Consider the following 113354-nt stretch of genomic DNA (forward strand, 5'->3'; position numbering starts at 1 on the left):
GACTGTAAAACGCAAACACAAAGATAAACTTATTTTCATTATTCTGTACTTTTTCAATAGTTTGCAAAAGCAATATTTCAATTAATTTTAAAAACATGATAATAAAAGTTTGATTGAAATTGTCCTATGCTTATTTTTTTTAAATGTTATATGAATTTTGCGTGAATCGCATTCACTTTTACACGGTGCTAGGTCTTGTATTTTGATTGATCTTTTGTACGTTGGACACCTTTTCGTATGTTGGAAATTTGCATGCATGTTTTGTAACCTGAAAATGTAAGTAGAAGCAATCCAAAGTAGTAGGTACCACTGTATACACTTTCTTCGTGTCTGAGTGTGTGTCCAAAGTTCAAAGCCAGCATTTAATAACTCACTAGTAAAGGGCGTCAGATGTCCATCCATCAAAGACGACAGTGTGTGTTTGTGTGCGCATTGTAGGAATGCATGGGTGTTGCCCAACTGTGCTTAGTTACTACCAAACATAAGACTACCTTTTGTTCGCATGTGGCAAAAGAAAAAGAAAAGTTATCTAGCCAGAGTTCAAGGCAAGCAACTAAAATCAGAGTTTAATTCTGAAAGAACAACAAAATAATTATTTTATAGTATTTTGGATGAGGGATTGTATATGAACATAGATCAATTTAACCCTCTGAATTTAAGTCTAACAAACATCTACATTGGTGGTTTCCAAAACATATTTCTATTAATGGTCACAAATTTTTAACTTTCTATTATAATCCATTCAACAGAGACGATTTCAACCTTTCTAGTATCAGTTTTGCTCACTCATCAAAATTATTTAGCGGAAAATTCCACCATTTTGTGTAACTATGCCTTTCCTGTTTCTGCATTCTCACCCTCTTGCTACTGTCACAATGAAATTTCCCAAATACGGGATGAATAAAGTTATCCAATCCAATCCAATTTGTATTGGCTCCACTAAAAAAGCCTTTTTTGTTCTGTGAAAATTTTTAAAAATTCCCATGAATATCTATTGAGATATCCAAATACGAGGTTTACATCATTCACATTTTATGTTTCTACTAAAGAACAAGACCAAATATTAATAAGTTTAAAAAAGCCCAATTCGCCTTTTATTTTATTACGGCCCAGAAGAATATGAATATATATATATAACCAATTTCAAATGTTCCAACTTAAACTTCTTTGTTCCACAATATAATTCTCCAATGTCGGTCATTATTTCAGAGGAAAAAGAATCCTTGAAATGCAACCAAATCAACAGGAAGTGACCAATGGGAATTTACTGACAACCACATCCTCACACAATTTTTTCATAAATTGCAACTTCTTATTACTTTTGATGCTTTTCTGAATGAAAACTTGTGTATTGGTTTAGATGTGCTTTTGTAAAGTAGATTCTTCATAATTTGTGTAATACTTCCTGACGTTAACAGCGAGTCCAATGACGTCAATAACAAGAGGACTTTGAAATGTAACAAAATTGAAACAACTATGCCAGCAATATAAAATGGTGAAACTATAACACATAACTTAAGTCATACCACTGGGAGAATGTGGTGTTAACAGTAAGCGAGTGAAAAAGACATGAATCACACTTGTATATGAAGAGAACACATTCCCCCAGATGTTTCTCAATGAGTCCTCCTTTGTGATGGTGCAATAAACAAGCAGAACTCCCCAATTTGGGATCACATTCCAATGCATCATTTACTGAAAATATTATTCAAGATAAAAAGATCACTAGAAAAAGGGCAATTGGGATCCTAAATGTAATTGATGCAAACTGTGGCCGGCTGTCTATTTTTTAATCGTTTCGCTGGAAATTTATAATCAAATATGACCTACAGAGAAAGTTAAAAGTCCGGTTACATTCTTTGACTCATCAAAGACAAATAAGTAAGGGGAAGAAAGTGTTATAGTGAATAATATTGTTTTAATTGTGTTTTGTGTGTGTCTGTCTGTTTTGGCAGATCACTCCATGGTGTGGCTCTTTGACTCTCAGTTTAAATTTTTTTGCGCTTTGTGTCTAACGCCTGCACTAGACAGAAGTAGAGAAGTAGCAGTAATAGTAGCCTCATCTCATCTCTCTCATCTCATTTTCTGAACCGCTTCGTCCTCACTAGGGTCGCGGGGGGTGCTGGAGCCGATCCCAGCTGACTTTGGCCAGATGCGGGGGACATCCTGAATCGTTGGCCAGCCGATCGCAGGGCACGAGGAGACGGACAACCATGCACGCAAACTCCACACAGGTGGACCGACCTGGGTTTGAACCCAAGTCCTCAACTGTCAATCCGACGCGCTAACCACTCCTCAGCCGGGCCGCCCGCTTCAAAAATAAAGATATAAAATTAAAACATTTTGTCATAAATCAACAAGTGGGACACAATCGTGAAGTGGAACAAAATGTATTGGATATTTTAAACTTTTTTAATATATAAAAACCTGAAAAGTGGGGCATGCGATATTATTCGGGACCCTTGCATTCGTACTTTGTAGCGCCACCTTTTACTACAATTACAGCTACAAGTCATTTGGGGTATGTCTCTATCAGTTTAATACATCGACTGAAATTCTTGCCAATTCTTCCTTGCAAAACAGCTCGAGCTCAGTGAGGTTGAATGGAGAGCATTTGTTTAGTCTTCTAGTCTGCCCAAAGGTTTCAATTGGATTCAGGTCTGGACTTGGGCTTGGCCATTCTAACACCTGGATACATCTATGTGTGAACCATTCCATTGTAGATTTGGCTTTGTTTTGGATCATTGTCCTGTTGGAAGATAAATGTTCATCCAAGTTTCAGCTATTTTGCGGACGGACTCCAACACAGCAGAATGCCAATTACAAGTCCGTAACTATCACTTATTTAGGTCTTTTGCCGAGTAAACGTAGCTTATGGAGAAGCACCACCAATTTTGTCATACGCAGTTTCTGGGTGTGATGACAAGTAGCTTTTTTTGTTGTTGATAATGACGACAGGGCCTATGGTCCTGTATTTGACTCCATTCATTTTCCCCTCAATTTTAACCATTTTCCCTGTCCCTGCTGAAGAAAAGCACTCAAACCATGAGCCTGCCACTGCCAAGTTTTCAGGGTGATGAGTTGTGTTGCTTTTATGCCAAACATGGTCCTATGGACAGACTCTACCACCTCAGCTGTAGATCTCTGAAGTTCGTCCAGAGTGAACATGGGCCTCTTGGCTGCCTCTCTAATCAATCCTCTCCTTGTTTGAGGTGAAAGTTTAGAGCGACGGCCAGGTCTTGGTAGATTTTCAGTGGTCTGATGCTACGTCCATTTCAATATGATTGCTTGCACAGTGCTCCTTGAGATGTTTAAAGCTTGGGAAATCTTTTTATATCCAAACCTGGCTTAATAACTTCTTCACAACTGCATCTCGGACTTACCCGGTGTTTTCCTTAGTCTCCATGATGCTCTCTGCACTTTAAACAGAACCCTGAGACTATCACAGAGCAAGTGCATTTGTACGGAGACATGATTACATACAGGTCGATTCTACTTATTATCAGTCAACATTGGATCATTCAGAATTCCTCACTGAACTTCTGGAGTGAGTTTGTCACACTGAAAGTAAAGGGGCCGAATAATATTTATATTTGTAAAAAAAAAGAAGTTTAAAATACCCCAAAAGGTTCGTTCCACCTCATGATTGTTTTTGATTCTTGACATTTTTTAAAAATTTTATAACTATGTTTGAAGCCTGAAATGTTGCGAAAGGTTGAAAACTTGAAGGGGGCGAACACTTTCACAAGGCACTGTATGGATGATTTTTTTTAAACACCTTTAATATAAATGTACAATAGAAAAGGTTTTTAGACATATATTGCAATATTACATTGCACAATTCTTTTATAGATTCAAAGTCTATCTGAAACTATTTTTACATGTGGGGTTTTATTTAAATAAATAATAGGTGGCCGCACTTCCACTGCCATTCACTAGTTGGCAGCACACAGCCGCTGTGCTTTGCAATCTGCCAAAGTAACTGCACAAGAGAGTATGCTGAAATCTGGACATTTTGACCAACTTGAGTTCCTTAAAAAAATCTCGCTCGACCGCATGAGGATACTGGTGGGAGGGTACTGGTTCCCACCTTAAGTCCCATATCAAATTTTCTAAATACAGGCATACCTCTACATACGAATGCCTCTAGGTACAAAATTTTCAGGTTACAATTTTTTTTTATATGCAAATGAGTGACTCGAGATACGAAAACGATCCAAGTTACAAAATCCCCCCCAAAATAAATACACTTCCAGATCTGCTAGTTTATTTTGAAAATATTGTCGCAAATGCATTGATTCTCACTTTAGAATATCACTACCCTATACTGGGCTCTCATTTCATTGCTCTCATCTATCTCATATAATGACACAAAATTATACAATTTAATTCAATTGGCTGTCTCACAACAACCACTATCCATGTTTCAAGATTCTCCCTTGCATACCTGTTCACCTCGACTAAATGCTCCCCTTATTAAGCAATTAAAAACCGTACAAATGCAACACTCACTCACTCACACACAGGGGCGGGGCAAAGGTAAAGGTCTAAAATTTAGTACAAAGTGGATGGCTTTCGGCCCTGGTAAAACGGGCTCTCGCCGCCATCTGTAGGACAAACAGGTATTACGTTTCCCATAATAACGGCCGAGGAGGAAACTATTTCAGCGGTGGAGGTCACATGCTTTATTTATTTTAAGACATCAATATATCATTTCCTTATCATTTTCTCTCATTTTTTGGTTTCCGCACATCTTTCACACAAAATTGGGACACTGACTAATTTTAAAGGGTTTAGTTGGTAGTTGTGTGAGGACCATGGAACGAATTAGAGAATTGACATATAATGTACAGCTCTACTTACGAAATTTTCAAGTTACGAAAAAAGTTCTGGAACAAATTAATTTCGTAAGTAGAAGTACAACTGTATATTTATTTTATAAAAGGACAGTAATGGCCAAACAAAAACAAGTGTTCCACATCAGTATTTTTGCTCCTAAGCTCTAACTTGAAAAACTTAATTTTGTCTTTTGGCCCTTTGGTGGTTAGTATAAATGGAATGCGCACAAACTATAATGAAATATAATGAGAAGCTGATAATAATATCTATATAATAAAAATATGAGCGTCATATGTTGTTCATACCTATTGTTCAACCAGCGTAGCCTGCATGTTCTTGGGATGTGGGAGGAAACCGGAGTACCCGGAGAAAACCCACACAAGCCTGGAGTACTTTTCACAAAAGGTCCGCCCCACTTGGGTACTGTTGCTACTCTGTCAAGGTTTGTGACATCAAATCATTTTCCCTGGGAGGCTGGCATTGAGTGATCATATTTTACTACCACTGATAATGATAGATGTCCAAAAATGTTGTACTGAGAGGAATTGCAGTGTTTGAACACTCCACCCACTGAGAGTAAATTGATGATGCTTAAGTGGCAGACAAACCATTACCATCTGAATGAATTTCAAGTGATCGCTCAGTGGTGCACCGACCAATAAATAGACGTTTTACCTGCAGGATGAGTATGAAGTAGTCAACGGATTTTCCCCTCTGGTAGACGTAGTGATGAGGTGAACATTTGTCATTCTCATTGAACTTTATCTCTTGGATGACATCAGGGTGGCGCAGGATTCGCAGGAGCACTTTGTCGGAGATCTGAGCTGGGCTAAACAGGGTCACCTCTGTACGCAAGGTGCACACCCAAAAAGTGGAAAAAGAGGTGTTTATTGTTGTTTTGGTTAGCAACAATTATGAGATGAAGTGTATGTTTTTAATATATCAGTACATTAAAGCAAATTATTATTTTTTTCTCCTCACTCATTGTGTTTCCCATATTACACACACCGTACGATAAGGACTTATTGCACAACGCCTAACTTATCACTTGCAATGCAAACAAGACAAAAAGGAGTGGAACAAGTTCCAGGGAGGGTATCTATGGCCGCACCCACGGCACAAACAAAGCGCAGCGGGCCCTGCTAACACTTATGTGAGGAGTCCATCACGGCCTCGGGCAAAAATACCTTTCTTGTTTAGGGTTTGCTGATATCAAAACATGGCAATAATTCATGCGATGCAGTAAACATTCATGTTCATTCATCTTCAATATTGCTTATTCTTGTCAGGGTTGCTGGAGCCTAACTAAGCTACTAAGTTCGGGAAGAGGCAACCTAAACTGGTCGCCAGTCACTCGCAGGGCACACAAGGAGAGAGACAAACCATTTGCACTCACACTCTCACCAGCGCACAAAGTTCACCATTCTCAAGTTGATTCATTTTTCAACACAGACCATGAAATATGCTGTCAAATCCCACCTGTGGCCAGAAAGCGATGCGCCGCAAGCAGCAACTGAGGTGAAACCTTCACCTTGGATTCGCTCTCATGCTTGAATGCCGAGAAGTCCCTTTTATTTTTGTTGGGTGCCACCTTCTTCCTGTTGCGGTTGTCGGCTGGGAAAACAAACGCCCCGAAACATTAGTGACACCGAATGAAGAAATGCCCAAAAAGTTAATAGGTAACTCACTGTACTGGTCTGACTCGTCCAGAATCTCTGATTTGATGATCTCCTCAATAACGTCCTCTAGCGTGACGAGGCCCAGAACCTCATAAAAGGGGTCACCCTCGCCCTCGTTGTTCACCTTCTGCACGATGGCCAGATGGGATTTGCCTAAAAAACACAACTTTTGCTCAAGCAAACACTTGAATTGGAATGTTCTGCAGCTCTTTGTTTAAAAGATGGCACGTTTCGTCAACAATAGCTCATAAATATATCACTTGTGGACAAAAGATGGTGTTGTGTTTCTAAAGAAATGAACAATGGCTGGCAATGACAGTGGTAGAACCGGAGTAAAATGAACAATTTTTACATTGAACACACAAACACCATACACATTACTGTAATCAGTTTACCAATTTCGTCATACGCAGTTTCTGGGTATGATGACAATTAGGCTTTTTGTCGAGTCAATGATGATGATGACAAAGCCTATGTCCGATTATATAATCCTTCACCACTTGACGGCTTCAGCACATGACTTTTTTTATTATCTTGAGTATTAAAAAACGTTAATAAAAAAGTCAAAATTCACGCTAAAACTCACAACTAGAAGACAGGAGATGAAAAATGACAGAAGTCAGGGCACAGCTTCTTCTTTGCCACTGAAATGAGTGGCACTCGGCGCAGAAGAAGCAAAATCTCACCATAGAAGAATAACGCTTCGAATTATACAAACAGCCGACAAGGACGTCGTCTTGCCTATTCTTTCATCTTCTTCAGATTATATTTCGCATCATGCAGAAAAAGACTACACCGAGCCTTTTTTCTGAATTGTTTGGATTTTGAAACGCCTCCTAAGATTCCTGCGTCATTCATCTAAGGCATCATAAATGAATCTGCCGTGTGTTAAATCAAGAAGGAAGAAGAGAACATTTGGAAGACGGCAACGATATCCTTTTCTAAGGACATCAAGCGAGTGGTAACCACGAGGAATAAAATCATCATTAAGATGGAGTATGCCCTATCGGTCTGGATTTCTTCTCCCGGGTTGGCTCTTTTTGCCCCGCCTCCACACTGACTTTCACATGCAACCTAGATGTTGGCTTTTGTATTCCTTCAAAATATTCCCAAAATGATGCACACAAATGTCCTCACAATAGCCTAACGCACGACCACTTGCCAACGAGTAGTATATATAAATTTCGTATTAGCGATCGCCTCGCCATTCGCAATGACGAACAGGAAAAAAAACACTGAAAAAATGCAACGCTCTGCCCAGTGCTCGCAGAGACATTACAAAGAGGGAGTTGCGACCAGAGACATTACACGAGGAAGTAACGGGGAGAGAGACAGTGCCCATGATGTTCTTATGAGCAGCATCTCGCGTCCGCTGTCGGCTCGTATATCGAAATTTGTCTCGTATCTCGAGATAATTATTTGCTCAAAATTTTACTCGTATCTCGAATTGCTCGTATGTCGGGGTACTTGTATGTTGAGGTACCACTGTACAGCTTTCTCAACTTGTGACTGCGAAACTATGTGCAGATAAAGAATGAGTTCTTTGGTGTTGAATGGCTTTGGTGGGTGATATTCTATCTGAGGGATGTAGTTAGGTGTCAGTTCTTTAACGGAGTCTATAAAATAATCATTTAAAGTTGTTGCTATGTCCCTTGGATCAGGGATCGTTTTCTCCTTCAACTGTACTTCCTTTATTTCTCTGTGCATTAAAGTATTTCCTGCCAGTTTTTAAATAATTTTCCAAATCTCTTTGGTGTTCCATTTCGCAGTACTAATTATGTTTATAAACAAATTAGATTTTGCAGCTCGCATTTCATTGACCTTTTTGTTTCAAGTGATATTTTGAGAGCATGGGCTGGTCTGTATGGATTCATTTAACCATGAGATGCGATTCTTTTTTGATGGTTTTGCTTTATTTTTTCTTGTGATTGCAGAGACTGTGTCTTGGATAACAGTCATGAAAATATTACAGCTCTCACTTGCATGATTTTGGTAGAGATAATCGTTCCAATTGAGATAGTTTAGGCGGCTGTGTCTGATTTGGGATCCCCTTTTTGGTACTCTCATCTACTCTGAAATGAGTATCTGTTTTTAGGAAGGTTTCTTGAGAAAAGGATGAGGTTAAGGCCTGATAGACCTCTGATCATATTGAATTATATATTTTGGATCCACTCACAGTTATTGCAAAATATCAGATCTATGTATGTTTCAGAAGACATACCGTATTTTCACGACTATAAGGCGCACTAAAAAGTCTTAAATCATCTCCAAAATAGACAGGGCGCCTTATAATGCGGAGCGCTGTGTGTAAGCTCTGAAGCCTGACTGAGAACACTTCTTGCCGACACGCTTCTTATATAGAGAGAAGGCGGACGTGGGTGAGGTCGGACGCTAAAGGCACGCCCCTACAAGGTACCCGTATATAGTGTGGGCATGTGTTTATTGCAAAACAATTTTGGTTTGGTTTCTAAGGCCCCGAAGCAGCGGTGAAAAACCAATTCACGAAAATGAACTCTGAGCTTGCCATCATACCCGGAGGCTTAACTAAAGCGCCGGGCTAGTTACGCCACTATTTGCGAATGGATTGTGGCCGCCTGGACGAACGTGGTTGCTTGCACTGTTGTTAAAGGCACTAACAACAGATGCTTGCAAACCGCTGGACATCGGCATCAACACAGCTTTACGAAGGGTGGCAGGCAGCGCCAGGCTAGTTATGCTAGCTAGTATTTGTGAATGGATTGTGGCCGCCTGGACGAACGTGTCTGCTTGCACGGTTGTTAAAGGCACTAACAAAAGATGCTTGAAAACCGCTGGACATCGGCATCAACACAACTTTATGTAGGGTGGAAGGCAGCGCCGGGCTAGTTATGCTAGCTACTATTTGCGAATGGATTGTGGCCGCCTGGACGAACGTATAAAACTCAGTGTTTTCGACGACTCATTTGGACAATTGTTCAATTCGGACACAGAAAATGAGGACTTTGATGGATTTGTGGGTGATGATGACGTGAGTACATTGTAAAATGGCTAAATAAAGTACAACTGAACTCAGTTTTGCTTCCGTTGCCTTTTTAAAAACGTGTTTAAGCTGGTGTATGTTTTGCCATGCCTGGCTGCGCCTTTAAAAGCGGTGTGTCCTGTGTGTGTCAAATACAGAAATAGCACTCGTTACTGTAATCAGAGTTATTGACATTTGTGGAGATACATTCAAGGTTGTGTACGCAAACCCATTCAATCTGTTTACACTTTAAGTGTTCCCTAACATAGAACATCACCCCCTGACCAGGATTTCTCACATGGTCCCTTCTAAAGATATTGTAGCCCGGTACTTGCACCCGAGCCATCGGTGAAATTACATTTAGCCAGGTCTCGGATAAGCGGTTCAGAAGATGAATGAATGAATAAATCACAATTCCTGCGATGTGAGCATTCCTCATCCGCACATCGCAGTACACGGGAGATATTGTTCAGGCTTAAAAGGGAACCTACAGACTGGATTACATTTTACGGTTATGCAACCTATCAATAGTACCTTGCCTTTCGGCAGCTAGATCGACATCGATGTTTTGAGCACCCCTGGCCTATTGCTTTGGTTGAGCTTTGCACTCTTCCAATGAATAATTCATGTACAATGCACAACTTATACAAAATAAGTGTTCCAGTAAAACATACAATCGAGAGACTAGCAATATATCAACAATATTGCTATTGTGTATGAGTGTCCGTGAGGTCTGAGTAAAATGGAGACAAGACCGTAAGTCCGATTTGAATGCGTTTTTCACCAAAAGTGTGCAAATTTACACCGTGGGCCGATTTTCGAATTTGGACTCCAGTTTTTCAGAAAATCGATATTTGTACCAGGAGGTCGTATTTTTGAGGTCGGAAATGTGCAACTTTGGGCCATTTTTTTCGGTACTTGCGAAACTTTCAGATCAAAACCACTCTGTTTTGTAAAAGCACCATGACGAGGAGAACATTGCACGTGCATCATCTTGCTAAAAATCGATAAAACCCCTCGATTTTGGACACTTCCAAAAACAGCCATTTCATATGGATTGGATGCCATTTCCACATTTTACGTCTGATTTTAATGCGGTTTTCGACTATGGTTAGCTTCAATAGTGAATTGTGTCATGACAGGGCCCGATTTTTGAATTTCGCCTTTGGTTCTTCAAAAAAATCGATTCAAATCGACCTTTGAACCAGTTTTATAACATATGCAATATGTTATCGCAGGAGCCTATCCCAGCTGACTCCGGGCCAAAGGCGGGGGACACCCTGAATTGGTGGCCAGCCGATCGCAGGACACCTAGGAGACGGACAATCATACACACTGACACCCATACCTAGGGGCAATTTAGAGTGAACTGAGTGTACTGATGCCAGTATAAACCCAAAGTAGTGTAGGCAGGTAGTAATCATGCGATGGCACTGTTTCCCCGCTCAAGTCCCATATCAAATTTGATTTGTTTTTATGCTTTGGCTTGATTTCATTTGAACTGCTGAATTGTTTCTCATATCATATCTGTACATTTTGCTTGATTGATTTGAAGTGCTGAACTTCTTCTGTATCATACCTGAACATAATTGTATACACGTTTGCTGTGCTATGCGTGTAACTGAAATTTTCCTAACCCATTTTTCAAAAGAGAATTTTTATAGAGCAACAACTGTCTTTTGGTTCTAAACAAGCAGGTGTGACCGGTGAAGTCGGGCCCCCTGCTTGTATCAACAATTCAGATGGCTTCTTTCCACATGACTCTCCAACAATAAGCATTCAGGTGAAGTTAATGTGTCCTTACATATCGACTTTGACCTCCACACTAAAACAAATATACATGTCTAATACACAATTACTCCTTTGTATAAATTTCCACTCAAGGTGGGACTTGGATATGATTCATAATTACAAAATGAAGACAAAGTAAACTAAAATTTAAACAGTCTAAATATGGGTACAAGTTTATTTAAATATATAGTATATAAACACGTAAATAAATTAATGAAATCCATTAAATTATTAATAATGGCGATAACGAAAACCCACCGTGACACCATCAATTTTTTTTTTTAAACGTGCAATAAATTATGGCCTTTCGCACATCCCATAGCTTTGGAACTCAAGACAACACGTGGGATGATCTCAGTTTCGTCCGATTTGCCTTTCTTTTGCTGGCCCCTAAAGCTCACAATTTACGACATTCACCAGACGAATTATTGAAAAAATAGTTAATTGTATGTTTCCATATTTAACTCTCAATTATTTTTCCCCCATTAGTCAGTAGAGAATGGTGTACACGTGGCAGAGCTTGCTCGCCAATACGAGAGGAGTACAGTGGTACCTCGAGATACGAACTTAATGCGTTCCGGGACTGAGCTTGTATGTCGATTTTCTCGTAATTCAAACGAACGTTTCCCATAGAAATGAACTAAAAACAAATTAATTCGTTCCAACCAATGTTCCCTCTAATTTTTTGTTTGTTTGGGCAGAAAGACAACCTCCCTGAGCACACTGAGTACCAGTGTGTGCAACATCATCATTGCTCGCTATGGGCACACACACGAGTATCACACCTGCCATTAGCAGGTGCATGTCTACTACACATAAATGATTTAATAATAATAAAATGTAATGATTAATATCTATGAATGGGCGGCCCGGCGGATGAGTGGTTCGCACGTCGGCCTCACAGCTCTCGGGTCCTGGGTTCAAAATTAGAATTATAAGTTTTGTGTAAGGTAAGATTAAACTTATTTTTTAGTGTGTCTGTATCATAATCCAAATAAATTGATATTTGTTCGTTATTTTACGAGCCGTGTAAAAAGTCTCTCTCACTTTGATGTTTTTCCATTCCAATATTCTGTTTTTTTTGTGTTGGAACGAATTAATTTGTTTTTAGTTCATTTCTATGGGAAATTGATTTGAGATACGAGTAAATCGACATACAAGCTCAGTTTTGGAACGCATTAAGCTCGCATCTCAAGTTACCACTGCACGTCAAAATATTTCCCCAAAATTAAAAAAATTTATATTTATTGACTTTTAAACCACTGCTTTGATCGTTCAAATGAATTGGACAACTGTCACCGTCAATGTCAGCCAATGAGTTAATACGGTAGATTCTCAAAATCTTCTGACTTGGGTATTATCTGTCAAGAGTTGAAACTAAACCGTGATATTTTAAATCATCCCAATGGCCAAAAAGTTAGATTTTTTAAACCCCATAATCACAAAGCACTACACAGGCACACCCCACCAATTTGGACACGCATTTTTGCCTTCACACAAAGACGTTGCTCCAAGAACAGGCCTGGAGTTGTGAGTGTGTGTCAGCTGAGTACACAAATAAAGACCCAAAGTCACCCTCCTGCAGCTGATGCTGCTACTGTCCACGTCGGCCTCACTTTTTGGCAGGCAGCCCAAGCGTTTGTCACCAAACAAGAGCTGCCGACGCCTGGGGCATCACACGCACACGCACAAGAACAAACATGCACAAGCATAGCAGTTGGTCTTGTATTTGGTAACATACGGGGCAATGTCTGATGGTTAGTTGGGATTTAGGACTTCATAGGGCACTGATTGAACTCATTGACAGCCCTACAAATTTAATCCATTTTGACTATCAGGGCTGACTTCCACTCACCCCTTCTAGTTGAAATTATTTGCATGTTTAGGACCATAAATGGCACTGAAATTTCAGCATTTGTAGCCAGTCTTTGGGTCTCAATGGTTGTCAATGCAGGCTGCTAGTAAAACTCATTCATTGGTTTATTCATTTTCTGAACCACTTTATTCTCACTAGGTCACGGGGGGTGCTCGAGCCAATCTCAGCTGACTCCGGGCTAGAGGTGGGACACCCCGAATTGGTACGAGGGTACGAGGAGACGGACAACCATTCACAACATGTAAACTCCACACAGGTGGACCGACCTGGATTCAAAACCAGCACACCAGAGCTGTAAGACCGACAGGCTTACCACTCAGCCACTTGCTAGTAAAATAATACAAATAATTATTCTATTTGCATTATTGATTTTACATCAGATGGCTGATATAAAATGTTGTATTTCTTGTCTAAGACAAGCAATTTTGTAGGATTGTTGTGTTTCAATGTCTTAATATTAACTCAGTTGAAACTATTTTCGTTGTTTAAATAGTCCTACTCTTAGACATAATATCTAAGGTTTTCTTATCCCGAATGGGAGGTTGTGAGTTTGGTTGTTTTTATTGATTTGTGCGGGTTTCACGGTGCGACTGGGCTGAGACTCCCTTAGCGGAGTTAACATGTATAAACACATTACTTAATTTCTTTGTAACCAGAGGGCAACTGGCACCAATAAGCAGTCTACACGCGCTATCACAAACTGCAGCCAAGATGTTTCCATGATATCATTTCTGTAGGTTTCATTGACCTTTTAGCCATATTGTGCAACATGGACCTTTAAGAAAACAGGTAAATGGAAAATCATACTTCTAATGTTCTGGAGTTTTACAGATTTCCCCCCCATATCCTTGATGTCCACAAAGGGCCAACTATTGAATGTTTAGCACATGAACACACCTTTTTGAAAAAGCAGTTCAATTTCAGGTGTGCCAGAGTAGGAAAGTATATTTTTTGTAGTTTCCTAGAGTGTCACAAAGGGCATCAAGTAATCAAGTAACAGAAGTAAGGGTGTGCGAGTGTCCGTTGGTGTCATAGTACAAAGTTGACAGAGGACAAGCTGTCAGGACGCATGACAAAGCAAGTGCCTTGGGAAATCATTTAACAAAAGAAAAAAAAAGTCCTACTACCAAACATACATACTCAACAAGCATTAGGTCAACAAAGACAACATGACCACAAGTATAAACCTGCTAAACTATTGTGTACTAAACGATATATATAAAAACATACACAAACAAACATGTACATATATACATTATCAGTGGCGGGCCGTCAGGGCCTTCAAGGCCTTCTCTGCTGGCCTAAGAAATATCTGAATCATGTATTACATTTTGTCCATCAATACTTATTAAATAATTCCAAATTGTCTGTTAGCTTCCTTTCATTGCTTTTCCCCCTGGTTGCACTGATTCCAGATGTGTGTTTTCATATTGAAGCATTTAACCAATCACATTTCAGCCAATATTTGTTGCCACGGTCAGAAATCTGCCTCAAGGCCTTCACAATCAGTTCTGCGGGCTCTGCCGCTTTAAACAAGCGTCGATAAGACTGTTGCTTTAACCAATCCGATTTCGTGTTGGCAACACCACAATGCATTGTCGCAGGCGGAGGGATACGTCATGGCCTTGTCGCAGGCGTAGGGATACATCATCGCTTCCACGAACTATGAGGCTAGTCATTAGCCAGAGCTACCAAACTGTATTTGGAGCGGGCTGCACAAGCAAATATATTGTTGGGTTAATTTAAAGCCATTTTCAAGACCGATTATGCCAGATATACGACAGGACAGGCTCGACTTTCAGCATTAGCTTCGATGGCGATATAAAAGAAGGAAGGAAGAAAGGAGGATGGATAATGTGTACAGTTAAATGATTTTTGGTGAGTAAAATATGGCTATATTCCTAAATAATATTTCAATTGTGGGCCAAGTTCTGACATCTGAAAAGCTCCAGTGTTTGTATTTAATCACTAAATGCAGCTAGGAAGTGGATTTTACCCCATTTTAGTGCAATTTTTGCCGTTTCGTGTAATGTCTGAAAAGCTCCAGTATTTGTATTTAATCATTAAATGCTGCTAGGAAGTGGATTTTACCCGTTGAAGGCGCTACGAGAAAATGCACAGACCGCCACTGATATACATACATATATTTACATATACATACAATTAACAGTGGAATAATATTTGGCGCGATATGATTGGTCCTCTACCATCGTAAAAAAATCAACTGCATACTTATCTTTGGTGAATACGATTTTTTTTATGAAGAGAAATTGTTAACCAAATGAGCCATTAACTATGCCTGGAAAAATATATTTTTATGTTTGCACGGGATCATAAAGTCAAACAGCTGAGGGATATCATGTGAAAGTCTGTTGGCGCTCTCTTTAAAAAGCTTTCTCTGGCTTTTGTGTCAGTGTTTTCACAACGACACCCGCTGACTTTAAGGTGCTTTATACCCACCACAAGCTGTTTCTGGGCTGAAATTACCCCCATTTTACTGTCAAAACCTACAGATTAGAACCACACTGAACTTGCATGATTGATTATATTTCAGTTTCATTGACAGCAATAGACAAGTCTTTTTCCTTTTTTATAAATAGCATGACCTTTCATTAAACTTCCACATCTCCCACTGGTACTTCCTACTAGCGCCATTAAGATTTCATTACAGCTAACAGTGGGATGTCACCATCTCAGAAGGTCACCTGGCTGTTCTCAACTCTTAAGCAAACACTTTTGTATTGGACAATGTCACCGTGGTAACTGATGCCAAGCGGCGGTGAGTGGAATTCAAGATTCCAGCAGGGAGACCAGGCCACTGTTCTGTGACGTGGCATTTTTACTGTATATTAACTCTTTCAAGGAGAGTGATTAGCACGTCTGCCTCACTGTTTGGAGTTTGCATGTTCTCCATGGGATTGCGTGTGTTTCTTTCGGTTACTCCGGTTTCCTCCCAGATCCCAAAAACATGCAGGGTAGGCTGGTTGAACACACTAAATTGCCCTTAGGTAGGAGTGTGGGCATGGATGGTTGTTGGTCTCCTTGTGGCCTGCGATTGGCTGGCCACCGATTTAGGGTGTCCCCTGCCTGGTGCCTATAGTTAGCTGGGATTAACTCCAGCACCGCCTGAGCCTTGTGAGGATAAGTGGTTCCGAAAAGGATCTTTCCGGGTCATTGACTGTGATAGACGTCCAATCATGTGGCATCCAACAATCTTGATACAGTCATACCTCGACAATGCCCCGACATACGAGCAATTTGAGATACGAGTAAAATTTCGGGCAAATATTTATCTTGAGATACGAGTCAAATTTTGATATACAAGCATACAGCGGATGCGAGAGGCTGCTCATAAGAACATCATGGGCACTGTCTTTCCCGTCGCAACTCCCTCGTGTAATGTCTGGGCGAGCATTGGGCGGAGCGTTGCATTTTTTTCAGTGTTTTTTTCCCCGTTAGTCAGTGTGAATGGCTACTTCTCGTTGGCAAGTGGTCATGTGTTATCCTATGGTGAGGACATGTGTGTGCATCATTTTGGGAATATTTTGAAGGGAAGACAAAAGTAAACATCTAGGTTGCATCTGAAAGTCAGGGTGGAGGCGGGGCAAATAGAGCAACCCGGCCGGGAGAAGAAAGGTATCAAAATTTAAAACAGAATTAGAATTAAGTTTAGTGTAAGGTAAGATTAAACTTATTTTTGAGTGTGTCTGCATTGTAATCCAAGTTCATTTCAATTTGTTTGTCATGTTACGAGCGCGTTGCCATGCAAAAAGTCTCTGTCTCTCCTCCCCGTCCCTCTCTCTCCCCTCCGCGATATCCGTCTAATCCCTCTAATTTCAGTACTATTAAACTACTAGTTATTTTTTACTTTGTTAATAGATGGCAAATTAGAACAAATAAAAATGTTTTTCCAATTCAATATCCTATTTTGGTGTTTTTCAGAGGGTTGGAACAAAAGTAATTTGTTTTTAGTTCATTTCTATGGGAAACGTTCATTTGAGTTACGACTAAATCGACATACGAGCTCAGTCCCTGAACGAATTAAGCTCGTATCTCGAGGTACCTTCGTACAATGAATTTAAATTAGTTTGTCAGGAAAAGATGTAGCACTACTGTGAATGGCAGGGAAAGATGGGCCTATAACAGTCTTATTTTCCAATATCAATGGGAACAATTGTTAACGCCACCCGCCTTGCCAGCCCAAGATTCGCCGAAGAGCTTTCTGTTGGCCCGCCACCACCTTACACTCAAAAGGAACAATAACGGCAGCAGCTAGTGGGACACACGACAAGAAGAAAGTCTTTCAAAGCCATTCGGCCCTTGCGACCGATTTTAAGGGAGATACAAGACAAGTTGTCCAACGGGGATGACAAAGAGGAAGTGCATATATGTGAACAGAGAAGTAAAAGAAGGAAGTGGCATGAGTGGCGAACAAGCTTTGATTTTTGTGTGCTTGTGTGTCCTCCTTGAGAATAAAACTTTTTGGCCTACTGTTTTTTACTTTACTTAACAGTAGTGTTGGGTGATTCAACGATGTGTATTGGTATAACGCTGTTATTCACCATCTATTTCTGCTATGCTCATTATCATCAATTTTAAATGCGGTTACACTTCTGTTTACGAATACCTTTAGGTACAAAATTTTCAGGTTACGATAGCTTTTTGTATGCTGGACCCCCATTGGCTGTCTCACAATAAATACTATCCATTTTTTCTCTCTTATGTACTTTTGACCGCCGTTCGTCGTCACGGAGTTCTGACGGTATTTTTTTGTTGATGTTTTTCCAAGTTTGGATAAAGCTAGATTCTTCTGTTTTTATCATCATGCTTCCCGAGACAATTACCAGTGCGAATGAAAAGAAGTGGCTAGCGAGGAGGACATTGACGAGTTGGCCGACGAGCACAAAAATGAACTCTTAACGGAAGAGCTGAATGAACTACAGTTAATGAATCACTCGGCAATACAGGGGGAGTATTACGAATAGTCAGACGAACAGAAAGCAGCAAGCATTGTAACAGCAAAAATCTAAGAAATGCTTAGAAATTTCACGAGATTTCTGTCTTGGTAGAAAAGAACACATCCAGAACGTGTTCGTGCGATCACCCACTAAGAGGACGTTTGTCTGTTGCATTATTCATAAAATGTTAATTTTTGTTGTTCATTAATGTTGTTGTTTGAATTATTTTTGTTTTTTTATGTTAATTAAATCTGTGTTTGTCGGCTCTCTCCCTGTTGCCTACCGATAGTTTCCCCTTGTTCACCTGCGTTTCAACACGAATAGATTTTGCATGCTTGTTATTAATTTTCTCTCATTTTTGTGTTTCTCAAATCTTTCATACAAAATTGGGACATTTTGAACAATTTTAAAGGGTTCAGTTGCTAGTTGAGTGAGAACCGTGGAACGAAGTAGGTGTTATCATGCTTCTGATGAAAAATAAGTTTATTTCTAGTAGATTTATATAGTGGTAGGATGGCAACGGACAAAAGTTCTGTTTATTTGCTGCCCACCCTCCGACCTTAAATGGATTTGACAACTACCTCAGTCAATGACAGCCAATGAGTTAAGTGCTTGATCAAGCAATGACCTTAATTTCAATTAAGCAAAATGTAATAAAAAAAAATTAAAAGATTTTTTTAAAAGACGCCATATTGGTACAATTCCGGCATCGGCCAATACCACAGAGCTGGGTATCAGAATTGGTATTTGAGACAAAACTATGGTATTGCAGAGCTGCCAACCTCTGACGACCCCATTTCAGGAGTACCCTTGCCCCATTTCCGGAGTTTATCCAGAGTGAATGCGATCCACACAAAATCAATATGCGCTGAAGTCGCACAAGATGAATCATTCGTCAGAATTTGTAACTCGGATGATTCACAATGCACTCGTCACCAAATTCTTCCGGTTTACTAAGCAGTTGAATCAAGATGGCGGAAGCTGTACTTTTGGTACTTTTCTGAAATGGTTGCTTAAAAACAAAAATTAAGTGACAACTTTTTGGGATTTCCGGAGTTTAGGGAGGTTGTCCGGCGTCCCGGAGTTTGCGTTGCATTTCCGAGTAAACTCCTGAAATTCCGGAGTAGTTAGCAGCTCTGGCATTGGCATAACACGGACCGTAATATGAATTTGAGTTCAGAGATGGACTGACCTTTCTTGAATTCCTCCAACATGGAATCCAGCTTGGTGTCATGGAAGACAAAATGCACGGGACGGTTGTAGAACTTAGTGATGATCTTGAGCGTGGTGCAGTCATCTGGGTCAACAAAGGCCAGGTCCTTGACGAAAAGCACGTCCACAATGTTGGAGCGCTCGCCCTCGTAGACAGGAATGCGCGTGTAGCCGCTCTCCATGATCTCCGACATTGTGTTGAAGTCCAGCACGGCGTCGCTGTGGATCATGAAACAGTTCCCCAAGGGCGTCATCACGTCCTCCACCGTCTTGGTGCGCAGCTCCAGCGCTCCCTGAATCATGTTGAGCTCTTCCTTCACCAGGTCGTTATACGGCTCAGTCACCTTCAACATCTCAACCAGCTTCTCGCGGTTGTAGACCGTGCCGATCTCCTGACCCAGCACGCAGTCTAAGAGCTTGCTGATAGGCCACGACAGCGGAAAGGTGAGAAGCATGAAGAGCTTGGTGACAAGGATTGTGTTGGCGCCCACCGCCAGGCCGTGGCGCGAGCACAGCGCCTGTGGCACAATCTCGCCAAAGATAACGATGCCAACCGTGGAGGCCACCACTGCGCCCACACCTGACTTGGTCAGGTCGTCCAGCAGGATGGTGAGTGTAGTGTTCACCAACACGTTGCCCAGCAGAAGCGAGCACAGGAGGTAGTTGCCCTTGCGGCGGATGGGTTCGATCTTGCGGGCGTACTTTTTCTCTTTTTCCGTGCCGCAGCTCTGCACGATGCGCAGCTCCATAGGGTCCAGGGCCATTAGGCCCAAGTTCAGCCCACTGAACATCCCCGACAGTACCAGGAGGAAGGAGATGAGGATCACCTAAAGTGGAGGTAAATCCACAAGGACAAATGCTTCAATAGACATTTTGAGTAGCATCGGAACTAGTAATGTGGCAATATGTACAGTGGTACCTCAACATACGAGTACCACGACATACGAACCATTTGAGATACGGGTACAATTTTGAGCAAATATTTATCTTGAAATACGAGACAAATTTTGATATATGAGCAGACAGCAGACGCGAGAGGCTGCTCATAAGAACATCATGGGCACTGTCTCTCTACCCACAACTCCCTCGTGCAATGTCTCTCTGGCCGCAATTCCCTCGTGTAATGTCTCTACGAGCATTGGGCGGAGCATTGCATTTTTTTCAGTGTATTTTTTCCCCGTTAGCTAGTGCGAATGGCGGAGCTTGTTCGCTACTAGTTCCCGGGTAAGTTGGCAAGTGGTCGTGTGTTATCTTATTGTGAGGACATTTGTGTGCATTATTTTTGGAATATTTTGAAGGGAATACAAAAGCAAACAACCTTCGATAGGTTGCATTTGAAAGTCAGGGTGGAGGCGGGGCAAATAGAGCCAAGAAGAAAGGTATAAAAATTTAAAACAAAATTAGAATTAAGTTTAGTGTAAAGTTAGATTAAACTTATTTTTGAGTGTCTGCATCGTAGTCCAAGTTCATTTAAATGTGTTTATGTTATGTTACGAGCGCGTTGCCGTGCAAAAAGTCTCTCCCCCTCTCTCTGTCCCTCTCTTTCCCCTCCGCGAACTCCGTCTAATTTTAGTAACGAAATGCTGCCATTAAAGTGAGTATCCTACCAAATGAAGATCTCAAAATTGTGCCCAAGCTGTCAATATTTTGTGTGGCCACCATTATTTTCTTGCACAGCCTTAACCCTTCAGGCATGTATTTCACAGGTCACCACCGGAATCCTCTTCCACAATGCCATCTCGGAGCTGTTAGATGTTGGAGATTTTGCGCTCCCCCACCTTCCGTTTGAGGATGCTCACTAGAGTGTAGGTCTGGGGACATGCTTGGCCAGTCCATCACCTTTACCCTCAGCTTCTTTAGAAAGGCAGTGGTCGTCTTGGAGGTGTGTTTGGAGTTGTCATGTTGGAATATTGCTCCATGGCCCAGTTTACAGAGGGAGGGGATTATGCTCTGCTTCAGTATGCCACAGTATATGTTGACATTCAATTTTCCCTCAATGAACTGCAGGTCCCCAGTGCCCACAGCAATCATACATCCCCAGACCATGACGCCCCCACCACCAAGCTTGACTGTAGGCAAGACACATTTGTCTTTGTAATCTTCACCTGGTTGTCTTCACATATGCTTGACACCATCTGGACCAATTAGGCTTATCTTGTTTTCATCAGATCACAGGATATGGTTCCAGTAATCTATTTTTCTTAGACTACTTGTCTTCAGGAAACCTTTTGCAGGCTTTCTTGTGCAGGGTTTCTTGAAGTGGCTTTTTCCTGGGACAACACCTACACAGACTCATTGAATGCAGTTTAAGGTGTGGTAGGGTCTGAGCACTGACAGATTGAGCACTTTGCCCCTTTAACCTCTGCAGCAATGTCAGCAGCAATCATATGCCTGTATTCCAAAAACATCTTCTGGATACGCTGCCAAGCGTGGGCACTCAAATTCTTTGGTGGACCATGGCGTAGCCTGTTTTGAGTGGAACTTGAACTCTTAAACAGTATCTTCTTAGACACCACGGTGCAGCTTAATTTCAGTGTGTTGCCATGTTGAGCTTCCAGTGACCAGTATGAGAGTGACAATGCTGAATTTAGTACATATGCTTCCAATCACACATGAAAACTTGTTACACCTACTAGTCACATTACACAGGAAGGGAAAATTGGTCCCAATTTTGGACAAAATGTTAGATTTTCACTTGGGGTATACTCACTTTTGTTGGCAGCATTTTACACATTTACTACTGTGATTTGAGTTATTTTGAAGATAGTAAAATGTTGTTATCTCTCCAGTGACTACATTCAATAACAGTGTAATTTATCCAGTGTTGTCCCATGTAAAGATATATTTATGGAAACCAAGGTTGCACTCACAGTCACAAAAATGTCGTTGACCAAGAGTGAAAAAAAATTGTCAAATTAGTCATGACAAATTCAGAAACAAAACAATATGTATTAGAGAGTCATTCGCCCAATGGAGAAAACTGAAAAGGGAGGAAAAACTGAATACAGATGCCAAACTTGCATGACGTCTCCTTGGCACGTGATATAATTTTGTGTTTTCTTATTTATCACTTTTATGTACAGTCAAACCTCTACTTAAGAATACGAATTCCTCTTAAAAAGTGATAAAAACCGTACAAATGCAAGGCGGTACATATTTACACATACACACATGTAGGGCACAAGTTCATTCATTCATTTTCTGAACCACTTCATCCCCACTATAAAAGTCATCTCAACTCATCTCATTCTCTAAACTGCTTTATCCTCAGACCCCAGAGCTCTGAGGCCAACACGCTAACCACTCGCGCCACTATAAAAGTCTAAAATGTAATACAAATTGGACGGGTCAAAGGGGAATGCGCATGTGCATATCATGCCCTGTCCACCTCGGCTAAATGCTCCCTTTTGGAGTTATTTTGGGTACTATTGTGTGCGGTAACAACGAAGAAATATTAATCATTATATGTATGTGTGGAATATTAATCATTATATGTATATGTGAAATATTAATCATTATAAGCTTGACAAACGCTTAGTATAATTGTTACCGAAGGACACTTCCCCATTCAGCTGGCTCCGAGGACTTATTAATGATTGCAATTCCCCTTATTAAGCAATAAAAACCGTACAAATGCAATGCAGCACATATTTTCACACACGTGGAAAAGTCTAAAATGTACTATAAAGTGGATGGCTTTCTGACGGCATCGGGTCATCCGCACATCATGTTCAACACGGATAGATTTGGTATGCTTGTTATTCATTTGAAGACATTAATAAATCATTTTCTTATTATTTTCTCCCATTTTTGTGTTTTTCACATCTTTCATACCAAATTGGGACACCTTGACCAATTTTAAAGGGTTTAGCTTTAGTTGGTCGTTGTGTGAGGACCGTGGAATGAATGAGAGAATTTACATATAAAGTACTGCTCTAATTACGAAATTTTCAAGTTAGGAATTTTTTTTAGAACCAATTAATTTCGTAAGTAGAGGTATGACTGAATATGTATAAATTGATATTTGGAAAATAAACAGTTGACATGATTGTGCTATGCAAAGATAGCCTCATTACGGGTATACATATGTTGATCAGTAATTGATATTAAAATGAAGAGGAATAAAATCTTTGCGGATGAACCCAATGCTTTACCTAACGAAATATTTACTTGCAAGTGCATACATGGTGTTGAGAAAAAAAGTCTCCTCTTGTTATCGAATAACAAATTAACCTTTGCTCACCACAACCTTTCTTTTTTTTTACTTAGTGTTAACTTGACGCTCTAAAGAAAATCATTGTGTACCAACTTAATCCAGATGCAAACTGTCGTGTGTACTCATTCAATTTTTGGTATGTAATAGACAGTTTGTAAACTACACATTCTGTATGCTCACAAGATCATTGCTAACGTAGATCTGTAATTTGTTAGCGTAGTATTTTTCTCTGATTGAAATACCAGCATTGGTATGATAACACAGTTTGGTTCCCCATTGGCGAGTCCTTATCTGGCAACCCAAAGTGATAAAGTACATAGCTGCTTCAATATTTTCATCTCGGTTGCAGTAGAATGTTTGCATGGCTCCTTTAATAAAGGAACCATCAGGTCGAAACTTTCCACTAGAATAATAATGTTAGCTCATTGGCAGCACTAGACGTCCAGTTCATTTTGACTAGGAGGGGCAACAGAAAAATCTACTTTTGAGTGTTAGTGGTATTTAGATTTTTGCCCCTATTGCTTCCTGCAGTTTTTTTTTTTTTAAATACAATTTCTTTTCATGGTTGAATTTGTCATCGGTTTTCCATGGTATTTAGATTGTGGTTCATCGCAGTTGAAAAGAATAGAAAATGCCTTTTCTAGATCAATTTCTCTACACATACGGTTAAAACTTACTACTTTTGGGGCATTATTGGGTCACTTCCTTGTTACCTGGCTGTTAAGTGGGAGGGTTGGCAGCAAATGACGGAAGTTCATTTGGTGCCACACTCCAAGTCCAAGTGAATTGGACATCTAAACTCATTAAAAGGGCGACCGGCAGCTGAGTGGTTAAAGCGTCTGCGTCACAGTGGGGAACCTGGGTTCAACTCCAGGTCGCTCCACCAGTGTGGAGTTTACATATTCTTCCCAGGCCTGCGTGGGTTTGCTCTGGGTACTCCAGTTTCCTCCGACATTCCAAGGACATGCATGGTAGGCTGATTGGACACTCTAAATTGCCCCTAGGTATGAGTGTGAGCGTGAATGGTTGTTTGTTTCCTTGTGACCTGCAATTGGCTGGCCACCAAATCAGGGTGTCCCCGGCCTCTGGCCCGAAGTCAGCTGGGATAGGCTCCAGCACCCCCTGCGATCATGGTGAGGATAAAGCGGTTCAGAAAGAGAGATGAGAGTACTCATTTAAATTCAGAGCAGAAGGAAGAAAAGACCCACACGATTAGACGTCAATGGCAGCCAATGAATTAAAGCGTGTATATTTTTTTCACTTTTAGGAACTAAAGGTATTAGTAACAAAGATTTTGGGGGAGGCAATGATCTGTACTTGTACCGGAGTACTTGTAGCAGCTGTCATTCACCTCGAGCCAGATGGGGAGCAGGGACTTCTGCACCTCCACCACCCGCACCCTTCCGTCCATCTCGTCCAGCAGGTACCAGGCATCCGGCGGGTCCAGGGGGTCCCGGATGCACAGAGCGAACACCTTGACCACCTCGCTTTTGCGGAGCTGCTTGACAACGACGCTGACCACCCCGGAGGTGTTGCCATTACTCACGTCCATGATGCCCTTCACCAGTAGGTCCTTGCTATGTTCCGGGCAAGTCCTATTAGGAGACACCTCCATGGGGCCGTCCGCATCGTCCTCCGATTCGCTGGAGTAGAGTTCCGTATAGCGGACCAACGCGGAGCTGTTGGGGAACAAGTGGAGCCCGTAGAACCGGACCAGGATGTCGCTGCCCTCGGTTACCTGGATCACCCCGCGCTCGGTGGTCGCGGCCGGCGCATCGCTGCGCTCCAGACGCATGCCTAGAATCCGCGTGGCGCTCCGCGGCTCGGCCAGCGCCGCTTGTGCACGGACGCCAATAGCGAGGTGGGTCAAAAGCAACAAAGTTCCCAGAAACCCGCGTCCGTACAACGACGTCGCCATGTTTGTTTCGCTCACTGTCAACCGTGACAGAGAAGGGAGGGGGTGTCGGGGGAACTGACGTCATCCCACTCCCTCTCACATTTAAATATAACAATGTCGGCCAATAAGATGCTGCGACGTCACTATGACAAGTTAGGTCCACCCACCTCTTGAATTTTTTTCAAACTCGTCGATTCGGTGCCTTTCAAATTAATCGCGGTAATTATTCATTCATTCATTTAGATGCCCCTAATCCTCATAAGGGTCGCTGGGGCTGCTGGAGCCTACATCAGGCAATTATGGGCTGCAGGCGGGGGACAACCTGCTTGGGTTGCCAGTCGATCGCAGTGCACATGGAGACGAACAACCTTTCATACTCTATGCCAGGGGTAGGGAACCTATGGCTCTCCACTAACCTGTGAGGTAAAATAGGTAAATCACTGGTGAGAAAGCTGAGTCCCGAACGCACTAATAGAGCGTCACTGTGGCGTCTACCACCACTTTAATCATAAATTTGTTTTTTTATTACTCTTCTGCATGCATGATATCATTGATACTGATTTATTAGCAGCATAACAATGTTGTCATGAGAATTTGGAGACTTTTTGTACTTCAAAAGTGGTGAAATGACCCAAAAAGAAATCACACATTTTCATGTATTTTTACTTTTCAATTCTGAGAATGGCTCTCAAAAAATAACATTAGAAAATAGGAATTGTTTATGGCTCTCTCTGTCAAAAAGGTTCCCGACCCCTGCTCTATGCCCACACTCATACCTATATAGGCAAAAAAATACTGTTCAATCAGGCTGGCTTGCATGTTTTAGGAATGTTGGTGGAAAACGGAGTACCGGGAGAAAACCCACGCAAGCCCGAGGAGAACATGCAAACTCCACACTGGGATCGAACCTTTGACACCAAAACTGAGGCTGTATGTATGGTGTATTTATATATATATATATATATATATATATATATATATATATATATATATATATATATATATATATATATATATATATATATATATATATATATATATATATATAATATGTGTATCCTAAATTTATTAACAATTTGCATTTTAATGGTTTGATTTAATATGTATGATTAGTAAACTTTTGTAAATAAAGTCAGTTGAGCTCTTCACGCCATTATATCCCGCGACCCTAATGAGGAGCCCTTTTAATACTATTTTAAATCCTAATTTCCTTTTTTTTAGAAGAAAACTAAGCATCATGTTTGTGTGCAAATAAAAATCTTTATTTTCATTGAATACGGAAATCTTTTTCAATCATTTTTACCGAAAACGACTTTCTAATAAAACGTAAAACTCATGCATAGACCACCTCGCCCTCTTGTGGTCAATTTATAGACTCACATTTTATTTCGTCGTATAAATGAAATGCAAACTCCATACAGGACGTTCCTGACCTGGAATCAAACCCTCGATCCCACAACTGTAAGGCCAACGCGCTAACCATTGATTGGACGTCTGTTAGCGTAAATGACAGGAACAACTTTGTTTTGAATGGTATTGATAAAAATATGTGTTGTCTCTTTCCCATAAATATATGAATTCAATCTTCATCAAAATCAGTCAGACAGTTTCATCAGAATCATATTTTCACGCTTATCTGAGATAAGCAGCCTGAGCAGGGAAATCCAGACTTTCCTCCCCACAGCCAGCATATTGTTTTGGGTCGACCCCGAGGGTTCCCTCTAGTGTCACGTGCCAGGACCTCACCAGAAAGATGTCCAGTAGCAATTCAAATCAGATGCCCGACTCAACTCACCTGGCTGGTTCAGTAATTTATTTTATTTTATTACATAAAGGATCATTTCGGTTAAAATGTCTCAATAAAACACTGACATGAATAAATGATATGACCAAAGAGGGGTGATAGATATCTGAAGGCAGAATCAGCTGCGTAAAAATAAAAACAATTGGTGGCCATCTTGCGTCAGACTGTATATATTCATTCATTCATTTTCTGAACCACATGGTCCTCACTAGGGTCGTGGGGGGTGCCGGAACCTATCCCAGCTGAAAAAATAAAAAATAATAATCATAATACTCATAATAATCATAACAATAATAATAACAATAATAGTAATAATAATAATGATAATAATATAATTTCTAAATTTATATAATATAATTTATATAACAATTTCAAAGTACAGGTTCTGTTTATAGTTTATTAACGAATATGTTAGCGTTATCGAAGGGTACCGATACTAAATGGCCGACAATGGCAACGCCCGTTCTCGTTGGCTCACACATTCATTTTCATTTACATATATGATATCTGTAACCCGCAGAACCTAAATCTCGCGAGATTTATTGACCTCTCTGCGCGATGATTGGATGTGAATGCGAACTCTTTGAATATATAGTTAGACTTTTTGGGGAGGTAATCGAGGGTGGGGTCGAGAGAGGAAACAGAGGAGGAGAAAGTGGAGAGGAGAAGCGAAAAAAGAAAGAGGGCGTAGGTTGCTCGACGCCACGCTTCGGCTGCCTAAAGAGTCGCACCGACACAAAGTGAGCCTTCTTCTCACAGTTATTTTCCTCCGAGCGGGACAACCTCATTTCATCCCCGAGAACAGCCCTGCGCCCCGGCTCGGAATTCAAGGTAAGTCGTTCCACTTCCCTGATGAGCGACCCGTGTTTTTTGGCTCTCAAAGTTTGACGATTTGATGAAAATGCTCCCATATGGTCACGGCTTACTGCAAAGTGAGTGTGTAAAATCCTCCTTGAACCATTTTCAAACTTTTTAGAAGTGTATTTTACTCAATTTGTCTTTGTCATATAGTATAGTACTGCCGTATTACACTATTATACTGATGACGCTGTAACGGTAAGTGCTCAGCCAAATAGACCGCTATTATTTAAGATCTCTTTGACCCTCCATATTAAAGTTTTCTATTTGTTTTTGGAAAAAGAAGAATTAAATGCTTATTTTTGGAGAGACAATGTTTCAATATTAAGGTGTTTAGTATCTATAATTATTATACTTACTAAACACCTTAATATTCCAACATAGTATATGCATAATCATATTATACTATCATATGATTAGGCATATACTCTGTTCGTTCAGTTAGAACACAGTTCATAAACACTGGAGAGTACGGTTGGTCTTCACACTTAGGCAAAGTTGGGTAGTGTAGCCCAATGTTTCCCAACCTTTTTTGAGCTGCGGCACACTTTTTGCATTGAAAAAAATCTCAAGGGACACCAACATCCGAAAATCTTTTAATTTAAAACTATGTCGCCTATATTAACAATAGTCCTTCTCATCAAAGTTGTATCAGCAGGAATCACATAAACCTCCAAAATTATTCCAAAATCTAATTTTTCACACTGACCTAATGTCACCAAAACTTGTTGTATTGCAGTCCCTGAACAACTCCCCGTTCAAGTGATGCAAAAATAAGTAATGTCATGTTTTTTATGGCATAATTTTATGACTTTTCCCTAAATATTACTTAAATCTTCTAATATTACACAAAAAAAATGTTGTGCTTACACAGACTTTAGGTTGCCAAAAGTTGATGCCCTGGGAACCAAACAACTTCCGGGTCATATTAGAGAAAAACAAGCAACAAAAGGACAGTTTCACAATTTGAATCTTTTAATAATATAATTTATAATTTAAAATTCATCATATTTTGATTTTAATCTTGTAATAGTTCAATTTACTCTCATTATATTCATATTAATTTTTCTTTCTGAATATTACATTGTATGTCTTCTTCTAATTTCCTATGGCACACCTGACCAATGCTCATGGCACAGTGGTTCGGAAACACTGGTGTTGCCAAAAGGAAAGTGTTAATTTAAAATAAAATATTAATACTCAAGAAGTATTCATCCCAAAAAACTACAAGTAAAATGTTATCAGTAAAAAGAATACTCAAGTAATGATTAACTCCTTACAATGTCTGTTTTTTTGTTTTGTTTTTTAACATCTGGATTTTTTTTTTGCGCAATGTCATCTATACAAAGTGTTAATATCATACCTGTCAAACTCGGCCAATTGCTCCCCTTATTAATGATTGCAATTCTCCTTATTAAAAAAAGGACAAATGCAACGCACCACGAATATTTACTCACATCAGGCGCACTTAAAAGTGTAGTTTTCTCCAAAGTAGTATGCACTGAATTCAAGATTCAGTAGATGTGGTTGTATGACGCTGACATCTTGACTGTCTGTGTACATTGCTTACTGACTGTTAAAAGGCGGACATGTGAAAGATGAATGCGCGTGTGCATATGATGCTTAAAGCATGAGTATTGGCACTCCACGATGACTTTTTCGTCTCCTACCAGTGTTCGAGATGATCCGGATAAGAGCCAAATGGGTAAAACGAGATCGATTTTACAAAAAACGTACTTAAAAAAATCCCGTACAAAAGTTGTTTTCCGGCAAACACAATTTGAAATGGTCAAAAAAATGGTAAAATATAGGAAAACGTATACGTTGACAGGTTTGTAATATTATACAGTACTCTCACATATTACATGGCCATATTACATCTACAAAACTCACAAAAATCATTTAATCCCCACTGGAACAATCTACAAAAAGGAAACCTGCCAAAAGAGCACAAGGGCCCTCTAGTGGAGAAACCACATTTCCTACCATGAAAATATATTGAGCATATTTCGTTGACTGTCAGTACAAAATAAAATATGTGAGAGAGGTTGAAATCCATGCTTTCTATTAATGTTTAAAGCAACGCTCTATGGTAATAATTATTTTGTACGGCTCTTTAAAGATGCAACGTGATTGAACGACTGCTAGCTAGCTTGTGGTCATGTGACTGTAGAGTTATGTCTCATTGGTATAATGGAGTCATGTGATTGTTGTTGCAAAATCACTTTTTCGATATTGGCAGAACCACTGTGGCCATCTCTCAAAATTAAAGTAAAATCAAACTGAGGAAACAGGAAAAAAATCACGACTCTAGTGTAGCCCAGAGTAAGAGTAGCTTTTCTTTGTCACAATTCTACTCAAGTAAAAGTAAAGCATGTTAAAACTACTTTTTCTCATACATTTATCAAGTATATGTAACACGGTAAGTGTGTGACTACCCACCTTACACTTTGGCCAATACAGCTCAGAACTACAGTACTGTCATCCTTCACCACTTTGCGACTTCAGTACATCGCGTTTTTTTAATATTCATTATAAAAAAAAGTTCATAAAAATATCAGACTACCACTCAACCCAGCACCAAAAAAGAAAAATAGCCGTCACTTTTATCTGAAAATAGAGCTTTCTCAGCAAATTTGACGGCCAGGATCCTCGGTGAGGGTGGATTTTTTTTTTAAATGTAAGCCGCGGGCGACCTTACAGCGGGCGTCGCCACCCTAAACCGAAAATAGAGCTCGCTCAGCGGACTGAATGGCCGGGAGCCTCGGGGCTCCACAGCTGATGGTGGAATTTTCCAGAAATGTTTCAAAGTGCAATGCGATGTTTCGGTGAAGGGTACTAATAATAGGGGTGATCCTATTTAGTGGTTTTTCAATTATCGCAGCCATATCTGGTCTACATTATCCATGATATTCGTTGGGTTACTGTATATCTACAATTCACTTGGTATAGGGATTGGGGTCGTTACTGCCTTAAATTGTCTCTGGATGTGGATTGTACACAAACTGAGAAATCGACGCCTGTGTGTCTCTTTCTAAAAGTAGCAAATATGCAGCATAATAGTGCAAATACTAAGCTCACTTAAATGGACAGCACAATAATACAAAAAATACACTTGGAGTGAGTCACACAGTCCGATGAATTTGGAAGGTGTGCAAAATGTGCGCACATCAGAGAGGTACACCTTATATATTTTTTTATTGTAGCATTAAGAAACATTCAAAAACAAGTAATGAAACTTTGATTTATACATGTGAACTCACAACTATCAGGCAGCGGTGATATGATGTTACAGACTTGCCTACCTTGAACGTGGACAACATAAACCTTTACAGAAAGTGCTATGTGGCTACACTCAGTCTGATAGTGACGACGAGGAAGCTGAGGTTGCATTGACAGGAAAAATGACTCTTTATATGTGAACTTAAAGTATACAGAAGTCAGAAAAGTTGACTCATCAGCTACCATTAACGGTGATAGACTTCAATGTCCATTTCACTTAGAAAGGCAGGGAGTGATCATTCATACCCAACAACTTTAAATGTTTCATTTTATCCGAGTAGAAAATACTTTATGCAAGGCTAAGCATTTTTTTCATTTAGTAGAATTCAACAAAGGTAATTCAAAGTGATTTACATCACATTGAAATAAAAAACCAGTTAATGAAGAAATCTACACAAATAAAAGCTTACATGAAAGTCACATTAAAATTAGCATTAATTCATTAATTAATTCATTTTCTGAACCGCTTTATCCTCACTAGGGTCGCGGGGGGTGCTGGAGCCTATTCCAGCTGACTTCGGGCCAGAGGCGGGGGACACCCTGAATTGGTGGCCAGCTAATCCCAAGGCACGAGGAGACGGTCAACCATTCACGCTCATACTCATACCTAGGGGGAATTTATTTATTTTTAAAAATTAATTAATGCATTATTTTTTTTAATCAATTGTATTAATTAATTTTATAAATTTATTATTAATAATTATTTCTTTATTTCTTTATTACCTATTTATTTATTTCTAAAATGTATTTTCCTGTGTCTGTATTCTCACCCTCTTGCTACTGTGACAATGAAATTTCCTGAATACGGGATGAAGTTATCTAATCTAATCTAATTTAGTGTCCAATCATCCTACCATGCATGTTTGTGGAATGTGGGAGGAAACCAGAGTACCCGGAGAAAACCCACACAGGCCTGGGGAGAACATGCAAACTCCACACAGGTGGACTGACCTGGATTTGAACCCAGGACCCCAGAGCTGTGAGGCCGACGTGCTAACCAGTCCACCCGCCAGGTCGCCTTAAAATCAGCAAAACAGTTAAATGTTTTTTGGGGGAAGGGGATTTGTACACGTTTGCGTTTTCCTTAGAAAAAATGAATAACTCATTCATCAATTCATTCATTTTCCGTACCATTTATCCTCACAAGGCTCGCGGGCGGTGCTGTATCCTATCCCAGCCAACTATGGGCACCAGGTGGGGGACACTGAATTAGTGGCGAGCGAATCATAAGGCACAAAGAGACAGACAACCATTTACGCACACACTAATATTAAGGGGCAACTTAGAGTGTCCAACCAGCCGACCATGCATGTTTTTAGTATGTGGGAGGAAACCGGAGTACCTGGAGAAAACCCGCGCAAGTCCTGGGAGAACATGCAAATTCCACCAGGAAGGTCTGACGGAACCTGTGATTGAACCCTCTTTTTTTAGAACTAAAAGTCAGATGTGCTAACCACTCAATCACCAGGCGGCCCTAGTTATTACATATAGTAGTTACATAACAATCATGGTCCACTATTTCTCCAGGTATTGAATTTTGATTTTTTTTATGATTTAGTGGAAAAGTCATCGAGGATTAGTTTCAAACCAAGATCTGAAACAATGTAAACATAACATTCTCTTTGAATATCTTAAAGTTCATTTTTAGAAAAAAATCAGATAATTCAATCTTTAATAACTTGACACTCTTTCACATTCCACAGCTTATAAATCTGTCACTGAAAATAAAAACCTGTAGGGGTTGTTCATTTGATCTCCAATCGAAAAATGAATGGGAGCATTTATCCTCAGAGGTCAATTAAATGGTCACAAGTTTAATCAGGTAAAATGAGACTTGGCCCTATGGCTCAGGTGAATTATTCAGATAGCTCAATTGTTCATGGCTGTTCATGTGCTGCATTCCCAGGTTTCCGTCCAAGAGTTGCCATTGTCGCTCTGGCGTCAGTCAAAAATCACAAAGCAAAAGTTAAGTCTGTCATAGTTGAACACTCACTTTGATGCTAACAAAAACATTGTTACTCAATTTTTTTCCAAGTCACTAATGATGTGCAATCCTATTGAGTTTGAGTTTGATTTATTTAATAAGGGACAGCACATATTAATGAACATATTCATATTCATGCTAATGAACATATATATGTAATTATGTAAGATGTAGCTGAGGGGTAATTTCCATCTTTATTTTTTAACGCTTTCAGTGCTATTGACGATGATAGATACCCAATCGTGTGGTTTCCAATCATTCTTTTGCTGTGAAATGTAAGAATGTTTTCACTAGTAGATGTCCAATCCATTTGAAATGAGACAATGGCAGTGAATCAACCTCAGTTGAAATGGATTGGATGACTGACTGCATCAATAATAGCCAAAAAGTTAACAAATTCATCAGTTTTAAGAGAAGTAGTCTGACCGTGCAGACGTTTGTCAGGTGAGTTGATTTAGAGCAGCCAAAAAACACAACATTGCTCAAAACACTAGTGTTTACTCGATCAGATCTGATCTTGTGACCAAATCCGATATCGTCCGATAGTCCAAAAATAGCCGCGTTGGGCCCCATTGCAGGCAGCCCGGCGTCTTGAGTGGTTAGCACATCGGCCTCACAGCTCTGGGGTCCTGGGTTGAAATCCAGTTCGGTCCACCTGTGTGGAGTTTGCATGTTCTCCCTGGGCCTGCGTGGAGCCAATGCTGGCAACGATGAACGTGAACTCACTCAGGTGATGTGAATGATGAGGACAACTACAACAGCGACTTGATTTTCACCAGTGAATTTGTAATTGTTTACCAGTAATCGCCTTCTGTTTGTGCCTTTTGTTAAATAAATATGTATGTAACCTGGTTTCTCTTTTCATCCATAAAATTTACCGCATCTTCTCAAAATTCTGACCAGCTAGTCGAAAACTAGAGCGGCACCCTCTAATTGAACTGCACTACGGTGAAAGTTTGAAAAATAGAATGGCATGCCGTTGAAATAGAGGTTTTACTGTGTGTATATCAGCGGCGGTCCGTGAATTTCCTACCGACGCCTTCAGCTGTCTGAATCAATCCAACCCTCAAAAACTATTTTATGGCTATGAAACCTCTACTGCAGCTACAGCTGCGACACATAAAAATGTATCAATAATAACCTCATACAATTGAAATATTATTTAGGAATATAGCCATATTTTACTCACCAAAAATCCTTTTTACCTGTACACAATATCCATCCTCCTTTCTTTCCTCCTTTTCTATCGCCATCGAAGCTAATGCTGAAAGTCGAGCCTGTCCTGTCGTATTTCTGGCAAACGTTTTTATTCGATTTAGTGCTGAAAATGTTCGTTCCCGGTTGTGACAGGCTTGCTTACTTCGGAGTTGTCCAACCTTTCTTAATGATGTCCAGCTTTTTTTCTTGAAAAGTCCGTCTTGAAAATGGCTTTGACAGTAAATCTGCAAACAAATCCATTTCTTCTCCTCCTTCAGCCATTGCTGGTTGACAAAACCGCTATTAAATCAACACAACAATATATTTGCTTGTGCAGCTCGCTCCAGATACAGCTTGGTAGCTCTGGCTAGTCCACTCTATCACTCAAGGCAATGACGTATCCCTACGCCTGCGAGAAGGCAAGGACGTATCCTTACGCCTGCGAGAAGACCTAGGTGTCGCCAAATCGAATTCTAATTGGTTAAAGCAACAGTTTTATCGACGCTTGTTTTATGCAGCAGAGCCTGCAGAACTGATTGTGAAGGCCTTTTATATATATATATATATATATATATATATATATATATATATAATCTGACAAATTTCACCTTCAGAAATGTCTACAATAAATAAATATACAGACGCTCCCCTACTTACGAACATTCAACTTACGAACAACGGTACATACGAACATGTCTGCAAATTGCGTTTAAGTCGAAAAATGTTCGTAAGTCCAATTTTGTATTCCGCGCCTTTTTCAGAGTAGTACTTCTTTCCGCCGCTAATACCGACGCCTGGCACTGTGAGAGCTCAGCTCACCCAGCATCTACCTTCTTCTTCGTTGCAATGCGGAAGTGCGTGAATGCATATCCAGTGTGCAAAGAACCTTTTTCATTTGTATCATTAAATATCTCATGCATCCATTATTGAATATGGTTGGTAAAAAGCAAAAGGCTTCTATTGAGGGAGTTGCAAGGAAGAGGCAAGCCATTTCATTTGAAACGAGTGGCAATAATAACGAAGCTTGATGCGCGTGAGAGTGGTGAGCGTTGCACATATATGTACAACTTGAATTGTTCGACAGTCAGTACCATTTATAAACAGAAAGATCGAGCAGCAGGACCCAAATATTGAACGTTGCACAAAGTTTGCAAATCAATTGAATGATGCCATACAGTGCTACCGCATCATTTATGATGAAAAAAAGAAGAAAACTGTGCAATCGTCGTTAGATCGCTTCTTTCGGCCAGTTTCTAATACATAAATCTCTCTCTCTCTCTCTATACAGTACTGTACATATTCTCTCCATTTTATTAAATGTTTTTTTTTTCAGTACAAACCAATGCGTGTTACTTATACAAGCCTTAAACATACAAATGCACTTATATCAACCTTCAATATACTTATATAGGCCTTAAACATCAATTATAATACAAAATATAGCACTGAATCAACTTACAAACAAATTCAACTTATGAACAATCGCTCGGAACCTAACTCGTTCGTAAGTAGGGGAGCGTCTGTACACACATTGTAATTTTTACTTTAGTGTTTGCCTGTTTAAGTTACGTGTTTAGACCATAAAAAGTATGTTAGGTCAATACCATTTTGTGGAAGTCAAAGGCTAAGAGTATATTTGCCTGTTGAAGTCATAAAAAAAAAGAATGCAACGTCAAGTAGTCTTTCTGTTTCCCTGAGGCAGCCTCAATGCCAAAGAGGCCCGCTTAAGTGTCCATATCTGGACAGAAACACCAAGTGAGCAGGTGGTATTGTTCCCAGGGGCTATTTGCTGATTTGTTGTTATTAATAGCTCACGGTTTTGATAAAACAAGAAGCTGGTTAAGTGTCCCAGTAGGATGGCGAGTCAGGGAAGACGCTGAAAAACTAAATCTTTTAATCTTTTTCTATTAGACACAACAAAGGAAATCGAGCCCTCTTATCTATTTCATTCTTTAATAAACGAATAGTGCAGGCATGACTGCTTTGTCTTCATTCTAGATGACTCATCAGAGGATGGTAATCAAGGCAATGTTAAACATTAGCAGTCTAGTCAAAACAGGAAATGTTTTCCTTAACATTTTTTTTATTTCAGTAAGAATCACAAACCAATGAAAACCTTTTTTTCCCAGCGTGAATGTGAAAACAATGATTTGCTGTGCTTTTGAACACGCAGATATCTTATTATTTTGTGAACCCCATACTTTCTACATTTTAATAGCCGAATCCACAAAGTGTGTATGTATAAACACACAGTGGTACCTCGAGACACGATCTTAATGCGTTCCGGGACTGAGCTCGTATGTCGATTTACTCGTAACTCAAATGAACGTTTCCCATGGAAATTAACTAAAAACAAATTAATTCGTTCTAACCCTCTGAAAAAACACCAAACACAGGATATTGGATTGGTAAAACATTTTTATTTGTTCTAATTCGCCATCTATTAACAAAATAACAAATAACTAGTGGTTTAATAGTACAAAAGTGTGTTTAATAATACAGACGCTCCCCTACTTACGAACGCAATTGGTTCCGAGCGATTGTTCATAAGTTGAATTTGTTTGTAAGTTGATTCAGTGCTATATTTTGTATTATAATTGATGTTTAAGGCCTATATAAGTATATTGAAGGTTGATATAAGTGCATTTGTATGTTTAAGGCTTGTATAAGTAACACGCATTGGTTTGTACTGAAGAAAAAAACATTTAATAAAATGGAGAGAATATGTACAGTACTGTAGAGAGAGAGATTTATGTATTAGAAACTGGCCAAAAGAAGCGACCTAATGACGATTGCACAGTTTTCTTCTTTTTTTCATCATAAATGATGCGGTAGCACTGTATGGCATCATTCAATTGATTTGCAAACTTTGTGCAACGTTCAATATTTGGGTCCTGCTGCTCGATCTTTCTGTTTATAAATGGTACTGAATGTGCAACGCTCACCACTCTCACGCGCATCAAGCTTCGTTATTATTGCCACTCGTTTCAAATGAAATGGCTTGCCTCTTCCTTGCAACTCCCTCAATAGAAGCCTTTAGCTTTTTACCAACCATATTCAATATTGGATGCATGAGATATTTAATGATACAAATGAAAAAGGTTCTTTGCTCACTGGAGATACATTCACGCGCTTCCGCATTGCAACGAAGAAGAAGGTAGATGCTGGGTGAGCTGAGCTCTCACAGCGCCAGGCGTCGGTATTAGCGGCGGAAAGAAGTACTACTCCGAAAAAGGCGCGAAATACAAAATTGGACTTGCGAACATTTTTGGACTTAAACGCAATTTGCAGACATGTTCGTATGTACCGTTGTTCGTAAGTTGAATGTTCGTAAGTAGGGGAGCGTCTGTACTAAAATTAGAGGGATTTCGCAGAGGGGAGACAGAGAGGGACAGAGAGAGGGGGGAGACTGGAAACATAACATAAACAAATTTAAATGAACTTGGATTACGAAGCAGACACACTCAAAAATAAATTTAATCTAACTTAACACTAAACTTAATTCTAATTTTGTTTTAAATTTGTATACCTTTCTTCTCCAGGGTTGGCTCTATTTGCCCCACCTCCACCCTGAAGTTCAGATGCAACCTATCGAGGGTTTTTTGCTTTTATCTTCCCTTCAAAATATTTCGAAAATGATGCACACAAATGTCCTCACAATAGGATAATCCACGACCACTTGCCAACTTGCCTGGGAAGTAGTATTCCTCTCGTATTAGCGAACAAGCTCCGCCATTCGCACTGACTAATGGGGAGAAAAACACTGAAAAAATGCAACAACCTCCGCCCAGTGCTCGTAGAGACATTACACGAGGGAGTTGTGACCAGAAAAAAAGGGAAACAATAGGCATATATATACATAAATATATATATGTACATATATATACATATATGTGTGTATATATATATATATATATATATATATATATATATATATATATATATATATATATATATATATATATATAATATATAGAGAGACAGAGAATGGACAACTAAAGGGAGTGCCTTTTATTGACAATAGATACAATGTTTATCCCAGAAATCTGAGATGCAGCCCTCGGACAAGACGGCCATTCATGCTTCCTGACCTCCGAACCTGTCGGTCAGACACAATTAGACACTGAGATAATATTACCTTTTCATCATGCCTCCAACTAACGGACTGAAAAAAATGACTTCATCCTTTATTATGCCCATTTTTTATACAGTTTGACCTAAAATCATAGCCTGAATTATGGGACTTCTGTCTGAACAACACATAGAAGAACTCTTTCAGGCTTTGTTTGTAGAAGATTGGATTATTATAATGGTATATTTACTGTTTTTAGCAAAGAAAACTAATTAGGACTATGCACCTAATCCCCCGCAAGGAAAAAAAAACAGATTACACTGGTCATTAACTGGTTTCTACACTACAGTGAATTCGGCTGAGTCAGTGGATAGACTTCAAAATGAGATAAAATAAGATGTGTCATCTAAATACGGGAAAGATGTAATCATTTTCACCTGAAAAAAAGGAAAGGTCAAAAAATGAGTGCTTACCTTAGTCTAATGTCATTGAATGCTCTAAGCAACCCAAATTTCTTGGTGTAATTTTTGATTTGAACTTGAACTTCAATAGCTATCTAAAATGTATCACTTAATCTGCCTACTACCACCTAAAATATAGGCAGAATTACGAGACCTCTGTCTAAACAAGACATGGGAAAACTCATCCATGAAACCCTTTTTTGCAGATTGGTTTTGTTGCAATGGCATACTGTGGTAACTCGTGATATGAACTTAATGCGTTCCGGGACTGAGCTCGTATGTTGATTTACTCGTAACTCAAACAAACGTTTCCCATAGAAATGAACTAAAAACAAATTAATTAATTTGTTCCAACCGTCTGAAAAAACACCAAAAACTGGATTTTGGATTGGCAAAACATTTCTATTTGTTCTAATTCGCCATCTGTTAACAAAGTAACAAATAACTAGTGGTTTAATAGTACTAAAATGTGTTTAATTGTACTAAGATTAGACGGATTTGGCAGAGGGGAGAGAGAGAGGGAAATAGACTTTTTGCAACGCGCTCGTAACATAACATAAACAAATTTAAATGAACTTGGATTACGATGCAGACACACTCAAAAATAAGTTTAACCTAACCTTGCACTAAGCTTAATTCTAATTTTGTTTTACATTTTTATACCTTTTATTTTCCGGGATTGGCTCTATTTGCCCCGCTTCGACCCTGACTTTCAGATGCAACCTATCTATCAAGGGTTGTTTGCGTTTGTCTTCCCTTCAAAATATTCTGAAAATGATGCACACAAATGTCCTCACAATACGATAATGCACGACCACTTGCCAACTTGCCCGGGAAGTAGTACTCCTCTCGTATTAGCGAAAAAAACTCCGCCATTCGCAACGACTAACGGGGAAAAAAAACAGAAAAAAATGCAACGCTCCGCCCAGTGCTCACAGAGACATTACACGAGGGAGTTGCGGGGAGAGAGACAGTGCCCATGATGTTCTTATGAGCAGCCTCTCGCGTCCGCTGTATGCTCGTATATCAAAATTTGTCTCGTATCTCAAAATAAATATTTGCTATAAATTTTACCCGTATCTCAAATTGCTCTTATGTCGGGGCACTCGTATGTCGAGGTATTACTGTGTTTACAAGTTTTAGCAAAAGATGACTCAGGATGCTGCTGCTGGAGTCCCCAGAAATAAAAGGAAAATGGACAATATTACACCGGCCATGAAATGACTTTGTCAGAGGATAAACAATAATATGTTACTGCTCCCAAACAAAACACTTAATGGTCTAGCTAACAGGAAGTGCATAAAAATGACCGCGCCTATTAAATTGTGCCTCATCTCTCAGCAGCGTGTGCATGGTAAACCCAGGAAATTCCCCCACTTCTTTCATGGCACACTAAGTTTAAAACGCCTTTGTCTGGCACTGTGAACCTTCAGGCTTGCGTCACCATGGAAAATAAAAGTGGTTAATTTAGCGAGTGAACAGTGCACTGTGTCTTCGGCGACTTTAACTTTTTTTTACCATACCCAAACATGGTCTGACCTGGAATTCCCGTTTAAAGGCTCATTCCTGGATGAACATGGAGTGTTTATTTATAGGTCCAGTGCTGACATCACCATGGTGGATGAAAACTACAAGTGAAGGCAGGAATTATTAGATGTTTCAATGAAGGATACAATCTTACTGCCATTAATAACTCTTTATAGAGTATGCACTATTATCGTAATTTAAAAAAAATGATAGACATCCAATTATGCGGCTTGTTTCAACTTTCTTTTTGACTTGTAACGAGTTCATCTCTAGTAGTCCTTTCATATCAGTCATTTCATAAACGACTTAATATAAAAATGTGTCTGTTTTGCATCATGGCTGTATCAAATGCCTTAAAATGGGATTAGATTAGATTATATAACTTTATTCATCCCATAATCGGGAAATTTAATTGTCACAGGAGCAAGAGGGTGAGAACACAGACAGGAACAGACATTTTAGACATGAATAAATAGGTAATAAATAACTTAATAAATACATTATATATATATATATATATATATATATATATATATGTATATATATATATACATACAGTGGTACCTCGACATACAAGCACCCCGACATACGAGCACCCCGACATACGAGCATTTCGAGATATGAGTAAAATTTCAAGCAAATAATTATCTCTGGATACGAGACAAATTTCGAGATACGAGAAAGCCAGGTGGCCAAGACATGAGAGGCTGTTTATGATTTTAGCGCAGTCTTTTTTGCCGCATCTCTTTCGTGTATAACAGATATCTACGAGCACTGGGCGGAGCTATGCATTTTTTTCAGTGTTTTTTTCCCCCGTCACTCAGCGCAAATGGCGGAGCGATCTCTACTACGAGGAGTATATATTACTTCTCGTTGGCAAGTAGTTGTGCGTTATCCTATTGTGAGGACATTTGTGTGCATCATTTTCGGAATATTTTGAAGGGAATACAAAAGCAAACAGCCCATCGATAGTAAAAGTCAGGTTGGAGGCGGGGCAAACAGAGCCAACCCGGCCGGAAGAATGGTATAAAAATGTAAAACAAAATTAGAATTAAGTTTAGTGTAAGGTTAGATTAAACTTATTTTTGAGTGTGTCTGCACCGTAATCCAAGTTCATTTAAATTTGTTTATGTTATTAAACGAGCGTGTTGCCGTGCAAAAAGCGCCCCCCCCCCTCTCCGCCCCCTCTCTCTGTCCGTCCGTCTCTCTCTCTCCCCCCTTCGAAATCTGTATAATTTTAGTACTATTAAACACATTTTAGTAATATTAAACCACTAGTTATGTGTTACTTTGTTAATAGATGGCGAATCAGGAGAAATAAAACATTTTTTTCAATCCAATATCCTGTTTTTGGTGTTTTTTCAGAGGCTTGGAACAAATTAATTTGTTTTTAGTTCATTTCAATGGGAAACGTTCGTTCGAGTTACGAGAATATCGACATACGAGGTCAGTCCCGGAACAAATTAATCTCGTATCTCGAGGTACCGCTGTATATATATACATATTCACACATACATATATATAAAATACATACGGTTGGTTTTAATTAGTCTTAATTAGTCTTATTGTCCCTTTAAGAAACTTGGTGACACCCTCTGTCCCTCGTGAACGTAATGAAGGGGGCCTTCAGTATTTTATTTTTGTTATTGTTTTTAGAAGTCAGTTGTTAGAGTTACATTTTACTAATACCAATTCAGGGTGTCCCCAGCCTGGTCCCCTTGAGTTGGCTGAGGTAGGATCCAAACCTACTTACACCCTACCACCCAAGTGGGATGGCTGACAACTAATAAAAGATCTTCATTGGCTGCTACCCTCCCACTCTTGCTGGAGTGGACGTCTACTAGTGTCGGACTCGTTTCAATTCACAGCTGAATGATGAACATTGAACATTCGTTAATTTTTCTCTCCTGGTCAAAAGAATTGGGCGTTGATAGCCATCAATGGCACTGAAATACGCTGCTAAGGTTTTTACTGTTTTTTCTCCACAGACTACAACGATGACGGACAGATAGCAGAGAGAGAGGAAGGTGAACATGTCATTTTTTGGTTTTAATTTCGGCAAAAAGAAAGAGCAAGGTAAGCTTGATGAAATTTCTCTTTCAGTTTTTTTAGGGTTCATTATTTCCTTTTTTTGCTCTTAGAACTTGAGAGGAAACTAAGGGCAAATGACCGAGAATACAACCTCTCCTTTAAATATGCTGTAAGTGTCAATCATGGTTATTATTTTCTCCAAACCATTAAGTAGCTATCAAAAACTGTCAACTAAGTCAGGAAAATTTGTTTGACATGCTTCCTGTTCACCAGACGAACGCCATCAAGACCTCCAAGTATAACTTCTTCACCTTCCTACCTCACAACCTTTTTGAGCAGTTCCAGAGAATTGCTAATGCCTACTTTCTTTTCCTGCTGGTGCTCCAGGTAGGCCAGAAAAGCCTTTTGAACATTCCTAAAAAGTAATGAAAACACTGGATATGTTGTCATTACCGCAGAGTTTTTACATCCTGGTTTTATTTCCCGTTTTACTGCAGATCGTTTAGGTAACTGGTTTGTAGTGCGAAAATCATTAACTCAGTCGCCTAAAGTCCTTTGCAAAGAAGTGTTACTCATATTACATATTGTTTTACGGGGTTAGGGTCTTACCATGAATAAGTTGATAAAAAAGACCATAGTACATTATATCAATTGCATTTTTTTCCCAGTGTAGTCCTCCCTCGATTATCACGAATTCACTTCTTCTTTTTCTGCTGGGACAAGCTCCAGTAACTCCCTCGAGCCTTGCAAGGATGCAAGGTCACAGATGTAAAAAAAAAAGTAGCAAATTGCTTTGGATTTAAAGGGAGTACTCTACAATATATTAATTTGGCTATGCTTGGAATTTACTTTGGTGGGTGTTTGTTCTCGCTGAATGCTCCTGTAGTTATTTCACTTCGATAAACTCTGCTACTAAGGGTAGTAGACAAATCTTCATCCCCTCAAATCCATTTTGACTGGGACTTGGACACAAAATAAATTGGATATGTTATAATTAATGGCATTAATGGCAACCAAATTGTTTATTTTCTTCTGTTGCTGTTTTTTTTAAAGCAGAACAATTGTTTTGGCAGTAACATTTTTTGCGAATGTAACACCTTTAACTATAAACCAATACAAATGTGCTTTTGAGCAGGAATAAATATATTAGGGTTGCAAATAATGAATACTCTAATCAGCAAAATAATTGTTGCATTGATGAAAACACTTATTACTTAATTTTGGGGGTGTGGAATCCAAATCTGACCTTTTCTTGGGCAGTGCAATATGGAAAAATTGTATCACAATATGTGCCTTTATTTTACCAGGAACACTCCCACCCTTTCACTACCGCATTCTGCTGTTGTTCACTTCTAGCCTTTCCTCTACAAGAACAGTAGAGTGTTGACAAAAAAGGCACCCAGTCAGTCAGGTCATAGAGGGTCATACAACGACATCTACAGAATTTTTAATTTAGTGCACACAAAATACACACTGACTGGTTGGGCGCCCCCATCCATTTTGGAGAAAATTTTAGACTTTTAAGTGCGTCCTATAGGTGTGAAAATTAGGTATTTCATCTCATCTCATTTTCTGAACCGCTTTATCATCATTAGGGTTGCGGGGGGTGCTGGAGCCAATCCCAGCTGACTACGGGCCATAGGCGGGGGACACCCAGAATTGGTCGGTGGCCAGCTGATTGCAGGGCACAAGGAGACGGACAACCATGCACACTCACACCCATACCCATACCTAGGGGCAATTTAGAGTATCTCAATCAACCTACCATGCATGTTTTTGGAATGTGGGAGGAAACCGGAATACCCGGAGGAAACCCACGCAGGCCCAGGGAGAACACGCAAACCCCACACAGATGGACGTAACCTGGATTCAAACCCAGGACCCCAGAGCTGTGAGGCCGACGTGCCAACCACTCACCCCACTGGTGACCGCTCATTTTATTTTTGAACTGACTTTAAATTGACCTACGACAAATGTCGTATAAACAGAAGCAGCAATAAATAGTATATTAATATATTATATGATGATACATTATTTAATACCCATATTGGAAAGAATTGTGTTGTATGTGTTCTCTGTGGCTTAAACATTTTGCTTGTTTCAATTTTCTTGCAAGCATTACTCACACATAGTTGCCACAGGAAGCAAATTAGAGTCTTACCTATTGGTAGTACAATGTTATATGGAATCACAAAATGTAGCAAGTAAATGCACATTGTGTGTCATTTGTTGGCCAAAATGTGCATTGAAGAAACATCAATTCATGATGACAATGACAATACACATGCAAAATCTGAACAGGAGATTTAATATCCTTTTGGCAATACATATTGTCATATCATAGAGCAGGCGGCCCGGTGGAGCGAGTGGTTAGCGTGTTGGGCTTACAGCTCTGGGGTCCTGGGTTCAAATCCAGGTCATGTCCATCTGTTTGGAGTTTGCATTTTCTCCCTGCGTGGGTTTCATCTGGGTACTCCGGTTTCCTCCCACATTCCAAAAACATGCATGGTAGGCTGATTGGACACTCTAAATTACCCCCAGGTATGGGTATGACTCCATGGTTGTCCGTCTCCTTGTGTCCTGAGATCGGCTGGCCACCGATTCAGGGTGTCCCCCGCCTCTGGCCTGGAGTCGGCTGGGATAGGCTCTAGCACTCCCGTGACTCTAATGAGGATAAAACGGTTCAGAAAATGAGACGAGATGAGATTAACTTTGGTATAACTTGTTATTTTCGATTAGGTGATTCCTGAGATCTCATCACTTTCCTGGTTCACCACAGTGGTACCTCTGGTGCTTGTTCTATCAGTCACTGCTGCCAAGGATGCCACTGATGATATTGTAAGCTCCTCGCTCACCTTCATCGTTATACCAGGAATCTATGTAAGCCTAGCACGTCCTTTTAGTCAACGTCTGCATATTTAGGGGGAAATCTCTAATTGCGTCACCCTGATTGCATAAAACGTCGCTCCTTCCCCTTTTTTATGGTGAGTTGCCGTCATAGCAACTCAACTGCGTCCGTTGGCTCATGACCTTGTACTATTTAATGGTTTACAAGCACTAATCACAGGAGCATGAAACTATGAAACTAAATAACATGACGTCATGGTTTAAACATTATCTCAGGGGAACAGTGAGTTTAATGAGCGGGAACACGGAAACGCGGCAAAATACTTATCTTGTGTTTACTTTCAGAATCGCCACCGAAGCGACAACCAAGTCAATAACCGAAAAGTCCAAGTTCTCATCGATGGAAAGTAAGTCGTTAAAAAAATGATCACGTTCAATCCCACGGACCCCCAATGGGAAATGGAAGGGTCTGGCAGCAATCTTTTGATTGCTGCTAGCCCCTTCCATTTGAAATGGATTGCATGTACAACACTATTAATAATGCCGATTAGGTCAGTGTAATATTTAAACGGGCTCAAGCAAAGTAAGGGGTGCAGAAATCAGCCCAGAAACTTCTATTAAGCAGTAGCACGATTGCGATCCAATGCCCATTTTTGTCCATTTCAATTTCCTGAAATACAAACACTTCATTTGTTTTGTCATCAAACTAAACATCCTGCTTCCTCTCCACAGACTGCGTGGCGAGAAGTGGATGGATGTGCAGGTCGGTGACATCATCAAGCTGGAAAACAATCAGTTTGTTACAGTAAGGCAACTTTGTATAACATTACTATTTTAAATTGCAAAATTACACGATTTGAGAGGTTTATACAGTAAACTATACTGTAAACTCAATACATAGCGAGCCTTTTCCCATGATTCTCCCCTAAAATTTAGAAACATTTAAAATTAACCAATATTTGGTCCAATATTATTTATCTGATTCACATATAGAAAAATTCAAGCTGTCAACATTTGACCGAAAATCTCTTTCATTTCCAGTTGGAAATTCAACACTTAAAACACACACACTTAAACCTTTCCATTCACTTTTTTGCAGACCCACAAAAATATCCAGAATTGATAATCTTTTTCCCCAAAACCTTAAACAAAAGTGACCTAAAATTGTCTAAAACAGGAATAAGAAACTTATGGCTCGAGAGCCTTATGTCGCTCTTTTGATGGGTGCATATGGCAAACTGTTATGATTCGGCAAGCCGATTAAAAGATGGATCCACAACAACTAAGGAACAAATGAGTCGATATTCACAAAAACTAGAATTTATTAAACAATAAGAGCGCGACAATAAATGCGAGTATCAAAAGGAGTTAACAAAACAGCGCGACCGAGGCGGCAAATAAACTAAGAATCAAAAAGTACAACAGAACAGCATGACCTAGTCGGCGAATAAACTAAGATTTTCAAGTTTTGAAAACATAAAATACAAACGTCAAAATCTCGGGTAAGTCACAGAGTCGTGTTGGACAAGCAGGACGGTAAGCAAGGGCAAGGCACGCAATACTCCGACAATCCGCTGGCTGTGCCGGCTGTCATCAAATACTGGATGTGTCAATCAGCTGCAGGTGTGCTAATCCCACGCCACCTCGTTGGCTTAATCAGCTGCTGAAAAGATACGTCACTGTAGGCAACAGAATATGACAACCTCCAGCGCCACTATAATCATATTTTTTTTTTCAGTAGATTCCTGGGTGCATACACTCCGTGATTAGCAACAATGCAACAATGTCAAAAAAATTCAGAGACTTTTTCTACTTTAAATGTGGTGGAATGACAAAAAAAGATGCACATGTATTTTTATTTTCTGAAGGAATAACATTTAAAAATATGAAGTGTTTATGGCTCTCTTTGTTAAAAAGGTTCCCGACCCCTGTGCTAAAACCATCGCAAAGTGCCCCAAAACTAAGAGGGTCATGACTTGGAAATACTCAAATCTACAGGAGTTGCTTCCTTTGAAACCATCTCCAAATTAACAGGAAGTTACTCAAAATCATCAGGCATTACCCCAAAACAAAAGAAGTGACTTGGTATTACCCCCAAATCCATATAAAGTGACCTGCCAAATGAACAGGATGTAACGCAAGATAATAAGGGATTACCCTGAAACAAAGTTCCCTCTAATTTTTTGTTGGTCTGAGCAGAAAGACAACCTCCCTGAGCGCACTGAGTACCAGTGTGAGCGACATCATCGGTACTCGGATGATTCGCCTAAAGACGTTTCGCCGACGGACGTTTGACAGACGGGCAGGTCGCCGAATGGACGTTCCGCCGAACGTTCATTCGGCCGAACGGAGGTTTCGCCGAAACGGGATTCGAACGCTCGCCCCGCCGGATCGTGTGTGTACAAGTTTTTCAACCTCGGCCCGCGGGCCATATACGGCCCGTTAGGATTTTTAATCCGGCCCGCCGCCGGTGTTGTCCAAATTATAGTAAAAATCAATGTTCGTCTACCATCAATGGCAGCCCGGGAATAAGCACTCTTGGGCGGGCATGGCAGTCCGGGAATAAGCACTCTTGGGCAGGCAGATGTAGCAGAACCGAGCCGTAAAATGACAGCAATCGGGTCAAATCCATCCTAAAACAGCATTTAATGATTAAATACAAATACTGGATGATATCGCGATGGAGGCAAAAAAACGTCTATAGACGTCCATTCGCCAAACGGCTCAAAATGCTCTCAAATTCGGTCAAATCCAGCTGAAAACAGCGTTTAATGATTAAATACAAATACTAGTATTTGTATTTAATCATTAAACTAACAAATACTAGTACGACCTGTCCGTCTGTCAAACGTCCGTCGGCGAAACGTCTTTAGGCGAATCATCCGGTCACAACATCATCATTGCTCGCTATGGGCACACCAGTATCACACCTGCCACAAGCAGGTGCATGTCAATGTTCCCTCTAATTTTTCATGTAAAACATGCTGTAAAACACGAAAAACATGAGTGGACAGAGCTACTGCCACTGGCTGCCACTTAAACGGCGCCATCATGGGGAAAGGGGTAAAAAAAATAAAAAATAAAAAATAAAAATAATAATAATAATAAAAAAAATTCGATTTTTTTTTACTGCGCGCCATATGATTGCTACTGCGCAGAGAAGACGAGAGTAGTGCGCAATTGCGCACGCGCGCAGCTTAGAGGGAACATTGCCCTGAAATTAGAAATTGTAAGTGACTTGGAATTGCCTCCAAATTACATGACCAAACCAACAGAAAGTGATTTAGCCTCCGAATTAACAGGAAATCCACTGGGTTGTCAAGACCAGCATTATTGCATTCACACACAATTTCTCCAGAAATTCTGTAATAGAGCTGGGTGATATGACAAAAATTGTTATCACAATATAAGGAAGAAAAATATATATGTATATGTATATGTATATATGAATGCCTCCAGGTACAACATTTTTTATATGCAAATGAGTAACTCGAGATACGAAAAATATCCAAGTTACGAAATCCCCCAAAAAGTAAATGCATTTTTTTTATCCGTTATTTTATTTTGAAAATATTGTCGCGGATGCATTGATTCTCACTTTAGAGACCTTGCTACCCTCTATTGGGCTCTCATTTCATAGCGAGATCCCGGATACCAGCGGCTGAAATGAGTTTCCTCCGCTGGATGTCCGGACTCTCCCTTAGAGATAAGGTGAGAAGTTCACTCATCCAGGAGGGACTCGGGAGTAGAGCCGCTGCTCCTCCGGATTGAGAGGAGCCAGATGAGTTGGCTCGGGCATCTGATCAGGATGCCCCCTGGACTTCTCCCTCGGGAGGTGTTCCGGGCACGTCCCACCGGGAGGAGGCCACGGGGCCGACCTCGGACATGCTGGGGAGACTATGTCTCCCCACTGGCCCGGGAACGCCTTGGGATACTCCCGGAAGAGCTGGGTGAGATGGCTGGGAAGAGGGAATTCTGGGCCTTCCTGCTGAAGCTGCTGAAGCTGCTGACCCCGCGACCTGACTTCGGATAAAGCGGGAGAAGTTGAGATGAGATGAGATGAAAAGCATTCAATTAAATTCAATTGGCTGTCTCACAACAACCATTATCCATGTTTCAAGATTATCTCTTAAATACCTGTCCACCTTGGCTAAATGCTCCCCTTATTAATGATAGCAATTCCCCTTATTAAGCGATCAAAAACCATACAAATGCAACGTGGCACATATTTTCACACACACACACACACAGAAAGGGCACACGTAAAAGTCTAAAATGTATATAGTACTACAAAGTGGCCGGCTTTCAGCCCTGGTAGAATGGGCTCCAATGTTCCCTCTAATTTTTCGTTGGTCTGAGCAGAAAGTCAACCTCCCTGAGCGCACTGAGTACCAGTGTGAGCGACATCATCGGTACTCGGATGATTCGCCTAAAGACGTTTCGCCGACGGACGTTTGACAGACGGGCAGGTCGCCGAATGGACGTTCCGCCGAACGTCCATTCGGCGACCTGTCCATTTTTCATGTAAAACACGAAAAACATAAGTGGACAGAGCTACTGCCACTGGCTGCCGCTTAAACGGCGCCATCATGGGTAAAAAAAAAAAAAAATCCGATTTTTTTTTTACTGCGCGCCATATGATTGCTGCTGCGCAGAGAAGACGAGAGTAGTGCGCAATTGCGCACGTGCGCAGCTTAGAGGGAACACTGATGGGCTCTTGCCGCCATCTGGGAGACAAACACGAGTATTACGTCTCCTGCGGAGGGAACTATTTCAGCGGCGCAGGGCACATTTTCGCTGGGATTTTGGACCATTATATACATTTTAAAACAGTAATAAATCATTTTCCTATAATTTTCTCTCATTTTTGTGTGTTTCTCACATCTTTCCTACAAAATTGGGAAAATTTGACCAATTTTAAAGGGTTTAGTTGGCAGTTGTGTGAGGACCATGGAACGAATTAGAGAATCTAGATATAAAGTATTACTGCTTCACTTACGAAATTTTCAAGTTAGAAAAAAAAGTTCTGGAACCAATGAATTTCATAAGTAGAGGTACGACTGTATATCAGTCTATTAATAATTACCACGATAACTAACATCTTGTTTGTTGTTCTGTTGTGCAATAAAGATAAGACACTTACACTAAGAAAAGTAAAGAATAAAACCTGCAGAAATGTTGTCTTTATTTTTTTAAATTTGACTTCAAACTAAAAGTTGCTGTGCAATATGAAATAAATAAAATGATCAACTGAAAACATTGGCAAGCAGACTATTTTCAGCCTTACAAAAAGAAACAGTGTAAATTTACCTCATATATGGCCATTTACAAAAAAAATAAAAAATAAAAGTTGGAATTTTAGATTTTTGGAACGTTTTCAGAACATTTACATAAAATGGGGAAACGCCTTGCTATCAAGTAAGGTAAATATTCCAGGCTGCCCTCAAAAGAGGACAGTCCTTTAACTTTCACATTTCAATAAGGCTGCTCTTTGCGCTCAGGTAATAAAAAGGCTTTAAAAAAAGAAGAAAGAAAACGCCTAAGAGAATTCACTTGGATCTTTTTGTTGGTCGGCTTAGTGTTGTTCTGCATCTCATAATCACTTATTTTGGTTGTGCCTCCGTGTTAGCCTCCATTGCTAACATGCTAAAAACACATTTCCTCATCATCCTCTTCTTCTCTTGAGCGTTGGAATGGAACTACCATTCATCTCGCAACGGCATCTCATTCTCTGTGGTGGTCATTTGGTGTAATTGCAGTTTAAAATGATTGAATTTTTATCAAATGTTTTTAATATTATCGTTGACAAAGATTATTTCACCATAATTATCATTATTGTTTTATCACCCAGCTCTATTCTGCAATATGCTATTGTAATAAAAAAAATGAAAGCGTATTATTTTTCCTTCAGGCTGACCTCCTCCTGCTGTCCAGCAGTGAACCGCTTAACCTGGTTTACATCGAAACGGCTGAGCTAGACGGGTAACTTTTTGTCTTGGTCCACCACTTGTCATTTTCTGTGACTTTTTCTCTCCATGCCCTCAGCGAGACAAACCTGAAGGTCCGTCAGGCCCTGCCGGTGACCGGGGACCTCGGAGATGATGTCTTCAAGCTGGCAGACTTTAATGGTGCAACCAAAAATAAGAAAAGTGGAATGTATTCTGGATTTTTGGGAAACTCCTTACGTTTGTGTCCCAAAGGGGAAGTCCACTGCGAGCCCCCCAACAACCGTCTGGATCGCTTCACAGGGACGCTGGCTTTTGCTGGGCAGAAATACGCACTGGACAATGAAAAGATTCTGCTGCGAGGGTGTACCCTAAGGAACACCGAGTGGTGTTTTGGACTGGTTCTGTTTGGAGGTGGCGTCTTCTTGGAACTATCGTCATCATGTAGCATTTTTAAACACAGCTTGAATCCACTTTTGTTTTTTGTTTTTTTGTGTTTTTCATTCCAGGCCCCGAGACCAAACTGATGCAGAACTGCGGCAAGAGCACTTTCAAGAGGACTAGCGTGGATCGTCTGATGAACATCCTTGTCGTTTGTGTGAGCCACCTCTTCCATTTGATATTAAAAACATATATTACAAGTTTGAAAATACAAAATGAAAACTATTGAAAATGAGCAAATCCACAATGTATTATTTTTAACACGTTTCCTCATCAGTCAATGTTTGTTTATGTAGATATTTGGCTTCCTGGCATTTATGTGCACCATCCTGGGCATTGGGAACTACTGCTGGGAGCTGGGAGACGGCTCGGCGTTCACCCCCTTCCTGCCCAGGCAGAACGACAACGGCGCCGGCTTCTCCTCCTTTCTCACTTTCTGGTCATACGTTATCATCCTTAACACCGTGGTGCCCATTTCACTCTATGTCAGGTCAGACCAAAGTGACCTCTTAACTATTTCTTTTTAACTATGCCAGTAGGTAAAGCCTACAGGAGGCAGAAGTTATGTATTTGTTGTGTGTCAGTATGTTTGTGCTCAAAAATAACTCAAGAACGTAATATGCAACTGAAGATGTACCGTATTTTCACACCTGTAGGGCGCACTCAAAACTCTCAAATGTTCTCTAAAATGGACGGGGTGGCGCCCAATCAGTTGGTGCGCCTTGGTTATGCACAAAATTCAATATTTTGCATGACCCTGACTGCTTGACTTGCGGACAATGGACCCATGGCCACAAGAAGACAAAGGACTTGGACTAAAACGCTCATTTGCCAGTTTTTATTTATTTATATCAAGCGGAGAGGAACTATTTTCACTCTGAGTACGGTATTTAAAGTCATTACATTTTTAAATATTTACATCATATTTAGATATTGATACTTTACATCCTTTTGACATGCTTATAGCCATAATATTTCATAAATATACACTGATAAATGTACTTTTGTAGTTCTGCATAGGCACGAAAACATGTATTGTGTTAATTATAATGGGTGTGATCCTACTTCGCGTTTTTTCGTTTATCCTGTCTACATTAACCGCAATATTCGAGGGATTACTGTATTATCAATTTTGCTAAATATGATTGTAATTCCCCTGCGACAGAGATGATCTTATTTTGAGGTGATGAGTTTACTAGTCACTAGAAGTAAAAAAATTCTTGTTAACTCAGGAACGGCTTGCAAGATATGTTTGGAATATAAAACAGAAGGTTATTTAATTTGGAAGAATAAATTCAAAGGTAGCCACCCAATGGTGCGATGGTTCTTCCCCTTGACGTTGGTCTGTGTGATAGTGAGCGTGAGTATTTGTCTGTCAGTCTTTGTACCCTATGGCTGACTGGCGACCAGTCTAAGGTGTTGTCTGCCTTTCGCCCAAAGTCCCCTGGGACAAGCTCCAGTAACCCCCTCGAGCCTTGCGAGGATGCAAGGTCACAGATGTAAAAAAAAAGTGACAAATTGCTTTGGATTTAAAGGGAGTACTCTACAATATATAAATTGGGCTATGCTTTGAATTTACTTAGGTGGATGTTTGTTCTCACTGAATGCTCCTGTATTTATTTCACTTTGATCAACTCTGCTATTGAGGGTAGTAGACAAATCTTCATCCCCTCAAATCCATTTTGACTGGGACTTGGACACAAAATAAATTGGATATGTATCACCATTAATGGGAACCAAATTGTTAATTTTCTTCTGTTGCTGTTTTCTTACAGTGTGGAATTCATTCGCCTGGGCAACAGTTTCTACATCGACTGGGACCGTAAGATGTACTACTCACGCAGTGACACCCCTGCCGAGGCGCGCACCACCACGCTGAACGAGGAGCTGGGTCAAATCAAGTATGTATTCAGTGACAAGACTGGTACCCTGACACAAAACATCATGACCTTCAACAAGTGCTCCATCAACGGCAAGACATTTGGTGAGAGGAATAAAACATTGCTTCAAATAGGCCATCAGGGTTGTTGTTTGTTGTGAAAGTTGGGAAATGTGTCTTTTTTTAACAGGGGATGTTTTTGACTACATGGGACAAAGACTTGAAATCAATGAGGTGGGTTTTATTGTTGTATCTCGTCTTTTAGCCACAATTTAACAGCTGTCAGCCTTGGCATAACATGACAGCTTGATTAGAGCACACTGTAAAACAGGGGTAAGGAACCTATGGCTTGGGAGCCATATGTGGATCTTTTGAAGGGTGCATAAGGTTCACCGCTAACCTGTGAGCTAAACTATGGAAAGCACGAATGAGAACTGAGTCCCGAACTCACCAATAGGAGTGTCATCTTAGCACTAAGGTGCCGACACTACCTTTAGCCATAATTCCATTAATAACAATAATTTGTTTTTTCATTGGACTTTTCTGCATGCATTCTGTCATTGATACTCATTGATTAGCAACAGTGTAACAATGTTATCAAAATGAAATGACGAAAAAATGCACATATTTTCATGTATTTTTACTTTTAAATTCTGAGTATGGCTCTCAAGGAATAACATTAAAAATTATGAATTGTTTATGGCTCTCCCTGTCAAAAACATTCATGTCTCCTGCTACAGCGTGTCCACTCTTTAAAAATCTGTCATGTTATTCATAGATTAGATTAGATTAAACTTTATTCATCCCATCCCTTGCCTCGTGCCCAAAAAGTCAGCTTGGATAGGCTCAAGCCCCCCATGACCCTTGTGAGGATAAAGCGGTTCAGGAAATAATTGAATAAAATGAATAAGCCATATTCCATTGGAGTGATTGGCGAGTGCATACGTTTAGCATCTTAGTAAACGTATGTATGTACACATGCATGTGAACACACACTTTAACAACTTCAAATTATGTTACATTTGGTGAAATATCGACTGTACAATGATTGCCTTTGGCAAGATGTGCGTCTTGGAAGACACGTTTATAGCTCATCATCATCTTCAAAAAAAGATTTTGCACCAAAATGTTTTCATCATTAACGAAAAAAACACTGGGGCTAACAAAAACTTTGTTGTAGACCGTAGTCGGCGTGTAGTGAGTAGTTTGGATAATCCTGCCTTAAACACTGTACTGTAATCTATCTGTTGTATATCTTGGTGCAGCACACTGAGAAGGTGGATTTTTCCTTCAACCCACTGGCTGATCCCCGCTTTACCTTCCATGATCACGCCTTAGTAGAGGCCGTTAAATTGGAAACGACTGAGGTGCATGCCTTTTTCCGACTGCTCGCCCTCTGCCACACAGTCATGGCCGAGGAAAAGAAAGAAGGTAAGGGCACTAATTTTTCACTCATTATTAATTGACCCCCAGCAAATTTTTAAACGACAACCGCTTTAGGGGAGCTGTTCTACCAAGCCCAGTCTCCTGATGAGGGCGCTCTAGTCACTGCCGCCAGGAACTTTGGCTTTGTGTTCCGTTCACGGACTCCAGACAGTGTCTCCATCATGGAAATGGGCCAGCAGCAGACTTACAAACTTTTGGCCATCCTGGATTTCAACAATGTCCGCAAGAGGATGTCTGTCATTGGTAAGCATTCACAGTAGGTTAGTTTTAATGTTGCAATGTTGCTGGGCCATAAATCCATCATATCCAGCATTTTAAAATCATATTAACAATATGACATGATTTAGTATAGTATTTTACTTGTTTATTTGGGTCCGTATGTTTTTTTAGTATGTTTATGTTTAAGATAACTCAAGAACGAATAAAGGGGTTATTAAAACAAACTTTCAGGATTATTTATAATATCAAATACAGATGTGAAAATGTTTGCCTCATTTTATTTTTTGTTTGTTTTAGTTGCTGCCTGATGTGTTATCATTTTTGCAATATATTTTGTCATATTGTCCAGTACAGTATTACCTTGAGATACGAGCATAATGCGTTCCGGGATCGAGCTCACACTCACACTCATACCTAGGGGCAATTTAGAGAGTCCAAACAGCCTACCATGCATGTTTTGGGAAATGTGGGTGGAAACCGTTGTACCCGGAGAAAACCCACACAATCCCGCAGAGAACATGCAAACTTCACACAGGAAGACCGACCAGGGTTCGAACCCAGTACCCCGAACTGTGAGGCCGATGCGCTAACCACTCATCCGACGGGCCGTCACATCATTTTTTTTGACGGGATTAGACGTTACATCCATTTTACCTGGGAGTCCAATTTGCAGTTAATGACTATATTTTAATTTAAATATTTTACAAACTACCACAACATATACAGTAATACCTAGAGATACGAGCTTAATGCGTTCCGGGACCGAGCTCACATGTCGATTTACTCGTATCTCAAATCAAATTTTCCCATGGAAATGAACTAAATACAAACTAATCAGTTCCCACTGACAAAAAATCAAAAACAGGATATTACAATGGAAAATCGTCTTTTTATTTGTTCTAATTCACCACCTACTCCCAAAGTAACAAATACCTATCTAGACGTTATGAGCTCAATACTAAAACTGTATGTACTATAACTGACATTATTCAGTACAGACAGACGGTAGTGTGGAGGAAGGAGAGAGAAACGAACGAGAGAGAGAAAGGTCAGGAGAGAGACTTAATGGCAACGCGCTCGTAACATAACATAAACTTTAAATTTAACTTAATTTAACTTAAAAATACATTTTACATTACACTAAATTTAAGCCATTTTGTGCAATAACCGAGGCAAAGATGTTAATGTACTCCACCGTGGCTTTCCCATCGGAACTTCCTGGCTTCTCCATGCCTCAGAACCGAGTGTTAGTTTTTTTAAATTATCGAACTAGCCACAACTCGCTTTGAAGGGTTTCGCTGGTGTCTTTTCCGGATGCTTGCTTTGCCTTCAAATCCATGTAGATCCTGCTCGCTTTTTCGCTGATTATCAACTCGGTCACGCTATCTCCAGCAAAATGCAGCCTATATGGCCTGGGGCTCGTAGAAATCTTTACACAAGGGAGATGCGGCGAGAAAGACAGAGCGATGCCGTTCTCATAAACAGCCTCTCGCTTACTTGGCCACCCGAACGGCCGCATCGGGAACCATCTCGTATGCTCATATCTCAAATTTGTCTCGTATCTCAAGGCAAACATTTGCTCGGAATTTTCCTCGTATCTCAAATTTCTCGTATGTTGGGACAGTCGTATGTCAAGGTATTACTGTATGGTGTTACCTTCATGTTATACCCAACTTGTGCAGTTTATTGCATTGTCTTCTTTCTAATATTTAGTCCGTAATCCAGAGGGTAAGCTGTCTTTGTACTGCAAGGGAGCGGACACCATCATCTACGAAAGGCTTCATCCCTCCTGCTCTAAATTGATGGATGTTACCACAGAGCATCTCAATGTCAGTATGCAACTCTTAACTCCTCGCATGAAGAAATGATCGATGTCCCTATGTTCCCATTGCAGGAGTTTGCGGGGGAAGGCCTGCGAACGCTGGCGCTGGCCTACAAAGACCTGGACGAGGACTTTTTTCTGCAGTGGTTACAGCGCCACCACCAAGTCAGCACGTCGTTGGACGGGCGCGAGGACAAATTGGAGCAGCTGTACGAGGAGATTGAGACTGACCTGCTGGTAGGCCACTGGCATGTTGCACGTGAAAGTGATGCCGTCAACTAATGCGCATGTGTTTAGTTGCTAGGAGCGACAGCGATAGAAGACAAGCTGCAGGACGGGGTCCCACAGACTATTGAGCAACTAGCCAAAGCTGACATCAAAGTCTGGGTGCTGACAGGCGACAAACAAGGTAGAACAGACTATCAACCTATTATGTGCCATTAACGGTGCTAGGAAATTGGACATCTATTTTTGTGAATGGCAAAGTAAATATTAAATATTCATCTCATCCCACCTCATTTTCTGTTGTGGGGGGTGCTGGAGCCAATTCCAGCTGTCGATAGAAGCGTTGGCCTGAATCGGTGGCCAGCCAATCGCAGAGCACAAGGAGAGAGACAATCATGCACACTCACACCCATACCTAGGGGCAATTTAGAGTGTCCAATCAGCCTACCATGCATATTTTTGGAATGTGGGAGGAAACCGGAGTACCTGGAGGAAACCCACGCAGAACATACAAACTCCACACAGGTCGACGTGACCCAGAGCTGTGAGGCCGACGTGCCACCGGGCTGCACAGTAAATATATTATATTCATTAACTTATTTTTCCTTCAAAAAAAATTAAAATCAAAAATGCAAAATAGGAGAATAAGGTCATTTATTGTCTTTGTTTTTTTTTTGTCAAATATGATACGTATGAAACAGAGACGTTTGGGGGCGTGGGGGGGTGGGGTTCGTTTTTTTCCCACGATAACGCACTCGTAAACGGAACAAACAAATTCAAATTAACTTGGATTAATATATACAGACACTCAAACATACGTTTAATGTAACTTTACACAAAACTGAATTCTAATTTTGTTGTAATCTTTTGTTACCTTCGTTTTCCGGGTTGGCGGTTTGCCACGCCTCCACCCTCACGTTCGCTATCGACCAAAAACAGGATATTGGATTGGAAAAAAATATATATTTCTTATAATTCACCATATATTGACTAAGTAATAAATCACGAGTGGTTTAATAGTAATAAAATGTGTTTAATAGAAGTAAAATTAGACGCATTTTGCGGAGGGGAGAGACAGCGGCATAAATGAAGGCGGGGGGGGGTGTTCGGGGGACTTTATCCACAGCACTCGTAAACGAACAAACAAATTTAAATTAACTTGGATTAATATATACAGACACACTCAAACATACGTTTAATGTAACTTAACACAAAACTGAATTCTAATTTTGTTGTAATCTTTTGTTACCTTCGTTTTCCGGGTTGGCGGTTTGCCACGCCTCCACCCTCACGTTCGCTATCGATGGGCTGTTTGCTGTTGTACTACGTATTCCCTTCAAAATATTCCGAAAATGATTCACACAAATGTCCTCACAATAGGATAACCCACGACCACTTGCCAACGAGAAATAGTCTTGTAGTACATTTTAGCGATCGCTCCGCTGCTCATAAAGACCGGCCCGCAACTCCCTCGTTGAAATGGCTCTGGTCGCAGCCGCTTTGAACGGCGCCTATGAGAGAGAGTTGCGACCAGAAATATTACAAAGAGGGAATTGCGAGCCAGTGCCGCTGATGTTCTTAGGAGCAGCGAACGAGAAGTAATATAATACTCCTCGTATTAGATAATAATAATAACAGGAAATGCAACAGCTGAGCTTACCCACGTATTAATTGTGGGTAAAGTTTTATTCTGAGAAAGAGTACCATTGCCTGTCGGCGTTGTGTGCACGAGTATACATCATTACCCAGAAAGCCCTCTTTTTCCCGCGCATGCGCGTTGTGCGTTTCCTGGTCTGAATAACTCATTCGGTGCTCGTAGATACACGAAAGATATGCAAAAAAGACAGTGCCATGGCCACCTGGCTTGGTCGCATCACGAAATTTTGATCGCATGACGGGCGAATTATTCGATCGAAATTTCCGTCGTAAGACGAGAATATTGTATGACGAGCGGTCGTATGACGAGGTACCACTGTATTATTCAACGAAAGAAAGCAGTCTTTAAATTGAGAGTGATGAGCGGTATTGCAGGGCAAAGGGAAATGAATGAGGTCATTAATTTTTACTATAATTTGGACAACGTCGGCGGGCCGAATTAAAAAGCCTAACAGGCCATATATGGCCCGCGGGCCGTAGTTATGTACACACACTCCAATACGAGCGAATCCGGGGGCGGGGCGAGCGAGCGAATCCGGCGACGAGTAACATGTACACACGCCAATAATACGCAACTTATTGATAATTTTGATATTAGATATTTAGATATTAATGCTCTTACATTGTCAATGCAATTACAAACTCACTCTCTCTCATGATTATAATTTTGAGAGCCAGAGATTACCTGGTTGATCGCTTTCAACAGTAAACTCTCTGTCTCTCTCTCTCTCTCTTTCTCTCTCTGTCATGATTATAATTTTGAGAGCGAGCGAACCCGGCGACGACGAAACGTCCGTTCGACGAAATGTCCGTCGACCAAATGTCTTTCAACAAAACGTCCGGGTACCGTTCTCCCCGGGCCTGCGTGGGTTTCCTCTGGGTACTCCGGTTTCTTCCCACATTCCAAATACTACATGCATGGTAGGCTGATTGGACACTCTAAATTGCCCCTAGGTAAGTGCGTGAGTGTGTATGGTTGTCCGTCTCCTTGTGCCCTTACCATCGGCTGGTGCAGCGATACAGGGTGTCCCCTGCCTATGGCCCGGAGTCAGCTGGGATAGGCTCCAGCACCCCCCGCGACCCTAATGAGGATGAAGCGGTTCAGAAAATAAGATGAGATGAGATAATATAAATGTATATATTTAAAATGATTCATTTTATTTCTTCAATTCAAATAAGCAAGCAAGTTTTCACTGGGGTTATGGGTGGCATGGGATCGATTTCCACTCGTTTGAGATTATGACTGTGGTTGCGAATGGTTGTCTGTCTCTATGACAGACAACTAACTGGCCACCAGTTTCGGGCGTTAGTTTGCCTTTTGCCAAAAGTCAGCTGTGGCTCCAGCAACCAGCGTCCATGAAAAGTATCAGCAGTGTTGAAAATGAATGAATAGATTGCCCCTATGTATGAGTCTGAGCGTGAATGGTTACCCCACTTTTTGTGCTCTACGATCGACTGGTAACCAATTCAGGGTATTCCCTGCCTGCTGCCCATTGTTTTGCTAGGATGGGCACCAACGTCCCCTTTGTAAGGATTAACGGAATGGAAAATGAATGAATGAATATTTTATATTTATATTGTTTGCACTACTTAGTTGAAGTTTACATTTTCCTTCATTATGTTTTACATTCTAAATATTGTTTAATTCAGCCTTTATTTATTTGATATTACATTACATGTATTTATTTAAAAAGAACTTAATTTTCTAATTCCTGTAACTAATACTGTAAGTTCTTTAAAAGAGATATCAAAGTATGGAATGCAACTTATTGGCTTATTTGAGCACTCGTGCATTCTTTATGTTTATTTCGCAGAAACCGCTGAAAACATCGGGTACTCCTGCAACTTGCTGCGCGAGGAAATGAACGACATATTTGTCATTTCCGGCAACTCGGCGGAAGATGTCAAGGAGGAGCTTAGGTAGCTATCACACTTTTTATCCTCCTTTTTTATATTATTATTCTCACTTCGTGCCATTTTATATGTGACAGAAACGCACGCACCTCCATGAAACCGGACGCCGCTGAGGACTGTGCATTAATGCCAAAGAAGACCTTGGGTAAAAGTGCGAAGGAGATTACTGATGAACCAGTGAACGGCGAATACGGCCTTGTCATCAATGGACACAGTCTGGTACATGCTATCAACTTTTTATGCTCACCAGTGTCACAACTAAAAAAAATTTGGCTCCTGATACTGTTTACAATACCCAGCTGTGTTGCAGATGCAGATATATTGTGCCTAGATGATGCTTTTAAAATAATAATAATATTTTAAAACTTAATTACTGCATAATCCCTTTCATGTAAAGTCATTGCTATCACTGCTTAGCTGAATGACTGCCATTGACAGCTAGGCGTCAAATCCAATACCAGCAATTTTTTTCAATCATCCCACTTCTAATCGATTTGACATTTACTCGTTACCAACATCGTTGTTGTTTAATGCTGTTCCATCGATATCAAAATTAGGTCGTAAGTAGCTAATTGTTCTTCACCACTTTTTAAAAGAATATTTTATCAATGTCAAAGCATCCACTATTTACACAGTGGCTTCCATTGATGGCACTCGATGTCCAAACCATTTGGAGAGGAAGTGATGGCAACAAATTAATAAATGTTTTTCCGCTGGGAACCTCCCATCTCAAATGGATTGGATGTGTACTAGTAAAAAAGTCATTGAAATTCACAGGTGAATTTTTCATTTTATTGCCGTAACGACACCAGCGGTAGGGATGGGAATCCTTTTGTCACATTTCACAATACAGACGCTCCCCTACTTACGAACATTCAACTTACGAACAACGGTACATACGAACATGTCTGCAAATTGCCTTTAAGTCCAAAAATGTTCGCAAGTCCAATTTTGTATTTCGCGTCTTTTTCGGAGTAGTACTTCTTTCCGCCGCTAATACCGACGCCTGGCGCTGTGAGAGCTCAGCTCACCCAGCATCTACCTTCTTCTTCGTTGCAATGCGGAAGTGCGTGAATGTATCTCCAGTGTGCAAAGAACCTTTTTCATTTGTATCATTAAATATCTCATGCATCCAATATTGAATATGGTTGGTAAAAAGCTAAAGGCTTCTATTGAGGGAGTTGCAAGGAAGAGGCAAGCCATTTCATTTGAAACGAGTGGCAATAATAACGAAGCTTGATGCGCGTGAGAGTGGTGAGCGTTGCACATTCAGTACCATTTATAAACAGAAAGATCGAGCAGCAGGACCCAAATATTGAACGTTGCACAAAGTTTGCAAATCAATTGAATGATGCCATACAGTGCTACTGCATCATTTATGATGAAAAAAAAGAAGAAAACTGTGCAATCGTCATTAGGTCGCTTCTTTTGGCCAGTTTCTAATACATAAATCTATCTATCTCTCTACAGTACTGTACATATTCTCTCCATTTTATTAAATGTTTTTTTTTTTCAGTACAAACAATGCGTGTTACTTATACAAGCCTTAAACATACAAATGCACTTATATAAACCTTCAATATACTTATATAGGCCTTAAACATAAATTATAATACAAAATATAGCACTAAATCAACTTATAAACAAATTCAACTTATGAACAATCGCTCGGAACCAATTGCGTTCGTAAGTTGAGGAGTGTCTGTACAATTCATGGAACGATTATCTTACAGCATGCCAATACAAATATCATTGATACAAACAAATTATTTCTAAATGGGGTTTTTTGTGAGTCTTTGAAAAAAAATCCTCAGATTGAGTTTATTTTAGTGCAAGGTTTTAGTGTCTCTTTTTTAAAACTGACACTTATGTGGTGTAAAATGTCACCAGCAACCTGTAAACTGTTGGTTCCTTTATTACACAGTGACACATTTTGAAAGCAAGATATCCATTTTGGGGGGCCGCATAATGATAACTTATCGGGATCATGATAAATCACCATACAGTGGTACCTTGGGATACGAGCTTAATGCATTCCGGGACTGAGCTCGTATGTCGATTTACTCGTATCTCAAATAAACGTTTCCCATAGTTGATTAACTAAAAACAAATGAATTAGTTCCAACCCTCTGAAAAAAACAGGATATTGTATTTGAAAAACATTTTTATTTGTTCTAATTCGCCATCTATTAACAGAGTAACAAATAACTAGTGGTTATGATGTTTAATAGTACTAAAATTAGACAGATTTCGCGGAGGGGAGAGAAAGAGACAGAGAGACAGAGAGACTTTTTGCACGGCAACACGCTCGTAACGTAACTAACAAACTTAAATGAACTTGGATTACGATTCAGACACAATCAAAATCACTGAAAAAAATGCAACATTCCACCCAGTGCTCGTAGAGACATTACACAGGGGAGTTGCGACGGGAAAGACAGTGCCCAAGTTGTTCTCAAAAGCAGCCTCTCGCGTTGGCCACACCTGGCTGGTCGTATATTAAAATTTGTCTCGCATATCAAATTAAATATTCGACCAAAATTTTACTCGTATGTCGAGGTATTACTGTACTGATATAGATATTGGGACACCCTTAAACAGCAACATGAATACTAACCATACCATACTAATCCTAACTAAGTTAAAGGTTTTAGCAATTTCCTTTTTTTTGTGGTGGCAGGCGTACGCGTTGGATGGCAGCATGGAGCTGGACTTCCTGCGCACGGCGTGCATGTGCAAAGCTGTGATCTGCTGCCGTGTGACGCCGCTGCAAAAGGCGCAAGTGGTGCAGCTGGTCAAGACATTCAAGCGTGCCGTCACACTTGCAATCGGAGATGGTGCCAATGATGTCAGCATGATTAAAGGTGAGGTGGACATTCTGGGGCAAAAAAAAATGTTGATGATTTTTGTGGTTGCAGTGGCGCACATCGGCGTGGGCATTTCAGGCCAGGAAGGCATGCAGGCGGTGTTATCCAGTGACTATTCCTTCGCTCAGTTCCGTTTCCTACAGCGCCTCCTGCTGGTGCATGGCCGCTGGTCCTACCTCCGCATGTGCAAGTTTCTGCGCTATTTTTTCTACAAGAACTTCACCTTCACCTTCGTTCATTTCTGGTATGCCTTCTTCTGTGGCTTCTCAGCACAGGTGAGAGCGCCAATTATGTGTGCTAATAGTTATTTGCCAGGGATTATATACACTGTTTAAAAAAAGAGGTTTTCAGAAGTAAAACAATTTCACTTGAATATTCAGATTTTCATGGAAAACAGTCAAAACTCAAATGTTTAAGCAAACTGGACTCCATTTAAGTAATCTGAACGTCTAGTAACCCTTTCATGCACGAATTATGACTCCTTTATGAATATTTACCGTATTTATTTACGTGAAGCCGCTTTTGTCGGACAAAAAAATGATGGCTGAATTGAGGGTACAGCTTATATGCTCATAAAAAGTCAACATGCACGAAACTGCAAGTTGACAACGCCATACCACCATAACGTCATGACGCAAAACAATGCGGCCGATACGGTAATTTATTTCAAAATAGAGAAAAGATAAAGAGATAAAACGCTAAACAAAACTTATTTTGACGTCTATGAATGAAATTCAAGAAAAAAAACTCACTTGTGCCCGTCACTGCTCGCTCGGGGCGCCGCCATCTTAACTAGGGCACTGCCGTCTTACCTAGTTACATGTGCTCTGACTGGCCAGACGCGAGTAGCCTTGATTTTGTAATAAAACAAAATTCCACTTTTTTTCTCGTTTTATTTCTTGTTCGAAAGTGACAACTGTTGAAGTAATAAAACCAACCTGGATTTGAACCCAGGACCCCAGAGCTGTAAGGTCGACACGCTAACCACTCGCACCACCGGTTCGCCTTTTGCTAGGTCGTCTAAACTCAAAATTATAAGTAAGTTGGTCTTCCGTTATGTGGTCTCAATTCAAAATCTCAAATCAATCAGACAGTACATAGGTGTATAATTGGCCCGGGGGCTGAGTGGTTGGCGAAGCCGCCTCACAGTGGTGGACCTCGGTTCCAATCCAGGTCGGTCCACCTGTGTGAAGTTTGCATGTTCTCCCCGGCGGGGCCTGCGTGGGTTTTCCCCGGGTACTCCGGTTTGCTCCCACATTTCAAAGACATGCACGGTAGGTTGATTGGACACTCTAAATTGCTTCTAGGTATGAGTGTGAGCGTGAATGGTTGTTTGTCTCCTTGTGCCCTGCGATTGGCTGGCCGCCAATTCAGGGTGTCCCCCGCCTCTGGCCTGAAGTCATCTGGGATAGGCTCCAGCACCCCCCGCGACACTAGTGAGGATAAAGCGGTTCAGAAAATGAATGACTGAATGAATGAAAAAGGTGTATGGTTGATGCTTGCTTGATCCAAGTGGGGTTATTTCAATGACAGTGCAATATGTACCCTTTTGAAGGCATTGGGAGTAAGACCAGTTCACAAAACTTAACATTTGAAATTTACAAGTTAACATTTGAAGTGCTTCTCACTCACAAATTCCGTTTTTCATTTCTTTTAACTGAAATCAAAAACGTTCTTCTTCCAGACAGTTTATGACGAATGGTTTATAACACTCTACAATCTGGTGTACACAGCCCTACCTGTACTGGGCATGAGTCTCTTAGATCAGGTATGCACTCAAAGAACTAGCCCCCATTGACGGCGCTGCACATCCAAGACATTTGAACCGGGTATAAAGACACTTAACGCTGTTTGCTAGGACGTGAACGATGCATGGAGCTTCCAGCACCCTGAATTGTACGTGCCGGGCCAGCTCAACCTGTACTTCAGCAAGACAGCCTTCTTCAAGTGTGCCCTGCACAGCTGCTACAGTTCTCTGGTGCTCTTCTTCATCCCCTACGCCGCTGTCAGCGAGGCGGCCCGCGCCGATGGCCGCGACGTGGCCGACTACCAGTCTTTTGCCGTCCTCACGCAGACCTGCCTGCTTTTTGCCGTCACCATACAGGTAGGGTGTCTTCTCAAATGTTCTCCCGTATCGTCGGCTTATTGCTTCTACATGCCTAGCTGGGCTTGGAGATGTCGTACTGGACGGCAGTGAACACCATCTTTTTGGTGGGAAGTTTGGTCATGTATTTTGCCGTCACCTTCACCATGCACAGCAACGGACTCTTCCTTCTGTTGCCATCTGCCTTCTCCTTTGTAGGTATGTTGTTAAAGCGATTTGGTACTTTTGTGGGGAATGAAAAAAATGAAGAATGTTACAGATATAAGTTGAAGTTTTGGGAGAAATTAAACCAAATGTTCAAATATGCAAATGCTTTTTTTATCCTTAGTGTTAATGTACAATAACCATACATGCTTGATAATATATCATTTAATGTTAGTTATTTAAAAAAATCATGCATGCTATTTTTCATCCAAATATTTTTAGTTTAATTACGTTTTTTATAATACCAGTTCTATTTCTTTCATTTAAAAAATTAATAATGGCACAGAATTTAACATTAACAGTGAAGTGAATTTTAATGTATAATTATAAACAAAATCACTTTCATTTTTCCTTGTTAAGTAATATTGTATACTTTTTTATTCTTATGATTTTTAGTTTGATGCTAAAATTATAATAATACTATTTGGTTTCATTAATGTGACAAACTAAGTTATAATATTTCTTACTGGTATAAAATATTAAATGATCTAATCTAATAACAAATTAATTTCTGTGATAAAAGAACAAGTTCCGTTTTTGGGGATCATGAAGGAAAATGACATTTGTCTTTTATTGAATTTGGAACTGGATATTGGCAACAATTTGGTGAAATTTAGTAAATTATAATTCAAATATTGTCTATGTATACAGAATGTATCATATAATGAATGCTATTTGTTTAGGCACTGCAAGGAACTCTCTGAGCCAACCCAACGTCTGGTTGACCATCATGCTGACCTCCATTTTGTGCGTCCTTCCTGTAGTCAGCTATCGCTTCTTGTTCATCTTGCTCCGCCCCACCATCAATGACAAGGTATAGATTCTTGCAAATCATTTCGCTGTGGTAGACATCAATTTAAAGTAAATTTGAATACAGTGGTACCTCTAGATACGAGCTTAATGCGTTCTGGGACTGAGCTCATATGTCGATTTACTCGTAACTCAAATGAACGTTTCCCATAGAAATGAACTAAGAACAAATTAATTCGTTCCAACCCTCTGAAAAAACACCAAAAACAGGATCTTGGATCTAATTCAAAATCTATTAACATAGTGACAAATAACTGGTGGTTTAATAGTACTAAAATTAGATGGCTTTCACGGAGGGGAGAGAGAGAGGGACAGAGGGGGGGAGAGAGAGTTTTTGCACGGCAACACGCTCGTAACAGAACATAAACAGATTTAAATGAACTTGGATTGCGATGCAGACGCACTCAAAAATAAATTTAATCTAACCTTACACTAAAATTAATTCAAATTTCATTTTAAATTTTTATACCTTTCTTCTCACGGATTAGCTCTATTTGCTCCGCTTACACCCTGACTTTCAGATGCAACCTATCGAGGGTTTTTGCGTTTGTCTTCCCTTCAAAATATTCCGAAAATGATGCACACAAATGTCCTCACAATAGGATAACGCACGACCACTTGCCAATGAGAAGTAGTATATACTCCTCTCATATTAGCGATCGCTCCGCCATTCGCAGTGACTAACGGGAAAAAAACACTGACAAATTACAACGCTCCGCCCAGTGCTCGTAGAGACATTACATGAGGGAGTTGCGACGGGAAAGACAGTGCCCATGATGTTCTTATAAGCACCCTCTAGCGTCCGCTGTATATCAAAATCTGTCCCGTATCTCAAGATAAATATTTGCTCGAAATTTTACTCGTATCTCAAATTGCTCGTATGTCGAAGCACCTGTATATCGAGGTATTACTGTATTGGTGATGGCCCACTGGTTAGCACATTGTCCCCACAGTTGTGAGATTGAGAATTCGGTCCCAGGTCCAGACCTTTTTCTGTGGGGAGCCCTCTGGTGAAATTACAGCAATATATGGTAATGACTGCCATATAGGTAAATTCCAAACACGGCCATATAGATAGTGCGTCTGGAGTACAAATGTGTTTTTGTTGTACTACAAGTTTGTGTACCTAGGTGTACGTGTACTACAAAAACTTGTAATTACGTGTACTCATATCACAAGTACATGTGCTTATTTGTACCTCCACTACGTGTGCTTGCATGCACTTTCTCTACAAGAACATACTTGCCTGTATGTGTACCACAAGAAAATTTACTGACCAGCACAGCAAGCTCCCAACATAATTTCTCCAGCAATTACGGATACTAATTAAATATACATTCATATATTAAATGGTTAATATACTGGTGATACATTTCTTCCAGGGGTGGCCAGGTGGGGCGAGTGCTTAGCGTGTCGGCCTCACAGCTCTGGGGTCCTGGGTTCAAATCCAGGTGATGTCCATCTGCGTGGAGTTTGCATGTTCTCCCCAGGCCTGCATGGGTTTTCTCCGGGTACTCCGATTTCCTCCTGCATTCCAAAAACATGCATGATAGGCTGATTGGAAACTCTAGATTGCTCCTGGGTAGTGCTTGGTTGTCCATCTCCTTGTGCCCTGCGATCGCATGGCCACCGATTCAGGGTGCCCCCCCCCCCTCTAGCCCAGAGTCATGTGGGATAGGCTCCAGCACCCTCTGCGGTCCTAATGAGGATAAAACGGTTCAAAAAATGAGATGAGATGAGAGAAATTTCTTCCATTAACATGCTCAACATTCTTTTTAGGTCATGCTCAAAGTCCGTCAGGCCAAAGCGTCGCCTCCCCCGCCTCCCCGCCGCACACGAATCCGCCGCACCAGCTCACGGCGTTCCGGCTATGCCTTCTCGCACGCTCAGGGCTATGGCGACCTGGTGACCTCGGGCCGTTTTTTGCGGCGGCCCGCACCAGCCCGCTCCTCGGGTTTCGCCCACACGGGGCGCGCCACCTCAGGCTTCAGCCCTATGGGGCGCTCGGCCGGGTACAGTCCGACAGAGCGTGCCCAGAATGCAAAGGCCCAGGAGGTGGAGGTGACTTCGCTGCAAATGTATCGGACCATTAGGGATGCCGCTCTTTGACTGATTGTCGGCGCTACACCAACAACAACAACAACAAACAACGAGAGGACGTAGGACAATGTGTCTTTTTGTTTACAATTTTTTTATTAACCAAGGATAGAAGTGAAAAGGTAAAGCTCGGGGCTGGGGAGTTTAAATGTTTAAACTAAAAGTGAATGTTTCTAAGGTGACAGTAGGTTCATGATTCATTTAGAAAATGGCAATGGCAGTCAATGAGATTAGGAAGTTTTTTCAACTTCCTATGGCAACTGGCCGTTTCGTGTTGAGTTGCAATTAACAATGATTAATTGAGATTAATGGCAGAAAATTGTGCGATCATTTCAAAACTAGTGCATGTATCGGCTTGAAATTAGTTTTTTACTCCCATAATTCCAACCATATTTTATATCAAGGGGAAATTCCAGAAGCTCCCCAGCTTGGCTTCGATGAATACAAAGCAGGAAAGTCACATCGCCTTAAAGCATCTTGTACTCAACTATATACTACAATATATTGATCTGCACACATACAGTGGGTTCCTGGTGCAGAATCCCACCAGATCTGGTAAATAGATAACCATTTTAATCTCATAAGCCAGAAGAAGGTAACTTTTTATCACCACTTTTCCTAATGGCTCATATTTCACATATTGGTCAGTGGTGGAATGTACTTATCGCAATAGTGTTTGTATCTCACCATGAGAGGTGATTTTTTGTGGATTATTTATCCAGATTTAAACGTAAAATTACCACTTTGCATTTTGAATGAGCCATAAATGGTTTAACCCTTGCACAGCTATTCTAAAGTGGACACCAAAGACTTTTCACCCCTTGATGGGGCAAGCAACTATTTTTGGTTGTTTAAATAACTTAAATATGAGCAATTATTAACCATATTTTTAATTATGAATACACTTATAAATTAATGCAATTTAGTTAAAAACAAAAGCAAAATGAATGAATAAAAAATACACGGCCCCAAGTAGCACTCTTTTTTTCATGGTATTTATGTAATTGCATGCCATAGATGTCCAAGTCATTTAAACCGTTAAGAGTGGCTATGAATGCTCGTGTTTCAATACCATTAATCATGCTAAGCATTCCATCCATTTATATTGGGAGGATGGCAGCGAATAAACAAATTGCCTGCCATCTTCCCAGTCAAAATGAAATGGATGTTTTGTCATGTTAATTGCAGCCACTGTGGAAAAATTGTGCTCTGTAACGGTTAGAAGAAAAAAAACATAATTCGTCCAGCGCAGGCTTAATATTGCTTTTAGAACAAAACTAGAAGAATTTGAATGTAAATGATTTCATAATTGACAGAATAAAGTAGAACTATTTAAAGACGCTTTAGTGTACACAAACAAATATAAAGGAGTAGGAATGGAAATACAAAAATTGGACTCATAAAAGTTTATAAATATACCGTAAATTGACTGAAATATACAGTGTTAATCAAATGATGAGGAAATATATAATTTCCTGGAAATGTCATCTTATAGTTGTTTTATTGCTTTCTTGCATGATTATGCAAAAAAATGCATGAATATGATGCCCATTTTTTACTTGTTTATACTGGAAAATCAACATGAAGCAATGCTGCAAAAAATGTACGCACTATAAGATCCTCATTTACATGAATATTATTTATCTGTGCCTTCCTTCCACACATATCCATCAGGCCGTTTGACAATTTTATACGTTTTATTATTCTTTTTTTTAAACAGTACAAGGTTTTGTATGTTTTTATACCAGGAGCTGCAATGAAATGAAAATAAATCATTTTTAAAATATAAGTGGGGTATCATTTTGTCATCTTTATAATGAGACTTGTGAAGGCCAGGTGGCGCTATAACCCTTGCAAATCATCCGGTAAATTGAATTGAAAATATAATCTGAAAAAAAATCACATATTCACTTTATAATAGATTTCTCAAATTACACTGGATAATACTGTACACTTGCCACTTGATGTATTGTCTTCCTGTTTTGAGTCTTCCAAGTGTTAGAAGACCAGTGTTGACCTTTAGTGCGCATAAAATTCAGTAAATCCAACCTTTACGATTTAAATGGTCGTTTTGGTGTTATAAATGCGACTTAATAAATGTGGATTTTCAAATATTATTTTTAATCGTGGATGTAGTTCTTTTAAAACTAAAACGTAAGCACTGCGGTGTTTAATATTGCTGCCCATGCGCACGGGATTGTGAATTTCCCCAGCGGTATTTGAACGCAGCACTGGTCGCCCACTGTCGCTTGCAAGAAGGAGGTTGATTTCGTTTCACGGCGACGTTTTGTCGTCCTCCTCAGCCATCGGCCGACCACCGAGGGCGCCCACTTGGTTCCACGAGAAACCCCCACGTACCTTGGCTTGGAGTCGACTCCCGGGGTAAGGCATTCCGCCCCTCTTTACTTCCTCCCTCCACTCCTGTCTTCTTTATCGAAGTGCACCTTTATAGTTCCCCCAGCGACCGTAGGGACTCGTCTCAATTTGGGTTCATTTCAATGGGAAATCTTAAATATTAACATTATTTCACCGTAATGACTCAAGCTAGCGGGTGGAGAAAGAAGAAAAGGGGGTAGAGAGGTAACACCGCGGTTTGGGTTTCCCATGGCTACAACAAGCTGAAGCGGGGTGTGTTCCAGACGTAGCCGCTCATGTGTCGCCTTTTTCGGCCACGTTCGTGACCGCGCACTGACCCGCCCTCCGCAGACAAGAGTAAACTGAAAGAGGACCACTTATCCCTTTTTATTCAGTGTCGTAAGGGATTTGGCTGATCCGCTTCATTTGATTAACACTCGTCTTCCCATCTCTCCAATCCAGGCCCGAGCATGGGGATGTGGGTAGCCGGACACGAGCGTGTCTTGAGCGGCATGCCGCTGTGACCAGCATCCCTCTCCTTCTCCCTCCCTAGGAAGTATCCATCACCCCCGCAAGTGCATTCACAACATGACTGTTTTTAAGCAGGAGAATGTCGAGGAGTTTTATGAGATCGGAGACGAGCTGGGCAGGTATGTCACACTTTCAACCAAAAATCAATTTCACACTTGTGTTGCCTGCCTGGGTGAAAGGTGTTCAGTCAAATTGTATGGAGACAATGTGCAATTGGCTGACCACCAATTCAGGGTGTGTCCCTCCGCCTCTGGCCCGATGTCAGCTGGGATAAGCTCCAGCACCCCCCTCGACCCTAGTGAGGATAAAGCGAATATCTCATTGTCTGCCGTTCACGGCAATAGACGTCAAACCCACCCTCCCAGTTCAAATTGTGATAAATGTATTGAAAGAATTATAATTGATTTTAAGAGTTATTATAAACATTGGGATAATTAGGTATAAAGTTACATTTTCAATCATGTAAGCCGCAATATTAACTCATTGTTTGGCATTAACAGCAATAGGTGTCCAATCCGTTTGAATTGGAGCATTGTGAATGATTGAATAATCACTCTTTAGGAAACAACTCTCCAAACTCAACAGGAAATATCCAAAAACTGCCCCCAAAAACAACAGACAGAAATAAACCAAAATCAATATACCTGATACTTAACTGTCTCCATTGGCTGCCATTGACAGTGATAGATGTCCAATCCATTTTTACTTTAACATTTCGCCAGCGAATGAGCCTTCCATTTCAAATGAATAGGACGTCTACTAGTGATAAACTTATTTTATGTCACAACAGAAGGATGACTGGATGAGACATAATTGGATGTCTATGGCGGTCAAGAGTTAATAGTAAACACTACTACATGAACAATAAGCCAGATATCGAATAAGGCAGAAGTACGAAGTGGCTAATGGCAGACATGCACCCACTGACCTAAATTCAACCCCCTTTCACCCGGGCTGGCATTACTGGGTGGAGGGGCCGAGTATCATCCCCCTCTTGTAGTACTACAAGTACTTGCTGTTCATTTGAACTCACTGACGTGCTGTTTTTATCGCGACAAATCTCTGCACCTTGAGCAATGAGTTAACAAGGATGTCACATGATGTCATTTCATGTGTGAGCAAGTCACCTGCTTTTGTCATGAGATCATGAGAGCAACTTGAAAAAAAATCTGCAAAAAGTCAGTTTTGCTGTAATTTAAGAGCAGATGATGGCTAGACAGCTGGTGCCCCCGATCCCCCCCCACGCTCGTATCCAGCCGTCTTCACCTCCCACCATTCCCACCTCCTCCTCCTCCATCATCACATGATAATCTCACACGATCTAAACCAGGGGTGTCCCAACTATTGCACAAAGCGCCGCAGTGGGTGCAGGTATTTGTTCCAACTGATCCAGCACAGAGAGTTTCACCAATGAGGTTTCCTCTGAAACCAGCAGTACCTGAAGGCAATCAACTCATTACACTTTTAAGAATGTGTGTCCTCCTCTTCGGTTGGAATGAAAACCTGCACTCATTGCGGCCCTTGTGGACCGGTTTGGACACCCGTGATCTAAAATCTCTCATCTTAAATTGGCAAATATGTTATTATTAAATGGTTGGTAGTCCAATTTAGGACATGACTAAACTTTAAAGTCAGTCAAATGCAAATTTAGCCTGTGTTGCAGGTGGCTATTTTTGATGGTCTAAATAATCCTCATAAATAAATGGTCACCACATTTAAATCTCATTATACTTGTATAATGACAATAAAAGCATTCAATTCAATTTGGGTTCATGTAGGCTCCACGTATACCAAATTTTAATTAACTCTTTCAGCGCCATTCATGACGAGTGACGTCTATTTGCTCTTTTCTGGTGTGAATTTCAATTAGTTTGTCACCAGTAGGGGTGGCCTGGCAGACAAGTGGTTAGCGGGTCGACCTCACAGTTGTAGGGCTGAGGGTTCGATTCTACGTCGGTCCTCACTGTGCATATTCTCACTGGGCTTGCGTGGGTTTTTTCCCGGTACTCCGGCTTTCTTCCCACATCCCAAAATCTAATCAAAAGCCTTTAATGTCATCATACACAGCTGCGTATAACGAAATTGGTGGAACGAAAACATGCATGTAGGCTGGTTGAACACCACATTGGCCCTAGGCATGAGTGTGAGCGTGAATGGTTGTCTGTCTCTCTGTGCCCTGTGATTGGCGGCCACCGATTTGGGATTTGTCCAGCCTGATGCCCTTAGTTAGGTGGGATAGGCTCCAGCATCCCAAGCGACCATTATGAGGATAATTGGTTCAGAAAAATGAATGAATAATTAGCTTCCAACTGCCCCAGTTCAAAGCGGTTGTACGTCTACTGGTGACAACCAATCATTCTTCAAGCCTAGGGGAGAACATGCAACCGACCTGGGATCGAACCCTTGACCCCAGAGCTGTGAGGCTGCCGTGATAACCACTCATCTGCAGGGCTGCCTGGATTATTTAATGTTTGTTTATTCACAGTCAATGCTCCCAGTTCAAACGGATTGAATGTCTATCAGTATCTTTGGCAACAAATGAGTTCATGTTGTTTTATTTTTTATTTATTCATTTTATGAGCTGCTTTTCCTCACGTGAGTCATGGGAATGGTGGAGCTAAACACAGCGATGGGGGCGGGGCTTTTTGTACGACAACGCGCTCGTAACATAACATAAACAAATTTAAATGAACTTTGATTATGATGCAGACACGCTAAAAAATAAGTTTAATCTAACCTTACACTTGATTTTGTCTTCCCTTCAAAATATACCGAAATTGATGCACACAAATGTCCTCACAATAGGATAACGCACAACCACTTGCCAACTTGCCCATGAAGTAGTACTCCTCTCGTATTAGCGAACAAGTTCCGCCATTCGCACTGACTAACGGAGAAAAAAACACTGAGAAAATGCAACGTTCCTTCCAGTGCTCGTAGAGACATTACACGACGGAGTTGAGGGGAGAGAGACAGTGCCCATGATGTTCTTATGAGCAGCCTCTCGCATCCGCTGTATGCTCTATATCAAAATTTGTCTCGTATCTCAAGATAAATATTTGCTCGAAATTTTACCCGTATCTCAAATTGCTCGTATGTCGGGACACACGTATGTCGAGGTATTGCTGTATAAGTCACACTTGTGTATTAGATCCAGACAAGCTGTGAAAAATGTGCGACTTTTAGTCCGGAAAATATGATACACAAAATTTAACTAATTGCCTACCTTTGACAACACTAGACATGTGAAATTTATTTAAACTGAGAGGACTGGCTGTGAATGCTCGTCTTTCAGTACCATTGACAGCGCTAGATGTCCAATCCATTTCTTTGTGGTTGAAGTGATTATTGGTAATAGTGCTATTAGATGTTATGGTAATTAACAATAACAACAAGCATAAAACGGAGGTTGACGGTGGCTGCGTTTGAGGAATTTTGACAGTCTACTCTCTGACCTCCTGCTGAGCTTTGCTGGTATCACATGTCCTTGATGTGTCATAATGCATTCCTGTCAGTCCTTGATGATGCCAGTTATGCTGCGATGTGCTCGGAATGAACTCGCATTGATAGGCGCAAGGTCATAAAGCCAAAGTAAAGAACTATGCGGCTTCCCAGTTCAAATGGATTGGAAGCAGTCAACACACAATGAGGAAACAGCCGGTGCTGCCCTCAGGGTAATAATGAGCTCATGAAAAAATCCTCCTTATATCCCGACAGCTGTAGGTTTTTGATTTACACGGCGTTGATAATCCATCATCCCCTTCCTTCCTCCGGGCAGCCGCCGGTTCCTCTTCTCACTTCTCAATCCCGTTGCCTAGTTACACTTTCTACCGGTTACACAGTGGCATGGCAGTTGCATAACTGTTTTGTGGTCCACACGCACGCCACACACATACAAACAGCGCAGCCGAGTGGGTTGTGAACGCCGCCGGCTGGCTCCTATTTTGCAAGAAAGCAGTAGCTACCACCCTGTCTGTTCAAAGACAATAGCTGGGTACTTCTTGGTTCTTAGGTCAACACTTTTCATACAGTCAAAGAAATCATTGAACATGGGAAATCTGAGCATAGATTTTGGGTATAATTTGCATTTTTGTTGTATTTTGGACAAGGGAATGAATATATTATATTCTGTCCAAATACTAGGCATTAAAGGTTGTTGTATATTGGAAGATAAATATTTTAGCATTGCAAGAAAGCGTGACTGTTAAAGCAATGTTCTACTTTTATGTTAGATACTAATCATGTAAATTTGAGGTCATGAAGTCAAAGGACAGAAATACAAAGGTACCTTGACATACGAGTGCCCCGACATACGAGTAAAATTTTGAGCAAATATTTATCTTGAGATACGAGACAAATTTTGATATACAAGCATTCAGCGGATGTGAGAGGCTGCTCATAAGAACATCATGGGCACTGTCTCTCTCCCCGCAACTCCCTCGTGTAATGTCTCTGCGAGCACTGGGCGGAGCGTTGCATTTTTTCAGTGTTTTTTCCCCGTTAGTCAGTGCGAATGGCGTATATACTACTTCTCATTGGCAAGTGGTGCCAAATCCGTCTAATCTTAGTACAATTAAACACATTTTAGTACTATTAAACCACTAGTTATTTGTTACTTTGTTAATACATAGCAAATTAGAACAAATAAAAATGTTTTTTCCAATATCCCATTTTTGGTGTTTTATCAGAGGGTTGGAACGAATTAATTTGTTTTTAGTTCATTTCTATGGGAAACGTTCGTTTGAGTTACGAGAAAATCGACATAAGAGCTCAGTCCCGGAACACATTAAACTCGTATCTCGAGGTACCACTGTGCTAGGTTTGTGTTCAAGGTAACTCAAGAACGAATTAAGGGATAACTATCAAATTTGTAGGATGTATTTATAACATGAAACAAGAGAGATGATTAAATTCTGGGTTAATGTGTTCAAAGGTCACAGAGGTCAGAAATATCATTTCGTAATAACTTGATAAGGGATTAGCGTATTTAACATTTTCCAGGGTCAGTCATGTAATGACATGAAAAAGAGTGAAAGGTTTGAAATATGGTGATACTTTGAATTTGGCTGCTTAAGCAGAAGTTTTTAGATTGCTCCTCTAGTGAGGCTCGTCGCAATATCATATTTTACTTGCCTCATAAATTATTGCCGGTATGTCCCCAGAAAATTCTAAAAAATGTAACCACTAAAATGGAGACAGTATTTGATCAATCAAGGACACATACAAATGCAATACATGTTTATCCCTGATAAAAACACACTAACCATCTATTGTAAAAAATAAATTAATAAAAAAAATAAGCAAAAAAATCACAAGGCTTAATGTGTGTTATTTGAAACCCAGTTTAGTGCACTATATTAAATAAGTGAGAAAGCCAGCATCATTTTAGTTGAGGGACAATTAAATGCCATCAGAATCGTTGATTTTTTTTATCCAAAGTAATTATTCAGACACGTGAATAATCAATGTTGGTCGTTTTAACATTTTTACAATGAAATATCTTTCCTAAATTATGTTAGTGCAGAGCACCAAGTTTTTAACAGGCAGTAAATACAATGGAAACAAGTTAATTAAATTATTTTAATCAGTAGGCATTTGGACGCAGTCTTTATCCGAAACATTGACACCCGCAGGTATTATAGCGCGCCTGAAAACTTTTAAAGAGAAATTGGTAAATAAGAAAGGAGTGCGACAGTAGTGCTAACTTCAGCATCATGACGCAGCCAAATTTGATATCGTGAAGGGATTATATTTAATTTTATTAAACTTTTTGTTTTTGTCATTTGTGGTCATAAAATCACAACATTAAAATGATAGATTTCAACTAAATTAGTCCTTGTATTGTAATATGACAAGAAAATGTGCCAATAATGACACAAATTTAAACATGATTGAGAAAAATTGATTAAGAAATTACTGCTAGAACTCCCATTTCAAATGGATTGGACGTCTATCACTGTTAATGGCAGCCTATGAGTTAATCATTGGATGTATTTTTAGCACGTATCACAATTTTTTTACTTGCTACTGGGATATTGTAATTGGCCACAAGAAACAGGATGCATGTGATGTTATATTTGCACAGCTGTTGTATTGCCGTTAATGCGGCGACATGATAAGAAAGTTTCAGGGTGAAAAAGAGTTAATGTTCAGTCAAATAATCATCTCACATGGAATGTTGTCGTTCATCTTCTGGCTGGCGAAGGTGAAAGCATTGAGCGTCTGAATCCAAAGTGCAGTGTGTTCTTAACCCAAGGATGGAGATGTTTTGCATTAGCGTTTTACCACGCACTTTGTGTACTCATAAACAACCTGGCAACCATCTTTCTTGTAAAATATTCATGTCTGAGTTGAAGACAAAAATACTCTGTTTACGTTACACCGATAGCATTTAGCCAAGTAAAAATGTATTTTGTCAGCTGCAAGCAGGGCTAAACAAGTCAAATTTAAGCTTTTTTTTTAGAAATTCCAAAATCATGTGGTGCCTAAAAAGTCTTGTTTCTGACAATTTTTAATGAAGCAACAATGTTATTCAGTTAAAAATGTCTTCTGGTCTTTGATCCTATAAACTTACCCCATTATTTTGCAACACTGACAATTTGTTCTTATAGAATTATGATATATTAATATGGTATGGTATGGTATGGTATGGTATGGTATGGTATGGTATGGTATGGTATGGTATGGTATGGTATGGTATGGTATGGTTAATATAAATAAATTATAATAATATATACATACTTTTTATAAATAGGGGTGACTCCACTTCACGTTTTTTTTGTTTATCGTGGCCATATCTGGTCTACATTAACCGCGATAATTGAGGGATTACTGTATATTATTGCATAATTATAATTGCGAGGCGGCCCGGTGGCGCGAGTGGTTCAAATACAGGTCCTGGGTTCAAATACAGGTCAGTCCACCTGTGTGGAGTTTGCACGTTCTCCCTAGGCCTGCGTGGGTTTTTCTCAGGGTACTCCGGTTTCCTCCCACATTCCAAAAACATGCATGGTAGGCTCATTGGACACTCTAAATTGTGAGGATGAAGCGGTTCAGAAAATGAATGAATGAATGAATAATAATTGCATCTATCACTAGGCAGCGCACAGTAGTTCTAAATAAAGAAAAGGGCTTGCGGTATGTCATATCGCAGAATGCAGGTGAGGTGGCACTCATTGTGTCATCCTGCATTGGTATGCAAGGCATCAGGATCCCTTTTGGGAAGCACTGCCAACAAGCCCTGATATTCTACTTAACACTTGGGGGGGGTTGGTGTTTCAGGACCTTCTCTTGTTTCACACCAAGAAGCAATAGCTGGCTCACAATTGCCTGCTCATGCTTAGCTGTCTTATTCTTCCTTCTGTAAGAAAAGGTAAAAGAGAAAAATGTTGGCTTTTTTACCTGTGCATGAATGATTATTAAGCCTATATTCACCTAGATTCAGTGGTTGTCGAACTCTACATTAAATATTTAAGTCACTGGCTACCAATGACGGCACTAAACGTTCAATTCATTTTGACTGAACGTTTTTTAATTCGGCCTCCCTGTAAATTCCCCTGACGAGGGGGGATATTTTACTATTTGAAAAGTGTCCTTTAAAATATTGTTTACTTAATAAAAGGAAATATATAAATATTCTCTTCATATTCATTATTTATTTAATTTTATTTAGTCACATAAAACTAAATACTGATTTTTATTTTTTTAATTTATTACTATTTTTTATTGTTTAAATTCACTTTGTGTTACGGTCGTGGGCCGAGAGCCCCAAAACAGGCACAAAGACAACTCTGGTTGTGGTTGTTTCAGTTTATTTAAAAGGTACCAGGGCAAGGCGAGCGTACGAGGAAAGGAAAACAGTATAGGCAGGTCGGTGAACGTGGCGTGGAGATCGATAGCCAAGAGGTCCGTGGAGGGATCCAAAACGAAGGTACAAGGTGCGTGGCCGTGGTCGTAATCGTGGTCCTAGGACATAAAGAAGAGGTCGAAGATCAGACAAGACAAAGCAAGGAGCTAACGCGAAAGCGTACTTTACCGCGATGTGGTCAAGCTCTGGGTGTCTTAAATAGCTCCCTCGGGTCTGATAAGCTGCACCTGTCATTTGCTTAGCCCAACAGGTGCTGGACCTGTGATTGGGTGAAAGAAGCAACCACCCACCTGTTTGGCCTTTAAATATTCTGTGATACCCCCAGTCAAATTGAATTAGACGTCAAGTGCCTTTAATGGGGGCAGCGCGGTAACTTGAGTGGTTTACGCGTTGGCCTCACAGTGGGGCTCCTGGGTTCAATTCCAGGTCGGTCCACCTGTGTGGAGTTTGCATGTTCTGCCTGGGCCTGCATGGGTTTTGTCCGGGTACTCCGGTTTCCTCCCACATTCCAAAGACGTGCATGGTAGGCTGATTGGACACTAAATTGCCCCTAGGTATGAGTGTGAGCATGAATGGTTGTTTGTCTCCTTGTGCCCTGCAATTGGCTGGCAGCGGTTGAGAAGATGAGATGAGGTGCCTTTAATGGCAGGTAAACAGGCTGTTATGATTTTGACTAATCCATTAGCAAATGAATCGTCATACATTTTGATAGTCTGTTGAGTGAGATTTTGCATCTCAACATTTTTCCAAATCCTTTTTAGCCTTTCCCATTTTCAGTTTCAAAAAAAAAGGTGGGCAACTGTATTTTTTTCACTTTTTGTTTTCTTTATGTAAATCAAGAAAAAAATTGATATTCCCTTTAGGCATTTATTCATTTAATTTCATTTTGATCTTTTATTCATTTAAAATGTTAAACAAAAGAGACAATTTGGTAAACATTTTGTCAATCATGATGACAACAAAAGCAAATTCTATTCTATTTATTCACCATAGCCAAAGATTAAAACAATGATTCAAGCAATCTCAAAATGTATGTCCAATTCCACTTGTTTATTCTTTTCACGAGCAGGGGTATCCCTCAAGACTTGCGCAACTCTTGCAATAGAACCGACCTAGCAGGAATAAAAAGGGAAGAGCCTTCCACACACGGACTGAGGAAAGGCAGGCTGTTTTTCTAGAGGCCAGATAGCAGGAAGCAGGATCAAATGTCCTACCGGGCTTTGTTGTGTATTTAAGCGCCGACAGGTCTTCACGCTTTTTGCCCTACTTGCCAGAGGAGAGACAATAGGAAGTTGCTGGATGTGAAAAACCGAGTGACTGTATTCAAAGAATGCATTTAATGGCGCTTGGACTTCAACTGAAACACCATTGCTCAATGTTGCCGCATAACATAAGGTGCCACCATTAACACAGTACAGTAATACCTTGAGTGTCCCAGCATACAAAAATATATTATATTTGAGGCAAATTCCAAGCAAATTTTTGCCTTGAGATACGAGCATATGAGACTGTTCCCGATTCGGCCGCCAAGTGTCCGGTGTGCGAGAGGCTGCTTATGAGAATAATAATAATAATAATAATAATAATAATAATCGGACATAGGCCATGTCGTCATTACCACAACACAAAAAAGCCTACTTGTCATCACACGCAGAAACTGCGTGTGACGAAATTGATGGTGCTTCTCCATAAGCTACGTTTAATCGGCAAAAGACCTAAATAAGTGTAAGTTACGGACTTGTAATTTGTCATTCCGCTGTTGTGGATACAGGTCGCTTACCTCTCGATTACCGCACACTGTCTGACACTTACCTTCCTGTCTGCCACTTACCTTCCTTCAAGTCAGCTAGTAGGAGGCAGATCACCAACCAAACATCTATTCATATGCCGCAGAATAGATGCATTGCTGTGTCTTTCTCGCCGCGTCTCCCTCGCGTGAAGATATCTACGAGCACCGACCGTACAGGTTGCATTTTTTGCATTGATCAGTGCAAAGTTAAGGTAAAAACAATGGGTCCAAAGCAAGCCAGTGCAATGAAGGGCTCACCATCATTTCCAAGCTGCGCAGTGACATTCATAACGAGATGGAGAGCCTTCGTTTAAAATGGTAAGAAGATAAACAGGGGGAGATAACGTGACCGAGTCGAAAATCTGCGAAAAAGCCAGCTACATTTACTAGAAAGCAAAGCAAGCATCTGAAAAAGCCACCGTCTGAACCCTTCAAAGTGAGTCGTGGCTGGTTCGCTAATTTTTAAAAAACGAACTGGGTTGTGAGGCACAGGGGAGCAGCATGTTCCGACTCAAAAGCCGTGGTGGAAAACATTAACACCTTTGCCTTGGTTAAAATTGACATACGACCTCAGTCCCGGAACGCATTAAGGTCTTATCTCAAGGTATCACTGAAAATTTACCTGATTTAACAGAAATAATCCCACGATATCCTCGATCATTTCAATTAAATGCCAACGTTAATCGCAGCATTTGCTGGCAACACCTTCCAGATAAACTAATGGATATTCCTCACCTAAAGTCCTACAAGTGTACAATTTATGTGTGTTTTCCGGATTAACTCATTGGCTGAAATTGGCGGTTCTAGACTTCTAATCAGTTTGAAGTAGTAGAGCGGTTCAAATAGATTGGACATATACTAGTGATGATCTTATTTATTATTATGGTTGAAGCATGAAAAGACATTTTATCGCCCCTTTCAATATGGCCTCAGTGTGGCCATGTTGGCAGGGATGTCGTTCCCATAAAAGTCAATGTATATTGGCTTTCATATTCCAATTATATTAAATCATAACTATCTATTTTCTAAACTGATTTTTAAAATATGATAACTGTCAAAGCATCTGTTATTTACTCAGTGGCTGTCAGTGACACCGCTAGATGTCCAATCTATTTGAAGTGGGAGAGCTAGCAGCAAATACAAATTATTTCACCCTTCCCACTTCAAATGTATTGGGTTTCTACTAGTAATCAGCTGGTGCCACACAATCCATTTTGCATTTAAATTTTTGCATGTTCAATTTCGGCCAAGAATTTTCATTTCAGTGTATCTCTACTTTTGGATGTAAATACGTCTTGCATAATACATAAATGCTACAATTTGTGTTTCAGTAATCCCTCGAATATCGCGGTTAATGTAGACCAAACATGACCGCAATAATCGAAAAATCGCAAAGGAGGATCACCCCGTTCATAACTTTTTTCCATCACTGTTGAGTCGTAGTAGCAAGAGTGGCTTCCGCTTCCGAGTTTCAGAGTGGATTTTCACATTTTTATGAACTTTAAAAAAATAAAAATAAACTAATAGCAAGAAAAAATCGCAAAGTAGTGAACTTGCGGAAAGTGAAGACGCGATAATAGAGGGATTACTGTATACATTTTTTCAAGCATATGGATAGCAGAAAATGGCCTCATCAAGCTAAACTGCCTGTTTCCTTGTGTGAAGTGGCCAGTTCGCCGTGGTACGGCGGTGTCGTCAACGGAGCACTGGTACCGAATACGCCGCCAAGTTCATCAAGAAGCGGCGCAGCAAGTCCAGTCGGCGTGGTGTCACGCGAGAGGACATCGAGCGCGAGGTCAACATTCTGAAAGAGATCCAGCACCCCAATATCATTACCCTCCACGAGGTCTTTGAGAACAAGGTTGATGTCATTCTCATCTTGGAGCTGTGAGTAACCCATTTTTCTGGAAATTGGCTGATAATTTTAAAAGAAAAATAGCCAATTTTACAACATATTTTTCGTGAAGGTGTCAAACTCATCTTTGACATGGGCCTGCGTGGGTTTCCTCCGGGTACTCCGGTTTCCTCCCACATTCCAACAACATGCATAGTAGGCTGATTGGACACAATAAATTGCCCCTAGGTATGGGTGTGAGCGTGAATGGTTGAGATAAGGTCCTTCCCCAAGTGGAGGAGTTTGAGCCTCTCAGGCTCTCGTTCACGTGTGAGGGAAGAATAGAGCGGGAGATCGGTGCGGCATCTACAGTAATGCAAACTCTGCACCAGTTCATCGTGGGGAAGAAGGAGAAGAAGGCGGCCAGACAATCGCAGGGTACATGGAAACGGACAACCATTCACGCTCACACACATACCTTGGGGAAATTTAGAGTTCTCAACCAGGCTACCCTGCATATTTTTGGGATGTGGAAGGAAACCGGAGTACCTGGAGAAAACCCACCCAAGCAGCCTGCAAACCACATAGGAAGGTCCAGACATGGGATCGAACCCTCAATCTCAGAACTGTCAGGCCAACACGCACAGTTTTGGTCATTTAAAAAAAAAAGCATTGTGAAGACCTGTCTTCCTCTAATGTGGAATTCATATTTTAGGTGTAATATGGTCCAGTTTCCTTGTATTTTTAAGGACGCTGACAGCAGCTATCTAGATGAGTTTGATCTTCCAAATTGATATCTTAAGACCTATAAATATGCCACTGCAATAAATCTGTCAACTAAAAATAAATGTATGGAAAGGTTTTTTCCATTTTTTAATGTATATTGCTGATGATCGCGGCCAATGAGTTGCTTCAAAGCCATGTCAACTCCACTCTAATGCACCTGAGTAATGAGATTAGCTGAGCTAGGCTCCATTAAAAAGTGATTGATGGCTTTATATTTGTTTTTTTAGTGTGGCCGGTGGAGAACTCTTTGACTTCCTGGCAGAGAAAGAGTCGCTAAGCGAGGAGGAAGCCACGCAGTTCCTCAAGCAGATCTTGGACGGTGTCTTCTACCTGCACGCCAAGCACATTGCTCACTTTGACCTCAAGGTTTTCTCATAGTATATTGTCACTCTTATCTTTCACAAAACGGGAACTTGTTTTTTGGTTTGATTCCTAAAAATGTTTTCTCCACCCTACTTAATAGTGTTATTAGTATTGTAATGAGCAAAAAAAATGTTAACACTCAAATTTAATGTCAATTCAGTGACTTTGATGGGAACGTCACAATGAAAGGTCTTTTCATGCCATTGCCATTAATGTAAATCAGTTTATCACTATTAGACGTGCAATCCATTTATATCCAATAATATTTTTTATGTTTAAACAAAACAAAACGAAAGAGCTAAGTTATGAGCTCAGGTTAAATTCTAGTACAGACGCTCCCCTAGTTACGAACATTCAACTTACGAACAACGGTACATACGAACATGTCTGCAAATTGCGTTTATGTCGAAAAATGTTCGTGAGTCCAATTTTGTATTCCGCGCCTTTTTCCGAGTAGTGCTTCTTTCCGCCGCTAATACCGACGCCTGGCGCTGTGACAGCTCAGCTCACCCAGCATCCACCTTCCTCTGCCCAGTTCGTTGCAATGCGGAAGTGCGTGAACATATCTCCAGTGCGCAAAGAACCTTTTTCATTTGTATCATTAAATATCTCATGCATCCATTATTGAATATGGTTGGTGAAAAGCGAAATGAAGAGGCAAGCCATTTCATTTGAAATGAGTGGCAATACAGTGGTACCTCGACATACGATCGTAATCCGTTCCGAGAGTGAGATCGTATGACGAGGTTCTCGTAACTCGAGCGGACGTTTCCCATTGAAATAAATGGGAAAAAAAATTATTCGTTCCAGCCCTCTGAAAAAACACCAAAAACAGGATATTGGATTGGAAAAAATGTTTTATTTCTTCTAATTCCCCATCTATTAACAAAGTAACACATAACTAGTGGTTTAATAGAAATAAAATGTGTTTAATCTAACTAAAATTGGGCGGATTTCGCCGAGGGGAGAGGGGCACAAAAGGGGCGGGAGGCTTCGTTTTTTTTCTTCCACACAACGCACTCGTAAACGGAACAAACACTCCACCCTCACGTTCGATATCGATGGGCTGTTTGCTGTTGTACTATTCCCTTCAAAATATTCCGAAAATGATGCACACAAATGTCCTCACAATCGGATAATGCACGACCACTTGCCAACGCTGCTCATAGGAGCTTCGGGGGCGCTGGCTAGCGGCTCCCTTTTAGCTTGTAGCATCTGTGTTCGCATCCCCTTTGAACGGCGCCTATGATAGAGTTGCTACCGGGGATGCTATTGCGGGGAGTTGCGAGCCAGTGCCCCTGATGTTCTCATGAGCAGCGAACGAGAAGTAATATAATACTCCTCGTATTAGATAAAAATAACAGGAAATGCAGCAGCTGAGCTTACCCACGTATTGATTGTGGGTAAAGTTTTATTCTGAGAAAGAGTGCCATTGCCTGTTGGCGTTGTGTGCACGAGTATACTTCATTACCCAGAAAGCCCTCTTTTTCCTGCGCATGCGCGTTGTGCGTTTCCTGGTCTGAATAACTCATTCGGTGCTCGTAAATATTGTTATACACGGAAGATATGCAAAAAAGACAGTGCCATGGCCACCTGGCTTGGTCGCATCACGAAATTTTGATCGCATGACGGGCGAATTATTCGATCGAAATTTCCGTCGTAAGACGAGAATATTGTATGACGAGCGGTCGCGTGACGAGGTACCACTGTAATAACGAAGCTTGATGCGCGTCAGAAAGTGGTGAGCGTTGCACGTGAATACAACTTGAATCGTTCGACCGTCAGTACCATTTATAAACAAAGATCGAGCAGCAGGACCCAAATATCGAACGTTGCACAAAGTTTGCAAATCAATTGAATGATGCCATACAGTGCTACCACATCATTTATGATGAAAAAAAGAAAACTGCAATCGTCATTAGATAGCTTCTTTCGGCCAGTTTCTAGTAAATCTCTCTCTCTCTCTAATGTATGTATACAGTACTGTATGTATTCTCTCCATTTTTTTAAATGTTTTTTTTTCAGTACAAACCAGTGTGTGTTACTTATACAAGCCTTAAACATACAAATGCACTTATATAAACCTTCAATATACTTATATAGGCCTTAAACATAAATTATAATACAAAATATAGCATTGAGCAACTTATGAACAAATTCAACTTATGAACAATCGCTCGGAACCTAACTCGTTCGTAAGTAGGGGAGCGTCTGTATAGCGTAGCCTTTAACTTTTTGCTTTTTGCAGCATTTTGTTGACTTTGATCTCTTGTCTTGTGCTGCGTTTGTGGTTTTTCTAGCCGGAGAACATCATGCTGCTGAGTCGCTCGACGCCTTACCCGCGCATCAAGCTCATTGACTTCGGACTGGCGCACAAGATTGATTTTGGCAACGACTTTAAAAACATTTTTGGAACGCCGGAGTTTGTCGGTCAGTCTTCCACGCCGGCACCCGTGGTTGTCGTTCCTTCCTCATACTATATCTATTGATGCTTCATTCTTGTAGCTCCTGAGGTGGTGAACTATGAACCTCTGGGTTTGGAGGCAGACATGTGGTATGTATAACAACACATACATAGCAGCTACAACAGCATCACATCTCACTTTTGATGACATCATGAATTAAATCCTTTTCTTTTCTTCTCTGCAGGAGCGTTGGTGTGATAACGTATATTCTGTGAGTAAAGCATACTTACGAAACCACTTGTGTTGGCTTCTTCAAATCCACTTTAACTCTTTCAGTGCTTTTGACATCAATAGATGTCTAATTATGTGGCTCTTAAAAAAACTGTCAAAACTCTTTAAGGGTTGCTACATGTTAGGGTTGGAAATCCTGACAAATTTGAATAATACGAAAAAAAAGTACACCATTTTTTTAAAATCGCCTTTTCCGATCAGTGCTAGGATTCTGTCGGTGTGTCCAAACTGACTGTCACCCACACTCTCGGCACTTGCTTGCGTTGATGATAATGCCTTCAGCATATTTCCTCCGTCAACACAATCGGGGATATTTGAACCATCTGAGCCAGAATACAATTCTTAAGTAGAAGACAACGTGCTTGTGAGTCTTTCTCTCAGTGTGCACGATAACAGTACAGTATGTTATCCACTTAAAATGATCAATATGCATTAGTCTGTCTGCATATATCGCTTCCCCCGTTTTAAACAGCGAATTTCCAACTTTAGAACGTATAAAATATAGTTAGCAGATAACGTAACATTCATTCATTCACTCATTCATTTTCTCAATCGCTTTATCCTCACTAGGATCGTGGGGGGTGCTGGAGCCTATCCCAGCTGACATCGGGCCAGAGGCGGGGGACACCCTGAATCGGTGCCCAGCCAATCACAGCGCACAAGGAGGCAAACAACCATTCACGCTCACACTCATACCTAGGGCCAATTTAGAGTGGCCAATCAGCTTACCATGCATGTTTTTGGAGTGTGGGAGGAAACCAGAGTACTCAGAGAAAACCCACGCCGGCCCGGAGAGAACATGCAAAATCCCCACAGGCGGACCAGCCTGGATTTGAACCCAATACCTCAGAGCTGTGAGGCCGATGTGCGAACCACTCGCGCCACAGGGCCGTCCTTAACATAATAATGCTGCCTGAATATTTTAAGAAAGGAAAAAAACGTCAACTTACACCGATTTGAATCAAGATGTTATTGCATGCCGTGCTGGTTGATTCTGCTTGAAGTTTAAAAAACTATCCTTTGTAAAATCCTCATTCGTTTTGATTCCTTTGGTTCAAATTAGGGATGTCCCCGATCAAAAATCTTGGAATTTATCGGCCTGGTCGCGTCATTTTCAGAAGACTAACCGTAATAGTAAAATAGGTGATTTGAGTGACTCTTTATGAATTATTTTTCTGTCCTCATTTTTCGGTGTTTTAAATAACATCACTGCTATGTTTAGATTCCAAACACCACATATCCTAACTGCATTCGTGGGGAGGAGTTAGATGTCAGCTGTGATATACCCGCTTAAACACTTTATTGGAGCTAGGCGCATCATGTTGCATTCTTTTTTGCCCATTTCCTAGCCCACCTGGGCCCGTTTTATGCCTGCCATCAGCAAAACCGCTCTGTCCGTGAAGCTTTTTTTCCTATTGTTGCTTCAGTAACTGTTGGCTTTTGAGGCTATCTTAACTGCAAAGCAGCGAGTGTCCGTCGCAGCTGTCATGGTTGTAAACATCTGCTACTGACGAGCTGGAGAGTTTTCACGAACATCTTTGTCTGGCGTTTGGAATTAATGCAATTCATTTATGCAATATCTGGACACAAAATGGAAAAAACTAATCTTGAAAATTGAGTAAATGTTTTATTTAAACGAGTTACTTTTGCTTTTGACAAGTAGAAAAATCTGCTGGTGGAGCAAGTAAAAATTGGCTCACAGTAAGTCATTATCTTTATAGCTATATTAGAATATATTCATTCATTTATTCATTTTCTGAACCACTTACCCTCACAAGGGTCCAGCTGACTTTGGGCACCAAGCGGGGATACCCTGAATCAGTGGCCAGCAGGGCATGTGAGACTGCCACGCTAACCACTCGACCGACGGGCCGCCGATTAGAATAAATTCTGGATATACTACTGCAAACTAGACATTAGTAGACTATTATTTTTGCAGTGTATCTCTCAAACGCAAGCCCCAAGTGCTAAATCCAATTTATTGTGGCCCATGGAAGAAAATTGTGAATTACATTTTTTTTTTAAATGTCATCCTTTCAAGCATTTGTAAAATGAAATTAGTGGAAATGTGAATACTCACATGGTAAGTGCTTTTAACTTTTGTAATCATCATCCATACCACACAGCTTGGGGGATGCTATGGTCTATCCCAGCTGACTTTGGAGGAAAGGCAGACTAAACCCTAGACTGGTCGCCAGAAATATTCTAATTGACCACCAAAAATTTCAGGTTAGGGTCCATAGTGCTCACAGCAAAAAATAAATTAATCTGGAGATCTGCAATCATTTATTTTGTTTTGTATCTTCTAATATTAATTCCCCAAATGCTTGCATTACCGGTATTGAACTTTTTCCTTGCAAAATAAAGCTTTTTCTTCTAAAGCTAATCAATATATCCTCTTGTGGTGTCAGGTTGAGTGGGGCCTCTCCTTTCCTTGGTGACAACAAGCAAGAGACGCTAGCTAATGTGTCGGCCGTGGACTACACTTTTGATGAAGATTTCTTTGGTGGCACAAGCATCTTGGCCAAAGACTTCATTGCCAGACTCCTCGTCAAAGACCCCAAGTAAAGCTAAAAAAAATAATTCATATGATGAAAAAAATGTTCCTTAGTCTTTATATATTTATTTATTTAAACAGATAAAACCCATTGATATCAAGATCTCTTTCGCAAGGGTGACCTGGCTACATTCACACTCACACTCATACCTAGGGGCAATTTAGAGTGTCCTAACAGCCTACCATGCATATTTTGGGAAATGTGGGCAGAAACTGTTGTACCCGGAGAAAACCCACACAAGCCCGGGGAGAACATGCAAACTCCACAAAGGAAGACCAACCTGGGTATGAACCCAGGACCCCAGAACTGTGAGGCCGATGCGCTAACCACTCATCCCCCGGGCCGTCACATCAAATCTTTTGACGGCAATAGACGTTACATCCATTTTACCTGAGACTCAAATTTGCAGTTAATGGCTATTTTAAAATAAATCTTTTCCTCACTACCACAACATATACTCTGCGAATACTACAGTAATACCTCGTCACTTCGCGAATCGACTATCACGGATTCACCCCGTTGCAGCTTCGATCCGTCAAATATATATGGACTGTTTATAATGTAGGAACAATAATACAAACATAAAATTAGGGTGAAAAAGGAAAGTCACAATTGGAGATTATTTTACTGACCACTAAAGAGCAGTGTCTTCCTTAGGGACTTAAATAATAGTACAGTGCAAATAATATCAATTACGCACCATAAATACACTGTTCCTACATTGCCGTAATTCACCTTTTGTGGCGGGACTTGGAACCTATCAACCGTGATAAATGAGGTATTACTGTATACATATAAATGTTGTTGTGTGTTGTGTTGACAGAAAGAGGATGAGTATTCAGGATAGCCTTCAACATCCTTGGATTAAGGTAGGACTTAGTTTTTAAACAATAATTAATTGAAAGTGGTTACACTTGTAGTAATGAATATATTAATGTTTTTTCTCCAAACCAGCCCACAGATACGCAACAGGCGCTGAGTAGGAAGGAGTCTGCGGTCAATATGGAAAAGTTTAAAAGGTTTGCTGCTCGAAGGAAATGGAAAGTAAGTTTTTATGTCGGGGATAACATTTCAGCTCAGCTGACAACCAACACAAAAGCCCCTATTTTGGATGTCAACATGTCAGATGAATTGTTGCCTGACTGGTTGATTGTGGTGTTGAACTCCAACAGGTTTACACGCTTAGAACAAAACCACAAGATGGCGGCGTGCACGGGTGCAGCGGGTCAATGCTCTACAGTTTTGTTTTTTGTTTTCTCAATCTTATCGTTATTTACTAACATCTGCGAGGCAAACTTTTTCTACAGTCGCCAGGATTTAATTACTCTTGGAAGGAGATGCGATATATCCATCACAACAGATTACCAACGGACCTACGATATCCCCGAGGACATCTCGAAACCACCGGGATCTCCGTGGATAGTCAGCCCACTCAGAGTACGAGGGAGGCGGCGAAGGGAAAGAAAGCAAAAGCGCGGATGCCGGGCGGGCCTAGCTGCTTGGGACTTTGCATGTACATACACAAGGAATGGTGCTGCAACAGTAGGATCATTAACACACTGCTCCCCGGATTTACAGCTATTGGCAGTACGGTGCAGGCCCTTCTATCTGCCTAGAGAGCTAACGATTGTCATTTTAATGGCGGTTTACATCCCACCGGATGCTAACGTTAGCACGGCACTTAGCCTCCTGCTAGCAGCTGTAAACAAACAGCAGCTTGACCACCCCGATGGAGTCTTTATTGTCGCTGGTGACTTCAACAAACCATGTTTAAAGACTGTTCTGCCTAAGTTTATCCAGTACGTGAAGTGTCATACCGGAGGAAATAAAACTCTAGACCATGTTTATTCTAATATCAAACATGCTTATAGAGCCACACCCCTCCCTCACCTAGCTGGATCAGACCATCTCTGCCTGTCCCTCACCCCTGCATACACCCCACTCCGGAGGCTAACAAGGTCACAAATACAGTTAATAAAAACATGGCCCGACGACGCCCTGTCTCAGCTGCAGGACTGTTTTTCCCGCACCATTTGGGAACTTTTTGAACACCACAACCTCCAGGACTACACGGACACTGTACTTTCCTACATCAAAAACTGCACGGACAAAGTCACTGTTAATAAACGGATACGGGTCTTTCCTAACCAAAAAACCTGGATGACCAGTGAGACACAGGCACTCATCAAATGCCGTAACACCGCCTTCAGGTCAGGGGACAAAGTACAATACAGCGCTGCCAGAGCAGAGCTGAAGAGAGGCATTAAAAAGGCCAAGGCAGCAAAAACAAGGAAAATTGAGGAGCACTTCGCAGGAAATAACCCAAAGAAGATGTGGCAGGGAATACGACATATTACCAATTGCAATGACAATAATGTGTCTGTTAACGCAGATGCCTCACTAGCAGAGGAACTGAACCGTTTCTTTGCCCGCTTTGAGACTGACAAATCAGACCAACACATCCACCACCACCCTGCAGCAGTACACTGGAGCTTCAAGAACATGAAGTGAGACAGGTACTGCGGACTGTGAACACCAGGAAGGCTGCTGGCCCTGACGAAGTACCTGGGAAGGTGCTCAAAGCCTGTGCTGACCAGCTGATTGGTGTTTTCACAAAGATCTTCATTTGTTCCCTGCAACAATCCATCATCCCATCCTGCCTGAAATCTGCCACCATTATCCCTGTCCCTAAAAAGCCAACCATTGACAGCCTGAATGATTATAGGCCTGTTGCACTTACGCCTGTGATCATGAAGTGCTTTGAAAAGTTGGTCGCCCGCCATATCAGGGATACAATCCCTCCTTCAGTTGAGCCTCACCAGTTTGCCTATAGAGCAAATAGGTCCACTGAGGACGCCATCGCCATAGCTCTACACACAGCACTGAGCCACCTGGAGCACCATGGAAACTACGTGAGGATGCTTTTCATTGACTATAGCTCAGCCTTCAACACTATAATACCGGACATTCTGGCTGAAAAACTCTCCCACCTTTGACTATCCTCTTCCATCTGCTACTGGATTAAGAACTTCTTAACCAACTGTCCACAAACTGTTAGACCTGGTCCCCACCTCTCTTCCTCCATTACACTGAGCACTGGCTACCCTCAAGGGTTCTGTACTCCCTGTACACATACGACTGTACACCGACCCACCAGTCTAACTCCATCATCAAATTTGCCGATGACACCACTGTGGTCGGACTCAGCTCAGGAGGGGATGAGTCGGCCTACAGAGATGAGGTCAACAAACTGTCTTTGTGGTGATTGGTGAACAATTTCACACTAAACACCACGAAAACTAAAGAAATAATCCTGGACGCATTTCGCAAACGCAGCACAGATCTGGCCCCACTCCAATTTAGAGTGTCCAATCAGCCTACCATGCCTGTATTTGGAATGTGGGCGGAAGCCGGAGTACCTGGAAAAAACCCACGCAACCCTGGGGAGAACATGCAAACTCCACACAGGTGGACCAACCTGGATTTGAACCCAGGTCACCCACTGTGAGGCCGACGCTCATCCGCCGGGCGGCCTTGTTTTCTCAATTTCTTTTTGTAAAATTACAATATTGCAGTTATTTTCATTTTTGGAAATGCGATTAATGTTTTGTGATTTCAGTTTAGGTTGCTGGTATCTACATCACTCATATTTTCATTCCATTATTTTCTTATATCTTGAAATTTTACCAACATTTAAAAAAAAAATAGAACTCAAAGATGTCTGCTTTGTGTTTTTGCAGCAATCCGTTCGACTCATCTCCTTGTGCAATCGCCTGTCGCGGTCCTTCCTATCCAGAAGCAACATGAGCGTTGCACGAAGTGAAGACACATTGGTAACGCCAATTCACACAAAATGCACATCTAATTAGTCTTAGTTAACTGCTACTGTTGGCCTTTTCTTAATTACAGCCTGACTATTATTAGCTGCACGGCCTCACAAGCTCGCCAGCCTGGATTTGATACAAGTTGTGTTTACATGCGTAACTGTGCATAAATGGGCCAGAAACATGTTTGTGAACTAAGTATCAAATGATGTTTACCTGTAGGTTGCAGATTTTAAATTATTGACACTCCTTACAAGTTGCGCCCCTCAGGTCTGGAAGAGAACTGCTACAGAACTCCTTTTAAACTCACCAATTCGTTTATTCCCTTGGTGCTTGAATTTACATCTAAGAAGCAATACATAAAAAATACTCAAATGCATGAGAATAATAATAATTTAAAAAGTGATAATCCTAATAATAAAATTTTAAAATGAACATCTGCTAAGTTAGTTGTTGCATTTATTTGGTACTTTGTAAATTTTATGCTCTTGCAATTAATGTATATGAGTTTGAGAGTGGTGGGCCGTGCATTTCACACCTAGGGCTTCAGTAGTGTTCCATCTGAATCAATCCAAACCTCAATAATTTTTTTATGGCTATAAAAATGTTACTGCAGTCACACCTGCAACACATACAAAAAGGACATCGAAAAATAACCTCATAAAATTTCAATGTAATTTAGAAATATGACCACAATTTTGTAAAATGATTTTACTCACCAAAAATCATTTTAATTTGTACACAAAATCCATCCTCCTTTCTTTCCTAAAGAAGTTTTCGACTACTACTCTGTCGTAGAGATTATCCGTGCATTGCAGTCATTACCCGAAATTAAAGTTCCTACTGTCTGATCGACACTTATTCGATGGAACGGGGCCCACAGAACTGATTATGAAGGCTACCCTGCATGTTTTGAGATATGGGAGGAACCCGGAGTACCCGGAGAAAACCCACGCAAGCTTGAGGAGAACATGCAAGTTCAACACAGTGAGGACCAACCTGGGATTGAACCCTCGACCCCTAAACTGTGAGCCCGAGGTGGTAATCACTCTTCCATCGGGCCACCCTAAAACTTATATTTTCAAATAAAAATTTAAAAAAATAATAATAATAATTTTTAAATTTTAATGATTTTTTTTATTTTAGGATTTTCTCTTGTTTATTTTATATTTTTATATTTAGTATTGTTTTATTTTTACTCTTTTTATGGAGTTCTACATTACAATATTGTATGAATATTAAATATTAATTCAGTCAGAGTGGATATTATTAAACTATGAGAACCGGCTTGTTTTTCTTCTGCCATTGTAGAAACTTGATGTCCAATCCATTTTGACTGGGAGGACTGAATGAATATACGTTCGTTTGAAATGTTAGCTGCCGTCAAAAGAAGCTAATAAATTTAAATGTGGTTTGTCATTGTAAAATATAAGTTGGTTGTTACCATTTTCAGCACAACGTTGAATTCTTTTGTAAAATGTTTACTTTTTCATGGAGGATGAGGAAGACTCGTTCGTGATGAAGGCCATCATCCATGCCATTAACGATGACAACGTTCCGGGCCTGCAGCATCTGTTGGGCTCGTTGAATAGTTACGATGTCAATCAGCCCAACAAGCACGGGACGCCGCCGCTACTGACAGCGGCCGGCTGCGGCAATGTTGACATCATCAATGTTCTCATTAGGAAAGGAGCCCACATTCATGCCCTTGACAAGGTGGCACCTACATTTTGAATGTTTAAATATTTCACCTATTTATTTCCTTTTTCTTTATTATTTGGACTTTTTGGTATGTTTGTGTTTTGGATGATTTATACCTTGTATACTGATTGAGTTTTTTCCTTGGCGATTGTGCTGACGTCTGCATTTATTTATTTTTCATAGAGTGGAGCCAACGCCATATACTACGCGGCGAGACACGGTCACGTGGATACCCTCAAATTCCTCCATGCCAACAAATGTCCTCTGGACGTACAAGATAAGGTCACAAATCAAGAAATCCTTCACTCATACACAAATATACTCGAGGTTTTTGATCTCTTGTAATTGTTCAAGAAGTACAGCAAGGCCTTTGGTTCTGATGTCCTAGACGTTGATTGCTTTAATATTTCCACACCTGGCATTTAGTGTCCAGTGCAGACTGCTTGTCTGTGTTTTTGTGCAGCAGAAATCTAATGTATGGTCGACCTCCTCTTTTTCACATTATGGCACCAAGAAGAAAGTTGGCTCATCTAGGTGCAGTTAAAAGATAAGCATTTCCCTTGGATAGACACCGATGAACATCAGTAAAGATGTGTTCAGACCAGTGATGGGCAAACCAGTCCTTGAGGGCCACTGTGGGTGCAGGTTTTTGTTCCACCCGATCAATGTTCCCTCTAAGCTGCGCGCGTGCGCAATTGCGCACTACTCTCGTCTTCTCTGTGCACAACAAATCATATGGAGCGCACAAAATAAAATCCCATTTTTTAAATGTATTTATTTATATATATATATATATATATATATATATATATATATATATATATATATATATATATATATATATATATATATATATATATATATATATAAATAAATAAAGCTGTGAGGGCGACGCGCGAACCACTCATCTGCCGGGCCGCCCATTCATAGATATTAATCATTACATTTTATTATTACTAAATCATTTATGTGTAGTAGACATGCACCTGCTTATGGCAGGTGTGATACTGGTGTGTGCCCATAGCGAGCAATGAAGATGTTGCTCACACCGGTACTGTGTGCTCAGTGAGGTTGTCTTTCTGCCCAGACAAACAAAAAATTAGAGGGAATATTGCACCCGATATAGCACAGACAGTTTAACCAATGAGATTTCTGTAGAAAACAAGAAGCACCTGACTGCAATCCACTGATTGCACTTTTAGGACACCAGATTGGTGAAAAGGTGCCTTCTCAATGAGTTCGAATGAAAACCCGCACCCACTGTGGTCCTTTGTGGAATAGTTTACCCACCCCTGGTTCATACAAAAGTAGAACCGTCCCGCGAAAACGCCTCGCTCGTTGCCCAAATCAGTCTTTCGTGGACACAGACCTTACGTCGCCAACAGTTGCATTCTGTGAAAATAAGGGATAAAGACAATGCACTGTTATCATAAGCAGCCACTCGAGGCTCGGCCACTGGCTGTCTCGTATGCTTGTATTTCAAATTTGTCTCGTATCTCAAGGCCAATATTTTCTCGGAATTTTCCTAGTATCTCAAGTTTCTCGTATGTTGGGGCACTCGTATGTCACGATATTACTGTAGTAATAATGGGGTGATCCAACGTCGCGGTTTTTCGATTATCGGTTTTCTGCGAAATTCAAGGGATTACCGTATATTACAGGTTGCAATGTTGATGTTGTGTTTCTTAAGATATACCTAAATGCACCACGTTGGAGTGGAGCCGGAAGGAGGGATGGACAAGATTTTTTTTTAAAGTGTAAAAACTAGCTGTTAAATTTTATGTTGATTCTCCACAGTCTGGAGAAACAGCTCTGCACGTGGCGTCTCGCTATGGCAACGTGGACGTGGTGAGCTACCTCTGCGGCATAAAGGCCAACCCGGACCTCTACGACAAGGTGAGCCACCCAGTTCATCCTAAAGCTAGGCACAATATTGAAAGATCTTTTTGATAAACCCCACCTCGCCTGCCCAGGAGCGAGAGACGGCATTACACTGCGCGGCTTGGCACGGCTACTCGGCAGTGGCTCGGGCTTTGTGCCGTGCCGGCTGCCGCGTGGACGCCAAGAACCGCGAAGGCGAGAGCGCCTTGCTCTCTGCATCCGCACGCGGCTTTGTGGATATCGTGGAGTGTCTGGCGGACCACCGTGCCGACCTGGAGAGCGCCGACAAGGTCGGGACCCTATTTCTTCAAGTTTTCAGTGGTTCTTATTTCCATCGTGATAAACTGCGTCGTTTCTTTGTTTTCCCACAGGACGGCCAAACTGCCCTCCACCTGGCCGTGCGGCGGTGCCAACTGGAGGTGGTCCGATGCCTGCTGGCTCGCAGCTGTCAGACAGACCGCCAAGATCGCCACGGCAATGTGCCGCTGCACATCGCCTGCAAGGACGGAAACCTGCCTGTCGTGGTGGCGCTCTGCGCTGCCCGAGCCGTACTGGACATCCCCAACAAGGTGCCATTTGGAATCAGTCTGTAAAAGTTTCACTGGACTTCAAAACCTTGCACAGCCACGTTGACATTGAGGATTGGTCGTTCATAAAAATTAGTCGACAGTCGTTTTGAAAGTCGATTAATTGTTAATTTGTTAAGTGTAAATACTTGAACATATAATATTTTACGGGGATTACTGGAGCCGATCCCCTGTCCCCGTGCCTGCCCATATCGAAGTCAGACGAATGAACCTCTGCACCATCAGGCGGCCATATTTTAATTTTATTTTAAAATTGTATCTATTTTTTTCATATTTTACAAATATTTTAAAATATTCCTTGATTTCTGTATCCAGTAAAATAACATGATTTCAAAATTGCAGAAATGAGAGGGGTGTACTCACTTTTGTGAGCTACTGTATGATCTGTTTAGCCGACTAATCACAAACATAAGAGGTGCTTATTTGACTATCAAAATAATCATTTATGACACCTCAAGTTTGCATTTAGTTTCCTCTCAAAATTCCCTAGCAAATTATTGAACCCGATTTATTGTCCCACGCATATTAATGAGTGAAAATTTGCTAGAATTTGAATCTATAAATCTACCTACTAGGAAGCCCGGTGGTGCGAGTAGTTAGCGCGTCGGCCTCACAGCTTTGGGGTTCTGGGTTTAAATCCAGGTCGGTCCACCTGTGTTGAGTTTGCATGTTCTCCCCAGGCCTGCGTGGGTTTCCTCCAGGTACGCCGGTTTCCTCCCACATTCCAAAAACATGCATTGGAGGCTGATTAGACACTCTAAATTGCCCCTTGGTGTGGGTGTGACTGTGCATGGTTGTCTGTCTTCTCGTGCCCTGCGATCGGCTGGCCACAGATTCAGGGTGTCCCCCGCCTTTGGCCCGGAGACAGCTGGGATAGGCTCCAGCACCCCCCATGACCCTAATGAGGATAAAGCAGTTCAGAAAATGAGTTGAGATGAGAAATCTACCTACTATCTACTTTTACCCTATCGATGTGCTTTAATGTAACAACTTTAGACATTTCTCCATTGCTCTTTGTAAGATCATATCCAAAAAAGGACATTTAAAGTAATTCCACAAACTAATAGAATCATAATATCCATATCCAACAACTACAGTATCAGGTCGTAACACCTCTTTGGATTTTAGGTCAGATAATCCTGCATTAGTGCTTTGTTTAATGGGTTTATGAATAAATCTCTGATCGCCTTTGCCAACACTAATGCTTACAGTATTTAATTGGATTGGTTGTTATGAACATTGACTTACTTGCTTTGTATTATAGGGCACTTATTCAACTCATTAGTTGGCGTTGATATGCTCAACGTCTGATCCTTTTTGACTTTTTAATTTTAAGGCAGTATTTTTTTTTAAAATATTGACTTATTTTAAATTAAATTCTTTGTCAATCTCTTCAGGCATCAGGGGATAAAGCACAACAGAAATTATAGATAAAGACAAACAATGTCATTTTAGAAGAAACATGCCAGAATTTTTTCTGAAAAAGTTGTCCATTTTACAAGTTTTGAGATTCTATATTTGCAATAAAATTGCATTTAAAGTTTCATTTTTTTAAACAATTTAGTTTTTTATCAAAACTTCATTCCTTTCCGTATTGCTTATTCTCATTAGGGTCGCGGGGGTGCCGTTGCTTATCCCAGCTAACCATGGGCAGAAGGTGGAACACCCTGAATTGGTGGCTAGCCAATCGTTGGACACCAGCACTGTCAATGAAAGCTATATGAGCTCAGGACTCAAACGAACTGTTATTGACGAGTCCTTCCTTTTTTTTTATCAGTACGGCCGGACCCCCCTCCACCTAGCCGCCAGCAACGGTGGCCTAGAAGTGGTTCGTCATCTCTGCCTTTCAGGTGCCAACACAGAAGCCGTCACCAACGTAAGCCGTCTTAGAAAAAAACAAAACACTTATCAGTGCTTATATACATTTTTTTCTTTTTCCCAGGATGGAAAAAGCGCTGAGGACTTGGCATCAGCTGAGCAACATGACAATATAGTGGCCTTGTTAGGGAAGCTTAAAAAGGTAACAAAAGGTTTGGAGTGTGATTGACATTTGTTAGTTCATTGAATGCAAAATGGAAAGTGTAGTGCGGAGGGCTCTCACTCACCCACGCTGACACTCACTGGCACCGACGCCCTTTTGTTGTGTGACTCATCCGGCACATTCAGGAAGAAAAAAATATCAGTATTTGTATATTTGCCTAAAAATCTTTACAATAGAATGCAAATTTAGTCTCATTTAAGCCAAAAACGAACATGTAAGTCACGCCCGATTACCCGAGACCTACAAACAGCAGCCATCCACCTTTATTTACATATTGACAGTGGTGTCTAACTGGCTCTGGTCGAGATCCGGGCTCAGCCCAGTATTCTATGTTGCCTGCGAAAGTAAATTCTGCAGCTGCATGTTTTTCACTGAGATAAAATTTTGTCAATCAATGCATATTTAATTTTTGTTTTGTTACTAACCATTCTTTTTAAAAAATAAAGAGGCTGTTATTTTTTGACCAAGAAATGAAAAAATAACACTTATTATTATTATAATTTTTATTAATATTATAAATAAATTCATTCATTGATTTTTCTTCCCGCTTATCCTCACAAGGGTTGCGGGGGGTGCTGGAACCTATCCCAGCTAACTATGGGCACCAGGCGGGGGACACCCTAAATTGGTGGCCACCCATTTGCAGGGTACACGGAGACAGACAACCATTCAAGCTCACACTCATACCGAGGCAAAATGCGTGGGTATTATCCGGGTACTCTGTTTTTCTCCCACCTCCAAAAAAGATGCATGGCAGACTGTTTAAACACTAAAATGCTGACAGGTATGAGTGTGAGCATGAATGATTGGTTGTCTCCTTGTTCCCTGTGATTGGCTAGTCATCAATTCAGGGTCTCCCCCGCCTTGTATCCATAGTTGGCACCCCTCAACCCCTTGGGAGGCCAGGGAGCCATAATGATGTTTTTCCTTTTTAATAAGGCAATCCCTTCGAATGTTGCTGATAATGTAGACCACATATGACTGCAATAATTGAAGAAGCGAGAAGTAGGATGACCCCTATTATTACTAACACTACGTTTTCGCGCCTATACAAAATACAGTAAGTACACAAGTCCAATTATCATGAAGTGCATTTATCAAATACTACAGTTATAAGCATATGAAAAGACTGTAATGTATTAATATCCAAATATATTATCGCAGTGAAAATAGTTCCTCTCCGCTTGATATAGAGCCAAAGAAACAGGTTAATGGGAGTTTTAGTCCAAGTCCTCCTACACAGTTGATACCTAAATTATACATTATACTATTTTAGGATTCACATTGTGAAACAGTCATTTTGTTGCTTCTTTTTCTCTTTCATGAACTTGAAGTTTTTTGGTTTCTAGGGCATTAACTTTTGGCAACGTAAAAAGAAATTGTGTGAAAATGTTCATTTTGGAATCATTTTTTAGGTTTATGTGATTCCTGCTGCTAAATTTTTGATTAGAATGACTATTGTTAATATAGATGACATAGTTTTAAATGAAAAGATTTTCAGATGGTCGTGTCCCTTGAGATCATTTCAATGCAAAAGGTGTGCCGCAGCTCAAAAAAGGTTGGGAAACACTGCACTGGGTAACTGAAAATATGCAAAATGAAAACTGGGGTACAATTCTGGGCCCTGGAGCAGCATCCAGTAAAAACAAACTTCCATAGCTCTTTTTTTGTGTTTTGCTGCAGGACAACCACAAGCTAACCTTCATCCAGCAGTTGCGGCCCACACAGACGGTGCAGCCACGGATCAAGCTCAAACTCTTTGGCCCGCAGGGGGCCGGCAAGACCACGCTGCTGGAGTCGCTTAAGTGTGGCATCCTGCGCAGCTTCTTCCGAAGGCGACGGACCGCCCGCATGACAAACTCGGCGAGGCACCCAAACTCTCCTGTCAATACCAAGCCAGCCGGTAGGTTACGGAGAGACTTGACGCTGTGTATCTCATGCTATTCTTGCACCCAGAGACTTGGTGAAATCTAGAACGCTATGGACACACTTCCTGGTTGTACTGCTCATGTGCCTTCCTTTTTGAATTTGTCTGCGTGCAGGCAACACAATTTCAGAACACAGAAAGAAAAGATTTTGAAGGTTTAGCTGCATGATTGAACATTTATGATTATAAAATTAAACAAAATTCTGCTTTTCTTTTTAACGTATTTTCTCGCATATAAGCCGTATTTGTAACCAAAAAAATGACTGAATCAAGGGTACTGCTTGTATGCGCACAAGACTTGCTATACTCTTTTTCACCAGTAGATGGTCGGCAAAGTAACAATTACTATTTGTTGGTTATTTTCTGTTTTGCAGTACGAAAACAACCATTACTGGATGAATTAATTCCTTAAGACATTGACCCTAATAATGTGCTTTTGATTCATACAGTATCTCAGAAATACCACGTGAAGATTTTTCTTAAGATTTTCCCTTGAAAGTAACACTTTGTACTCCCTATTAAAACCATGAATATGGAGGGAAAAATTGTGAATCAGGGGGTGGCTTCTACACGAGAAATTGTAAAATTCAACTATTTTAAGGCAATTTTAAGGGTGTGGCTTATATGTGAGTAAATACAGTATTCTTTTCTGCTCTAAATCAGCCTTTGTAAAAAGTGCAGTCAATAGGTGGTTTGACTTTTATTATGCGTTGACCGCAGTTAGGCCATGTGGTAGGTTGCTACATAAAGACATGTTGTTTATATACACCTGGTAAGACCATTGACGTCATCCCTACCTTCGCACCCTTTACGCGCAAATATATATTGGAGCATCATCACCACCTACTGTTCCAGAGAGAGATCTCACCCAAACTCACTGTAGCCTTGTGTATTCTTTAGATAAAGTCGACAAAATAATGTTTTTTTTTTGTATTTATATTTTCTATATCAGTGTCGGTGAGCATCTCCAATTTGTACCCGGGCTGCGAAAATGTCAGCGTGCGCAGCCGTAGCATGATGTTCGAACCCAGCTTGACCAAAGGCGTCCTGGAGGTCTTTGCGCCCGCGCATAGCAGTCTCTCACCTGCTACGGCCGCCGACGAACTGGCCACTCGGGCCATCGACATTCAACACGCCAACATTCATGGTAGGATATAGATAACTTTTTCGTTCCCATTGACCATAAGAGACTCCCGGTGGCATCCAATCATGTTTCTTCTGTAAATTGAAATGAGTTTGTCACTGGTTGACGTCCACAGTGGAAGGGCTTGCAGCCAATTAACGTTGGTTATTGTCTGCCAACCTTCTGACTTCAAATGGATTGAACGTCTTTTGCTGTTAATAGAAGCCGATGCATAACGTGTCAAGCTTTTTTCTCTCCTTATGGATAGGATTTTTAGAAATGAGAGTGATTCATTTTTTTTTTTTTATTGTTGAAGTAGAAAAAAAATGAACAGAGTGGAATGATACCTCTTCTGATCCGTAAACATTGAAGCATTTGCAGGTCACTTCCTGTTGATTTTAGTTCACTGCTTAATTTTGTAGTCAATTCCTGTGAATCCAATTGATATTGGGTAATTTCCTTTTGATTTGAGACAATATTAATTCTAAATACTTCTACATACATTTTTGTATCACGTCCTGTTTTTTTCGTGTTGTTTGGGGACAATTGGGTGCCATTGGAAATTGATAAGGAGTTTTTTGGCACAACCGTAATTTTTTTTTTCCCAAATCTGGCCGATTAACATTTGTTCACCATTAATTAATTCATCTCCCATGCTGGTCATCTTAACAATTATCGTGAGGTTGCTGGAGCCTATCCCAGCTAACTATTGACAATAAGCAGGATACACCCTGAATTGGGTACCAACTAATTGCAGCGATTATCTGCCTGATTTAGGAATTTGTTTTAATGTCAGAAAACGTATTTTGGGAACAACTTTAAACATTAAGGACGAAATAAATATAGAGCATACATTGCGTGAATTTTTGTAAAGTTTTCAAGAGGAATGGTGCGAATCAGTTTGTGTGTAAAGTCTTCACCCTGAAAAAGTGAATGGAGAAAAAATGTGAATACTATTGTATGTTTGTAGGCGTGGGAGATTTCAGCGTGTGGGAGTTTTCCGGCAACTCCGTCTACTACTGTGCCTACGATTACTTTGCGGCAAACGATGCCACAGCCCTTCACATGGTGGTCTTCAGTCTGGAGGAGCCCTACGAGAGCCAGCTCAACCACGTCAGCTACTGGCTCAACATGCTCAAGGCCTTGACGCCACCTGACAATGACATCCGTAAGTCCCAACGGCATCCCCGCCCCCGGTGCAGTAGCATAGTGACATTGTCGCCGCTCGCAGTGTTCGGCGGAAGGGTCCAGCAGCCTTTAGCGGTGGTCCTTGTGGGCACGCACGCCGACCTGGCTGATGTTCCCAGGTCTTTCTCAGGAGAGTTCAGCTACAACAAAGAGAGAGCGCTACTCAAAGAAGTCAGGAGCAGGTTAGCATCCTTATTTTCATTTACTTAATTTTAGTTTTCCAAATCACTTATTCTTATCCTTAAGGATTATTTGAAAACCATTAGTTGTATTTCTTTATTTTGCAGTTTTTTAAAGGGGATTATTTGTCTGTAATAGGAAACTCATTCGCGGCACAGTAGTTGAGTGTTTAGTACGTCCACCTCACACTGCGGAGATCGATGGTTCCGACCTTTCTGTGTGGAGTTTTTGTCTCCCCGTGCCTACGTCGGTTTCCTGTAGGTGCTCCTCCCTTGTCCCAAAAACATGCATGGTAGGCTGATTGAACTCTCTAAATTGTCCTTAGGGGTAAGTGTAAGAGTAAATCGTTGTTCGTCTCAAAGTGCCATGCAATTGGCTGGCAACCAATTCAGGGTGTCGCCCGCCTACTGAGGATGCCGTCCTAACCCCTAACCCATGTCCACACGAAAGACAAAAAACACGCTGGAAAGGAACTCACAGATGCAATGACGAGCAACTGTCTGACTGGCTTGAAAAATCTCAACTACACTTAAACATATCTAAGACCGTCTGTAACAAATAACAGCGACCCCAACATTTTTGACCAAGGAAAAACAGTCAATGTAGTCCAAGAATGGACTTTCCACGACAACGCACTCGTAACCGAACAAACAAATTTAAATTAACTTGGATAAATATATACAGACACTCAACGTTTAATGTAACTTCACACAAAACTGAATTCTAATTTTGTTTTAATCTTTTTTTTACCTTCGTTCTTGCCTGGTTAGATGTTTGCCACGCCTCCACTCTCGCGTTCGCTATCGATGGGCTGTTTGCTGTTGTATTCCCTTCAAAATATTCCGAAAATGATGCACACAAATGTCCTCACAATAGGATAACGCACGACCACTTGCCAACGAGAAGTAGTCTTGAATGAGCGACTTGCGGGAGCTAACAGGCTAAGGAAGGAAAAACAACAGCTCAGCCTACCCACGTATTGATTGTGGGTAATGAAGTTTTATTCTGAGAAAGGGTGCCATTGGCTATTGGTGTTGTGTGCACGAGTATACTTCATTACCCAGAAAGCCCTCTTTTTGCCAGCGCATGCGCGTTGTGCGTTTTCTGGTCCATGTGTAGGAGAAGCTTGTGTGAAGAAACTGTTCAGTGCTCATAGATATCTGTTATACACGAAAGAGATGCGGACAAAAAAGACAGTGCGCTACAATGATAAACAGCCTCTCATGTCATGGCCAACTGGCTTTCTCGCATCTCAAAATTTTCCTCGTATCTAGAGCTAATTATTTGCTCGAAATTTTCCTCGTATCTCGAGCATCTCATAGGTAGAGCTGCTCGTATGTAGAGGTACCACTGTATATATGTTCATTAACATGAATATAAATATGTTCATTAATATGTGCTGTTCCTTATCAAATAAATCAAACTCAAACGACTTCCCATAATCTCCTGGGATAGGCTCCAGCACCTCTGCAACGCATGTGAGGATAAGCATAGGGGAAAATGAATGAAAGAACTCAGTCACTGCTACTTACAGTGATCGACATCATTGCAGAATATGCTTGTCATATGAAACGAAAGAGTTGAATATTACATTTTGCCTAAAGAAGTCAAAGGTCACAGAAGTCAAAAATATGTTCGCGTTTAAGAAACATCAAGAACAAACAAGTGAACTATTATCAAACTTGATGGATATATTTAATGATACAGAACGAAACGATTATGTTTTGGGGCAATAGGTCAAAGGTCACCGAGGTCAGAAAAGGTCTATTGCGTTAACTCAAGAATGAATAAAGTGCCAATTATTATGAAGCTAGTAGGATATGTTTGTAATATGAAATGGAGAAGATTAGACTTGATTCTACTTTTAAGGGAGTACCTTACCTTTTGACTGTTTTTAACACATTTATTGAATTCATGATATATTAATTTTTTTAAATATTTTCACATATTACTTATTTGAACCTTTTCAGAATTGTTTTATTTTTGATGTACCGTATTTTGCTGTTTAATATACCCAGGTATATTAAATGATTTTTGCTTTTTTGAGCCTCCCGTTTGTGCGCCATTTATTATACCCCTGCCGTTTAATATACCCGGGTATATTAAATGGGGGGGTATATTAAACAGCAAAATACAGTACCTACATGGGATGGTGTTTTTTTTCACTGTCTGCCATTGAAGGTGTTAGATGTCTAGTCCATTTGAAGCAGGAGGGATGGCAGCGAATGAACAAATCTCAGCCCTCCCATTTCAAACGGATTAGACATGTACTACTGATAAACTCATTTGATTTCATAGCAGATGGCGGATTGGACGCCTCATCAAAGGCACTGAAATAGATAAAGACTTGATAATGTATTATTTATCAGGTTTGGAAACGACCTCCAGATCAGCGACAAGTTGTTTGTGATGGACGCCGGCGCTCCGAACTCCAAAGACATGAAGTTACTTAGGAATCATCTGCAAGAGCTTCGCTCTCATATTATTTCTGTGAGATAAGCGCCCAGGACTTGGTCAAAATGTCTACAAAATTGAAATTGGTCCTTTTACCGTACGCCTTTAGAATTGTGGCACCATGACGCTGTTGTCTGAGCGACTGCTAGCAGCACTGCCTGCCTGGCGTAAGTTGAGCGGCCCCAACCAGCTGACGTCATGGCAGCAGTTTGCCAGCGACATCCAGGAGAACATCAACCCGTTGGTGAGCCAGGACCATCTCAGAAGCTTGGCGATGCAGCTGCACAGCATGGGAGAAGTTCGTTTAGCCTTCACCTCCTCGTCCACATCTCTAAAGAAAAACCGACGGCTCAATAAAATGTCTTTCAGATCAACATCATGCAGAGCGAGACGGTGCAGGATGTGGTCCTCCTAGAGCCGCGTTGGCTATGCTGCAGCATTTTGGGGCGCCTGCTGTCTCTGGAGACTCCCAAAGCCATCCACCACTACAGAGGGCGCTACAGGCTAGAGGAAGTGCAGGCCCTGGCACCCGAAAGCGACGTGGAAGAGCTACTGCAGATCCTGGACGCCATGGACATATGCGCACGTGACACCGCTGACCCCGCCATGGTGGACGTGCCGGCGCTCATTAAGGCCGGGGGGCTGCATCGTTCCTGGACCGAGGACGATGGTGAGGGGGGCGTTGGTGCGGTCTACGGAGGGGTCCGGCTAGTGCCCGCCGAGCACCTGGTGGCGTTTCCTTGCGGTTTGTTCCACAAGCTGCAAGTCAACCTGTGCAGATGGAGCAGGCAGCAGAAGCCGGATGATGAAGAGGAGGAGGAAGATGAAGAGAGAGATGCCGGCGTCCATCTGTGGACGGATGGAGCAAAGGTGAGCGCCATCCTTGTGATCGTGGATCTTTTCATCTTTCTGGAGAGAATTGAAATGTGTTCATCACTAGTAGATGTCTTAGTCAAGTAAAAGGGTGGTGGAGTTTTAATCCAGGTCACGTCCCACCTGTGTGGAGTTTGCATGTTCTCCCCGGGCCTGCATGGGTTTCCTCCGGTTACTCCGGTTTTCTCCCACATTCCAAAAAATATGAGATGAGAGATATGTATAAATATAAAACTTCCGTATGATATTGACCCTAATAATGTGCTTTTGATTCATACAGTATCTCAGAAATACCACGTGCGATGATTTTTCTTAAGATTTTCCCTTCAAAGTAACACATTTGTACTCCCTATTAATACCATGAATATGGAGCTGAAAATTGGGAATTGGTGCGGCTTATACGCGAGAAATTGTAAAATTCAATGATTTAATATATATATATATATATATATATATATATATATATATATATATATATATATATATATATATACATATAAATGTACATATGTGTATATATAAAAAACTGGATATTTCTTGTGCGCTGAGTGTGTGCGCAATTTAGCAGTTTAGAAAGAACTTTACTTCTGAGTCATTCCCTGATGATTTTTGGTCCTGATTCCGTGTGACTTCCAGTTGCTCTCTGTTCTGAAATATATCTTGAAGTTTTTTTTCACAAACTAATGAACTAATAACGTCCTATTTTCACCCTATCCCAAGGTGAGCCGGTGGGGTGCAGAAGCCCTGGTGCTGTTGGTCAACCACGGCCAGGGTGTGGAGATTCGGATTCGCGGTCAAGAATCTCAGAGAGCCAAGTGCTACGCCATGTTGGACGCCGTGTGCGGCATCGCCGAGAACTTGCTGGCGTCCACCTTGCCGGGCCTTGTGACTGCAAAATACTACCTGAGCCCCCAGCAGCTCCGAGAGCGCCATATTCCCGTCATGGTCTACCAACCCAAAGACTTCCTGAGGGCGCAGACGCAGAGGGAGACCTCGCTCACCAACACTATTGGAGGCTACAGAGAGAGCTTCAGTGTCATCTTGGCCTTTGGCTGTGCCGAGGTACGGGTCCGGGACTGAGCTCGTATGTCGATTTTCTCGTAACTCAAACGAACGTTTCCCTTAGAAAGGAACTAAAAACAAATTAATTCGTTCCAACCCTCTGAAAAAACAACCAAACCGAATATTGGATTGGAAAAACATTTTTATTTGTTCTAATTCCCCATCTATTAACAAAGTAACAAATAACTTGTGGTTTAATATTACTGAAATGTGTGTAATAGTTCTAAAATTCAACGGATTTCGCAGAAGGGAGAGAGAGAGAGTGACAGAGAGAGGAGCGAGAGGGGGGGTACTTTTTACACAGCAACGTGCTCGTAACCTAACATAAACAAATTTAAATGAACTTGGATTACGATGCAGACACTCAAAAATAAGTTTAATCTAATTTTACACTAATCTTAATTCCGATTTTGTTTTAAATTTTGATACCTTTCTTCTCCCGGGTTGGCTCTATTTGCCCCGTCTTCACCCTGACTTTCAGATGCAACCTATCGATTGTTCGCTTTTGTTTTCCCTTCAAAATATTCCCAAAATGATGCACACGAATGTCCTCACATTAGGATAACGCATGACCACTTGCCAACGAGAAGTAGCCATTCGCACTGACTAACGGGGTAAAAAAAACACTGAAAAAATGCAACGCTCCGCCCAGTGCTCGCAGAGACATTACACGAGAGAGTTGCGACCACAGAGACATTACACGAGGGAGTTGCGACCAGAAAGACAGTGCCCATGATGTTCTTATGAGCAGCCTCTCGCGTCCGCTGTCTGCTTGTATATCAAAATTTGTCTCGTATCTCAAGATAAATATTTGCTCTAAATTTTACTCGTATCTCAAATTGCTCGTATGTCGAGGTACCACTGTATTTATATTTCCCCTTTCACCCATCTGCCTTTTCACTATTAAGTCATGGCTTGAGATACGAGCTTAATGCGTTCCGGGACTGAGCTTGTATGTCGATTTGCTCATATCTCAAATCAACGTCTCCCGTAGAAATGAACTAAATGCAAGTTAATTCATTCCCACCCTCTGAAAAAACACCCCAAAAATACGATATTACAATGGTTGTAATTCACCATCTATGAACAGAGTAACAAATAACTAGTGGTTGTGATGTTTAATAATAAAATGAGTTCGCGGATGGGAGAGAGAGAGAGAGATACTTGATGGATGCGCTCGTAACGTAACATAAACTTTACATTTAACTTAAATGAATTTACACTGAAAAAAACGTTTTAATGTTACGTTACACTAAATTTAAACCTTCTTGTGCAATAACCCAGGCAAAGAGGTGAATGTATTCCACCGCGGCTTTCGAGGCGAACTTCCTGCTTCTCCATACGTATTGGGGAGCCAGCTCCGTCACGCGTACACTAATCATGTTTTTCCATTATTTTGTGCTTAATATCGATTGTCATCATACGCCTTTTCTTCGCACTACCCTTCATTGCACCAGCTTGCTTTGGATTCCTTGTGTTTCCCTTAATTCTGCACTGACTAATGCAGAAAAACACGGAAAAAATGCACCGCTCCGCCCAGTGCTCGTAGAGATCTTTGCACGAGGGAGATGCGCCGAGAAAGTGCACTGAAATCATAAAGAGTCTGGCCAACTGGCTGTCTCAAATGCTCGTAACTCAAAATTTCGTATCTCAAGGTAAATATTTGCTCAGAATTTTACTCGTAGCTCAAATTCCTCGTATGTCAGGGCACTCTTATGTCAAGGTATGACTGTATAAATATAGTGCGTCAGAAAGCCGTCCACTTTGGAGAAAATCTTAAGACTTTTATGTGCGCCCTATGTGAGTAAGTATGTGCCACGTTGCATTTGTATGGTTTTTTTATCGCTTAATAAGGGGAGTTGCAATCATTAATAAAGGGGATCATTCATCTTCCATACTGCCCATCCTCGAAAGGGTTGCGGGGGTTGCTGGAGCCTAACCCAACTGTCTTCGGGCGAAAGGCAGACGACACCCTAGAGAGAGACAACCACTCACACTGCCACCAAGTGGGAATCGAACCCAGACTGGATGCACCAAAGTCAGGGCCTGCACCATCGGGTGGCCCAGTTTAATGTAATCTTGGCCTTAATGTCGTATTACCAACGTTTTACTGTAAGACAGGGGGAGAGCATGATCTCCCCGGGCCTGCGTGGGTTTCCTCCGGGTACTCCGGTTTCCTCCCACATTCCAAAAACTTCCATGGTAGGCTGTTGGACACTCTAAATTGCCCCTAGGTATGGGTGTGAGTGTGCATGGTTGTCCGTCTCCTTGTGCCCTGCGATTGGCTGGCCACCAATACAGGGTCCCCACCGCCTCTGACCCAAAGTCATCTGAGATAGGCTCCAGAACCCCCCGTGACCCTAATGAGGATAAAGTGGTTCAGAAAATGAGAGGGCGGCCCGGTGGAGTGAGTGTTTAGTGTGTCGGTCTCACAGCTCTGGGGTCTTGAGTTCAAATCCAGGTCTTGTCCATCTCCAGCACCCCCCGCGACCCTAATGAGGATAAAGCGGTTCACAATATGAGATGCGAGACGTGACCGGACGTTTGGTCGCCGGACGTTTGGTCGCCCGGGTGAATATAATTTTGAGAGCTGGTTTCAACAGTAGATATTTAGATATTAAACTCTCTCATGAATATAATTTTGACAGCTGGTTTCAACAGTAAACTCTCTGTCATGTTGTCAAACGTCCGGCAACCAAACGTCCGGGCGACCAAACGTCCGGGCGACCAAACGTCCGGGCGACCAAACGTCCGAGTACCGATGCGAGAGGAGGGGCAGAGCCTTGTTTGTATTAATTGGAATTTTTAGGCCCTACGTATGCTACCATATCAATATTTCTTATGTATGCATCTTCTGTCCACATGAAGGTGTACCAACGCGGCGTCCTGGGCCCCCACGTGCACATTAGCGATGTCCCGGCCCTAGCCCGACGAAAAATGTGCCGCATGCTGGACCCACCCGATGCCCTGGGCAAGGACTGGTGCCTTTTGGCCATGAACCTGGGCCTCAGCGAGCTGGTGGCCAAATATGGCGGCAACGCGCCGGCGTCCGACGGAACCCAACCAAGCCCCACGGCCGCCCTATTGCATGAGTGGAGTGGAAGCCCAGGTGGCACAGTGGGCGTCCTCATGCTCAAGCTGCGGGAGCTGGGTCGGAGGGACGCCGCCGATTTCCTCCTCAAGGCCTCACCTGTCTTCAGGGTCAATGCCGAGGGGCTCGGTGGCGACGCTTACACCCCCACCTGCAACGGGGGCACATCCTATAACTCCATCAGCTCCGTCATTTCCCGCTAAAAGGAACCTGGAACTTCAATTGTCCCCGTAAAGAACGCGGGCGTGGCACGTAATTCATTGGCTGGCATTGATGGCAATGGATGTCTAATCGATTTGAACTGGGAAGGATGGCAGTGAATGAACGAACATCCATTCGTTTTCGTTTCAACTCCCCATAGTTCAAATGGATTGGGAGGTCTACTTGTGGCAAACTCACGACTACTCAAACTACTCGCTGGCCATGTCTTTTTTTGTCAAAAGCCTTCGCGGCGTCCCTTTGCTGTGTTCCGCATCAAAATCAGCAAATGCTGGATCTCCTGTTACACCGATTTTGCCAGATCAAGGTGCAAAGGACAATGCTACCCTTAATGGCTAGTACTCTGCCACTATTTTTCCATTTTAACGATAATATCAATGGTATCACGTTGGAAGTTCGCGAGTTTCAACTAAAGGTCGATCTATTAAAAAAAGTAATAATTTAGCTGGTTGCCAATGTCTAAAGCCGATGTTTTAAGCCAATATTTGAGGCCGATATACATTTTTAAAGCATATTGTTTATGAAAGTTAATTGAAAGATATTATAGTGTACACATTACTCGTTATTTTTTTCATTTGCTATTTGTCGTGCAGAATTACAATTATTCTGATACGCTTATCCTCACCTTCTTGTTGCAGGAATTCACAAAAATCTTCACCCAAACAAACATCACCGTTATCCTAATATATTGGCTATCTTTTGATTTGGGTCGATCTTAAGAGAAAAGCCTACATTTAGCCCGATATAATTTATCAGTTATAATAAAGATGACTTTGCAAACAGTTAGCATATCATCTTGAAAAAAAAAATCCATGTATCGGTCAACCCTTACATACAGGCTGTGTTCACACGTTTTGGATCATATCGTAATCATATTGCAAAGATATATGGACATGATATCGGCTGATAACAGGCAACATGTATAAAATAGGATAACTGTTACCTTCACGTTTTTGTGTTGATCTTTGTTAAAAATATTTTATACTACCTAGTGGTCAGTGTTGCAAAAGGAAGTAAAAGAAAAATAATTTCACTTTCAATCAATTCATAATCAATGAATTTTTTTTTTTAAAAATAAACAGTATCTCGCCTTACAAAATCGGCTTTAGACCAGCAATCTGTGTTTTTTTCCTTTTTTTTGTTTAAATCAGCATCGGCCTTAAAAAAAAATATCGCATGACAGTCAACCTCTAATACTCTATAGTACTATCAGTATGTTTGTTTTACATAACGCACATCTCTTCTCCCATTTTGGCTGCCAAAGTG

At 40.9% G+C, this 113354-nt stretch overlaps 3 protein-coding genes across 6 annotated transcripts in view; 2 read left to right on the forward strand and 1 right to left on the reverse strand.

Moving 5' to 3' along the window:
* LOC144073899 (metal transporter CNNM4-like) overlaps positions 1 to 25530 on the reverse strand; it is a 45426-nt gene extending 19896 nt beyond the window's left edge. For both annotated transcript variants that reach the window (XM_077599819.1, XM_077599820.1), the window contains exons 1-5: positions 24921 to 25530; positions 19334 to 20180; positions 6528 to 6671; positions 6319 to 6453; positions 5515 to 5684 (exon numbers count right to left, since the gene is read on the reverse strand). In XM_077599819.1, coding sequence (XP_077455945.1) covers positions 5515 to 5684; positions 6319 to 6453; positions 6528 to 6671; positions 19334 to 20180; positions 24921 to 25487 — 1863 coding nt within the window. In that variant the 5' untranslated portion in view covers positions 25488 to 25530. The remainder of the gene's footprint in view (positions 1 to 5514; positions 5685 to 6318; positions 6454 to 6527; positions 6672 to 19333; positions 20181 to 24920) is intronic.
* Positions 25531 to 27897: 2367 nt separating this feature from the next.
* On the forward strand, positions 27898 to 70130 carry LOC144074252 (phospholipid-transporting ATPase ID-like). 2 transcript variants are annotated; one of them, XM_077600563.1, is made up of 28 exons: positions 27898 to 28101; positions 42640 to 42727; positions 42793 to 42851; positions 42956 to 43069; positions 45422 to 45520; positions 45875 to 45936; positions 46262 to 46334; positions 51441 to 51511; positions 51575 to 51657; positions 51730 to 51888; positions 51984 to 52072; positions 52212 to 52405; positions 53691 to 53899; positions 53985 to 54028; positions 55060 to 55225; positions 55295 to 55483; positions 57173 to 57288; positions 57354 to 57518; positions 57579 to 57690; positions 60977 to 61082; positions 61154 to 61295; positions 63757 to 63940; positions 63995 to 64218; positions 65628 to 65711; positions 65802 to 66047; positions 66107 to 66245; positions 66935 to 67065; positions 68841 to 70130. In XM_077600563.1, the coding sequence occupies exons 2-28, from the start codon at positions 42685 to 42687 to the stop codon at positions 69168 to 69170; spliced, it is 3633 nt and encodes a 1210-aa protein (XP_077456689.1). In that variant the 5' UTR covers positions 27898 to 28101; positions 42640 to 42684; the 3' UTR covers positions 69171 to 70130. The 2 variants fall into 2 exon arrangements, with proteins under 2 accessions (XP_077456689.1, XP_077456687.1); XM_077600561.1 differs by having other exon boundaries at positions 51575 to 51888.
* A 1250-nt stretch (positions 70131 to 71380) lies between these two features.
* dapk1 (death-associated protein kinase 1) lies at positions 71381 to 113149 on the forward strand. 2 transcript variants are annotated; one of them, XM_077601025.1, is made up of 28 exons: positions 71381 to 71540; positions 71976 to 71991; positions 72067 to 72163; positions 83366 to 83587; positions 84548 to 84686; positions 86984 to 87113; positions 87189 to 87237; positions 87333 to 87359; positions 89791 to 89943; positions 90761 to 90806; positions 90892 to 90981; positions 93678 to 93770; positions 95259 to 95477; positions 95646 to 95744; positions 97260 to 97358; positions 97436 to 97633; positions 97715 to 97912; positions 99708 to 99806; positions 99873 to 99950; positions 101655 to 101874; positions 102851 to 103045; positions 103992 to 104189; positions 104253 to 104391; positions 106759 to 106879; positions 106953 to 107141; positions 107213 to 107713; positions 108437 to 108778; positions 111647 to 113149. In XM_077601025.1, exons 3-28 carry the CDS (start codon positions 72102 to 72104, stop codon positions 112070 to 112072), a joined length of 4332 nt encoding a protein of 1443 aa, XP_077457151.1. In that variant the 5' UTR covers positions 71381 to 71540; positions 71976 to 71991; positions 72067 to 72101; the 3' UTR covers positions 112073 to 113149. The 2 variants fall into 2 exon arrangements, with proteins under 2 accessions (XP_077457151.1, XP_077457150.1); XM_077601024.1 differs by having other exon boundaries at positions 71976 to 72163.
* Positions 113150 to 113354: the final 205 nt, after the last annotated feature.

Source organism: Stigmatopora argus, chromosome 5 (assembly GCF_051989625.1).
Source record: "Stigmatopora argus isolate UIUO_Sarg chromosome 5, RoL_Sarg_1.0, whole genome shotgun sequence".
Classification (NCBI taxonomy): Eukaryota; Metazoa; Chordata; class Actinopteri; order Syngnathiformes; family Syngnathidae; genus Stigmatopora; species Stigmatopora argus.

Excerpts from the sequence above, each read along its gene's own strand:
- LOC144074252 (XM_077600561.1), top strand. The coding sequence starts at position 42,685 with ATGTCATTTTTTGGTTTTAATTTCGGCAAAAAGAAAGAGCAAG. Across the intron at positions 52,406-53,690 it reads CCCATTTCACTCTATGTCAG|TGTGGAATTCATTCGCCTGG; the intron begins GTCAGACCAAAG and ends GTTTTCTTACAG. Across the intron at positions 53,900-53,984 it reads CATCAACGGCAAGACATTTG|GGGATGTTTTTGACTACATG; the intron begins GTGAGAGGAATA and ends TTTTTTTAACAG.
- dapk1 (XM_077601024.1), top strand. The coding sequence starts at position 72,102 with ATGACTGTTTTTAAGCAGGAGAATGTCGAGGAGTTTTATGAGATCGGA. Across the intron at positions 87,360-89,790 it reads GGTGTGATAACGTATATTCT|GTTGAGTGGGGCCTCTCCTT; the intron begins GTGAGTAAAGCA and ends TTGTGGTGTCAG. Across the intron at positions 97,359-97,435 it reads ACCCGGACCTCTACGACAAG|GAGCGAGAGACGGCATTACA; the intron begins GTGAGCCACCCA and ends TCGCCTGCCCAG.